Below are 144,179 nucleotides of genomic sequence, written 5' to 3'. Positions count from 1 at the left end.
TAAGAAATCGGTGGTCATCAACTGCTTGCCTTTGCAATAAAATAACTCGCCTCTGAAATTTATTCTTTTTTTTATTAGGAAATTAAAGATTTTTTAATTGAAATGTAGACTGACCTACAATATTACACTAGTTTCAGACGTATCGCGCTTCCCCGGTGGCTCAGCTGGTAAAGAATCCGCCTGCAGTGTGAGAGACCTGGGCTCGATCCCTGAGTCGGGAAGATCCCCCAGAGAAGGGATAGGCTACCCACTCCAGTATTTGGGCCTGGAGAATGCCATAGACTGTATAATCGATGGGGTCGCAAAGAGTCAGACAGGATTGAGCGACTTTCACTTCCACTTTCAGATGTATGGCATAGAACATTGATATCTGCCTATATTATGAAAAATGATCACCATTAAGATATGTCTAGTAACCATCTGGTCCTATACAAAGTTATTACACTATTATTGACTATATTCCTTATGCTTTATATTATATACCATGATTTTTATATAACTGGAGGTGAATACCTCAATCCCCTTCACCTATTTTGCCCACTCCTTTCAGCTTCTTTCCTTCTGGCATTTACCCATTTGTTCTCTGTATCTCTGAGTCTGTTTTGATATTGCTTTGGTTTGTTTGTTCATTTTATTTTTTAGATTCCATGTATAAGTGGGATCATGCAGTATTTCACCTAATATGATACCCTCTAAATCCATTCATATTGTCACAAATGGGTACTTCATCTTTTATGACTGAGTAGTATTTCATCATGTGTGTATATATACATACATATTTACATATCACATCTTCTTCATTCATCTGTTGAAAGGCATGTAAGTTACTTTCATATGCTGACTACTGTAAATAATGCTACAATAAATACCTTTTCAAATTAGAGTTTTTGTTTTCTTCAGATAAATACCCAGAAGTGAAAATCCTGGATCGTATGACAGTTCTATTTTTAATTATTTGAAAGAATTCCATAGTGTTTCCCAAAGTACAATCTGCACTAGTTTTCCTATCTATAGTGCCAACAACAGTGCACAAGGGTTCCCTTTTATCCACATCCTTGCTAGCACTTGTTACTTGTCATCGTTTTCTCATTAGCCATTTGGATAAATGTGAGGTGATCTCTCATTGTGGTTTTGATTTTCATTTCCCTGATGAATAGTGATGTCCAGATTTCTTAACTGAATTGATCTTTAGATTTGTAGCCAGTCTTTACAGGACCATATATGACCTCAAGTCTTAAGTGATCTGTTCTTCTTGGAGTTCTTTCTTGAATTCAAGGGGTAAATGAGGACTAAAATTTCTTAGGGCAAGCCATTCCAATAGGATACTTTTTTGAAATTCAATTTCCAAATTTTATTGGAAAGTGTTTCCCATCTCATTGTATTAGAAATTCACTGAACCTTATATGTAAATAGATTGAGTTAATTCAGATTATTGAAATTATTCAGAAAAAGCAGTAGCAGATTAACTGTTATAAAAATCCAAGCTTTCACCACATTAAACATCAGTGTTTTTGTTTGTTTTATAATATATGTACAAAATTTTGTTTAGGTTTTGTAATTGTAACAACTTATCTTAGTAACTTGTTTGACTAGTGCATTCAGCAGATTCTTGGAATGGGTTCCTGGAATCAGACCACTCACCAGACAAATGGAAATGAGAGTCCATTGCTGGTGGAATGAGGCAGTCATAACCATTAGCATGCCCTAGCCCAGCAACTACTAAAACTCACCAGTAGCGAGTTGGGGTAGAGCACAGTTGAAAACTGTGCATTGGCTTTTGCAATTTTTTCTAACATGTGAGAACTATCGAGAGCAGTGGTAACTATTGCACAATGAATCTGGCAACTGTGAAAATCCACTAATATGATAAGTGATGAGAAAATAACGTTTAGGCCAGGTAATTTCCAACTCAAGGATATAAGAGCAAAGAAGATACTGGGTGACTGTGTTTCCTTAGAAGGCATGCCTTCCACTAAAGGAATTTTAAAAAGACACTAATGGAAGGGAATCCAGTTTCATGAGAAATTCAGTGGTAGAAGTTTCTGTTATGGATCTAGACTTCTTTTTTTCCCCCAATTATTTTTATTAGTTGGAGGTTAATTACTTTACAATATTGTAGTGGTTTTTGCCATACATTGACATGAATCAGCCATGGATTTACATGGATCTAGACTTCTTAAAGTCAGTGGAAATGATATGATTCCAGGATACTTAAATCGAGAAATTAATGCCTTTACCAAAGATACAAAGGGTGCATAAGATGTAGTCACCTTATTTCTCTATTTAATTCAGCAGTCTAGACCATCTGGAAACTGGATGACTCTAAAAGAATGCCTGCAACTGAACAACTACATGTAAAAGAATGAAATTAGAAGATTCTAAGCACCAAATACAAAAATAAACCCAAAATGAATTAAAGACTAAGTGTAAGACCAGATATTCTGAAACTCTGAAGAGAAAAACATAAGCAGAACACTCTATGACATAAATACATAAATTGCAGCAATATTTTTTCAATCTGTCTCCTAGAGTAACAGAAATAAAAGCAAAAATAAACAAATGGGACCTAATTAATCTTAAAATTTTTTTGCAAAGGAAATGATAAACAAAATAAAAAGCTTATGGAATGGAGGAAAATATTTGCGAATGATGTGGCTGACAGGGGATTGACTAATTCCCAAATTATACAAATATCTCATACAGTTTAATGTAAAAAAAATCAAATAACTCAGTCAAAAAATTGGTGTGCATGCATGCTAAGTTGCTTCAGTCATGTCTGACTCTTTGAGACCCCATAAATTATAGCCCGCCAGGCCCCTCTGTCTATGGCATTCACCAGGCAAGAAAACTATAGTGGGTTGCCATTCCCTTCTCCAGGGGATCTTCCCGACCCAGGGATTGAACCCAGGTCTCCTTTATTGCAATTGGATACTTTACCTCCTGGGCCACTAGGGAAGCTCTCCCCTCAAAAAAAAAAAGGAGGGGGGAGGCAGAAAACTTGATTAGACATTTCTCCAAAGAGGACATAATAGAGCCAACAGGCATGTGAAAAAACACTCAGCATTGCAACTATAAAAGAAATGCAAATCAAACTACAATGAGGTATCACCTCATGTCAGTTAGAGTAGCAGTCAATAAAAAGCCTACAAATAATAAATGCTGGAAGGGATGTGGAGAAAAAGGGACTCTGCTGTTGGTGGTAATATAAATTGATTCAGCCACTATATAAAACAGTATGATGGTTCCTTAAAAACTAAAGTTAAAGTTAACATAACATTTTGCAATAACACTCTTGGGCATATATCCAGAAAAAAATTATTCAAAAAATACACATACCTCAATATTCACTGCAGCACTGTTTACACTAGGCAAGACATGGAAGCATGCTAATTGTCCATCAATGGATGGATAAAGAAGATGTGGTATTTATATACACAGTGGCATAATACTTGGCCATAAAAAGAATGAAATATTGCCATTGGCAGCAACATGGATGGGCCTACAGATTATTATATGAAGTGAAGTAAATCAGACAAAGAAAGACAGATATCATATGCTATTCACTGATATGTGGAATCTAAAAAGAATGTATAAAAATGATAAAAATGAATGTATTTAAAAAATACATTCAGAAATAGATTCACACACTAGAGACATTGTGGTTACCACATAAGAAAGTAAGGGGTTAGTTATGTTAGCTATGAAACTAACATAACATTGTAAATCAACTATACTTCAATTTAAAAAAAATGAATACCAAAAAAAAAAAGATGCCTGTAGACTGCTTCCAGTCCCAGTAAGCAGCAGTCCTCTGACCGCGCTCCACCAATACAGGACACTTTAATGGAGCTCCAGCACATGGCATGCAGTCATGATCTGAGGAATGTAGTCTTTTCCATTCTGATTAGAAGAAAAAAGATCAGAAACAGCTTACTTTCATGTAAGATGAACAAAAATATTCATTTATCATATTGCTTTAAGGCTATGTCAACCCTATTTCATTCCTTACTATAGTCTGCAGGTATCTCACCCCCTACCCCTCCACTACACTTAGTGGATACAATATTTAATGGCCTTTTCACTGATAACGTTACATGAATACAGCAAGTTACACAAACAGGTGCTCCAATATTTGAGGTCTTGGTAAAATGCATGTGGTACTGAGTTCAAGCTCACTCTGCTCACCACATGACAGGCCAATAAATCCAAGAGACCAGGTGTTGAAGCAAAGATTACTACTTTATTCAGAAACTCAGCTGACTGAGAACATGGCAGACTAACATCTCAAAATAACCATCTTATCATGGCCTGGATGCCAGTTTCTTTTACAGAAAAGAGATGAGGGAGGGGGAGGTGAGGAAATAAGGTAAAAAGACCATTAGTCTTGTGAATAGCTCCTAGAATGGCAAGACTCAGGGAGGGGATGTGTTAATTTCTTCCTCCCTATAGCCATTCACAGGTGGACAGGGTCCCAAAAAAAGGCATTTTGGTTTAATATTCTGGCAGAGGGGACAGGTTCCCAGGACATTATGTATAAAGAGTATCCTTTAAATGAACAAAAGGAACGGGAAACAAGGGTAAGGTAAAAGAAACAGATCTAATGTAGAGTCACAATTGGATCTTTCCTGCAACATATATTCTCCAAAGAATGAGAGAAAATTCATTAAGATGCCGAAATTTGACACATTAGGTAAATATCTACAGATCTAGTGGTTAGGTTTAGTGCTCATGTTAGAACACCCCCTACAAAGAAAAATTCATGAAGAAAGAACTTGAGTGTCCAGGGAGGCTTCTTTCAGTTTGGAGACAGCATATTCCACAGCTGGGACTATTTCTATAACCCATATGTAAGAGAGATATGATCCATCACTTGGCTCACATGCATAAATATTTTCTTTGTTTCATTATTTTCTCTTTAACACTGACTGTGGTACATGAAAATTTCCTTGTAACATTGAGTTTGCCCATTTTAAATAGAATTCACATATCCACAATTGTAAAAATACTCAGTTTCTTCTAGTATATTTTTATATTTATAGTCTCAATTCATTTCTATATTGTTTTTAAAACACTCTCACGTGACAAAGAACAAGATTGGAACAGGAAAAAAAAAAAAAAAAACACCTTGAGAACTACACCATTTCTCAAATCATCTTGAACATGCAGAGCCAGGACTCACATGCAGCTTCAGATTTCCAGGCTAGTGTTCTTATCACTAAACATTCTGCACCAGTGTCTACACTAAAATATTAATAGACTTCTATTTCACCTACCAATTGGACAGTTTTCCCTTTCAAACTTTCTACTGAATGAATTCTTCACCTCTTTGTTCCTCAAGCTGTAGATGAGGGGGTTCAACATGGGGGTAATCAGAGTGTAAAAGAGAGAAATCACTTTATTGATATCTAGGGAGGAACTTGAGCTGGGTCGAACATAAATGAAGAAAAGAGTTCCACCTAGGATAGAGACAACTGCCAGGTGAGAAGAACAAGTAGAGAAAGCTTTCCTCCTCCCATCAGCAGTCTGGATCCTCAGGATGGCCACCAGGATGCAAACATAGGAGATCATGATGATCAGGCCACTGAGCACTCCTATTGCTCCAGCCAAGGTGAAAAGCACCAACTTATTGATCCGGGTGTCTGCACACGCAAGGGGAAGCAGTGGTGAAATATCACAGAAAAAGTGATTGACCACATTTGGACCACAGAAGGGTAAGCAAAAAGTGAGAATCGTATGGGTCATGGTGCTTACAAGAGCCACAGCATAAGGGCCTATAACCAGCTGCACACAGACCCTCTGGGACATAATGAGTGTGTACAACAAGGGCTTACAGATGGCCATATACCAATCATAGGCCATGGAAGCCAGCAGGAAACATTCAGTGGCCACAAAAAGACCAAAGGAAAACATCTGTGCAGCACAAACCATGAAGGAGATGCTTCTTTGATTTGCAAAGATATCACACAGCATCTTGGGGGCAATGGAAGAAGAGGAACACAAGTCTACAAAGGACAAGTGACTAAGAAAAAAAATACATGGGCGTGTGGAGTCTGGGATCAATCCATATGAGAGTGATCATCTCCAAGTTACCACCCAGAGTGGCAAGATAGACAAAAAGAAGAATGAAAAAGAGGACAATCTGCAGATAGAGATGATCTGTGAGGCCCAAGAAAAGAAATTCAGTCACTGCTGTCTGATTTTGATCTTCCATTGGTCATCTGCAATCTGTTTTAAGAAAGATTTTTTGATGAAAAATAATCATTGAGTTACAAAGAACATATTAAGCCAATAAAAGATTCTGTTAAACAGGTCTACAGTAGACAATTACTGAAACACCGTGGAACTAGAAAATAATATTCCCAGATTCTAGTTTGGGCTTCCCACTTGGTGCAGTGGTAAGGAAACACCTGCCAATACAGGAGACACTAGAGACGTGGGTTCCATCCCAGGGTCATGAAGACGCCCTGGAGTAGGAAATGGCAACCTGCCCCAGGATACTTGCCTGGAAAATCCCAAGGGCAGAGGAGCCTGATGGGCTAGAGTATGGGGTCGCAAAAGTCAGACATGACTGAACGACTGAGCACACACACAGATACTAGATCATGGCAGTTTGTGCAAAGATCCTGTGTAAACTCGGGCGATTCACCATTAATCTCTACTGTTTGCCACCACAAAGTGCCGAACCCTGTAATCTAAAAATCTTTCAAGTTACAAATTTGTATATGAACTACCTTTCATGTTTCATCTTATTGCATGACTGGATATAAAACCCCAGCTAGAAAAACCTTGCTAGGAATACCATAAGATCAATGAGATATTCAGATCCTAACATATGACATCTGAGAAATGCAAGACAGGGAATTTTTTTTATCTTAATGATCACAACCATCCTAATATTTTTAACACACAATTCACATATGTGTTTATCAGTCTATTCCCTACTCCCTCTTATACAAAGGTGTGGAAACGGTAATATACACAAATGACAAAGAGTTTATTCATATATTTTATATCATATACAAAATGATATGATCCATGGAAGGAATGGGGATGCCTTGTCTGTAAAATCAAATTGATCTGGCAATGTTAGAGAGCAACTTGTCATGGAAATTGTATAGAAAATTAAGCACCTTTTGCACCAAAATAACATAAAATTGTATTATGTGACTTACTTTTTCATATAAACTACTTTTTAGGGCACTTATCTTGAAACCTGTTAGGCAATATCAATTACAGAAATAATATATGCAAAATATCAAATATATAATTTTTAATGCAGAGAACACATTTAATAATACATATGTTCTGACTCACTAGGCAAGGAAGAAAATATCAAGTTGTTTAAAATTCCTAAGAAATTACTACATAGGTAATTCATATTTTAAAAAGCTTGTTTTCAATACCATTTATTATCACTGCAATTATTTCCTCTTTAAGTAAAACAAAGCAGTGTACTATTATTATTTATATAGTAATCATATGTGAAGTTTGATTAAAAAATCATGGCTATATCTGTTTGATTATTCATCAATATCATGATTACTTGCTTAATGCTATGTAGGGTACAATTTCAGTGGTCACAAATACAATTCTAGGCTTGGATTAGGAGCATTAGCCATCGCATGAATGTTTTGTTTATATCCATTCAAATATGCCGATATAGGTGTATGGAGGTAAGGGGTTGACCATACTAATTCTATATTTGATCAAAATACTATTTATGTATTTTAATGCATGTCATGTTCAGGCTTCTATAAAGCAAGGAGGATGGTCTTTATGCCACTTTACAGCTAACATTCTGTGACCTTAGAATTCCTTTTGCTGTATCTCTGTATTATAGAAAAATAAACAAAAAAATCAGGTTCAGAAAAAGTCATACAAAAAAAGTTGCTTAGTCTCATAAAGATGTGAACAAAATGCCAGTCTGCTTTCTTTAGAGAACCTGATCCAGAATGGTTACATTCCCAAAGTTCAAACACAGCCTGAAGTTTCTCCATCACCTTTCAAAAACTTCATGTTATCCAAAGCACAATGTACTCACTTCTTTAAGAATATCCTTTATGTAGGTCCTTTAATTGCTTCAAGGAATTAATCATTTTCTAGAAATAAGGATGGAACTTTCAATTTTGCTCATGGTGGCAACTTTTTCTAAAGAGGCATGACTTTCTAGGTACTTGGTGAAGAAGACAAATCCCTCATCTTGAACATCCTGGGAGTAAACAGATACTTGTTGACCTGCACATTGATTCACATACTGCATAGAATAAGAAACAGTTTCTTGGGAGTTTACAATAATTTAGAGCCATGTCCCTAAAGAACTAAAGCCTCAAGAGCTTATATCTGGAGGCACAAAAAATTAACATGGTCTCAGTGGCATTTGGACCAACATTATTTCCTAACTGTATCTTTTCTCATATGGAAGAGTCCTAGGCAAACAATGTGGAGGATCTCCTTTGGGAGCGTCCTTTGCCAAAAAGCTGTCTTTTCTGTCAGTGAGGAGTGATGCATTGAGCCCCCAGAACCAGTTGGGATTTGCTGCCTTGGCATATTCTTAATTTCATCACTTACTGGCTGTGTCAGTTGGAACAAGCTTTTAAATCTCTCTATAGCTTGCTCTCTTAATCTCTTAAATATATAAAAATGGTTTCTAGTTCACAAAAATGTTGGAATGATTTAATGAGGTGATAATTTTAAAGTATTAAAAGGAGTATCCAGCACAGAATCAAAGTTTAGTATCAAAAGGGGTCTACAGCACAGTTAGGAGATAATAGCTAGATACAAAAACAAAACATATATTCAAAGTAACATTTGTCTGTATCTAGGCAAAAGTAAAAAACAGTCTCTGACTTAGGGAGGTGGATATGGGGATGGGGTGTAGTCCCAATATATATATATACTTATAGCTGATTCACGTTGTTGTAAGGTAGAAATCAACACAATATTGTAAAACAATTATCCTCCAACTAAAAACAAATTTTAAAAGATAAAAAAATAAATAAATAAGCAACAACAACAATAAACACCAGTCTCTGGACTCCAAAGGAAGGACAGATCACTGCAAGCTGGAATAGACCAGAAAATTTTCAAAGAAGGAAATGGTCTGAAAAGATAACCATAATTTAGATAAATTGAAGTTAACAGGCAAAGCATTCCAGGCAGTGCTATATGAGATGATCTGAGGCCAGGAAGCAGGAACAAAGGCAAGAAGGTTATATGGGATAGAAGGGTCACAAGAGAGAGAAGAATGTGTAGTCTGATGACATGGAGTGAACTATCTCAATCACCATCTTCTCTGAGAACCTAGTTCTTTATACCTTCAAGAAAAGAGTAGACAATTCAATTTATCAACCCCCAAAACATTTCACTGATGGTTCACTTATAACTCTTATTCATTATCTATTTCAGAAGATTGTCAGTAATTGGTGTTGCATACATATTTGTTGAATTAGTGGAAAACAAACCCATAAAATCTATATAATTCTTGATGGTTCATGTTTAGCAGTTCTGTTACATAACATTTTGATTAAAAATGTCAGGTAAAAAGTATTCCTACCTCTTATTTTTCTTAAAACCATTTAAAAGCAATGAGAAAATAGCAAAAACAGATTAAAAAAAAAAAAAAAGAAAGAAAATGACACTTAATTGCACCCACCAAAAAATGGAACATAGAAAAAGAACAGGAATAAGTGTCCCATTAGCAAAAAAAATGATAGGAAAATATAATTCTTTACTTCATTTTTAAAAATCAAAAAAATGCATTTTGTGAAACTGCAATATTGAAAAAAGAAATAGTAAACTTATATCATGTGATAGGAAGTTAACTGGCTAAGCCCAGAAAAGGAAAGACTATCAGAATTGTCAGTCACATGTAACAAAACAAAACAAAACAAACAAAAAAATGAATATATATATATATCGCTTAAAATAATGATGGAATATTTGAGAAATTAAAACACAAAATTTGAGTATAAACTACACGTTTAGAGAGAAAATGATTAATATATAGAAAGGAAGATCTAAGATTCTAAAATCCATGAAGAAAGAACCAGAGGGCCCAGGGAGCCTTCTCTGCATTTCAGAGGCAGTGTACTCTGCAGTCAGGATCGGGTCTCCAGCCCGCATGGTGGATGGCAGAGAAGGCTGCCGGGATTAAGTGAGTCAGCTCAGGGAAGGGCTCGGATGCAGGTCCCAGCCACAGTGCAGGCGGTCTGGCCACTTGGGCTGCATGTTGTAACAGACTCTGTGATCAAAGGTATACTGGGAAGAGAGAGGCAGTATGGGGCTTACTGCAAGCTTCAGTAAGGCAATAAATCAGGTCCTGAGGCTTCAGGAGCAATTCTATGCCATTTACAGCACAGAATGTTATGGCTTTTGAAAAAGAACTTCTGCTCTGTGTCTAGGCCCTCTGAAGAGAGAACACTTGAATAAATGACATCATGGGAATAAGCAAACAGTCTGCCGTAATAACCTGGGACCTGTCAGGTTCTCCCATTATCAGACAGGCACAGCAGCAATTTATCATGAGATGAAAGTGGTACATCAAGATCACATCCAAGCAAGACCAGAGAGCATGAATAAGACACAATTCAACTGTACATTTGTCAGTCCTCCTCAGACAACTACTTTGCCTTGTTGCATTTCTCTTTCTTGGAAATGGTTTTGGTTATTACCTCCTGTACAATGTTTTGAACCTTGGTCCATAACTTGAGGCACTCTGTCTACCAGATCTAGTCCTTTGAATCTAGTAGGAGGCCTTACAAATAGCTGAGAAAAGAAGAGAAGTGAAAGGCAAAGGAGAAAGGAAAAGATATACCCAACTGGATGCACAGTTCCAGAGAATTCCAAGGAGAGATAAAAAAGCTTTCCTAAGTGACCAATGTAAAGAAACAGAGGAACACAACAGAATGGGAAAGACAGGAGACCTCTTTAAGAAAATTGGAGATACCAAGGGAACATTTCATACAAAGATAGGCACAATAAAAGACAAAATAGCAAGAACCTAACAGGAACAGAAGAGATTAAGAAAGCTGGCAAGAATACAAAGAAGAACTATACCAAAAAACCCAGTTAACCACAATGATGTGGGCGCTTATTGAGAGCCAGACATCCTAGAGTGTGAAGTCAAGTTGGCCTTAGGAAGCATTGCTATGAATAAAGCTGTTGGAGGTGATGGAATTCCAGCTGAGCTATTTAAAAATCTTAAAAGATGATGCTTTTAAAGTGTTGCACTCATTATACCAGCACATTTAGAAAACTCAGCAGTGGCCACTGGACTGGATAAGTTCAGTTTTCATTCCAGTCCCAAAGAAAGGCAATGCCAAAGAATGTTCAAATTACCATACAATTGCACTCATTTCACATGCCAGCAAGATTATGTTCTAAATCCTTCAAGTTAAGCTTCAGCAGTATGTGAACCAAGAACTTCCATATGTTCAAGATGGATTTAGAAAAGGCAGAGGAACCAGAGATCAAATTGCCAACATCTATTGGATCATAGAAAAAGTAAGGGAATTCCAGAAAAACATGTGCTTCATTGACTATGCTAAAGCCTTTGACTGTGTGGATAACAACAAAGTGTGGAATATTCTTAATGAAATGGTAATACCAGACCTCATTACCTGCCTCCTGAGAAATCCGTATGTAGTCAAGAAGCAACAGCTAGAAGTGGACGTGAAACAACGAACTGGTTCAAAATTGGGAAAAGAGTCAAGGCTGTATGTTGACACCCTATTTATTTAACTTATATGAAAAGCACATCATGGGAAATGTCAGACTGGATGAATCACAAGATGAATCAAGATTGCTGGGAGAAATATCAGCAACCTCAGATATGCAGGTGATATTACATTAATGACAGAAAATGAAGAGGAACTAAAGAGCCTTTTGGATAAAGGTGGAAGAAGAGTGGAAAAGCTGGCTTAAAAATCAACATTCCAAAAATGAAGATCATGGCATCTGGTCCTATCACTTCATGGTGAATAGATGGGGAAAACATGGAAGCAGTGTCAGATTTCATTTTCTTGGGCTCTAAAATCAATACGGATGGTGACTGCAGCCATGAAACTAAAAGAAGCTTGCTCCTTGTAAGAATAGCTATGACAAACCTTGGCAATGTATTAAAAAGCAGAGACATCAATTTGCGAACAAAGGTCTGTATAGTCAAAGCTATGGTTTTTCCAGTCGTCATGTAAGGATGTTGTGAGAGTTGGACCATAAAGAAGGCTGAGCACTGAAGAACTGATGCTTTTGAACTGTGGTGTTGGAGAAGACTCTTGAGAATCCCTTGGACTGCAAGGAGATCAAACCTGTCAATCCTAAAGGAAATCAATCCTGGATATTCATTGGAAGGACTGATGCTGAAGCTGAAACTCCAATACTTTGGCCACCTGATGCAAAAAACTGACTCATTGGAAAAGAACCTGATTCTGGGAAAGATTGAAGGCAGGAGGAGAAGAGGGTGACAGAGGATGAGATGGTTGGATGGCATTGATGGACTTGAGTTTGAGCAAACTCAGGGAGGTAGTGAAGGACAGTGGAGCCTAGCATGATGCAGTTCTTGGGATCGCAAACAGTTGGATGCAATTTAGTGACTGAACACCACCGACAACTGTGTATGAGGAAGAGCTCTCCTTTCCTACCTCCAACGCCATTCCCATTGAAATAACCGTTGTCAGTAGCTTATTATGTATTGTTTATAATTTTCCCTATGCTCACTTACACCTAACACATACATATACATTTTATTCATTACATAGGTTTTGCCCTTTTCCTTAATGACCAGCGCTATCATTGATATTCAACCCGATTTTTTTCTAAACTAGCAGTAGCGTGCATGCAATAGGTCTCTCCAATTCAATCCATCGATACCTAATTCAGTCTTTATTTGCTGCACAAAATTACACTGAAAAATATGTACTTTTCTTCAACAATTAGTATTCAAGTGATTTATTTTATTCGCCATAACATGTAGCGCTTAAATACGTGCAATATTATGTTTTGGCATTTATATTTCTGTAGTTTAGATTTCTATAAAGGGATCTCTCAGTCAAAAGCCATATAAATGTATCCTTTTAAATGAAAACTACCAAATGGCCTTGTGGAAATAGTGGAGTAGTTTCTTACTGCCAGTAGAAAATAATGAATGTATCAGTACATACCAAATAAAAATTCCTCTTCCGTCAGTGGAATAGAATGAAACTACTAACATTTCACCTGCATTGAAAGGCACTGCGTTGGCATTTTAATTTTATTTCATTTACTTGACCAATCATGATGCTGAACATTGTCTCCATGCACCTTTGGCAATTTGCATTTCCATCTTTGTAAAATGCCTATTCATTTAGTTGACAATTACCTATTGTTTTTCTCATTGTGTATTTTAGACTGTTCTTTGAATATTAGGGATATTATCCCACTCTTTGTTACAGGAGCACAAAAAATTTCTCTCTTTTTTATTTGATTTTTAATATTGTTTGTCATACTTTAAGCTTTCCATTATAACTTCTATTTTTCATGTCCAGACTAAACATGATTCACAGATGCATGACTGTGCAGTATTCCCCTGAGTTCTCTTCTGGTATATTTACACCTTTATATTCTCACTCCATCTCTATATTATTTTAAAGCCACTCTCATGTCACAGAGAAGAAGATTGAAGCAGAAAATTATTAAAGAACTGCTCCATTTTTCAGATTATCTTGAAGAGACAGAGCCAGGACTCACATGAAGTTTCAGATTTCCAGGCTAGTGTTCTTTTTAATAAGCGTTCCTTACCAATATCTATGATACAATACAAGTAGAGTTCTACTTTACCTAGCTACTAAGCAACTTTTCCTTTCAAGTTTCATACTGAATGCAGTTTTCACCTCTTTGTTCCTCAAGCTGTAGATGAGGGGGTTCAACATGGGGATCATCACAGTGTAAAAGAGAGAAATCACTTTATTGATATCTAGGGAGGAACTTGAGCTGGGTCGAACATAATTGAAGAAAAGAGTCCCATATAGGATGGAGACAGCTGCCAGGTGAGAAGAACAAGTAGAGAAAGCTTTCCTCCTCCCATCAGCAGTCTGGATCCTCAGGATGGCCACCAGGATGCAAACATAGGAGATCATGATGATCAGGCCACTGAGCACTCCTATTGCTCCAGCCAAGGTGAAAAGCACCAACTTATTGATCTGGGTGTCTGCACACGCAAGGGGAAGCAGTGGTGAAATATCACAGAAAAAGTGATTGACCACATTTGGACCACAGAAGGGTAAGCAAAAAGTGAGAATCATATGGGTCATGGTGCTTACAAGGGCCACAGCATAAGGGCCTATAACCAGCTGCACACAGACCCTCTGGGACATAATGAGTGTGTACAACAAAGGCTTGCAGATGGCCATATACTGATCATAGGCCATGGAAGCCAGCAGGAAACATTCAGTGGCCACAAAAAGACCAAAGGAAAACATCTGTGCAGCACAACCCATGAAGGAGATGCTTCTTTGATTTGCAAAGATATCACACAGCATCTTGGGGGCAATGGAAGAAGAGGAACACAAGTCTACAAAGGACAAGTGACTAAGAAAAAAATACATGGGCATGTGGAGTCTGGGATCAATCCATATGAGAGTGATCATCTCCAAGTTACCACCCAGAGTGGCAAGATAGACAAAAAGAAGAAAGAAAAAGAGGACAATCTGCAGATAGAGATGATCTGTGAGGCCCAAGAAAAGAAATTCAGTCACTGCTGTCTGATTCTGATCTTCCATTGGTCATCTGCAATCTGTTATAAGAAAGAATTTCATATCAATGTATGGCAAAAACCACTACAATATTGTAAAGTAATTAGCCTCCAACTAATATAAATAAATGAAAAAAATGAAAAACAAAAAAGAAAGATTTTTTGATGAAAAATAATCATTGAGTTACAAAGAACATATTAAGCCAATGAAAGGTTCTGTTAGATAGGTCTACAGTAGACAATTACTGAAACACCGTGGAACTAGAAAATAATATTCCCAGATTCTAGTTTGGGCTTCCCAGTTGGTGCAGTGGTAAAGAGTCCATCTGCCAATGCAGGAGACACTAGAGACGTGGGTTCCATCCCTGGGTCATGAAGAACCCCTGGAGTAGGAAATGGCAACCTGTCCCAGGATACTTGCCTGGAAAATCCCAAGGGCAGAGGAGCCTGATGGGCTAGAGTATGGGGTCGCAAAAGTCAGACATGACTGAACGACTGAGCACACACACAGATACTAGATCATGGCAGTTTGTGCAAAGATCCTGTGTAAACTCGGGCGATTCACCATAAATCTCTACTGTTTGCCACAAAGAGTCCAAGCCTGTAATCTAAAAATCTTTCAAGTTACAAATTTGTATATGAACTACCTTTCATGTTTCATCTTATTGCATGACTGGATATAAAACCCCAGCTAGAAAAACCTTGCTAGGAATACCATAAGATCAATGAGATATTCAGATCCTAACATATGACATCTGAGAAATGCAAGACAGGGAATTTTTTTTATCTTAATGATCACAACCATCCTAATATTTTTAACACACAATTCACATATGTGTTTATCAGTGTATTCCCTACTACCATTTATACAAAGGTGTGGAAAGGGTAATATACACAAATAACAGAGGTTACTCATCTAAAAGAATATGACCCATGGAAGGAATGAGGATGCCTTGCCTGTAATATCAAATGATCTGGCATCATTGGACAGCAAGTTGTCATGGAAACTATATAAATAATTTAGCCTCTCTGCACCAAAATAATGGAGAATTATTTTATATAATATCTCATATTTCATATAAACTTCTTTTAGGGCATTTACCCTGAAATCTACCAGGCAATATCAATTATGGTACTGATATATGTAAAGTACCAAATGCATGAGACTTTATGCATGAAATCCGTTCAAGAATATGTTACTTTCTGATTCATTAAGGAATTAGGAATCAAACTGTTTAAAATTCCTACAAGAAGATCACTATGTAGGGTAATTTGTATGAAAAATACCTTGTTTTAAATAACATTTATTATCACTACAGTGATAAATAAATGCAATAAACTATTCTTGAATTATATAATAGTTATATGTAGAGCTTGATAAATGAAAAATAAGTGACTTGATTTATGATTTTCTGCTAATCCTAAGGTGGAGTATATTTTCAGCAGTCACAGAGATATTTCTCAGCATAGGTTAAGAGCATTATCCATTGCATTAAATGCTTTTGTTTTGTTAAAATTTTAGTCCAAGAACTTTTTAGTTATTTGAATGTGAGTAAATTTAGGTCTTTTATAAAGCAAGGAAGATGGTCTTTATGACAGTTTCACAGCTAACATTCTGTGACTTTAGAATTCTTTATGGACTTTGTAGTATCTGTATATTACACAGAAATAAACAAGAAAATAAGATCTGAAAAAGTCACAGAAAACAGTTACTTTGCCTGTTTAAGGAAGTGAATAAAATGCCAGTCTGCTCTCTTTAAAAGAGAACTTGGTCTGGAAGGGTAACATTCCCAAAGTTCAAACGCAGCCTGAAGCTTTTCCATCATACTTCAAAAACATCATATTATCCAGAAAGCAAAGTACTCACTTCCTTAAGGATATTCTTTATGTAGGTCCTTTGACTGCTGCAAGGAAATAACCATTTTCTATATATAAGGATAGAATATTCAATTTCCTTCATGGTGGCAACTTTTTCTAAGAGGCATGACTTTCCAGTACTTGGTGAAGAAGATAAATCCATCATCTTGAACATTCTAGGAGAAAAGAGATTCTCTTTGACCTGCACATTGATTCACATACTGCATAGAATAAGATACTCTCCCTTGGGAGTTTACAGTAATTTAGAGCCAGGTCCCCAAAGATCTAAAGCCACAAGAGTTTACACCTGCAGTCACAAAATTAACATGATCACAGAGGCATCTGGACCAAGTGTTTTTTTCCTGTCTTCCCTGGAAAGAAGATGCCTAAGAAAACAGTGTATGTTTTTCCCCCTTTTGGATCCTCCCAAACAAGAGCTCTCTTTTCTAGCAGGGAGGAGGGACCCATTGGTCACCCAGCACCAGTGCTGCCAGGTTTGCTATCTGGTTCTAGAGCCACCCTGCCTGGGTGTGAATCTTCATGTCATCATTTACTGTCACTCTGAGCAAGCTTTAAATCTCTCTGTGCCTCATTCTCTTAATGTATAAAGTAAACAAAGATGGTTTCTAGCTCACAAAGATGTTGGAAGCACTTAATGAAGCAAAACGTTAAAAGAATTAAAAACAAGGTCCAGCATAGAATCAGTGTTCACTCGTCATTTACTATCATAAGGGAACTATAAGACTATTTAGGAGACAATATCTAGATATAAAAGTAAGACACCAGTTCAAAGTAGCATGTTCTTCTCTCTAGACAAAAGATGAAAAAACAGTCTCTGAATTTGAAAGGAGGACAGGTCACTGTAGCAGTAAAAAAGGAAATTTTCAAAAAAGAAGTTGGTCTGAAAGCACAGTTTAGATATACTGAAGTTAAGAGCAAAGACATTCCAGTCAGTGCTGATGAGTTGATCAGAAGCAGGGAGGCAAGAACAAAGGCAAGAAGTTTGTTTTGCACAAGATTGTTGCAGAAGAGAGAGAAGAACATGCAGAGTCTGATGCCATTGAGTGAATTATCTAAATCACCACTTCTCTGAGAATCCTAATTGCTTATCCCCCTCAACAAGGCCAGATATCACTCCCATAACACTTCACTGTTAGCTCATTTATGAGTCCTCTTAAGTATCTAACTCAGAAGGCTGTCAATAATTGTGTTCTGTACATATTTGTTGAATTTGTGGGAATAAACCTATAAAATCTGTATATTCATAACAGTTCATGTTTTGCAATTAAAATTATGCTATATCCTTTTTAAATTGGAGGATAATTGCTTTATAATGCTGTGTTTGTTTATGCTTTGCAACAACGTGAATCAGCTATAAGTATACATACTTATGCTATAATTAAAGATACCGATGGAAAAATACTTGTTATTTTTCTTTAAATGATTTAAAATCAATGAGGAAGCAATGAAAACAGATTTTTAAAAATAGAGAATGACAGTACATTAAATCAACCAAAAAAGGAATATGAACAATAACAGAAAGTATTCAATTAATTAAAAAATTATTGGAAAATCCTTGCTTGTCACATTAAAATAAAAGTAATATCTCTTCTGTGGAATAGCAAGTTTAAAAAAAGAAATAGCAAAATGATATCAGGCAATGCAAGGTGAGCTGGCTGAGCCCAAGAAAGAAAATTATATGCCAATTTTTAGTTACATGAAACAAAACCAAAAAAGGAGCATAGATGCTTCTGAAAGCAATCATGGAAGACACATAAGATCTCTATGGAGAAAGAATGTACAAAGTGTCTTGAAGGAAAAAAACATAAATTAAATAGCTCATGGTTTATTCTAGTAAAGTGTGTGGGCTTCATTTTTTTCTTAAATGTAGGGTAAAACTCAAATTGTTCTCAGAATTCTCCACAACATCATTCCACACTACACTCATCCCAATGAATACTCTTACTGATGGAACCAAGACTGGAAAACTCTGTTTATAGGAAATGGTGGTATGACAATAATAATATAACCAATAAGGACTAATACTAAGTAATATAATCAAACAAAAATCTTGAAATAAAAAAGAAGGAATTTTAGAGGCATTCTGAACAGCCCATCAATCTCCTCCTCTTGGTGTGCCTGACTCTGTGATCCCATGAACTGTAGCCGGCTGGGTTCCTCTGTCCATGGGATTTTCCAAACATGAATACTGGAGTGGGTTGCCATTTACTTCTCCACCTCTTGGTGTAGGAAATTATTAAATATTGCTTAAGTGTGACATATATCATTTTCAGTTCAGTTCACTTCAGTCACTCAGTCATGTCTGACTCTTTGCGACCCTGCGGATCACAGCACGCCATGCCTCCCTGTCCATCACCAACTCCCGGAGTCCACCCAAACCCATGTCCATTGAGTTGATGATGCCATCCAGCCATCTCATCCTCTGTTGTCCCCTTCTCCTCCTGCCCTCAATCTTTCCCAGCATCAGGGTCTTTTCCAATGAGTCAGCTCTTCGCAGCAGGAGGCCAAAGTATTGGAATTTCGGCTTCAACATCAGTCCTTCCAATGAACACCAAGGACTGATCTCCTTTAGGATGGACGGGTTGGATCTCCTTGCAGTCAAGGGACTCTCAAGAGTCTTCTCCAACACCACAGTTCAAAAGCATCAATTCTTCAGTGCTCAGCTTTCTTTATAGTCCAACTCTCACATCCATACATGACTACTGGAAAAACCATAGCCTTGACTAGATGGACCTTTGCTGGCAAAGTAATGTCTCTTGTTTTTAATATGCTGTCTAGATTGGTCATAACTTTTCTTCCAAGGTGTAAGCATCTTTTAATTTCATTGCTTCAATCACAATCTGCAGTGATTTTGGAGCTCCCAAAAAATAAAGTCAGCCACTGTTTCCACTGATTTCCCATCTATTTGCCATGAAGTGATGGGACCGAATGCCATGATCTTAGTTTTCTGAATGTTGAGCTTTAAGCCAACTTTTTCACTCTCCTCTTTCACTTTCATCAAGAGGTTTAGTTCTTCTTCACCTAATGCCATAAGAGTGGTCTCATCTGCATATATGAGGTTATTGATATTTCTCCCGACAATCTTAATTCTAGTTGTACTTCATCCAGCCCAGTGTTTCTCATGATGCATTCTGCATATAAGTTAAATAAGCAGGGTGACAATATACGGTCGTGATGTACTCCTTTACCAATTTGGAACCAGTCTGTTGTTCCGTGCCCAGTTCTAACTGTTGCTTCCTGACCTGCATACAGATTTCTCAAGAGGAAGGTCAAGTGATCTGGTATTCATTCCCATCTCTTTCAGAGTTTTCCACAGTTTGCTGCGATCCACACAGCCAAAGGTTTTGGCATAGTCAATAAAGCAGATATAGATGTGTCTCTGGAACTCGCTTGCTTTTTCAAAGATCCAGCAGATGTTGGCAATTTGATCTCTGGTTCCTCTGCCTTTTCTAAAACCAGCTTGAACATCTGGAAGTTCATGGTATGCATATTCTTGAAGCCTGGCATGGAGAATTTTGAGCATTACTTTACTAGCATGTGAGAAGAGTGCAATTATGTGGTAGTTCGAGCATTCTTTGACATTGTCTTTCTTAGGTATTGGAATGAAAACTGATCTTTTCCAGTCCTCTGGGAACTGCTGAGTTTTCCAAATTTGCTGGCATATTGAGTGTAGCACTTTCACAGCATCATCTATGAGGATTTGAAATAGCTCAACTGGAATTCCATCACCTCCACCAACTTTGTAGTAAAACTTCCTAAGGCCCACTGACTTCACATTCCAGGATGTCTGGTTCTAGGTGAGTGATCACACCATCATGATTCTCTGGGTCATGAAGATCTTTTCTGTATAATTCTTCTGTGTATTCTTACTACCTCTTCTTAATAGCTTCTGCTTCAGTTAAGGTCCATCCCTTTTCTGTCCTTGATTGAGCCCATCTTTGCATGAAATGTTCCCTTGGTGTCTCTAATGTTCTTGAAGAGATCTCTAGTCTTTCCCATTCTATTGTTTTCCTCTATTTCTTTGCACTGATCACCGAGGAAGGCTTTCTTATCTCTCCTTACTATTCTTTGGAACTCTGCATTCAAATGGGAATATCTTTTCTTTTCTCCTTTGTTTTTTGCTTCTCTTTTTTCACAGCTATTTGTAAGGCCTCCTCAGACAGCCATTTTGCTTTTTTGCATTTCTTTTTCTTGGGGGTGGTCTTGATCCCTGTCTCCTGTACAATGTCATGAACCTCTGCCCATAGTTCATCAGGCACACTCTCTATCAGATCTAGTGCCTTAAATCTATTTCTCACTTCCACTGTATTATCATAAGGGATTTGGTTTAGGTCATCCCTAAATGGTCTAGTGGTTTTCCCCACTTTCTTCAATTTAAGTCTGAATTTGGCAATAAGGAGTTCATGATCTGAGCCACAGTCATCTCCTGGCCTTGTTTTTGCTGACTGTATAGAGCTTCTCCATCTTTGGCTGCAAAGAATATAATGGGTCTGATTTTGGTGTTGGCCATCTGGTGATGTCCATGTGTACAGTCGTCTCTTGTGTTTTTGCAAGAGGGTGTTTGCTATGACCAGTGTGATCTCTTGGCAAAACTCTGTTAGCTTTTGCCCTGCTTCATTCTATACTCCAAGGCCAAATTTGCCTGTTATTCCAGGTGTTTCTTGACTTCCTACTTTTGCATTCCAGTCCCCTATAATGAAAAGACATGTTTTGGGGGTGTTAGTTATAAAAGGTCTTGTAAGTCTTCACAGAACCGTTCAACTTCAACTTCTTTAATGTACTGGTCAAGGCATGGACTTAGATTACCGTGACATTGAATTGCCTTGGAAATGAACTGAGATCATTCTGTCGTTTTTGAGATTGCATCCAAGTACTGCATTTAGGACTCTTTTGTTGACCATGATGGCTACTCCATTTCTTCTAAGGGATTCCTGCCCACAGTAGTAGATATAATGGTCATCTGTGTTAAATTCACCCATTCCAGTCCATTTTAGTTCACTGATTCCTAGAATGTCGACATTCACTCTTACCATCTCCTGTTTGACCACTTCCAATTCACCTTGATTCATGGACCTAACATTCCAGGTTCCTATGCAATATTGCTCTTTACACCATCAGACCTTGCTTCTATCACCAGTCACATCCACAACTGGGTGTTGCTTTTGCTTTGGCTCCATCCCTTCATTCTTTCTGGAGTTATTTCTCCACTGATCTCCAGTAGCATATTTGGCACCTACTGACCTGGGGAGTCCATCTTTCCGTGTCCTATCTTTTTGCCTTCTCACACTGTTCATGGGGTTCTCAAGGAAAGAATACTGAAGTGGGGAGGGAGGAGCCAAGATGGCGGAGGAGTAGGACGGGGAGACCACTTTCTCTCCTACAAATTCATCAAAAGAATAACTGAACACAGAGCAAACTTCGCAAAACAACTTCTGATCGCTAGCTGAGGTCATCAGGCACCCAGAAAAGCAGCCCATTGTCTTTGAAAGGAGGTAGGACAAAATATAAAAGATTAAAAGTGAGACAAAAGAGCTAAGGACGGAGATCCGTCCCGGGAAGGGAATCTTAGGCGGTATTGCTTGGAGTAGGTTCCCGGCCTGAGTGCCCTGAGGACAATTAGAGGGAGCTTCTGTGAGTTGCCAACTTGAACTGTGGGAGACCAAAGGAGAGAGAGTAAATTAACCGGCCCGAACACACTGCCGGCCGTTCGCAGAACAAAGAGACCGAGAAAATCCAGAAAAGAACTCGCAGGCTGCGGACTGGCCCAGCCCCGCCGGAGGCAGGGGGGAGGGGAAGGTCGCGGCGAGACACAGGGCGCAGGCACCCGACCGGCGCGGGCGGGGACTGGGGCTGGGGACGCGGAGGGCGGAAGGCGCGCACACCCGACTGGCGCCAGCGGATACTGAAACTGGGTCCGTGGAAGGGAGTGGGCGCGCCACACCCGGGGAGAGTGCGCCCACCAAGCCCCTGGCTGCCTGGACCGCTCTGACGGGGAAGGCACAGAGAGCAGGCGCAGCTTTTCCTTCAGCGCTTTTGTGGAACACCCGAGGGCTGGAGCCTCGCGCAGCGCGGGGCGCACTCCATATAGAACAGCCGGAAGCCTGAGCAGTGCAGACGGAGAAAGCAGCGCCAGCCCCTCCCCACAGCGCAAGCCCCTCCCCGCAGCGTCAGCCCCTCCCGCAGAGCGACGGAACTAGCTACCTGAATAAGAGTCCACCTCCGCCCGCCTGTGTCAGGGCGAAAATGAGGCTCTGAAGAGACCGGCAAACAGAAGCCAAATAAACAAAGGGAACCGCCTCAGAAGGGACTGGTGCAACAGATTAAAATCCCTTTAGAAAACACCGACTATACCGGAAGGGGCCTGTAGATATCGAGAAGTGTAAGCTGGAACGAGGAGCTATCTGAAACTGAGCCGAACCCACACTGACCTCAACAGCTCCAGAGAATTTCCTAGATATAATTTTACTTTTTTTTTTTTCTTTATTTCTTTTTTCTTTTTTATTATTTTTTCTTTTTTTCTTTTTTCTTTTTTCTCTTTTATTTTCCTTTAAAATCCTCTGTTACTCCCCCATTACTCCTTAACTTTCATTTCCATAGATTTTTACGATTTTTTTAATTAGGGAAAAAAAAAATTTTTTTTTCTTTCTTTTTTTTTTTTTCTTTTTCTTTTTTTTTCTTCTTTATTTTTCTTTCCTTTTGCTCTTCTATTTTCTATTTTTCTTTTTCTCTTATTTCTTTTAAAGTCCTCTAGTACTCCTCTACTACTCCTTAATTTTCATTTTCAATACACTATAACCTTACAAAAAAAAAAAAAAGAAGAGAAGCCCTATTTTTAAACCGAAGATTATTCTCTCCCAATCTTGACTCTCTGTTTTCTACCTCAGAACACCTCTATTTCCTCCTTTCCCCTTCTCTTCCCAATCCAATTCTGTGAATCTTTGTAGGTGACTGGGCTATGGAGAACACTCTGGGAACAGACAGCTGTGTAGATCTGTCTCTCTCCTCTTGAGTCCCCCTTTTTCTCCTCCTGCTCATCTCTCTCTCCCTCCTCCCTCTCCTCTTCTTCATGTAACTCTGTGAACCTCTCTGGGTGTCCCTAACGGGGGAGAATCTTTTCGCCATTAACCTAGAAGTTTTCTTATCAGTGCTGTATAGTTGGAGAAGTCCTGAGACTACAGGAAGAATAAAACTGAAATCCAGAGGCAGGAGACTTAAGCCCAAAACCTGAGAACACCAGAAAACTCCTGACTACATGGAACTTTAAGTAATAAGTGACTGCCCAAAAGCCTCCATACCTACACTGAAACCAACCACCACCCAAGAGCCAATAAGTTTTAGAGCAAGACATACCACACAAATTCTCCAGCAACGCAGGAACATAGCAGTGAACGTCAACCTACAGGCTGCCCAAGGACACACCTAACACATAGACCCATCTCAAAACTCATTACTGGGCACTCCATTGCTCTCCAAAGAGAAGAAATCAAGTTCCATGCACCAGAACACTGACGCAAGCGTCCCTAACCAGGAAACCTTGACAAGCCAATCGTCTAACCCCACCCACGGGGTAAATGCTCCACAATAAAAAGGAACCACAGACCTCCAGAATACAGAAAGCCCACTCCAGACACAGGAATCTAAACAAGATGAAAAGGCAAAGAACTACCCAACAGGTAAAGGAACATGAAAAATGCCCACCAAGTCAAACAAAAGAGGAGGAGATAGGGAATCTACCTGAAAAAGAATTTAGAATAATGATAAGAAAAATGATCCAAAATCTTGAAAACAAAATGGAGTTACAGATAAATAGCCTGGAGACAAAGATTGAAAATATACAAGAAATGTTTAATAAAGACCTAGAAGAAATAAAAAAGAGTCAATTAAAAATGAATAATGCAATGAATGAGATCAAAAACACACAGGAGGGAACCAAGAGTAGACTAACGGAAGCAGAAGATAGGATAAGTGAGGTAGAAGATAAAATGGTGGAAATAAATGAAGCAGAGAGGAAAAAAGAAAAAAGGATCAAAAGAAATGAGGACAACCTCAGGGACCTCTGGGAAAATGTGAAACGCCCCAACATTCGAATCATAGGAGTTCCAGAAGAAGAAGACAAAAAGAAAGGTCATGAGAAAATACTCGAGGAGATAATAGCTGAAAACTTCCCTAAAATGGGGAAGGAAATAGCCACCCAAGCCCAAGAAACCCAGAGAGTCCCAAACAGGATAAACCCAAGGCAAAACACCCCAAGACACATATTAATCAAATGAACAAAGATCAAACACAAAGAACAAATATTAAAAGCAACAAGGGAGAAACAACAAATAACACACAAAGGGATCCCCATAAGGATAACAGCTGATCTATCAATAGAAACCCTTCAGGCCAGAGGGAATGGCAGGACGTACTGAAAGTAATGAAAGAGAATAACCTACAACCTAGATTACTGTATCCAGCAAGGATCTCATTCAGATATGAAGGAGAATTCAAAAGCTTTACAGATAAGCAAAAGCTGAGAGAATTCAGCACCACCAAACCAGCTCTTCAACAACTGCTAAAGGATCTTCTCTAGACAGGAAATGCAGAAAGGTTGTATAAACGTGAACCCAAAACAACAAAGTAAATGGCAATGGGACCATACCTATCAATAATTACCCTAAATGTAAATGGGTTGAATGCCCCAACCAAAAGACAAAGATTGGCTGAATGGATACAAAAACAAGACCCCTATATATGCTGTCTACAAGAGACCCACCTCAAAGCAAGAGACACATACAGACTAAAAGTGAAGGGCTGGAAAATAATATTTCATGCAAACGGAGACAAAAGAAAGCAGGAGTCGCAATACTCATATCAGATAAAATAGACTTTCAAATAAAGGATGTGAAAAGAGACAAAGAAGGACACTACATAATGATCAAAGGATTAATCCAAGAAGAAGATATAACAATTATAAATATATATGCACCCAACATAGGAGCACCGCAATATGTACAGCAAACACTAACGAGTATGAAAGAGGAAATTAATAGTAACACAATAATAGTGGGAGACTTTAATACCCCACTCACACCTATGGATAGATCAACTAAACAGAAAATTAACAAGGAAACACAAACCTTAAATGACACAATGGACCAGCTAGACCTAATTGATATCTATAGGACATTTCACCCCAAAACAATCAACTTCACCTTTTTCTCAAGTGCACACGGAACCTTCTCCAGAATAGATCACATCCTGGGCCATAAATCTGGTCTTGGAAAATTCAAAAAAATTGAAATCATTCCAGTCATCTTTTCGGACCACAGTGCAGTAAGATTAGATCTCAATTACAGGAAAAAAATTGTTAAAAATTCAAACATATGGAGGCTAAATAACATGCTTCTGAATAACCAACAAATCATAGAAGAAATCAAAAAAGAAATCAAAATATGTATAGAAATGAATGAAAATGAAAACACAACAACCCAAAACCTATGGGACACTGTAAAAGCAGTGCTAAGGGGAAGGTTCATAGCATTACAAGCTTACATCAAGAAACAAGAAAAAAGTCAAATAATAACCTAACTCTACACCTAAAGCAACTAGAGAAGGAAGAAATGAAGAACCCCAGGGTTAGTAGAAGGAAAGAAATCTTAAAAATCAGGGCAGAAATAAATGCAAAAGAAACTAAAGAGACCATAGCAAAAATCAACAAAGCTAAAAGCTGATTTTTTGAAAAAATAAACAAAATTGACAAGCCATTAGCAAGACTCATTAAGAAACAAAGAGAGAAGAACCAAATTAACAAAATTAGAAACGAAAATGGAGAGATCACAACAGACAACCCTGAAATACAAAGGATCATAAGAGACTACTACCAGGAGCTCTATGCCAATAAAATGGACAACTTGGATGAAATGGACAAATTCTTAGAAAAGTATAACTTTCCAAAACTGAATCAGGAAGAAATAGAAGATCTTAACAGACCCATCACAAGCAAGGAAATTGAAACTGTAATCAAAAATCTTTCAGCAAACAAAAGCCCAGGACCAGATGGCTTCACAGCTGAATTCTACCAAAAATTTAGAGAAGAGCTAACACCTATCTTACTCAAACTCTTCCAGAAAATTCTAGAGGAAGATAAACTTCCAAACTCATTCTATGAGGCCACCATCGCCCTAATTCCAAAACCAGACAAAGATGCCACAAAAAAAGAAAACTACAGGCCAATATCACTGATGAACATAGATGCAAAAATCCTTAACAAAATTCTAGCAAACAGAATCCAACAACATATTAAAAAAATCATACACCATGACCAAGTGGGCTTTATCCCAGGAATGCAAGGATTCTTTAATATCCGCAAATCAATCAATGTAATACACCACATTAACAAATTGAAAGATAAAAACCATATGATTAGCTCAATAGATGCAGAAAAAGACTTTGACAAAATTCAACACTCATTTATGATTAAAACTCTCCAGAAAGCAGGAATAGAAGGAACATACCTCAACATAATAAAAGCTATATATGACAAACCCACAGCAAGCATCAGCCTCAATGGTGAAAAATTGAAAGCATTTCCCCTGAAATCAGGAACAAGACAAGGGTGCCCACTCTCACCACTACTATTCAACATAGTGTTGGAAGTTTTGGCCACAGCAATTGGAACAGAAAAAGAAGTAAAAGGAATCCAGATAGGAAAAGAAAAAATGAAACTCTCACTGTTTGCAGACGACATGATCCTCTACATAGAAAACCCTAAAGACTCTACCAGAAAATTACTAGAGCTAATCAATGAATATAGTAAAGTTGCAGGGTATAAAATTAACACATAGAAATCCCTTGCATTCCTATATACTAACAATGTAAAAACAGAAAGAGAAATTAAGGAAACAATACCATTCACCATTGCAACAAAAAGAATAAAATACTTAGGAGTATATCTACCTAAAGAAACAAAAGACCTATACATAGAAAACTATAAAACACTGATGAAAGAAATCAAAGAGGACACAAACAGATGGAGAAACATACAATGCTCATGGATTGGGAGAATCCATATTGTCAAAATGGCTATTCTACCCAAAGCAATCTATAGATTCAATGCAATCCCTATCAAGCTACCAACGGTATTTTTCACAGAACTAGACCAAAGAATTTCACAATTTGTATGGAAATACAAAAAACCTCAAATAGCCAAAGTAATCTTGAGAAAGAAGAATGGAACAGGAGGAATCAACCTGCCTGACTTCAGACTCTACTACAAAGCCACAGTCATCAAGACAGTATGGTACTGGCACAAAGACAGAAATATAGATCAATGGAACAGAATAGAAAGCCCAGAGATAAATCCATGAACCTATGGACACCTTATCTTTGACAAAGGAGGCAAGGCTATACAATGGAAAAAAGACAACCTCTTTAACAAGTGGTGCTGGGAAAACTGGTCAACCACTTGTAAAAGAATGAAACTAGAACACTTTCTAACACCATACACAAAAATAAACTCAAAATGGATTAAAGATCTAAATATAAGACCAGAAACTATAAAACTCCTAGAGGAGAACATAGACAAAACACTCTCAGACATAAATCACAGCAAGATCCTCTATGACCCACCTCCCAGAATATTGGAAATAAAAGCAAAACTAAACAAATGGGACCTAATGAAACTTAAAAGCTTTTGCACTACAAAGGAAACTATAAGTAAGGTGAAAAGACAGCCCTCAGATTGGGAGAAAATAATAGCAAATGAAGAAACAGACAAAGGATTAATCTCAAAAATATACAAGCAACTCCTGCAGCTCAACTCCAGAAAAATAAATGACCCAATCAAAAAATGGGCCAAAGAACTAAACAGACATTTCTCCAAAGAAGACATACAGATGGCTAACAAACACATGAAAAGATGCTCAACATCACTCATTATTAGAGAAATGCAAATCAAAACCACAATGAGGTACCATGACACGCCAGTCAGGATGGCTGTTATCCAAAAGTCTACAAGCAATAAATGCTGGAGCGGGTGTGGAGAAAAGGGAACCTTCTTACACTGTTGGTGGGAATGCAAACTAGTACAGCCGCTATGGAAAACAGTGTGGAGATTTCTTAAAAAACTGGAAATAGAACTGCCATATGACCCAGCAATCCCACTTCTGGGCATATACACTGAGGAAACCAGATCTGAAAGAGACATGTGCACCCCAATGTTCATCGCAGCACTGTTTATAATAGCCAGGACATGGAAGCAACCTAGATGCCCATCAGCAGATGAATGGATAAGGAAGCTGTGGTTCATATACACCATGGAATATTACTCAGCCATTAAAAAGAATTCATTTGAATCAGTCCTAATGAGATGGATGAAACTGAAGCCCCTTATACAGAGTGAAGTAAGCCAGAAAGATATAGAACATTACAGCATACTAACACATATATATGGAATTTAGAAAGATGGTAACGATAACCCTATATGCAAAACAGAAAAAGAGACACAGAAATACAGAACAGACTTTTGAACTCTGTGGGAGAATGTGAGGGTGGAATATTTCAAAAGAACAGCATGTATACTATCTATGGTGAAACAGATCACCAGCCCAGGTGGGATGCATGAGACAAGTGCTCCGGCCTGGTGCACTGGGAAGACCCAGAGGAATCGGGTGGACAGGGAGGTGGGAGGGGTGATCGGGATGGGGAATACGTGTAAATCTATGGCTGATTCATATCAATGTATGACAAAAAAATTAATTAATTAATTAATTAATTAAAAAAAAAAAAAAAAGAATACTGAAGTGGTTTGCCATTCCCTTCTCCAGTAGACCACATTTTGTCAGACCTCTCCACCATGACCTGACTGTCTTGGCTGGCCCCATATGACATGACTTAGTTTCATTGAGTTAGACAAGTTGTGGTCCATGTGATTAGATTGGCTAGTTTTCTGTGATTGTGGTTTCAGTCTGTCTGCCCTCTGATGCCCTCTCAGCACCTACCATCTTAGTGGGGTTTCTCTTACCTTGGAGGTGGGGTATCTCTTTTTGGCTGCTCCAGCAAAGCACAGCTGCTGCTCCTGACCTTGGACATGGGGTATTTCCTCATGGCCACCACTCTTGAGCTTGGATTATTTTATATGTAAGTATATTCTAATATGCAAAACTTGTTACTAAGTCATTGAAAAGTGAAACTGAGAGTATCTCAGTCATGTCCTACTCTTTGCCACCCCATGGACTGTAGACTGTCAGGCTCCTCTGTCCTGATACTGCAGTGGGTAGCCGTTCCCTCCTCCAGGGGATCTTTGCAACTCAGGGATCAAACCTAGGTCTCCCGCATTGCAGGTGGATTCTTTACCATCTGAGCCACCAGTGAAGCCCAAACCTGGAGCCCCAGCACTAAGAGCACTGAATCCTTACCACTGAACTGCAGGGAAGTCCCTAGGGGCATTAGGGAAAATAATATAAACTATCAAAATCAGACTATGGAAAGAACATAAGGAAAGTAAGTGTACTAATATTAATATCTTTCATACCAATATGATATTAAGGTAATAACTCTAGAAACAAAAATGTATAACATTGCTCCTAAAGATTAATATCAGAAAGGGTAAAAATGAATTGTAAAATTTTCATATTACCAGAATAAATTTACATATTTTATACATGCCAAAAACATGAAAAATTTATACCATAAAGTAAAATATTTTTTGAAAGCTTTTAAATGAAATAGCACATTTAAAACAAAACTTATCTATTATTGCAGCATAATCAGTTATAATAACAAAAGATTGGGAGTAGTTTTGTATCAATAAGGGATTTACTAAATAGTTCTCAAAATGAGTTAGAGCTATGTTTATTGATTCAACATAATATCCTAAATTATTTGACTCAAAAAAGGAAGGTGTAGAAGTATGTACAAGGTAAGCTTTCATTTATGTTATTATAAAAGCACACAAATTTACATCTGTGTATGCTTTCATATGCAGAGAAAAATCGCTTGATAAGAAATATCTTCATAGGAATCTATGTAAAGTGGATGGGAAACAGCATTTATTTACCCTTGCTATCATGCAATTTAATTTTGTACTAAGTGCAATCATACTTTATAACTGAAAAGGAACAGATACTAAAAGTCTTGTTGGAAGTAATATTTAATCAGATGAAAATATATTCATATATTTATTGGAAAACAGAATAAGAAACAGCATGTATAATATGCATGATCAAAGGAATTTCATTCAAATTTACTATTTACCCATGCCTTCATCTCTAAACCTTATAATTTACTTTCTTCCTACAGCTTTATCAAAAATAAATGTAACATGTAAGCTACCAGCTGTAAAGCAAGAAATTTACTTTTCTAGAAAATGTATATGCATTTCAACAGGAGTAATATAGGTGTTAATAGAGGTGGTCCTAGTTTCGAGTGCTTCTGATTGTCAGTTTCCCACATTACATCACCATATTTAATTCTTTGCTCTATAATTCCTTTCATATGCATTATCTAATCTGGTATGCAGCCAAGTAGTAGTTATAAAGCTTGTGAGGCTGACATGATAAATTAAACTATAATGCCACATCCTAATATTCTCAGCAGTTTCTTGGAGTCATATTTGCTGTTTCTTCCAAACTGAAACAATTTAAAAGAAGCCTCAGTCACTTACTCACTGGGCTCTCTACAATATCATGAGATTTCCTTTTCAATTATTAGCCAGTGAGATTTTAAAATCACATCTTAGTTAACTTCAGGCACTAAAGAAGGTGTAGCACATACACTGCTTCCCACTGTTACATTGGTTAGCACGGCAGCCTTTCTGTCTCACTCATCATTTCAGTACACACCACCTGCATTTCTTTACTTCAGAATTTCTTTTCCCACTACTTTTCCCCCAGGCTTCCCAGGTGGCTCAGTGGTAAAGAATCTGCCTGCCAGTGCAGGAGACCCAAAAGAGATAGGTTTGATCCCTGGGTTGGAAAGATCCCCTGGAGGAGGAAATAGCAACCTGCTTCAGTAGTCTTGTTTGGAGGATTCCGTGGACAGAGGAGCCTGGCAGGTTACAGACCATGGGGTCTCAAAGAGTTGAAAACATCTGAACAAACACACACACACATACTTCTCTACCACCCAACAAGCCAGATGTGTTGAAAGAATAAAACCCTCAGGAGTAAATTTCAGCCAAATACTGATGAAAAGAAATGAGAAAATGAGGCAAAAATGAACCAAGTGCAGATGAGACAAAAAGCACACAAGAAGAATGCAGATGTAAGTCCAAGCATATCAATAATCACTTGAAATCAGTTCAGTCCAGTTCAGTCACTGTCGTGTCCAACTCTTTGCAGCCCCATGGACTTCAACATTCCAGGCCTGCCTGTCCATCACCAACTCCCAGAGTTTACTCAAACTCATGTCCATTGAGTCGGTGATGCCATCCAACCATCTCATCCTCTTTGGTCCCGTTCTCCTCCTGTCTTCAATCTTTCCCAGCATCCCCAACTAAAAGGCAAAATTTTTATTACTGTGAATAAAGCAAGATAATCAATACAAAAACTCCTAAGAAAAATCTACTTCAAATATGAAGACACAAATCAGTCATTAAAACATTGTATACTATACAAAACATTTAGAGATGAGTTAACACTTATTCTTCTGAAACTATTCCCAAAAATTGCAAAAGAAGGTAGACTTCCAACTTATTCTATAAGGCCACCATCACCTTGACACCAAAACCGGATAAATATGTAACACAAAAAAAGAAAATTACTGGCCAATATCACTGATGAACATAGATGCAAAACTTCTCAATAAAATACTGGCAAATGGAATCCAACAATACATTAAAGAAATCATACATAATGATCAAGTGGGATTTACCCCAGGGATGTGAGAATGGTTCAGTATCCATAGATCAATCAATACGATGCACCATATTAACAAAGTGAAGAATAAAACTTTTATGATCATTTCCATTGATGAAGAGAAAGCTCTTGATAAAATTCAACATCCATTTACGATAAAAACTTTCCAGAAAGCAGACATACAGGGAATATATCTCAACATAATATGATAAACTCACAGTTAACATTATATTCAATGGTGAAAAGCTGCATTTGTAATGAAACAGTACATTAAACAGATCATACACAATGATCAAGTGGGATTTATTCCAGGGATGCAAGGTTGGTTCAACATCCACAAGTCAATCAATGTGATACACCACATCAACAAATTGCAGAATAAAACTCATATGATAATGAAATAAGGAAAATGTTTCTTTAATAAAATTCACCATGCATTTATGATGAAAACTCTCAACAAAGTGGATACAGAAGGAACATATCTCAACATAACAAAGACCCTTTATGAAAACCCCACTGTTAACATAATGAATGATGAAAAGCTAAATGCATTTCCTCTAAGACCACTAACAAGTCAAGAATGCCCATCCCATATCTTTTATTGAATAAAGTCTTGGAAGTTGTAACTGCAGAAATTAGGAAAAAGAAATAAAAGGCATCCAAATTGGAAAGGAAAAAGTAAAACTGTCTTCTTTTCAGATAAAATGAAGCTATATATAGAAAATCCGAAAGATGCCACAAAAAAACTACTAAACCTAACAAATGGATTCAGTAAAGTTGCAGACTACAAAATTGATACGCAGAAATCCATTGTGTTTTTATCAGAACTATCAAAAACAGAAATTAAGGAAGCAATCCCACTTACAATTTCACCAAAAGAAGAAAGGAATAAGTATTACCAAGGAGATAAAAGACTTATACTTGGAACACTATAAGGCACTGATGAAAGAAATTGAAGATGACACAAACAAATGGAAAGCAACTGGATTAGAATAATTAATATTGTTAAAATGATCATATTACCCAAACCATTCTACAGATTTAGGGCTATCCCTATCAAAATACCAATGACATTATTCACAGAACTAGAACAAATGATTCTAAAATTTGTATGGAAATACAAAAGACCCCAAATAGTCAAATCAATCTTGAGAGAGAACAAAGATAAAAATATCACACTTCTTGATTTCAATTTGCTCTACAGAGCTACTGTAATCAATACAATATGGTGCTGGCACAAAAACAGACATATAAATCAATGGAACAAAAGAGAAAGTTCAGAAATAGGCACACTTATATAGGCAATTAATCTACAACAAAGGAGGCAAGAATATACAGTGAGGAAAAGACATTCTCTTCAATAAATTGTGTTGGGAAAACTGGACAGCTATATGCAAAAGAATCATGGGCTACTTTCTTATACCACATTCAAAAATAAACATAAAGTGGAGAAAAGACTTAAATTTAAGACCAGAAACCAAAAGTTCGCTAGTAGAAAGCATAGACAGTGCCATCTTTGACATTGGTCTTCACAATATTCTTTTGGATATGTCTCAGACCAGAAAAAAAGAAGCAAACATAAACGGATAGGACTGTATCAAATTAAAATGCTTTTCACAACGAGGGGAACGCTCCAAAAAAAAAAAAATAAATAAATAAAAAGGCAGCATACTGAGTGGGAGAGGAAATGCAAATTAGAGCTTGATATTTAAAGAACTCATACAACTCAACAGCAACAAAAAATCTGATTTAAAAAGGGAAGATTAAAAATAGATATTTTCCAAAGAAGACATACAGACGCCAACAAACACATGAAAAGATGCTTGACATTACTAATCAACAAGGAAAACCAAATGAGATACCACTTCACACTTTTCAGAATAGCTATCAAGAAAAAGATAAAAAATAACAAGTATTGGTGAAGATACAGAGAAAATGAACACTTGTGCACTGTTGGTGGGATTTTCTATTGATGTAGCCATTATGGAAAAGAATATAGAGGTTGCTCAAAAAAATTAAAAATAAAGCTGCCATTTGATCTGAATCTTCTGGATATTTACCCAAAGGAAAACAAAAACTAATTCATAATACATATACAGGGAGGTGGGATGGAGGTTCAAGGGGGAGGAGATATATGTATGCCTATGGCTGATTCCTGCTGATATATGGCAGAAACCAACCCAATAATGTAAATCAATTATTCTCCAAATAAAAATTAATTTAAATATAAAAAACACATATGCACCCATTATCATTGAAGCATTATTTACATTAGCCAAGATAGGGAAACAACTTAAGTGTTTTTGGCTTGGTATATATACAGATATATATATATATATAGAGAGAGAAATATGTGTATATATACCAATACACACACACATACAATGGAATATTATTCAGCCACAGAAAGGCATGAAATCTTGACATTTGTGACAACCCAAATGGATCTAGAGGATATTATGCTAAATGAAATAAGACAGGCAAAAACAAATACAGCATGATTTCACTTATATATGAAATTTAACCAAAACAAACCAAAATTAAAATAATCTCATAGAGAACAAAATGATTTCCAGAATGGAGGTGGGTAAAGTGGATCTGGGTGAAATGGGTGAGGAAAATTAAGAGGTACAAGATTCCACTTATATAAGATATAAACCACAGTTCAGTTAAGTTCAGTTGCTCAGTCATGTCAGACTTTGCGATTCCATTGACTGCAGCACTCCAGGATTCCTTATTCATCACCAACTCCCAGAGCTTGTTCAAACTCATGTCCATCGTGTCAGTGATGCCATCCAACCATCTCATCCTCTCGTCATCCCCTTCTACTGCCTTCAATCTTCCCCAGCATCAGGGTCTTTTACACTGAGTCAGTTCTTCCCATCAGGTGGCCAAAGTATTGGAGCTTCAGCTTCAGCATCAGTCCTTCCAATGAATATTCAGGATTCATTTCCTTTAGGATGGACTGGTTTGACCTCCTTGCAGTCCAAGGGACTCTCAGGAGTCTTCTCCAACATCACTGTTCAAGAGCATCTCTTCTTCGACACTCAATCTTCTTTATATTCCAACTCTCACATCTATACATGACTACTGGAAAAACGATAGCTTTGACTAGATGGACAGTTGTTGGCAAAGTAATGTCTCTGCTTTTTAATATGCTGTCTAGGTTGGTCATAGCTTTTCTTCCAAGGAGCAAATGTCTTTTAATTTCATGGCTGCAGTCACCACCTGCAGTGATTTTGGAGCCCAAAAAAACAAAGTCTCTCACTGTTTTCATTGTTTCCCCAACTATTTGCCATAAAGTGTTGATCACAAGATGCCGTGATCTTAGTCTTTTGAATGTTGAGTTTTAAGCCAGATTTTTCACTTTCCTCTTTCACTTTCATAAAGAGGCTCTTCAGTTCCTCTTTGCTTTCTGCCATAAAGGTGGTGTCATCTGCATATCTGAGGTTATTGATGTTTCTCTCAGAATCTTGACTCCAGATTGTGCTTCATCCAGTCTGGCATTTTGCATGATGTAGTCTGCATATAAGTTAAATAAGCAGAGTAACAATATACAGCCTTGTTGTACTCCTTTTCCAATTGGAACCAGTCTGTTGTTCCATGTTCGGTTCTAACTGTTGCTTCTTGACCTGCATACAGATTTCTCAGGAGACAGGTAAGGTGGTCTGGTATTCCCATCTCTTGAAGAATTATATACAGTTTTCTGTGATCCACACAGTCAAAGGCTTTGGCATAGTAAAAAAGCAGAAGTTGACGTTTTTCTGGAACTCTCTTGCTTTTTTGATGATCCAAAGGATGTTGTCAATTTGATCTCTGGTTCCTCTGCCTTTTTAAAATTCAGCTTGAACATCTGGAAGTTCTTGGTTCACACACTACTGAAGCCTGGCTTGGGGAATTTTGAGATTAATTTGCTAGCGTGTGAGATGAGTGCAATAGTGCAACAGTTTGAACATTCTTTGGCATCACAAGAAGAAATATACAGCATAAGGAATATAGTCAATAATACTGTAATATCTGTGTATAGGGACAGATATTAGACTATCATGGTGATCTTTTAATAAGCACACAAATGTTAAATCATTAGTATATCTGAAGTTAGCATAATATTGTATATCAACTATATTTCAGTAAAAGTGAAATATTTAATAAATGTCATTTTGTAAACACAATGAAAATTTGATTCCCATGATCAATCTTTTGGCTAATTTTCAAATGGGAAAATCACCATACAAAACCACTGAGCTTTGTCCAGGATCACGGAGCAAATTAGTACCATTGTTGGAACTAGAATCCATGTCCCCTGATTCTCACTCAGTGCAAAAAAGACATCAAAGAGAATATTAAGATCTCTGGACAAAAAGTGATAACTGGAGTGAATCTAAATCTGCACCTCAATGCTCATCGCAGCGTTATTTACTACAGCCAATACATAGAAGCAACATAAATGTGCATCAGTAGACAAACAGGTAAAGAAGACATGGTATATATAGATACACAATAGAATATTACTTAGCCACAAAAAACAGGGAAATCTTGCCATTTGCAACATCATGGATGGAATCTAATAGGACTTTTCCTAAATGAAATAAGCCAGAGAAAGACAAATACCATAAGATTTCACTTATATGTGGAATCTAAAAAGAAAAACAAACATAATAAAAACCAAAGCAGTCTCATATAGAGAGAGAACAAACTTACAGACAAGAGGAGTGTGGTCAGTTGGGCAAAACAGACGAAGGGTATTAAGAGGTGCAAGTGTTAGTTGCTCAGTCACATCTAACTCTGTGATCCCATGGACAGTAGACCAGCAGGCTCCTTTGCCCATGGAATTCTCTAGCAAGAATATAGGAGTGGGTTGTCAATTGCTTCCCCAGGACATCTTCCTGACCCAGGGGTCGAACCTGGATCTCCTGCATTGGAGGCAGATTCTTTACCAACTGAGCCACCAGGGTAAACTTCTAGTTATAAAATAAATAAATCATGGTGCTATATGGTGACTATAGTCAATATAATATTGTAATAACTTTGTATGGCAATAGATCATGATTAGACTGAGTGTGATGGTCATTCAGTAATAAATCACTATGTTGTATACCTGAAATAATATAATACTCTGGGTCAATTATATTTCAACAACAAAAAAAAGAGCCACTGAAACAGGAGCCTTCAAAACCTGATCAATGACAAGAAAATACCAAGAGATGGCAATATATCCACATACAAAGAGGTCAGCTGTATTTCCTTTCTTCAAATGTTTTTCCTCTCCCATCTCAAAATCACAACAGAATATCCAAACTCAGCCATTGATATCCTGACCACACCACAGTTTTTCCTTTGCCCGATTAAGCTTCAGTTCAGTTTAGTCCAGTAGCTCAGTCACATCCGCCTCTTCACGACGCGGTGGACTGCAGCACACCAGGCCTGCCTGTCCATCACCAACACCCGGAGCTTACTCAAACTTGTGTCCATTGAGTCGGTGATGCCATCCAACCATCTCATCATCTCCCACCTCTTCTCCTCCCTCCTTCAATCTTTCCCAGCATCAGGGTCTTTTCAAACGGGTCAGTTCTTGGCATCAGGTGGCCAAAGTATTGGAGTTTCAGCATCAATCCTTCCAATGAATATTCAGGACTGGTTTCCTTTAGGATTGAATAGTTTGATCTCTTTACAATCCAAGGGACTCTCAAGAGTCTTCTCCAACACCACAGTTCAAAAGCATCAATTCTTCAGTGCTCAGCTTTCTTTATAGTCCAACTCTCACATCCATACATAACTACTGGAAAAACCATAGCTTTGACTAAATGGACCTTTGTTGGCAAAGTAATATCTCTGCTTTTTAACATGCTGTCTAGGTTGGTCATAGATTTTCTTCCAAGGAGCAAGCATCTTTTAATTTATTGGCAACAGGCAGCATCTGCAGTGATTTTGGAGCACCAAAAAATAAAATCTCTCACTGTTTCCATTGTTTCCCGAACTATATGCTGTGAACTGATGGACCAGATGCCATAATCTTAGTCTTTTGAATGTTGAGACTTAAGCCAACTTTTTCACACTCCTCTTTCACTTCATCAAGAGGCTCTTTAGTTCTTCTTTGCTTTATGCCATAGAGGTGGTGGCATCAGTGTATCTGAGGTTATTGATATTTCTCCCGGCAATCTTTTTTTTTTTTTTTTTCATTTATTTTTATTAGTTGGAGGCTAATTACTTTACAATGTTGTAGTGGTTTTTGTCATACATTGACATGAATTAGCCATGGATTTACATGTATTCCCCGTCCCGATCCACCCTCCCATCTTCCTCTCTACCCGATCCCTCTGGGTCTTCCCAGTTCACCAGGTCCGAACACTTGTCTCATGCATCCAACCTGGGCTGGTGATCTGTTTCACCCTAGATAATATACATGTTTCGATGCTGTTCTCTCAAAACATCTCACCCTCGCCTTCTCCCACAGAATCCAAAAGTCTGTTCTGTACATGTGTCTCTTTTTCTGTTTTGCATATAGGGTTATCATTACCATTTTTCTAAATTCCATATATATATGTGTTAGTATACTCTAATGGTCTTTATATTTCTGGCTTACTTCACTCTGTATAATGGGCTCCAGTTTCATCCATATCATGAGAACTGATTCAAAAGAATTCTTTATAATGGCTGAGTAATATTCCATGGTGTATATGTACCACAGCTTCCTTATCCATTCCTCTGCTTATAGGCATCTAGGTTGCTTGCATGTCCTGGCTATTATAAACAGTGCTGCGATGAACATTGGGGTGCACGTGTCTCTTTCAGATCTGGTTTCCTCGGTGTGTATGCCCAGAAGTAGGATTGCTGGGTCATATGGCAGTTCTATTTCCAGTTTTTAAAGAAATCTCCACACTGTTTTCCATAGCGGCTGTACTAGTTTGCATTCCCACCAACAGTGTAAGAGGGTTCCCTTTTCTCCACACCCTCTGCAGCATTTATTGCTTGTAGACTTTTGGATAGCAGCCATCCTGACTGGCGTGTCATGGTACATCATTGTGGTTTTGATTTACATTTCTCTGATAATGAGTGATGTTGAACATCTTTTCATGTGTTTGTTAGCCATCTGTACGTCTTCTTTGGAGAAATGTCTGTTTAGTTCTTTGGCCCATTTTTTGATTGGGTCATTTATTTTTCTGGAGTTGAGCTGCAGGAGTTGCTTGTATATTTTTGAGATTAATCCTTTGTCTGTTTCTTCATTTGCTATTATTTTCTCCCAATCTGAGGGCTGTCTTTTCACCTTGCTTATAGTCTCCTTTGTTGTGCAAAAGCTTTTAAGTTTCATTAGGTCCCATTTGTTTATTTTTGCTTTTGTTTCCAATATTCTGGGAGGTGGGTCATAGAGGATCTTGCTGTGATTTATGTCGGAGAGTGTTTTGTCTATGTTCTCCTCTAGGAGTTTTATAGTTTCTGGTCTTACATTTAGATCTTTAATCCATTTTGAGTTTATTTTTGTGTATGGTGTTAGAAAGTGTTCTAGTTTCATTCTTTTACAAGTGGTTGACCAGTTTTCCCAGCACCACTTGTTAAAGAGGTTGTCTTTTTTCCATTGTATAGCCTTGCCTCCTTTGTCAAAGATAAGGTGTCCATAGGTTCATGGATTTATCTCTGGGCTTTCTATTATGTTCCTTTGATCTATATTTCTGTCTTTGTGCCAGTACCATACTGTCTTGATGACTGTGGCTTTGTAGTAGAGTCTGAAGTCAGGCAGGTTGATTCCTCCAGTTCCATTCTTCTTTCTCAAGATTACTTTGGCTATTCGAGGTTTTTTGAATTTCCATACAAATTGTGAAATTCTTTGGTCTAGTTCTGTGAAAAATACCGTTGGTAGCTTGATAGGGATTGCCTTGAATCTATAGATTGCTTTGGGTAGTATAGCCATTTTCACAATATTGATTCTCCCAATCCATGAGCATTGTATGTTTCTCAATCTGTTTGTGTCCTCTTTGATTTCTTTCATCAGTGTTTTATAGTTTTCTATGTATAGGTCTTTTGTTTCTTTAGGTAGATATACTCCTGAGTATTTTATTCTTTTTATTGCAGTGGTGAATGGTATTGCTTCCTTAATTTCTCTTTCTGTTTTCTCATTGTTAGTGTATAGGAATGCAAGGGATTTCTGTGTGTTAATTTTATATCCTGCAACTTTACTATATTCATTGATTAGCTCTAGTAATTTTCTGGTAGAGTCTTTAGGGTTTTCTATGTAGAGGATCATGTCATCTGCAAACAGTGAGAGTTTCACTTCTTCTTTTCCAATCTGGATTCCTTTTACTTCTTTTTCTGCTCTGATTGCTGTGGCCAAAACTTCCAACACTATGTTGAACAGTAGTGGTGAGAGTGGGCACCCTTGTCTTGTTCCTGATTTTAGGGGAAATGCTTTCAATTTTTCACCATTGAGGGTAATGCTTGCTGTGGGTTTGTCATATATAGCTTTTATTATGTTGAGGTGTGTTCCTTCCATGCCTGCTTTCTGGACAGTTTTAATCATAAATGGATGTTGAATTTTGTCAAAGGCTTTCTCTGCATCTATTGAGCTAATCATATGGTTTTTATCTTTCAATTTGTTAATGTGGTGTATTACATTGATTGATTTGTGGATATTAAAGAATCCTTGCATTCCTGGGATAAAGCCCACTTGGTCATGGTGTATGATTTTTTAAATATGTTTTTGGATTCTGTTTGCTAGAATTTTGTTAAGGATTTTTGCATCTATGTTCATCAGTGATATTGGCCTGTAGTTTTCTTTTTTTGTGGCATCTTTGTCTGGTTTTGGAATTAGGGCGATGGTGGCCTCATAGAATGAGTTTGGAAGTTTATCTTCCTCTAGAATTTTCTGGAAGAGTTTGAGTAAGATAGGTGTTAGCTCTTCTCTAAATTTTTGGTAGAATTCAGCTGTGAAGCCATCTGGTCCTGGGCTTTTGTTTGCTGGAAAATTTCTGATTACAGTTTCGATTTCCTTGCTTGTGATGGGTCTGTTAAGATCTTCTATTTCTTCCTGGTTCAGTTTTGGAAAGTTATACTTTTCTAAGAATTTGTCCATTTCATCCAAGTTGTCCATTTTATTGGCATAGAGCTCCTGGTAGTAGTGTTTTATGATCCTTTGTATTTCAGGGTTGTCTGTTGTGATCTCTCCATTTTCGTTTCTAATTTTGTTAATTTGGTTCTTCTCCTTTTGTTTCTTGGTGAGTCTGGCTAATGGTTTGTCAATTTTGTTTATTTTCTCAAAAAACTAGCTTTTAGCTCTGTTCATTTTTGCTATGGTCTCTTTAGTTTCTTTTGCATTTATTTCTGCCCTAATTTTTAAGATTTCTTTCCTTCTACTAACCCTAGGGTTCTTCATTTCTTCCTTCTCTAGTTGCTTTAGGTGTAAAGTTAGGTTATTTATTTGACTTTTTTCTTGTTTCTTGAGGTAGGCCTGTAATGCTATGAATCTTCCCCTTAGCACTGCTTTTACAGTGTCCCATAGGTTTTGGGTTGTTGTGTTTTCATTTTTATTCATTTCTATGCATATTTTGATTTCTTTTTTGATTTCTTCTATGATTTGTTGGTTATTCAGAAGCGTGTTGTTTAGCCTCCATATGTTTGAATTTTTAATAATTTTTTTTTCCTGTAATTGAGATCTAATCTTACTGCACTGTGGTCCGAAAAGATGACTGGAATGATTTCAGTTTTTTTGAATTTACCAAGACTAGATTTATGGCCCAGGATGTGGTCTATTCTGGAGAAGGTTCCGCGTGCACTTGAGAAAAAGGTGCAGTTGATTGCTTTGGTGTGAAACGTCCTATAAATGTCAATTAGGTCTAGGTGGTCCACTGTGTCATTTAAAGTTTGTGTTTCCTTGTTAATTTTCTGTTTAGTTGATCTATCCATAGTTGTGAGTGGGATATTAAAGTCTCCCACTATTATTCTGTTACTATTAATTTCCTCTTTCATACTTATTAGCGTTTGCCTTACATATTGTGGTGCTCCTATGTTGGGTGCATATATATTTATAATTGTTATATCTTCTTCTTGGATTGATCCTTTGATCATTATGTAGTGTCCTTCTTTGTCTCTTTTCACATCCTTTATTTGAAAGTCTATTTTATCTGATATGAGTATTGTGACTCCTGCTTTCTTTTGGTCTCCGTTTGTGTGAAATATTTTTTTTCCCAGCCCTTCACTTTTAGTCTGTATGTGTCCCTTGTTTTGAGGTGGGTCTCTTGTAGACAGCATATATAGGGGTCTTGTTTTTGTATCCATTCAGCCAATCTTTGTCTTTTGGTTGGGGCATTCAGCCCATTTACATTTAAGGTAATTATTGATAGGTATGGTCCTTTTGCCATTTACTTTGTTGTTTTGGGTTCACGTTTATACAACCTTTCTGTGTTTCTTGTCTAGAGAAGATCCTTTAGCATTTATTGAAGAGCTGGTTTGGTGGTGCCGAATTCTCTCAGCTTTTGCTTGTCTGTAAAGCTTTTGACTTCTCCTTCATATCTGAATGAGATCCTTTTGGGTACAGTAATCTAGGTTGTAGATTATTCTCTTTCATTACTTTCAGTATGTCCTGCCATTCCCTTCTGGCCTGGAGGGTTTCTATTGATAGATCAGCTGTTATCCTTATGGGAATCCCTTTGTGTTTGATCTTTGTTAATTTGATTTATATGTGTCTTGGGGTATTTTGCCCTGGGTTTATCCTGTTTGGGACTCGCTGGGTTTCTTGGACTTGGGTGGCTATTTCCTTCCCCATTTTAGGGAAGTTTTCAGCTATTATCTCCTTGAATATTTTCTCATGGCCTTTCTTTTTTCTTCTTCTTCTGGGACTCCTATGATTCGAATGTTGGGGCATTTCACATTTTCCCAGAGGTCCCTGAGGTTGTCCTCATTTCTTTTGATTCTTTTTTCTGTTTTCCTCTCTGCTTCATTTATTTTCACCATTTTATCTTCTACCTCACTTATCCTATCTTCTGTCTCCGTTATTCTACTCTTGGTTCCCTCCAGAGTGTTTTTGATCTCATTCATTGCATTATTCATTTTTAATTGACTCTTTTTTATTTCTTCTAGGTCCTTATTAAACATTTCTTGCATCTTCTCAGTCTTTGTCTCCAGGCTATTTATCTGTAACTCCATTTTGTTTTCAAGATTTTGGATCACTTTTCTTATCATTATTCTAAATTCTTTTTCAGGTAGATTCCCTATCTCCTCCTCTTTTGTTTGACTTGGTGGGCATTTTTCATGTTCCTTTACCTGTTGGGTATTTCTCTGCCTTTACATCTTGTTTACATTGCTCTGTCTGGAGTGGGCAGTCTGTATTCTGGAAGTCTGTGGTTCATTTTTATTGTGGAGTTTTCACCCAGTGTGTGGGGTTGGACAATTGGCTTGTCAAGGTTTCCTGGTTAGGGAAGCTTGCGTTGGTGTTCTGGTGCGTGGAACTGGATTTCTTCTCTCTGGAGTGCAATGGAGTGTCCAGTAATGAGTTTTGAGATGGGTCTATGTGTTGGGTGTGGCTTTGGGCAGCCTGTATGTTGATGCTCAGGGCTATGTTCCCACGTTGCTGGAGAATTTGCATGGTATGTCTTGCTCTGAAACTTACTGGCTCTTGGGTGGTGGTTGGTTTCAGTGTAGGTATGGAGGCTTTTGGATGGTCTCTTATTACTTAATATTCTGTGTAGTCAGGAGTTTTCTGGTGTTCTCAGGTTTTGATCTTCAGTCTCCTGCCTCTCGTTTCAGTTTTATTCTTCTAGTAATCTCAAGACTACTCCAACTATACAGCACTGATAATAAAACTTCCAGGTTAATGGTGAAAAGATTCTCCACCGTGAGGGACACCTAGAGAGGTTCACAGAGTTACATGAAGAAGAGGAGAGGGAGGAGGGAGAGAGAGATGAGCAGGAGGAGAAAAAGGGGACTCAAGAGGAGAGAGACAGATCTACGCAGTTGTCTGTTCCCTAACTGTTCTCCGTAGCCAGACACCCACAAAGATTCACAGAATTGGATTGGGAAGAGAAGGGGAAAGGAGGAAATAGAGGTGTTCTGAGGTAGAAAACGGAGAGTCAAAAGTGGGAGAGAGTAATCAACACACTCCTGAATAAAACTGGGAACTGAATATCAGATTCTTAAATGTCCAAGTTTTGTATCACACCCTGAAAAACAAAGATTAAAAATCTAGAGTAGAGGTTGGACTCTTTAAAATACAATATTAAAAACAAAAACAAAAACACAGAAAATTTTAGAAATATGTATAAAGTTCGGTTTAAAAATACGGATTCATTTTTTTTTGCAAGGTTACAGTGAAAAGAAAATGAAAATTAAGGCATACTAGAGGAGAAATAGAAGAATTTAATAGAAAATAAAAGAAAAAAAAAGAAAAGGAAAAAAACCAAACATAATTTTTTTCTTAATTAAAAAATTGTAAAAATATATGAAAATGAAAGTTAAGGAGTAATGGGGGAGTAATAGGGAATTTTAAAAGAAAATAAAATAGAAAAAATAAAAAAAAAGAAAAGAAAAAAATTAATTAAAAAAATAAAAAGGTAAAAATATATCTAGGAATTTCTCTGGAGCTGTTTCGGTCAATGTGGGTTCGGTTCAGTTTCAGATAGCTCCTTGTTCCACCTTACACTTCTCAATATCTATAGGCCCCTTCCATTGTAGTCGGTGTTACCTACATGGATTTTAATCTGTCGCACAGGTCCCTTCTGAAGTGGTTCCCTTTGTTTATTGGCTTCTGTTTGCCGGTCTCTTCAGTGTCTAATTTCTGCCCTGACAAAGGCAGGTGGAAGTGGTCTCTTGTTCAGGTTTGCTGGTTCAGTCGCGCTGCGGGGAGGGCGGGGCCCTGCAGACAGATACCGCTGTGTGTGGGGAGCACTCGCAGTGTCCGGCCACACTGGGTTTGCCCCGCTCATGGGTGTGTGTGCTTTCCCCGTCTACACTGCTCAGGCTCCCGGCTGCTCTATATGGAGCGGGCCCTGCATTGCGTGGGGTTCCAGTTTTCAGGTATTCCACAAAAGCACAGACTCAGTTGGGCCTGCATTTTGTGCCTTCCCCGCCCGAGCAGCTCAAGCAGCCAGGAGCTTGATGGGCGCACTCTCCCCGGGTGTGGTGCGCCTTCTCCCCTCCACGGTCACCAGCCTCAGTTTCCACCTGCACCAATTGGGTTCGTGCGCCTTGTGTTTAGCCACGACCCGCCCAGCGTAAGTCGACCATCCAGAATCTCAGGAAGTCTTTGGTTAGAAACTGGAGGCCTGTTTGCAGTGTGGTAGCAGATGCCGTCTCTGGGGCCGAGTTTTCCCCTTTCCCCTACCCCCTGCCTCGTGCCTCCAGCAGGGATGGGCCGGTCCGCAGCCGGCTAGCTCCTCTGGACTTGCTCGGTCCCTTTGTCCTGCGAATGGCTGGCAGTGTGTTCGGGCCGGTTAATTTTCTCTCTCTCTTTTGTTATCCCACAGTTTAAGTTGCTGTCTCAGAAAAGCTCCCTCCGATTGCCCTCAGGTCACTCAGGCCCGGTCCTTACCCTAAGCAATGCCGCCTGCTCCTCTCTGTTCAGCCCCGACTTGCTGGTGGTGGATGCGGGCGTCTGGGGTACTTTTCTGCTGGGAGTTGCTATTAGGCACATAATCTGCGGGTTTTATTTATTTTTCCTCCCAGTTAGGTTGCCTTCTGAGATTCAAAATCTTCCCCCAGAACCGCCAGTGCGAGGGTTTCCTTGTGTTTGGAAGCTTCCTCTATTAAAACTCCCTTCCCAGGACGGGTCTCCATCCCTATCTCTTTGGTCTCTCTTTTTATCTTTTATATTTTGTCCTGCCTCCTTTTGAAGACAATGGGCTGCTTTTCTGGGTGCCTGATGTCCTCTGCTAGTGATCAGAAGTTGTTTTGTGAAGTTTGCTCAGCCTTCAGTTGTTCTTTTGATGAATTTGTACGGGAGTAAGTGGTCTCCCTGTCCTATTCCTCCACCATCTTGGCTCCTCCCTGGAATTGGACTTTTAAAATGCTGTTGTTTGCATATTTAGCTCCCATCAATAGGAGTTGGTACAAGAAATGATGTGGGGTTTTATGTTCAACTGCACAAATGGAATGAAATCCCTGGCTGTACACACCAGTTTGCAGAATGGCCTTGATACAAAGAGCTATGTGTATTTCAGGAACTAAAGATCTATTTGTGTTCAACTCTGACAAAAGGAGTGGTCCACAGAGCCTGTTTACAGTAACACAGGCCCTTGGGCTTATTTCTAATGCCTTTCAAGCTTGAAAGACCTTCTGATGGAATGGAGTAAAATCATATATATATGTGTGTGTGTGTGTGTGTGTGTGTGTGTGTGTGTGTGTGTGTGTGTATATATGCACTTGTGTATGTATATATGCATGTGTGTGAGAGAAAATGTACAGTAGTTGTCTTTTCTCTATCTAATTTATCTCACTAAGCATCATACCCTCCAGGTCCACCATTCACGTTGTTACAAATGGCAAATATTCATTTTTTTATGGTTGAGTAAAACCTCAGTGAGGTATCACCTCACACCTGTTCAAATGGCAAATAAAAAAGACAAGAAATAAGAAGTGTTGGTGAAATGTGAAGGAAAGGGAACCCTTTGTGCACGTGAGTGGGGATGTAAATTAAAGCAACCACTATGAAAAATAATATGGAGGTTCCTCAAAAGATTAAAAATGTGACTACATACAATCTGGCAATTCCACTCATGGGTATCTATCCTAAGAAAACAAAAACACTTATTTGAAAAGACATTTGTGCCCTAATGTTCATATAAGTGTTATTTACATAGCCTAGATATGGAAGCAAACTAATTGTCCATAAATAGATGAATGAATAAAGAAGATGTGGTACATATATTTACCAGATATTTTATGGGGGTTTGGTTTAAAAATCATGATGGGTAAATATAAGCATAACATAATACCAGTAAAGATACAAGGGGGTAGTGGTGCATTTTTTAAGCTTAAAATAACTAGAGAAAACCTGATAGATTTGACCATATATGTGAAACTTTATTCCTGCTTTATTTTATTATATTCCTTTAAACAATTCTATTCTATTCTGTCCTACCAAACCGATTTTATTAATATTCCCATTGTTGTTTTTCAGTCACTAGGTCGTGTCCGACTCTTTGTGACCCCATGGACTGCAGCACACTGGGCTTCCCTGTCCTTCACTATCTCCTGGAGTTGGCTCAAACTCATGTCCATTGAGTCAGTGATGCCATCCAACCATCTCATCCTCTGTCACCTCTTTGTCCCCCTGCCCCCAATCTTTCCCAGCATCAGGGTCTTTGCTAATAAGTCAGTTCTTCATATCAGGTGGCCAAAGTATTGGAGTTTCAGCTTCAGAATCAATCCTTCCAATGAATATTTAGGGTTGATTTCCTTTAGGATTGACTGGTTTAATCTCCTTGCAGTCCAAGGGACTCTCAAGACTCTTCTCCAGCATCACAGTTCAAAAGCATCAATTCTTCAGTGCTCAGCCTTCTCTGTGGTCCAAATCTAACACCTGTACATGACTACTGGAGAAACCATAGCTTTGACTATATGGACATTTGCAGGCAAAGTGATGTTTCTGGTTTTTAATATGGTATCTAGGTTTGTCACAGCTTTTCTCCCAAGGAGCAAGCCTCTTTTAATTTGATGGCTGCAGTCTCCATCCACAGTGATTTTACTCCAATTAATAGAACTAAATTGAAGCTTGAAAAATGCTATTCTTATTCAGATCTTGAGAAGGAGTATATTAGTACATATTAATTAAGATCATATACAGTAAAACAGAACTTGGGTTTATATTCTTACCTTTATACTCAATAGCTGTGTGGCAAGTTCCCTAATATCTCTGAGCTTCTGTAACCATGTATATAGAGTGAAAATGATAATAATAGTAGTTACATAGTTAATTTTTGTGAAGAGACTGAAATAGTGTCTTGTTACATAAGGAGCACTAGTTGTTTGCAATTATTTGTGTTTGTATTAGTCAGGGTCCTCTGGAGAAACAGAACCAATAAAATGTGTGTGTATAAGTAGAATGACATTTATTTTATTTAAGTAATCAACTCATGATATTATGGAGGCTGGCAAGTACAATTTCTGCAGGGTGGAGTTTCAGGAAAGAGTTGATGTAATAGTTCAAGTCCAACCATCAGGCTGAAGACACAGGAAAAACCAATGATGGAATTTCAAGTCTGAAAGGAGTCTGCCACAGGATTCTCTCTTGTTCAGGAAAGATCAGTGTTCTATTCTAATCAGGCCTCAGCTGATTAGATGAGGCCCACCCACGTGCTGGAGGGCAGTCTGATTCAAAATTCACTGATGTGAGTGTGACTATTATCCCAGAACACCTGCACAGAATCATCTAGAATAATGTTTGACCACAGACTGGCATTGTGACCCAGACAAACTGACACATAAAATTAGTCATCATCGAGCTGAATAAATTTCATGTCATGGTAAAATAAAGAAACATGTTAATTGTTCTGTATACTGAAGACACTGGGAAGGATATTATATTATTTTCAAATTATTTTCAAATATCATATTTTACTGAAGCAAATACAATTCAAAGTGATAAGAAAGGTGATTCGAATTTGTAAAAAAATTATAAATAATTTTTCCCCAAATTTTTGAATGGAAAACTTGAGTTGGCTTCCAACAGTTTACCTCAGCCTTTTCATTTGAAATGACTATGAAAAATTTCTGAAGAATAGAGTTTTAAATTTAAGAAGATTTTTTTAACTTAATTTTTTAATTGGAGTATAGTTGTTTTTCACTGTTGTGTTAGTTTCTGAATCAGCTCTCTATATGCATATCATCTCCTCTTCTTGATTTTCTTCCCATTTATTTCCCACAGGGCATGGAATAGAGTTTCCTGGGCTATGTAGTCAGTTCTCATTAGTTGTCTATTTTATTTGTTGGTGTTGTTTAGTTGCTGTCATGTCAGACTCTTTGTGATCCATGGACTGTAGCCTGCCAGACTCCTCTGTTCATGGGATTTCCCAGGCGAGAATACTGGAGTGGTTTGCCATTTCCTTCTCCAGGGTATCTTCCCGACCCAAGCGTCAAACCCAGGTCTCTTGCTTTGCAGGCAAATTCTTTACCACCTGAACCACCAGAGAAGCCCTATCAATTTTATCCATAATAATAATTTGAAATTTAATTTTTGCCTCTTTCAAATACTTAAAGGGTCTGACATTAAAGTTAAAGAAATGGTGTTAAACCTGTCCTTCCTTTTCTCCCTTTGCGAAACACAGTATTGAGATTTCCTGTTACAATGCAAATGAATTTCAAATCCAATCTCATGTTCACATATAGCATATTCCAAAAGCTGATGCATATCTAAACTGTGGAATGTTCACACAGTGTTAGATAGTCATGTTGCAGCCTAAATGTCACTAAAATGACAAGTCAGCTAAAGGTGCACATGTTTCTGATGAATGTGAAGACAGGTTTGGGAACCCAGGTGGAGCTGCATTTGCCAGGAAACTTCACCAGACACAATATTCACCCCTTCCTGCCCGACTGCCTCTCCACACACCTATCCTGCTGTACCATGGCCCTTATACACAGTGGGGCTGTGGAGACAGTTGTTCGGGTGCCTGGCTTAACGAGATTAGCATATGATGGCAAGGCAGAGAACAGAGCAGAGGATGTCGGGGTTAGTCTCCCTGGGGTCCCGGGGCCAGGCCATCAGAGCACCTCTGCAAAGTGCCTTCCGTATTGTACCTGAGGAGGCTGCCAGGTTTGCGTGGCCAGCTCCCCATCTTTGTCCCCTTATTTCTAGGCACCCTTGTACTTTGTACATTAATTGAAAAGCTCTTTTCATTCAGCACTGTCCCCCTATCAGAATGTCTGCTACAGAGTAGATGCTTAGTAATATTTGTTAAATGAGTGTTCATAAACTAGCTAATATTTTATATTGTCATATTCATCCTAATTTCAGTAGAAAATCTTTGTTTTGTTCATACATGGCTAGAAAGTTTCCTGACAGTAGCTGGACTATTCATCATAGTCAAAAATGTGGAAAAAAACCCCAAATATCCATTGACAAATAAATGGATAATCAAAGTGTTATATCCATATAGTGAAAGTGAAAGTGAAATTTGCTCAGTCGTATCCGACTCTTTGCGACCCCATGGACTATACAGTCCATGGAATTCTCCAGGCCAGAATACTAGAGTGGGTAGCCTTTCCCTTCTCCAGGGGATCTTCCCAACTCAGGGATTGAACCCAGGTCTCCCACATTGCAGGCAGTTTCTTTACCATCTGAGAAACAAGGGAAGCCCAAGAATACTGGAGTGTGTAGCCTATCCCTTTTCCAACAGATTTTTCCCACCCAGGAGTCAAACCCAGGTCTCCTGGGTTGCAGGCAGATATCATATTTTTGGATTGTAGAACTGTGGATTATAAAGGAATGGGATTCTGATACATGCTACAACATAAATGAAATTTAAAATATTCAGCTAAGTGAAATAAGCCAGACACAAAAGGACAAATACTGTATGATTCCACTTACGTGAGGTACTTGTACTAAGTCGCTTCAGTTGTGTCTAACTCTGTGTGACCCGATGGATTGTCACCCATCAGGTTCCCTGTCTGTGGGACCTTGCAGGCAAGAATACTGGAGCGGGTTGCCATTTCCTTCTCCAGGGGATCTTCCCAACCCAGAATCAAACCCCTATCTCTTACATCTGCACTGGCAGGGCAGGTGAGTTCTTTACCACTAGGCCCACCTGGGAAGTGAACAGTAGTCAAATTCACAGAGATGGAAAATAGAACAGTGGTCACCAGCAGGAAGGGGAGGGGACAGTATGGAGCTATTTGATAGGTACAGGTTTTGGTTTCGAATGATGAAACAATAATTCTGGAGTTGAATGGCGGTAGTGATTGTATGATGGTATTATTTATTTAAAGTCACTTATACACTGTCAATTATGTCTAATGTTAATTATACATTGAATGGTTAAAATGACAATTTTATATATGTTTATGTTATTTTACTATGATTTTTTTAAAAGTTGATAGACAGTATTTGTACAGAATAAGGTTGCATGTTCTGCCTTAAAGAAGTTTCCAGGTCTCTACCTTTTCTCTAAAAAAACCAAAAACTAAAAAAATTAGAACCTCAAAATGATTTTAAATTGGCTTTTATGAATATCATCCTTAAAAGTACAAGATTGGGCTCAGATGCACCTAGCTACAGATGGAATGATCAACTACTAAAATAATCATTTTTCTCTATTGAATATCTAAGCCCAAAGAACTGTAGCCATATGTCCTATATATCAAAATATTTTCCAGCTATTGCCAGTCTTAAACAAGTGTTTATAAACCATGAAGATATCATTCTCTGGCTAAATGTGTAGTAAAAATAAAATGTTATACAGATGTTTTCAAAACACAAAATAGGGGAGAAAGCTTTAAAACAAGGAAGATCAAAAATAAACCACTTAACTTAATAGCAGTTGTTATTGTGTGATGAGATCATTGAAAAAAAATTTTCTATGTTTCTGTGTTGATTAAGCATTTCACAATGAATATGTTTCTATAAAATCTACTTAAAAAGAACCCTAAGATACCCTTAAGAATGTCCACTTAATTCTTTATTGTCCTTTTCAAGGGTAGTAACTCTCCTTTTATTTATTTTTAATTGAGATTGGGATTTGAAAATAAGCCTGTTTAACATATTATTCAGTATCAGTCAATAACAGTGCTTTAAGCATTCCCTTTCCAATTTATAGACTTCCCATTTTTAATTTACTATTTCTTGGTATAAAAGACACATTCACCATTCTCATTTCATACTTTGGTTTAACTGGTTTTAAACTTGAGGCCCCTGTGGCATGGATTTTGCCCTTGATGAAGTACTTCTAAGGGCTTTTAGGAGATTCTGGGCTTGTGGACACTTTGGTGGGTAAAAAACAATGGGAATAGAATATGGGTCTGTGGAAGTTAAATGACTATAATCTTTGCATAATTTTGCTTGTAAAATAGAGATGAAACTAATACTCTGGCAAATGTGTAAGTGTTTATGCGGGAAGCCTGAGAGCATACAGACTGTTGACAACGTTGTCAACACAGAACTGGTGATCTTATCCAGGTAAGATTAAGAAGATATTGGTCTGGGAAGCTTACTGGATAGGACGTCAAAGGGGAGAGTGTCAGACTGAAGTTTGTCATTAATTTTTTCTTTAAACTCCAGAAGCTACCTTGCTCCCAGGAGGGCTTCACATTTATAAAATAGAATTACAACTCTTTCTGAGCAACAAAATAGGGGTTATTTACTAAAGTTAAAATACTATCATTTGTTTGCCTTTATTGTTGCTATTAATAAAAATAACCAGAAAAAATATAGTCTCTATCCTTAGGAAAGTCCCAATCGAGTAATGCATGGCTAATGTATAATGAGTAAAATTTATGACAGAATTGTTAATAGTCATAAGAAGGAAACACAGGGTTTGATGAAAACTCAAAGGAAGGAAGGACTATTCATTGTGTATTAGATTAGGCCATAAATAATCATTTTGGAGGAGGTGACCTTTGAGATGGGCACTGAAGGTAGGATTTGGGTGTCCAGCTGTGATGAGAGGAATAGCAGGTGACGGGAATGACACAAGGAGGGCCTGGTGATGTGACAAACAGGGGGTCACATTTAGCTGAGATTAGGGGAACGATACAGCCTAGTGGTATGGGATAGGAACAGAAAACTAGATGGAGTCATATTATGGTCTGATTGGTTTAGTGAGCTGGAACATTATTTTCTAGAAAGAGGCTAATTTTTATCACATTAGGGCTACCCTGTTGGAAAGGTGGCTTTGTGTAGGATGGTCAGAGTGTCTAGAGGTGATGCGACCTGGTAGGAGCTAGTGCAATAGTCTGGGTGAGAATAATAGTGATAATTAAGCAAGAATGAGAAGTAATATTTATTAAGCACTTAGTATCTTCCAGGCACATTATACACACTGTCTTACTTAATTCCTGGCTGTGGGTACCACTAACTTGCAGCTACGCTTGAAGAAACATATACTCCGGGGTTTTAAATAACTTGCTCAACATCAAGAGCTGGTGTTCTAACCTAAAAGTGTCCTCCTGCAGTACACACACTCTTTTTTTTTTTTTTTTTTTTTTTTTTTTGCTTTTAAGTAAGTTCTTATTTTGAGATAATTATAGACACACATGCAGCAGTAAGAAATAATACAGAGAAATCCCATGCACTTTTTACTTAATTTTTCTAATGTAACATCTCCTGTGCTTCACCGACTTTACGTATCTACCCACCTCCAAACCTCTGACAATCACTGATCTTTTTCTGTCTGTATAGTTCTGCCTTTTCTAAAATGGCATGTAATGGAAATAATAAAATATGTAGCCTTTGAAGACTAGGACCCATGTTCTTCATCTAGCAAAGAATTTGAATTACAGCCTTTTCTATAGCTTCTGATTTTTATAAAGTAATTTAAGCTTCTAGCTTTGCAAGTTTTTGCTAGATGGGAATCAATTTTTCTGTTGTTTGTTTTGTAGGGCAAACAATCTAGCTTCAAGAAACTAGGATAACAATCAATAAACTTACAATGCTAGAAAGAACTACCTCACACCTTACGTTAATTTACAAAGGCATTGTGATTCCCCCGGGGTCAGTTCTTTGCCGCCTCAGTGTATCAGGCCTCAAGAGCTACATTTCAGAGTTGAACAGCAATTATCACCCATGATGTTTTATTTAAAAGGGCATTCATTAATTAGTTCCACTGAAACTTGTTTAGGAGTGAGGCAAATAATTTCTTTCAAGGTCAGTAATCACCCATCTCTGAACACTCAATCAGTCTTAATAATGCCCCAAACATCTTGTTAGAAAGAAGATCAATAAAAATGTTGGGTTTTGGAGCCTATGTCTCACACTGGCATGAAAAACTCAAGTTAGTTTTTTGCTGTAATAGCTTCTCTGAATATTTAATTACTGATTGCTCAGGTCTGAAACTCACTCAAAGCTTTTCTGATCCCAGAAGGGTTAGAAGTGAAAATCACCTTAGCAATCATCTGGGCTGATCCTTCTGCTGGTGAGATGAGGGAGCTAATAAATAAAAGTGATCAGCTTACGGTCGTGGAGGTAGAAATGCAATATTAAGAACCTGGTCCTGCTGATGATTAGGGCGGTTACCCCTTGCAGGGTCCCATGATACTTATAAAAAACAGCGGAAAGAAGCAAGGAGTGAAGGGAAGAAAGCTCCAATAACTAATCACACTGAAAGAGAACATTAAACATTTTATGATTAACTCATGACTATTCCCAAAGGACATTCTCTTACAAAAGACAATCATATTCTTGTGGAATTTTAGAAATATGTGGTAGAGAAGTAAAGGAGAGTGTTTTGAAAAGAAAGTCAGAGCTTCCTGGTCCTTTTTGATACAGGCAGTAAGGGGAAGGAAATAGTCTTGAGCACTCAGGGAAATAATGACCCTTGCTCTCAATTAAATCAACTTTGCTTTCTTTCCTGGCCAGCTTTTCTTTAAAATAAATTGAATCTTTTCTCTGAGAGATAGTTGATTGGTATAATCTGCCGAATGGATATAGCAAATATATGCAAATATGCTTTATATATTTTCAATGCATGTAAACTTGTATGTGTATATGCTGTATGCTGCTGCTGCTAAGTCACGTCAGTCATGTCCAACTCTGTGTGACCCCACAGATGGCAGCCCAACAGGCTACCCCATCCCTGGGATTCTCCAGGCAAGAACACTGGAGTGGGTTGCCATTTCCTGTAAACACACCCATAAACACACTCTGAGCAAATATATGACAGAGCAAGCATTATACTAGCTTAGGGGGAGGTCCTGAATTGATGAAATAAGTTTAAATGGGTATTACAAGGCATACCAATGCTAAGTTTTCAGATAAAAGTGAGAGGGTTGCAATAAAAAGCCATGACTAATTATGCAAAAGAGAAACATTGGTGGAACTCTTGCTGTTACAGCACATGCAATAGTCAACTGAAAATGGATTAAAGACTTAAATGTAATACTTTATATTGTAAAAACTAGAAGAAAACATAGAGGGACATATCCTTGACATTGACAATTTTTTGAATGTGACACCAAAAGCCCAGAAATCAAAAGCAAAAATATATAAATGGGCTGTATCAAAATGCTTCTTTACAGCAAAGAAAACTATCATCATAATGAAAAGACAACTTGTGTTTGGAAAAATATTTGCAAATCATAGATCTGATAAGGAGTTCATGTCCAAAACATGTAAGGATCTCAAACATCCTAGTAGTAAAAAATGTCAAAGAAGTTGATTTAAAAAATGGGCAAAAGACTTGAATAGACATTTTTTTTTCCCCAAGGAAGACATACAAATGACCAATAGGTATATAAAAATATACTCCACATCACTAGTCATCAAGAAAGTGCAAATTAAAACCATAATGAGGTATGGATTGATACTTGTTGGAATGACTATTGTCCTAATAGTGTTTTGCACATGTGTCTTTTTGAATTGTGGTTTTCTCAGATATATGCTCAGTGGTGGTTTCTATTTTTAGTTCTTTTTTTTTTTTTTTTTAAGGAATCTCCATACTGTTCTCCAAGTGGCTGTATCAATTTACATTCCCATCAACAATGCAAGAGAACTCCCTTTTCTCCACCCCCTCTCCAGCATTTATTGTTTGTAGGTTTTTTGATGATGGCCATTGTGATTGGTGTAGACTGGCACCTTACTGTAGCTTTGATTTTCATTTCTCATGTATGGATATGCAAGTTCGACTATAAAGAAAGCTGAGCACCGAAGAATTGGTGCTTTTGAACTGTGGTGTTGGATAAGACTCTTGAGAGTCCCTTGGACTGCAAGGAAATCCAATCAGTCCATCCCAAAGGAGATTAGTCCTGAATATTCATTGGAAGGACTGATGCTGAAACTGAAACTCCACTACTTTGGCCACCTGATTCAATGAGCGGACTCATTTGAAAAGAATCTGATGCTGGGAAAGATTGAAGGTGGGAGAAAAACAGGATGACAGATGATGAGATGGTTGGATGGCATCACCGACTCAATGGACATGGGTTTGGGTAGACTCATGCAGTCTACGGGAGTCGGTGATGAACAGGGAAGCCTGGCTTGCTGTGGTTCATGGGGTCTCAAAGGGTCGGACACGACTGAGCAACTGAACTGAAGTGATTTTGGTAATGTAAGATAGTCTTATTTTAATTTTTAAATTTCTTTAAATAAAAACATCTATTATTTTATATTCTGTAATTGGTAATTCCAATATTTCAAACCCCATGTTATTCAATTCTGTTATCTGCTGTTTCTGCTTAGTTTTGTTCAGGATAATGATTTTCTTTATATATGTATGTATGAATTATACTTTTTTTTTTTTTTTTTACTGATTTTACCTGCAGGAATCTTAAGGTAATCTGGCATATTGTTATATTTTTCCTCATAGTTTTACTTTGTTTCTGCCAGATAGCTAAGGTATTCACAACCAGCACAAGGTTCTGTTAATTTATTACCTAATAATGCAAATTTCAGCTCCACATCCATGTGAATTCAGGGTGGTTGTTAGAAATGCTCATGGGGACTCTTTTTTTTTTTTTTTTTTTAACCAAACAGAAGGTCTTTTCCCATCAAAGTAATTTTTTTTTTTGAAACCATTATTTACTAAAATTCCAGTTTTGTGTCCATCTACACTGTGTATCCAAGACATAGTTTCCCATCCCCCACTGAAGTCTATAAACCAAAGGTCTATGTTTACTGTAATGGCAGAAGTCCTTATGGCAACCTCAGCACCATCTCATGACCCCACTCTCGTTGCAGGTTCATTTTTAATCTTCAGTGCTAGGTATTTTCTTACTTGCATCTTACTGCATCTCAAAAGTCTCCCGGCAGGCAGGTTCGATCCCTCGGTCAGGAAGATAGGAGAGTATTACAGATTTCCCAAAAAGTAATCATTGTAACGACAGTCTCAGTAGGTGAGCTAAACAATAGATTAGAAATATTTGCAGAGAGAATTAGTGAGCTGGAAGACATGTATGAAGAATTCCTTAGATATGGGCCAGTATGACAAGGAATGGAAACTATGAGAAGGAAGTTAAATGTGGAAGTTGGAATAGAATACATAAAATTAGCATGTCAGAAAGAAAGAGAATGTTTTAGGAAATGATGACTGAGAAGTTTTGAGAACTTCCAAAAGATAAAAAACGTTTGGAAAGTATGAAGACTCTCAAGCAGAATAAATAAAAATTGTCCACAGTTAGAAATACCATTGTGAAAAAAAACCTGAACAAAAGAAAACAGAATATCATAAAAGCAGTCAGAGAGAAGGGAATGACAGATTCTGAAAAAGCAAACTTCAGGACAGTAAAAATAAAACACCAGGTGAGGAGAACAAAATCCTCAAAGTGTTGAGAGAAAATAATCACGGTCTAGAAGTGTACATCCATGGATCAATTATACCAAGTAGGGCAAAAGCATCATCTACATTGTTTTAATGCCAGAAATCTTTATCCTGAATTTAATCATGATTAAGCAACCTGAAAAAAAATCCAGATGAGGGGAACATCTCAAAAGTTTTTTTTTTTTTTTGAAACCTAAAAAAGTCAATTTCAAAAAATACAGACAAGAAACAAAACTAAGAACTGCTTTAGATTTTTAAAAGACTAGAAAGATATTATAACTATCATAAACAATCCTTAATTGGATCCTTAATCTAAGAATAAAATATCTACAAATGATACTATTGGGGCAAATAGGGAAATTTAAAGAAATTTAAGTAATGATTACACAGCTGCTACTGCTGCTGCTAAGTCGTGTCAGTCGTGTCCGACTCTGTGCGACCCCATAGACGGCAGCCCACCAGGCTCTGCCATCCCTGGGATCCTCCAGGCAAGAACACTGGAGTGGGTTGCCATTTCCTTCTCCAGTGCATGAAAGTGAAAAGTGAAAGTGAAGTCGCTCAGTCATGTCTGCGACACCATGGACTGCAGCCTACCAGGCTCCTCCGTCCATGGGATTTTCCAGGCAAGAGTACTGGAGTGGGGTGCCATCGCCTTCTCCGGAGTACACAATAGATCATGTCATTTTGTGTGCTCAGTCTCTCAGTCATGTCCACTCTTTGCAACCCCATGGAGTGTAGCCTACTGTCTGTGGGATTCTCTAGGCTAGAATACTGGAGTGGATTGCCATTTCCTTCTCCAGGGGACATTCAAGAATTGAACCCACACTTTCTGTGTCTCTTGCATTGGCAGGCAGATTCTTTACCACTGAGACACCTGGGAAGCAATACTAAATTCCTTTGGCAAGAAAGCTTGGTTATGATAGAGATTTTCTTTGTAGAAGATAAATGCTGAATAGCCCTTATCTATTTGTCAGAGTACAGATAAAGCTAAATGGAAAGAAAAAGAATAGGTTAATCTAGGTGAAGTTCATACCAGTGTTTCTTGTACTATCATTTTAACTGTTATGAAGGTTTTATTTCTAAAAATAAGAAATTAATAAAATTGGGTAAAATGAAACACTTTCATGCAAGAACAAATGCAGAGTTTAACCATCAATAGGTGTACACTAAAGATGCTTCTAAAGACTTGTTCAGAAGAGAGGAATATGATTTCTAAGCAAAGTCTTAGAAGAAAGAAGAAACAGTGAGCTTAGAAACTGGCAAATGTGGGAAATAACAGATGGCAGTTTTAAATATTGATAATATTGTCTATGTTGTGTGTGTTAGTCGCTCAGAGGTGTTTGACTCTTTGTGACCCCCTGGACTGTAGCCCACCAAGCTCCTCTGTCCCTGGGATTCTCCAGGCAAGATTACTGGAGTGACTTGTCAAGTCCTCTTCCAGGGGATATTCCTGACCCAGGGATCGAACCCACGTCTGTTATGTCTCCTGCATGGCAGGCAGGTTCTTTACCACTAGCACCACCTGGGAAGCCCTTTGTCTATGGGGAAGTGAGAAATTAAAAATATCAGCTAACACTAACACCTTATATTTGAGTATTCACTACATTTAGAGTACTCTAAAATTCTTATACTTTATTACTTAGATGTATGTATTTTCAAAGGAGAAGGCAATGGCACCCCACTCCAGTACTCTTGCCTGGAAGATCCCATGGACGGAGGAGCCTGGTAGGCTGCAGTCCATGGGGTCGCGAAGAGTCAGACACGACTGAGTGACTTCACTTTCACTTTTCACTTTTATGCATTGGAGAAGGAAATGGCAACCCACTCCAGTGTTCTTGCCTGGAGAATCCCAGGGATGGGGTCTTGCAGAGTCGGACATGACTGAAGTGACTTAGCTTAGCATGTATTTTCAAAAATTATGAAAGATAACAATGAAGTTTTTTTAGAGTTTAGGGGAATAAATGGACTTTTAAAATCTATCAATCTAAATTAAAATAAAGACGGTAAATAGAATAAAAGGAAAAATCAAGACAAATAGAAATCCCCTGAGAAGGCATAAATAAGTCTAAATGAATTAGTAAGGAAAATAAAAATGGACTGAACTCATCATTAAAATTCAAAGATTGTGAATGTGGATTTTATAAATGTAAATCAAGCCATTTGATATAATAGACAAAGATGAAAAAGAAATGAAACAAGTAATAATTAAATAAATAATGGCATAGAGAAGAATGTCATGCAGAAATGAAAATTAATTGACATGAGCTAAACTTCTTAACCCAAATAAAAAAACACATAATATTGAGGCAAAGAGCTTATAGATTAATTATAGCACAGTAAAATACTGAGGCTTTACAGTTACTGGTAACACTTTACATTTGGTGGTTATATGTGTTGGTTGTATATTCTACATGCCTTTTGTAATATTAAACATTATTTACACCCCCAAGTTGCCTTTAAAGCACAAGTTACAGACACACCACCTCTCTCAGCAAGTCAAAATGCTGCCAGTTTTACTAAATCAAAGCCACATCTCCTTTGCTAGACATTAGAAGGTATTACCATTTTCAAGATTAAAAGACAAATTGGTACTAAAATATATTCGGGATTATATAGACTAGAGATGTGAACAACCAGTGATGCTAACTCCAAACAGGACGCACAGGACTGTTGTCCCAAACTAACGGCAAGAGGCACAGGCACGCACATACACAATGATGGAGTGTTGCTCTAATTGGCAGCGGTTTCTATATTAATATACAGCAGATTTTTCTTGTATCTCTTTCAGTGATATTTCCCCCCCCCCCAAGTTTACTGATATATAACTGACATATAACATGTAAGTATAAGTTGCATAGTGTGATGATTTGCTACCCAAATACATTGTCAAATATTTATAGTAAGATTAGTTGACACATCTTTCACCTCACGTAACTGCCACATTATCTTTGTTATGGTGAGAACATGCAAAATCAACGTGTACAGCACCTTTCAAGTACTCGACAATAAATGTTAACTGTAGTCACTGTGCTGTACATTAGATCCTCAGAACTCATTCCTCTTACAACTGGAAGTTTGTACCCTGTGACCAACATTTCCTCCAACCTCTGGTCCTTGGCAACCACCGTTCTACTCAAAGATATTAAGTAAGGTAAATTATGGTTCTAGACCTGACTTTCCCTTTCCCCAAAATGTTAACTGGTAACTACGATGAATTATTTCAGTTGCAAATCTTTCAGAGAGCATTGACAATATCCAAGGCATTGTTTTAAATACTGATGTTCAAAGTGTTCCCATCTCTCCTGGTCAGCAGATCCTGCTATTCATTCCCACTCCTGATTTTCTGGAAGAGGATTCTTCTGGAGTCTGCAAAGAATCAAGAGATAAAATTCCTGGTGTATTTTTCTGACGTATAGGCTTGGATTTTCTTTCCAAGACACTATAGAAAAATTTGACAAGAGTTTTTTTGGAAAGTCCCATCTATGTTAAAATATCCTTTTCTGTGTGTGTGGCAAAGTGGTATTTTGCTTTTGCTACAAATGGGGGATTTATTTTTAAGGGCTGTTGGATTAAGGACCATTCTCATGAGAATCTTAAACACTGTGGACTTAAGTTGAATGCACAGGTATTGAGCTTCCCAGTTGAGACCATTTAAAATTTTTTTTGTTCAGGTCTGTCCTTTAGGCACTTTGCACTACTTTACTCCAAGAGTTTGGGGACCACCTGTTCCAACATGTAGCTGATCTTGGATTTTGAAAACTTGGCTTTGCATCCTCGATTTTCCATTTACTTTAAGTCTTAGTTTCTCCCCTTACACTTTAGACCTAATGACACCAGACATCGCTGCCTTGGTGTTGCTGAAAGAGCGAGTGTGGAATGCCCATACATCTATATGTGTTTTGAACTGTGGAGGGTATTGCCATGAAAGGATTATCAGAATTATTCCTGTTAGAAGACATCTCCAAATCTGGGTGCCCCTCTTTCTTCTTTCCCTGATGCCGCAGTTATCATTCTCACCTACCTGAAAGACTCTTGGGGCCTTACACAGCCAGGATCCTCAACATGAATGCTGTTCCCATCATGAGAGAGAGTCACATGCCTCATTTTATTAACATGATTAACTCCCTGCCTCACTTTAAATGTTGCCAAAACATTGGCACTGCTGCTGAATAGAAATATGGAGACAGGGTTTTGGAGAAAAGACAGAGTAATTTTATTTCTTTGTCAGGCAAAGAAGGAACATAAAAGGCTAGCACCTCAAGAATTGTGCCTTCTTCTTAGGGAAATAGGGAGAGGTTTTATTGTCAGGGTTCATGGTCTGGGGAAGGTGTAAAGGATCAGAGTGCTGAAAGTCTTGCATTCTTCTTCTTCTGCAAAATCTCTGGTCAAAGCCAGCATCAGGTGGCTCAGTAACAGTTTAGTGCCTCTGAGGCTATCTGCCTGTGACCTTTCTGTTTTGAAACACAAGACTGCTACAAGGGATCTTAGGGGGAGAAGAATGCCAGGTGCAGAGTATAATTCATATGGAGTCAGAGAGTAATTAGCTTTGTGAAAGCCATATCTACCTTCAAGTGTTTGTTAGTAGCAACAGCCAAAGAATAACCCAGATTGTTTAACTCTTGCAGACCTGTTTGGCTGGTTTATATTTAAGGCCGTTTATTCATTTCTATTTTTGCTGCAACATTAATCCTGCGGTAGTCTTTAGAAGAAACCTCACAAGCATTACCCTATGGTTTTAGATTCAATGAAGAGGGTGAAGCAAGGTAAATAATGCTGGTCACCACTCACAGTTTCAGTGTAGGTTATTTGTCAAGTACAGTGAGGATTTGGGCAGTCAAATTCCAACTGCTACAATGTCTGCCTACTTGGTAGATATTCAGGCAACAGCTTCACCCTCTCTCACTGAATTTCTTCCATGACTCCTTATTCTTTTGGGATAAAATTCAAACTCATTTTAGAGAGCTCTTTTTATGTTCTTGAGCTCAACTGCTGAGGGAGTCTACAGAATTCAAATCCTTTCTCCTCCAGGTATTAGATGCCCTGGCAGGGATTCTGGCCGAACAACAAAAAGTTATTATAAATTCACATTTTATTGCCTCTTCTTCTTATATTTGGTAATTTCTAGTATTAAATGGCTGTATTCATCTTTTACCTAGCTGGACGGGCAAGGTGGTAGGCTGTCTGTCACATTAATTTTTAAAGCATGAACTCTCAGAGACATTCGGCCTGTGCCCAAAGCCTGGCTCTGTCACCCATTAACCTAGTAAATGTGGGCAAGTTACTGAATCTCACAGAGACTTTGGACTTTGGGATTTGTGGGCCTAAGGATTCTATAATACATTAAATTATATAATTCATGTTTACTGAAGCACTCAAGATATTTGAATCTCTTACCTGAAAAACTACCAAGTATGCAGACCCTGTAGTAGTCACGATTTGATTGACCAAATCCTCATTTCACCTAATGAATAATCTACACTGAACCTGTGAGTGGTGACCAGCATTACTTACCATGTTTCACCCTCACCAGCTATCCAATTGCATCTTGATCACTGGCTGATGTTGCACCAAGAGTCAGAACTTGCCAAGAGGGAATTATTGCTCTCAATCTGTATAGGAATGAAGTCTACAGTTCCCTTCCACTGGCCATACTTGGGCTTCTCGAACTGGCCTTTTATTTGAATGTCTTTTTTAAAGCCAAGTTAATTCTACTTCTCTTTCATAAGCTCCAAACTTTCCATCTTCATATCTATTGCCTGAGTTCATGCCTGTTCTGCCCGTAGTCCGAGTCCCTGGTCGGGAAAGAAGACTCCTCGAAAGAATGCAACTCACAATAGGGGAATTTATTACTGACTCGAGCCAGGGCCTCCCACCCTCACCAAGTGTGTGAGGACGAAAGGCCCCGAGCCCCAGTTCTGTTGGTTTTTTATTAGGTCAAAATAAGCAGCAGGTAGTTGGCGCAATCAGATTGGTTACACAGTGGGTAGTTGGCGTAAGCAGATTGGTTACACAATGGGTAGTTGGAGTAAGCAGATTGGTTACACAGTTGCAAGGTAATTTTTGTTGGCCCAACGTGGGGCTTTCAGCTTTCCCCTGATAGGTTCCTTTTTTTCTGGCTAGGCATATGTTGATTGGCTGGCTCCAGGAGGCCTGATAATTATGTTACCCTGGGAAACCAGGCCTACTCCTAATCTAGGCTGCCTGCCATGGCGTTAGCCGTGACAGCCTCACAATGCCTTTGCTCCTTTAGTTCAGGATCACAAGAAAAACTTCCTAATTGACTTCCCATTAGCTACTTTCATCTTTCACAAATCCTATCTTTCTTAAAGACACTTCTGGTGATGCATTTTATCTCACTGAATTTCTTCCATGAATCTTCATTCTTTCAGGATAAAGTTCAAACTCCTTGGCTCAGCACACAAGACTCTCCACAGTTTGCCCACTAGACCCTAAAGCTCTAGCAGTGAATAAGAAGATAAGTTCTTGGCCCATAACAAGTGGACATTCTGGTAGGGGAGACAGATCAAATACTACTGAAATTATTAATAGAAACTTTAAGCATATGTTAAAGAGTGCCCAGACCCACATGTACAGGAAAACCCACCTAGTCATGAAAACTATTAGAATATCAGAGCTAGGTGAAAACTTAAATATCATCTTAACTCCCTCATTTAATTTACTATATGTGAGGTTCAAGGCACGGAGGCCAAAGCCCAGTAGACATTATTGCCAGTGCTTTGTTCTTCTAGAAGACTACACTGACTCCTTAGAGTCTTAATTATCACTATCTCTATTTTTCTTTTTGCTTAACATTTGAATGTTATTTCAGATGTAAAATTGGTATTTTTGCTGTTTTTTGGATAGAATCCTTTTATTTTTATATATTTTGAAATATTTATGGACGAAATGATATAATATCTAGGAATTGATTGAAAATAATCAAGGGGAGGGGGGAACTTAAGATGGGGGAGGAATAGGATGGGGAAACTACTTTCTCCCCTACAAATTCATCAAAAGAACATTTGAACTCTGAGCAAACTCCACAAAACAACTTCTGATCACTAGCAGAGGACATCAGACACCCAGAAAAGCAGCCCATTGTCTTCAAAAGGAGGTAGGACAAAATATAAAAGATAAAAAGAGAGACAATAGAGTTAGGGATGGAGATCCATCCCAGGAAGAGAGTCTTAATAGAGGAAGTTTCCAAACACCAGGAAACCCTCTCACTGGCGGGTCTGGGGGAAGTTTTTGAATCTCGGAAGGCAACCTAACTGGGAGGAAAAAAAAAATAAAACCCACAGACTACATGCCTAAAAGCAACTCCCAGCAGAAAAGTACCCCAGACACTCACATCCGCCACCAGCAAGTGGGGGCAGAACGGAGAGGAGCGGGAGGCAGTGCTTAGGGTAAGGACAGGGCCCAAATGCCCTGAGGGCAATCGGAGGGAGCTTTTGTGAGATAGCAACTTAAACTGTGGGATAGCAAGAGAGAGAGAATTAAGTTGGGAAAATCCCTAAACTTAGGCACTACCCGCCGGTTCCCAGAACAAAGGACTGAGCAAATACCAGAGAAGAGCTACCTGGCGGTGGACACGCCCATCCCCCACCGGAGGCAGGAGGCAGCGGGGAGGGGAAAGGGGCAAACTCGGCCCCAGAGGCGGCACCCCCTACCAAACTGCAAACAGGCCCCCAGCTTCTAACCAACGACTTCCTTGAGTTTCTGGATGGTCAACATCCACTGGGAGGGTTGCAGCTAGAGTCCAGCTCCCCAGAACTGACACAAGGTGCACCCGACCGGCTCGCACAGAAACTGAGGTTGGGACTGCAGGGGGGATAAGGTGCCCTGCACCCAGGGAGAGTGCACTCGTCAGGCTCCTTGCTGCCTGAGCTGCTCCGACCAGGAAAGGCACAAAACGCAGGCCCAACCAAGTCTGTGCTTTTGTGGAATACCCAGAAACCTGAATCTGAGTGGCTTAGGCCTGGGAAGTCCACGCAATGCAGGGCCTGCTCCCTGGAGAGCAGCCTGGAGCGTGAGCAGTGTAGATGGGTAAGCACACACTCATGAGCGGGGGCAAACCCAGTGAGGCCGGAAAACCATTAGTGCTCCCCACACAGGCAGGTGACATTTGTCTGTAGCACCCCCCCTCCCCACAGCACGACTGAACAAGCAAACCTAAACAAGAGACCACCTCCGCCCGCATGTGTCAGGGTGGAAATTAGACACTGAAGAGACCTGCAAACAGAAGCCGAAGAAACAAAGGGAACCACTTCAGAAGTGACCAGTGCAACAGATTAAAATCCCTGTAGGTAACACCGACTACACTGGAAGGGGCCTATAGATAGTGAGAAGTGTAAGCTCGAACAAGAAGCTATCTGAAACTGAACCGAACCCGCACTGCCTGCAACAGCTCCAGAGAAATTCCTAGATATATTTTTACTACCTTTTTTTTTAAATTTTTAATTTAAAAAATTTTTTTTTTCTTTTTTTACTTTTTCTTTTTCTTTTCTTTTTTTTAAGTCCTCTATTACTCCTCTATTACTCCTTAATTTTCATTTTTATAATCACTATAACCTGGCCAAAAAAAAAAAAAAAAAAAGGACCCTATTTTTAAAGTGAACTCCATATATATTGCTTACATTTTTTTGTGTTTTTGTGGTTTTTTAGTATTGTATTTTTAAGAGTCTAACCTCTACTCTAGATTTTTAATCTTTGTTTTTCAGTATTTGATATCAATTTTGGACATTTAAGAATCCAACCTTCAGGACCCATTATTACTCAGGAGTGTGATTACTGGTTTGATCACTCTCTCCCCCCTTTGATACTCCTTTTTCTCCCCCAGATCACTTCTATTTCCTCCCTCCCCATTCTTTTCTCAATCCAATTCTGTGAATCTCTGTGGGTATTCTGGGCTTCAGAGAACACTTAGGGAACAGAGTACAACCTAGATCTGCCTTGCTCCTCTCTTAAATCCCCCTTTTTCTCCTCCTGCTCACCTATATCTCCTTCCTCCCTCTCCTCGTCTTCATGTAACTCTGTGAACCTCTCTGGGTGTCCCTCACTGTGGAGAATCCTTTCACCATTAACCTAGAAGTTTTATTATCAGTGCTGTATGGGGGGAGAAGTCTTGAGGCTACTGAAAGAATAAGACTGAAACCCAGAGGCAAGAGGTTTGAGCCCAAAACCTAAGAACACCAGAGAACTGCTGACTACAGGGAACATTAATTAATAAGAGATCATCCAAAAGCCTCCATACCTACACTGAAACCAACCACCACCCAAGAGCCAATAAATTCCAGAGCAAGACATACCACGCAAATTCTCCAGCAATGCAGGAATATAGCCCTGAGCGTCAATATACAGGCTGCCCAAAGTCACACCAAACCCATAGACCCATCTCAAAAATCACTCCTGGACACTCCAGTGCACTCCAGAGAGAAGAAATCCAGCTCTACCCACCAGAACACCAACACAAGCTTCTCTAACCAGCAATCGACAAGCCAAACACCCAGCCCCACCCACTGGGAGAAACCTCCACAATAAAAAGGAACCACAGACTACCAGAATACAAAAAGGCCACCCCAAAGCCAGCAATCTAAATAAGATGAAAAGGCAGAGAAATACCCAACAGGTAAAGGAACATGAAAAATGCCCACCAAGCCAAACAAAAGAGGAGGAGATAGGGAATCTACCTGAAAAGGAATTTAGAATAATGATAACAAAAATGATCGAAAATCTTGAAAACAAAATGGAGTCACAGATAAATAACCTGGAGACAAGGACTGAGAAGATGCAAGAAATGTTTAACAAGGACCTAGAAGAAATAAAAGAGTCAATTAAAAATGAATAATTCAATAAATGAGATCAAAAACACTCTGGAGGGAACTGACAGTAGAATAACAGAGGCAGAAGATAGGATTAGTGAAGTAGAAGATAAAATGGTGGAAATAAATGAAGCAGAGAGGAAAAAAGAAAAAAGAATTCAAAGAAATGAGGACAACCTCAGGGACCTATGGGATAATGTGAAAAGCCCCAACATTCGAATCATAGGAGTCCCAGAAGAAGAAGACAAAAAGAAAGGCCATGAGAAGATACTCAAGGAGATAATAGTTGAAAACTTCCCCAAAATGGGGAAAGAAATAGCCACCCAAGTCCAAGAAACCCAGAGAGTCCCAAACAGGATAAACCCAAGGCGAAACACGCCAAGACACATATTAATCAAATGAACAAAGATCAAACACAAAGAACAAATAGTAAAAGCAGCAAGAGAGAAACAACAAATAACACACAAGGGGATGCCCATAAGGATAACAGCTGATCTATCAATAGAAACCCTCCAGGCCAGAAGGGAATGGCAGGACATACTGAAAGTAATGAAAGAGAATAACCTACAACCCAGATTACTGTACCCAGCAAGGATTTCATTCAGATATGAAGGAGAATTCAAAAGCTTTACAGACAAGCAAAAGCTGAGAGAATTCAGCACCACCAAACCAGCTCTTCAACAAATGCTAAAGGATCTTCTCTAGACAGGAAACACAGAAAGGTTGTATAAACGTGAACCCAAAACAACAAAGTAAATGGCAATGGGACCACACCTATCAATAATTACCTTAAATATAAATGGGTTGAATGCCCCAACCAAAAGACAAAGACTGGCTGAATGGATACAAAAGCAAGACTCTTATATATGCTGTCTACAAGAGACCCACCTCAAAACAAGGGACACATACAGACTGAAAGTGAAGGGCTAGAAAAAAATGTTCCACTCAAAAGGAGACCAAAAGAAAGCAGGAATTGCAATACTTATATCAGATAAAATAGACTTCAAAATAAAGGCTGTGAAAAGAGACAAAGGAGGACACTACATAATGATCAAAGGAGCAATCCAAGAAGAAGATATAACAATTATAATTATATATGCACCCAATATAAGAGCACTGCAATATGTAAGGCAAAGGCTAACAAGAATGAAGGAGGAAATTAACAAAAACACAATAATAGTGGGAGACTTTAATACCCCACTCACAACTATGGATAGATCAACTAAACAGAATATTAACAAGGAAACACAAACTTTAAATGACACAATGGTCCAGCTAGAACTAATTGATATCTATAGGACATTTCACCCCATAACAATCAATTTCACTTTTTCTCAAGTGCACAAATGAACGTTCTCCAGAATAGATCACATCCTGGGCCATAAATCTAGTCTTGATAAATTCAAAAAAATTGAAATCCTTCCAGTCATCTTTTCTGACCACAATGCAGTAAGATTAGATCTCAATGACAGGAAAAATAAAACTATTAAAAATTTCAACATATGGAGGCTAAATAACACGCTTCTGAATAACCAACAAATCATAGAAGAAATAAAAAAAGAAATCAAAATATGCATAGAAATGAATGAAAATGAAAACACAACAACCCAAAACCTATGGGACACTGTAAAAGCAGTGCTAAGGGGAAGGTTCATAGCAATACAGACTTACCTCAAGAAACAAGAAAAAAGTCAAATAAACAACCTAACTCTACACCTAAAGCAACCAGAGAAGGAAGAAATGAAGAACCCCAGGGATAGTAGAAGGAAAGAAATCTTAAAAATTAGGGCAGAAATAAATGCAAAAGAAACAAAAGAAACCACAGCAAAAATGAACAGAGCTAAAAGTTGTTCTTTTGAAAAGGTAAATAAAATTGACAAGCCATTAGCCAGACTCATCAAGAAACAAATGAAGAAGAACCAAATTAACAAAATTAGCAATGAAAATGGAGAGATCACAAGAGACAACTCTGAAATACGAAGGATCATAAGAGACTACTACCAGCAGCTCTATGCCAATAAAATGGACAACTTGGAAGAAATGGACAAATTCTTAGAAAAGTATAACTTTCCAAAACTGAACCAGGAAGAAATAGAAGATCTTAACAGACCCATCACAAGCAAGAAATTGAAACTGTAATCAGAAATCTTCCAGCAAACAAAAGCCCAGGACCAGATGGCTTCACAGCTGAATTCTACCAAAAATTTAGAGAAGAGCTTACACCTATCTTATTCAAATTCTTCCAGAAAATTGCAGAAGGTAAACTTCCAAACTCATTCTGTGAGGCTACCATCGCCCTAATACCAAAACCAGACAAGCATGCCACAGAAAAAGAAAACTACAGGCCAATATCACTGATGAACATAGATGCAAAAATCCTTAACAAAATTCTAGCAAACAGAATCCAACAACATATTAAAAAGATCATACACCATGCCCAAGTGGGCTTTATCCCAGGAATGCAAGGATTCTTTAATATCTGCAAATCAATCAATGTAATACACCACATTAACAAATTGAAAGATTAAAACCATATGTTTAGCTCAATAGATGCAGAAAAAGCCTTTGACAAAATTCAACATCCATTTATGATAAAAGCTCTCCAGAAAGCAGGCATGGAAGGAACACACCTCAACATAATAAAAGCTACATATGACAAACCCACAGCAAGCATTACCCTCAATGGTGAAAAAAAAAAAAAAAATGGTGAAAGCATTTCCCTTAAAGTCAGGAAGAAGACAAGTGTGTCCACTCTCACCACTACTATTCAACATAGTTTTGGAAGTTTTGGCCACAGCAATCAGAGCAGAAAAAGAAATAAAATGAATCCAGATAGGAAAAGAAGAAGTAAAATTCTCACTGTTTGCAGACGACATGATCCTCTACATAGAAAACCCTAAAGACTCTACCAGAAAATTACTACAGCTAATCAATGAATATATTAAAGTTGCAGGATATAAATTTAACACACAGAAATCCCTTGCATTCCTATACACTAACAATGAGAAAACAGAAAGAGAAATTAAGGAAACAATACCATTCCCCATTGCAACAAAAAGAATAAAATACTTAGGAGTATATCTACCTAAAGAAACAAAAGACCTATATATAGAAAACTATAAAACCCCGATGAAAGAAATCAAAGAGGACACAAACAGATGGAGAAATATACTGTGTCCATGGATTGGAAGAATCAATATTGTGAAAATGAGTATACTACCCAAAGCAATCTATAGATTCAATGCAATCCCTATCAAGCTACCAACGGTATTTTTCACAGAACTAGAACAAATAATTTCACAATTTGTATGGAAATACAAAAAAACCTCAAATAGCCAAAGTAATCTTGAGAAAGAAGAATGGAACTGGAGGAATCAATCTGCCTGACTAAGGCTCTACTACAAAGCCACAGTCATCAAGACAGTATGGTACTGGCACAAAGACAGAAATATAGATCAATGGAACAGAATAGAAAGCCCAGAGATAAATCCATGAACCTATGGACACCTTATCTTTGACAAAGGAGGCAAGGATATACAATGGAAAAAAGACAACATCTTTAACAACTGGTGCTGGAAAACTGGTCAACCACTTGTAAAAGAATGAAACTAGAACACTTTCTAACACCATACATAAAAATAAACTCAAAATGGATTAAAAATCTAAATGTAAGACCAGAAACTATAAAACTCCTAGAGGAGAACATAGACAAAACACTCTCCGACATAAATCACAGCAGGATCCTCTATGACCCACCTTCCAGAATATTGGAAATAAAAGCAAAAATAAACAAATGGGACCTAATGAAACTTAAAAGCTTTTGCACAACAAAAGAAATGATAAGCAAGGCAAAAAGACAGCCCTCAGAATGGGAGAAAATAATAGCAAATGAAGAAACAGACAAAGGATTAATCTCAAAAATATACAAGCAGCTCCTGCAGCTCAATTCCAGAAAAATAAATGACCCGATCAGAAAATGTGCCAAAAATCTAAACAGACATTTCTCCAAAGAAGATGTACAGATGGCTAACAAACACATGAAAAGATGTTCAACATCACTCATTATCAGAGAAATGCAAATCAAAACCAAAATGAGGTAACGTTTAATGCCAGTCAGGATGGCTGCTATCCAAAAGTCTACAAGCAATAACTGCTGGAGAGGGTGTGGAGAAAAGGGAACCCTCTTACACTGTTGGTGGGAATGCAAACTAGTACACCCACTATTGAGAACACTGTGGAGATTTCTTAAAAAACTGGAAATAGAACTGCCATATGACCCAGCAATCCCACTCCTGGGCATACACACTGAGGAAACCAGATCTGAAAGAGACACATGCACCCCAGTGTTCATTTAAGCACTGTTTATAATTGCCAGCACATGGAAGCAACCTAGACACCCATCAGCAGATGAATGGATAAGGAAGCTGTGGTACATATACACCATGGAATATTACTCAGCCATTTAAAATAATTCATTTGAATAAGTTCTAATGAGATGGATGAAACTGGAGCCCATTATGCAGAGTGAAGTAAGCCAGAAAGATAAACACCAATACAGTATGCTAATGCATATATATGGAATTTAGAAAGATGGTAACGACAACCCTATATGCAAAACAGAAAAAGAGACACAGAAGTACAGAACAGACTTTTGAGCTCTGTGGGAGAAGGTGAGGGTGGGATGTTGCAAAAGAACAGCATGTATATTATCTATGGTGAAACAGGTCACCAGCCCAGGTGGGATGCATGAGACAAGTGCTTGAACCTGGTGCACTGGGAAGACCCAGAGGAATCGGGTGGAGAGGGAGGTGGGAGGGGGGATCGGGATGGGGAATACGTGTAAATCTATTGCTGATTCATGTCAATGTATGACAAAACCCACTGAAAAAATAAATAAATAAATTTTAAAAAAATAAATAAATAAAAAGATGGTAATGATAATCCAATATGCAAAACAGAAAAAGAGACACAGATGTACAGAACAGACTTTTGGACTCAGTGGGAGAAGGTGAGGGTGAGATGTTCTGAGAGAATAGCATTGAAACAAGTATACTATCAAGGGTGAAACAGACCACCATCCCAGGTTGGATATGTGAGACAACTGCTCAGGGCTGGTGCACTGCGAAGACCCAGAGGGATGGGATGGGGAGGGAGGCGGGAGGAGGGGATCGGGATGGAGAACACATGTAAATCCATGGCTGATTCATGTCAGTGTATCGCAAAAACCACTACAATACTGTGAAGTAATTAGCCTCCAACTAAGAAAAATAAATGAAAAAAAAAAAAAAAAAGAGAGAGAAAGAGAGTTCCAGAAAAAAAAAAAAATCAAGGATGGGGAATGGGTTTTGTCATACATTGACATGAATCAGACATGGATTGACAAACCCACTACAATATTGTAAAGTAATTAGCCTCCAACTAATAAAAATAAATGGAAAAAAAAAAAAAGGATGGGGAATGGAAATGGCTAGAGAAAACAAGACTGGTTATGAGTTAAGCATTATGGAAGCTGAGTGACAGTTAAATGGAAGTTCATTATGGAAGCCTTTTGCTTTTGCCAGTGGAAAGTTTTCCACAGTGAAAAGTTTAAAAAAAAATGAGTATGAGGATCCTTTGGTAGAAGTTCTCTGGGTTCCATATCATTTCCTGGGATTCTTCCCAGGAGACATCACCCTGTATGTCTTTAAACGAGTCTACAGAAAGCTCTAGAGACTCCCTTGTAAAGGAGGCCGTGTCTGCTCTTCTGGATTCATGTCCAAGAGGCATGGGAAAAATCAAACAAACCAACCCCTGGAGGTAAAACTGGAAAAGGACCAGAGGATGAAGGAGGAATCCCAAAGATGATGTTGGTCTTAGCTTTGCTGATGGACTATCATTTTAGTGCCAGCGCCTAAGCAGTAAGTACTTGGCTAATCAGTACTCACGGGCAGTGGGGATGCCCTTCTCCAGCAGACATTCTGGTTGTAGTACTACCTCTGTTGCCTACTATCTGTGTGATCTTGAGCAAGTTACTTAAGTTCTCTGTGCCTCTCTTTCCTCACCTATAAAATGGGGATACGAGTATCAATTTGGTGAGGCTTATGTGTTTATGCCTGGCATAAAGTAAGTGCTAAATAAATGTCAGCTGGCATTAATATTATTGCCTGAGCTTACCAATAACCGGAGTCAAAGTGCACGTGGGAGTAAAGAGCAGCCGTGAAAATGCAGCTCACTGCCCTGTCCTGACCACCTGCAGCACAGTAACCTACACAAAGGCTCTGACTGCTGCTGCCATGGCCGTGACATATGCTGGAGTCCCCAGGTTGGAGAAAAGGGCTGTGTTGCAGGGGCCCACAAGGGGGCCCACCAGGACCTCCCCCCGACCCCCACAAAGTCCCAGTAGCCGGGCCTCACTGGGTGTGTGCTCACCAGCAGCCCACCATAGGCAGTGGGCTTCCTCGTATGGGAGGTGGTCCTGCCCAAAGAACCAGCACCAACCTCGGCTGGACAGGTTTCTCAGGGCTGAAGAGGGTGATGGAGGAGCAGCGGGGATGCCCTGGAAGTGACTCCTTCCCTTCCAGCTCGGCCACAGGCAGCGGTAGGTTCTCAGCCAGGTGGCTGGGGTCTGGGGGAGGCCCTTCTCCAGCAGGAACCCGTCTGGGGCCACGGACAGCGGTTGGAACGTCTCGCAGTCACCGGCAAGGTCTGCTTCCAGACTCGCCCTTGGCTGTCTCGGCCTGTTCTTCCGCCACCTTTTCCTTCTCTTTATCATGGTGCTCCTCAGGCTTGGGCTTCTCCAGCAGCTTCTCCAGGACCAGTGAGAGGGAGCCAGGTTGGCCTCCTGTCCTGGCTTCGCACCGCGGTCTCAGGCGGCTTCTCCTCGCTCCACCTCCTGCGGAAGGAACCCCGGACCCTCCGATGTTGGCAAGTTCTGCGCAGGTGCTGCCTCCCGCCCCTCCCCTCGGTGTGTCCGACGTCGCTCTGGCGTGTTAGTTTTATCTTTCTATTAAATCTATTTTAGTCTTGTTAGTAAAGCTGTCCGCTTTTCAAGGGCGGAACACTAGCGTGTCCACAGTCCATGTGCCTGCAGCGCACCTTGGCCGATACAAGGTTCTCCATGGTGGCACTGTTGGGCTCTCTGAAGCGGGACTGGAAAGTCCTCCAGGTTCTACTCCCTTGGACAGGGCTGGGGCTAAGGAGCCCAAGCTCCTTCTGCTTGTTGCTCCAGGCCAACGAATCCGGAGACGAGTTGTTGGAACAAGGGATAAAGACTCTAGTCAGAAAGCTAGCTGACAGGGAAAGGGTAGCCTCACCTGTCAGAGAGCCATCCTCCACGCATCAGAATGTGGGCGCCTTTATTTATAGAAGGGGGCGGGGCTTACTGTGGCAGTAACCAATGGCTGAGGGGGCCACTAACGGTAGCTGGTCGTCAGTTACTCACTAACGGCCTCCTGCCTGGGGGAGGGGTTTACTGGCGCTGCCAAAGGTGGAGCAGGGCTGCCCCAGCTTGTGCCCGCCTCCTGGCCTCCGCGCCCAGAGCAGAAAAGTGCCACAGCAGAAAGCGGCCAGTCAGAAGTACCAGCCGATCCGGCAGATGTCCTCCAGCTCTCAGTGGAGTAAGTCGTGCAGGCGGCAGACGTGATAGTGGCCGCGTAGAGACAGCGAAGCTGCCGTCAACTGGGATCATGGTCTGAGGCGCCGGGCGCCAGGGCCTCATTCCACAGCCAGCCTGTGACCGCCAGTGTGGCCCTGGATGGGCAGCGGGAGCAGCTGGTCTGCCTGGTTGCAAGGGGGTCTGCAGGCGGAGAGGTGCAGGGGAGCAGCCTCGGCCTCTGGAGAGGAGTAGGATGGTGCAGCAAAGGAGGCAAAAACCCATCATGTCTCGGATTCGGATACAGTGGCCACCAATACACTGGTGGCTTTTTCCCTCAGAAATTCCAGCCAAGCCTGGACCTTGTTTTACCCTCTGCAGGACCACTCCGAGATGTGTTTAGTGGCTTGAAGAGAAAAAAAATAAATAAAAATAAAAAGCAGCCCTTGAAAAACAGGTGTTTACTGAACAGGCCCTCAGGGCAACTATGGTGTTAGAGCTATAACAAAACCACTGCTCCCAAGGAGTTGATGTTAAATTTTATGAAGAGCAAGGATATACTTATTCATTTGCCAGGTTTCGATGTTAAAACTTATATCCCAATGAAATGAGATAACAAATGATTTTGGATGGTGTTGAATACTGTGAAGGAAATAAAAGAGGTTACTGCTTAGGGAATGACAGACTCTGGTAGGGAGGGAACAGGGATTTCATGCCTCAATTCCATTAGATAGAAGGGGGCCGAGATAATAAATAGGTACCCATCGTGCAAATATCTGGGAGATCAGGATAGCTAGGACAAGTTCAAAGCTGTTGGTGAGGGGAAGAAGAGGGTAAACAATGAGAACAATTAGAAAGCTGATGCAATAGCCCATGAAAGCTGACCAGTGCCAGGCAAAGTATAAACTCTGTAACATATATTGCCTTTTTATAAGCCCAAATAATGCCTTGTATTTCAATCAATTACCTATGAATAAGAGGTAATCTCTAGAAAGTAAGGAGCAAGCTCATGATTAGAGAGTAAGTGAGGACTAGATATATAACTATTAAGAGAATCCAAATCTAGGGCTGCAAACTCCACATTGTGATTTAGGGCAACCTTACTTTCTCATCTCTTCAGCTCTGCCTATTCCTTCCCCCAAAAACATGTCAGAATGCAAATTCAGTTGGTGTGAGTCAGCATTTGAGTGTTCCACTGAGACATAGACACAAGTCACTCTTGTGCAGCCTTTTTCAATTGACTGAGGAAAGGGTTCCAAGTTGTAGGCTTTAACAATTCCTTTCACTTAGGAGTGTTATTATCACCATTTTTTAATCTCCATATGGAACAGAGCACATCAGGACTACAGCTGGATTCTAGGCGGCAATTACAAGGAATTTTTGGAATGTTTGTCATGAGAAGAACAATTAACTAATTATTCTTTAAAACACTTACTGAATACCTGGTCAATGCCAAACATTGGGCTGGGCCTGGTTGTAAAATGGTAACAACATACAGGCTGGTAACTACCCTCATGGTGTTCTCAGCTTTCAGAAGTTACACAGGCAGAAATAAATTGTATAATTGAGGCACACAGGACACAGAACTCATGAAAGGAGGTTTAACCTAGTCAGTTAAATCTGGAAGGATTTCCCAGAGAAAACTATGCCTGTACAAATAATAGAAAATACTTTTATTATTTTTATTGAAGTATCATTGATTCACAATATAATTTTTAGTTTCAGGTGTACATCATGATGCTCCAACATTTTTACAGTTTATACCCCACTAATATTATTACAAGATAATGGCTATAATTCCCTGTGCTCTACAATTTATTCTTGTTGCTTATCTAGAAAATTATTTTTGAATGCCTCTGAAAAGTCAAATACACTGAAGAAATGAAGTTGAAGTAAGATTAACAAAAATACTGGGACACTATTCCACTGTCGTTCAGGCCTCCTGCTGTGTTCTTTGAACAAAAGCTCATTCCTGCCTTAGGGCCTTTGTGCTTGGCTGATGCCACTGCTCCTTTGAATCTGATTGCATGCTCCTTCATATTCTTCTTATGGTCACTTTTCCATGACCATCCTTATTTTGATTAGCCCTGCTTATCACTCTCAAAAAGCTCTTTTGTTTTCTTCAGATGTGATGATCTAGGTTTTTCTTCCATTTATTTACTTATTTATTTTTTATAGTAGGTTGTAAGCTTCAAGAACCTGGGCTCCTGGATCTCTGGGTCACATCAACTGGTCCAAGTCTGACACATGGTAAGCGCTCAATAAATATTGAAGTGCTCAATAAATAATGAAGGATACATGTTTGCACAAGAAGGTTTATACTGAGTTAATTTATTTTGCACAATGTTAACTATGTTATATTCCCTTCACATCACAAAATTCTGATAAAACTCCCTTAAAAATGAAGCTTTATTGAAGATGAGAAATGAACCTTATTGTTTGCATAATCTGAGGCTTAGTTTAAAAAAAAAGCCCCTGGAAATTTACTTTGAAGCACATAAAAAAGATTAATAGATAGGTAGGTAGATGGATAGATATAAAATAAAACAAGTTTACTAAAATGTAATTTCAAAATTTTGATTATGGCTAAACAGATAGATGTTCACTGTAAATTTCTTTCAACACACTGTCTTTATGCAAATTTTCATAAATAAATGTGGGAAAGAAAAAATACCCGAGTATATTCCTCCTCTGAGTAGAGTTTATGTTTAATTTATATTTTCTGTGTCCTTCAGGTGGATGATTAGCAGGGAAATAGTCAAGAAAATCCTTTACAATATATTGTTTAAGCAACAAGTGATAGATTTGGCATGGTTTCCACTAAAGAGTTGTGCACTCACATGGTTAATTGGAAGTTGGGAAAACTAGAGCCCATGGCTCATTATTCCTCTGGCTTGAGATCTGGCTGCTGGTTCCAGGGGACTGAGTAGAGTCAGAAGTGGAAGGTGACTCCCAGGTGTTACCTGTTGTGATAGGAGAAATCATGGTCTCACTTGTGACTCATAATCCTCTCATCAAAGGAAATGTGCCCTCTTCACCATTAAGATGATTCAGTGTCTTTCTGTCCTGTGAATCTATTTGACCTTGTACCTGCTCTTGATTTTGATGGCCCAGGATGGGAGGAACCCTCATTACATTAATAATAACAACCAGCATCTGAATGAGTGTTCCTGGCTTATGAAAGTATTCTATTTACCTTACTTTATTTGTCTGCCCCAACAATGCATTGATGCAAATAGGCCAGGTAATACTATGCACTCACCTATTTTATAGATCAAGGCAATGTGTGAGAGCCATGGCCAATTTCATGGTAGGGTACTGAGGAGCTGAAATTTGGACTGAGGTTCCTGACTTCTAATCCAATCATTCACCCTTATCTAATGCCTGACTGAAAATGTAGGCAATTTTTTACTATCTGACTTTATCAAAAGAAAGGAGGCTTTCAAGGAAATAGAGTAGCAGAGAAAAGTCCTAGGGAAAGTGAACTTTTCCCAGGTTGAATTCATGCTATGTTATCCCCAAATCTCGAATCCATTTCTTGATTCTGCTGAATAACAGCAACATTTACACACAGCTTTTTCTTCCTGTCTCCTCCCTCCCTCCCTTCCTTCTGCATGTCTTCATTGAGTGTCTCTATAATGTCAGGAAGTCTCTACTCTTATGGATATTTCAGGTTACAGTGGTAGAATAAGGAATCACACAAATGGATGTAAAAATATAGCTCTAGTAATTACTACAGAGTATATCACAAGGAGGCCTTGAATTAATGGGGAGCCTTCCCTGAAATCTTTACCAAGCAAAGGGCTCACTGCTTGAAGCACATAGAAACCAATACTACGGCACCAGCTTTTGAGAAGAGTGTTTTGAGGCCAACTGGCAATGAGACACGGGAAGGGCTCAAATCTGTGTCTTTGATCTGGGGTTCAGTCAAACATTATGAGTTGTGGAGGATGTATTAGTTGGCAGAAATGTTGGTGGAGCAGGTTTCAATTAGTGGGCTTTGGAACTTGTCCTTTTATGGTAAGATATGGTTGAAGCTTCAACCTGGGATCTTCTAGGATGGAGAACCCTTCACTTCTGAAAGGATTCTGGCATTCAAGTTCTAGTCATGTCCTGATGCTTTGGTTCCCTGGGGGTGGTATGGAGACTTAGTTTTTGGGTGTTATTTGAGGTCAGACATTCTTCCCTTGTGCCTGCTTTGGCTGCCTGGGCCTGAAGCTGAGGGAGGGAGGGGCACAAGGTGGGAGAGGGTTCTGGGAGGAAGGCCAGTACTGGTAGTCTGCTGGCAATCACCAGGTTGCAGATTGCAACTTTATTCCAAGGGCAATGGGAATCCATTGAAGAATTTCAGGTAGGACTGTAACGTAACTCTCATAAGTCATTTAGTTTAAATGGAAGCCTGCCCAATTAAGCCATCTTTATTCATGTGGCCTGTGAGCAGAGGGCAGAAATGATCCACAGGATTGATCATCTGAATTAATTCTAATGCCATGCTCAGTGATCTGGGAAGTTGTGAAAGTAATAGGCCTTGGGTGTCCTCCTCTGGAAAGTTTATTGAACAAGCTGTTAAAAAAAATTCAATTGAGTAAATTTGAAGATTTCCTTGGCTTTATTCAATGACTTCTGAATCCAGCAATATCCCAGTGACTAAGCAGAAGGGAATTCTGAGGGGTTGTGCAAATGGAAGGTTTTTATAGGAAGAAATGAGGGGCAAAGAAGCCATCAGCAAAGTATATTCAGGGCAGACACCTTTTTTGGGGGGGGATTACAAGGGTTTTATCATGCAGATATATATATGTCCTTTCTCTGGGCCAGGGATAGGAATGGAGAAGGAGTAAAACACAACAGATCACCACCACATTGCCTACACCAAAATTCCAGACTAGATGATTAAGATTACATTTCTGGGGAAGGCTGTAACTGCAATTGTGTCAGGTATTGTAGAGGTTTGGTGTCATGGGCTTTAGCACAAGTGACACTTTTGGGGCCTGTGGTTTTCTCTTTAGCACCTGCACATCTGCATTATATTTGTGGATGCATGCAGTAAGCCTCCTTCCAGAGGGCTCCGGACTTCTTCAGGGCCCTGCAAGAGGAATAGACAAAAGCATGAGTAGCTGAGACTCAGGTCAAAGGAGCTACTTCAAGGAGCATTCGCTCTTTTACTCAATACTTTATAACATTGTCATTTTCAGCTATATCTGAAAGACCTCTTTCTATCTTGCCCGGTGGAGGGAGTCAAATACTGACATGTTTTAGAAAGTGATTTCACATTTTCTATATGGAGGAGATTGAGATTTTCTTTTGTTTTATGCTTTTCTATACTCCAAAGCATCACTTTCCTTTCCTCCAGTATTAAGAGAAAAAGCTCTGCTGAATCTCTGTAAGATAAAACATATAACTATAAACCAACTCATCCTGTATCCACCGACCTCTCTCACTTTATAAAGTGAAACATTTTCTAGGCTCTGGTGATACAGAAGTGAAAGGGAGTGATAAGAGTCTTGTCCACCTGGAGTTCCTGGTCTGCATTGGGAGACACATATTACCCAATATGCTATTTAATCATGATTGTGATAAAGGTCAGACATGAAGAGAAGCAAGTGTTATAAGAAGCAAATGTGACAGGTTTAGACTTGGGGGCAAGGGAGGACTGAGATGAACAAAAGACCGTTCAGGTGAGCTTTGGAGAGTGAGTGGAAATTGAGAAGGTGATAGGAGGGGGGAGGCAGGTTGGAAGATTGTTCTGGTAGAAGAAAACATGACCAAGGATGTGTCATGGACAAGCGGCAGGGAGTTATGTAGCAGCTGAATGGAGGTCAGATATCTGGAGGGCAGGAAAGGAGGAGGGCAGTGGTAGAAAGTGAAGATGGATCACTGTTCAGGGATCAGATCTGACTAGGTCTAGCCTTGATGGCTTATTTATTCATATTAATAAGATAGTGTTTTTCTTTTTCCTAATCTTAAAATTAAAAAAAATAAAAAAGATTCAACCAAGGTTTTGGCTATTAATTTGACAAGCACAGGATTCTCCAGGGAACTGTGCATGGTTTAGGATGAGTATGGATTCTCAGTTCCTATAGAAAGAGTCACCCCTGCCTGTCCCATCAGACCCTGCAAACATCTTAGTTTGCAACCCTGGACCAGATGATTTGAGAGTCCCTTCCACCGGTTAAGTTCTAAAGCATGTCAAGGCTCTTTGGGTGATACAAAGGCAAATAATACAGAACCCTAGTTTATAAGAAGCTTGAAATTTAGTAGGGCATCAAGGCACTAAGAAGTATCCAGAAGGCAGCAGGTAAATGGTAGGAATTATTGTTATCAGTTCTGTGTTAGTGTTGCTCCTTATAGAGACTCAGTCCTTATAGAGCCTCATGTCCATGGTGGGCATGTGGCTGTTCCTTAATAAATAGCTATTGGCTGAATGATTCATAAAGAAGTGAAGAGTCTGGGGACCAGCAGTGAAGGAAAATGAGAATTGTGGGTTGCAGGACTGTTATTACCTGACAATATCTCCAAATGCCTTCAACATGGGCTTATTCACGTATGGCAGTCCATGCTTGGCACACAGTGACTTCACCAGAGGTGCCACCTTGTGATAATTATGGCGTGGCATTGTGGGAAATAGACTAGGGAAATAGAGAAGATATAAAACTTCTCAGACCTAAGGAGAAACCCAAAGTTCCCATTCCCCTTTTGCAAATTAAAATGATATCAACCACACAGACCCAACCTTGACCTTGCACAATACTTTTGTTTTGGGAAATTAAACTTGCTGGCAGACTCTTCTTATTCCTTAACCCACTACAAGCCTTGTGGGTGGCATATGTTTAGGAAGAACTAAGAATATGTTTTAGCTCCATCAACTGTTTATTTTTGGCCTGATCAAATGAAAGTATACCATTTACAACTTTTTACCATTTAGAACTACCCAGAGAACTGGAGATACTGAACAACCCACCCCGCCCCTGCTAATCTCTGTCTTATCTCTGTTTTTCTAACTTCCTTAGCAAGCATAGATGAATGTGTATTCAGTTCAGTTCAGTCGCTCAGTTGTGTCTGACTCTTTGTGACCCCACGAATCACAGCACGCCAGGCCTCCCTGTCCATCACCAACTCCTGGAGTTTATCCAAACTCATGCCCATCGAGTCAATGATGCCATCCAGCCATCTCATCCACTGTCGACCCCTTCTCCTCCTGCTCCCAATCCCTCCCAGCATCAGGGTCTTTTCCAATGAGTCAACTCTTCACATGAGGTGACCAAAGGACTGGAGTTTCAGCTTCAGCTTCAGTCCTTCCAATGAACACCCAGGACTGATCTCTTTTAGGATGGACTGGTTGGATCTCCTTTCAGTCCAAGGGACTCTCAAGAGTCTTCTCCAACACCACAGTTCAAAACCATCAATTTCTCGGTGCTCAGCTTTCTTTATACTCCAACTCTCACATCCACACATGACCACTGGAAAAACCATAGCCTTGACCAGACGGACCCTTGTTGGCAAAGTAATGTCTCTGCTTTTTAATATGCTATCTAGGTTGGCCATAACTTTCCTTCCAAGGAGTAAGCGTCTTTAATTTCATGGCTGCAGTCACCATCTGCAGTGGTTTTGGGGCCCAAAAAAATAAAGTCTGACACTGTTTCCACTGTCTCCCCATCTATTTCCCATGAGGTGATGGGACCAGATGCCACAGTCTTAGTTTTCTGAATGTTGAGCTTTAAGCCAACTTTTTCACTCTCCTCTTTCACTTTCATCAAGAGGATTTTTAGTTCCTCTTCACTCTCTGCCATAAGGGTGGTGTCATCTGCGTATCTGAGGTTATTGATATTTCTCCTGGCAATCTTGATTCCAGCTTGTGCTTCTTCCAGCCCAGCGTTTCTCATGATGTTACCTGCATATAAGCTAAAAAAGCAGGGTGACAATATACAGCCATGACGTACTCCTTTTCCTATTTGGAACCAGTCAGTTTTTCCATGTCCAGTTCTAACTGTTGCTTCCTGACCTGCATACAGGTTTCTCAAGAGGCAGATCAGGCGGTCTGGTATTCCCATGTCTTTCAGAATTTTCCACAGTTTATTGTGATCCACATATGGAAGGCTTTGGTGTAGTCAATAAAGCAGAAATAGATGTTTTTCTGGAACTCTCTTGCTTTTTCAATGATCCACCAGATCTCGGCAATTTGATCTCTGGTTCCTCTACCTTTTATAAAACCAGCTTGAACATCTGGAAGTTCTTGGTTCACATTATTGCTGAAGCCTGGCTTGGAGAATTTTGAGCATTACTTTACTAGCGTGTGAGATGGGTGCAATTGTGCAGTAGTTTGAGCATTCTTTGGGATTGCCTTTCTTTGGGATTGGAATGAAAACTGACCTTTTCCAGTCCTGTGCCCACTGCTGAGTTTTCCAAATTTGCTGGCATATTGAGTGCAGCACTTTAACAACATCATCTTTCAGGATTTGAAATAGCTCAACTAGAATTCCATCACATCCACTAGCTTTGTTCATAATGATGCTTTCTAAGGCCCACTTGACTTCACATTCCAGGATGTCTGGCTCTAGGTGAGTGATCACACCATTGTGATTATCTGGGTCGTGAAGATCTTTTTTGTACAGTTCTTCTGTGTATTCTTGCCACCTCTTTTTAATATCTTCTGCCTTATATTAAGTCATGGAAAATAACTAAAAGTCCCAGGAAAGGAATAAGAAGTGAAGAAAGATGGATTTTTAACCCCAAGTTTTCACTAGCCAAATGACCATCTTGGATGTAAACCTCTTCTTTAATAAAATTATGAATAATAGTCCTTCCTTTGTTTTGCTGAAATTTTCAAGCACTAATATGAGAAATATAATGAAAAAATCCATTGAACCAATAAAGATCTTGTTCCTCCTTTGACTACCATAGACACACATGGCTTAGACATAGAGAATGTGGAAAGCTTCTCTCTGATATTCTGGAGAAACTGACTCTCATGTATTATCTATCATCAAGGCATGAACAACCCATTTCCTCTCCCCTGACCCGTTGGTAAAGTATTTCCAGATACCATTTTGAAATTGCAGCAGGGACTCTATTATTCATTATATTGTAAACTGGGCTGTAAAGACACAGATAAGCACATGTTTGAATTATGGTGAAGTTAATTTTGAACACAAGTTGCTTACCCAAGTGTCCTGATTTTTCTTGGATTTTGCCAACAAAGCAAATGCAAAGAGAACAATCACCAATTCCTAAGCCCATAGGAATCTGGAAACTGAGTCACTGATACTTTTCCAAGATTTCACTCCATTTACTCACAATTGTGACACCTTCATTTCTCTCTTCCCTTATCATTGATGTTAGTAGAAAAATAACATTCATTAGAGAATCCTGGTTCATCCTATTCCCTTTAAGATCCCAAGCCCAGTGCTCTACTCTGAACTATATGTAGAGCAGTTATTAGTGACAACCCTTGCCCTTTATCATAAATTTTATTCTCTCACTCACTGGTGCTCAATTTGGAAGTTCAAGTGCCCAGTGAACCAGTCATTGAAAAAGGACTGTTCAACATCACAGGTGGCCAAGACCTGCAAAGAAAAAACTTATGTTAGATGTAAATGAGCCCATGTGTCAAAATATTTATTTTATTCAGTCATTCAACAGGTGCCTATTTTTTGTAAGAAACCATGAAGGATTAAAAATGAAATACAGTTTTATATAAATATCATATAAAGGCAATAAGATATTTTGCTCAGAAGTACAGGTTAGGCAGGCCTCCCCAGTGGCTCAGTAGGTAAAGAATCCACCTGTCATGCAGGAGACACAGGAGATGTGAGTTCAATCCCTGAGTTGAGAAGATAGATATGATAAATTACATAGAGTTGAGGGGAGTACCTCACTACCAACCCTCAAATACAGAAGACTAAGTTGTCGTGAATAAGAACTTTGGCAGATGTACTTGGGATTGTAGGGCTTTGGTAGAAATTGTAGGGGTCTTTGAATACCATTTCCAAGGGATAGGCTTAAAGGACTTCTAACCTTTGGACTGCAGTGAGATCCAACTGAAGGAGATCAGTCCTGAGTGTTCATTGAAAGGACTGGTGTTGAAGCTGAAACTCTAATAGTTTGGCCACCTGATGCGAAGAGCTGACTCATTTGAAAAGACCCTGATGCTGGGAAAGATTGAGAGCAGGAGGAGAAGGGGACAACAGAGGATGAGATGGTTAGATAGCATCACCGACTCCATGGACATGGGTTTGGGTGGACTCCGGGAGTTGGTGATGGACAGGGAAGCCTGGTGTGCTCTGGTTCATGGGGTCGCAAAGAGTCGGACACGAATGAGCGACTAAACTGAACTGAATAAATGGGGAGTATTGTACTCAAGGCCTTTAACTAAGGGTATGTGAATGGAAATGCATTTGTATACAAGTAGTTCCTTGTTGGAGAAGGCAATGGCACCCCACTCCAGTACTCTTGCCTGGAAAATCCCATGGACGGAGGAGCCTGGAAGGCTGCAGTCCATCGGGTCGCTACGAGTCAGACATGACTGAGCGACTTCACTTTCACTTTTCACTTTCACACATTGGAGAAGGAAATGGCAACCCACTCCAGTGTTCTTGCCTTGAGAATCCCAGGGATGGGGGAGCCTGGTGGGCTGCCGTCTATGGGGTCGCACAGGGTCGGACATGACTGAAGTGACTCAGCAGCAGCAGCAGCAGCAGCATCAGTTCCTTTTGTAATCTATTTTACACATTTTGAAACTTAGCCTGAGAAGAAGTTCATAGGCTTCTCAGACTACCTTAAACTCTTAGTACTGTACTATGCATGTGTGCTCAGTTGTGTCCTACTGTTTGTGACCCCATGGACTATAGCCTATCAGACTCCTGTGTCCATGGAATTTTCCAGGTGAGCCTACTAGTGTGAGTTGCCATTTTCTCCTCCAGGTGATCATCCGACCCAGGGATGGAACCTGCATCTATTACATGGGCAGGTGTATTCTTTATGACTGAACCACATGGGGAACCCAGAACCCTGATGAATGTCATTTTATTCAGTACCTTCCTAAGGCTTAATTCTTATTGTTGCTGCCATTTCAAATGTTATTTTTGAAGTTACTGTATGTCAAGGTAGATCAAAGTATACTTTAGAGTACCTTGGAGTTCCCCAGAACACTTTCAGGGGATCCTCAAGCTCAAAACGATTCCAATAATACTTCTGAGATGGTATATGCATTTTTCATTCTTCCTCACATGCCTATAGCATGGGTTTTTCCAGAGGTTACTAAACAGGCAATGACTTCATCACTCTGATGGTAACATGTATTGGCCTTATTCTTGTCATTTTAAAATAATCAATGTTTTAAAATCTTCAGTTTTAATTTCAAATACAGTAAATATAAATGTATATAACCTCCACAGAAAGAAGTTGTTTGAAGTTCTCAATAAATTTTAAGAGTGGAAAGTGGGTCCATGATCAAAGAATCCACTGAATCTGGGAATGAACTTTAAGAAGCAATATGATGACTGGATTCTCCAGTTAAACATGGCATAACCGGTAGAAGGCTTGGGAGGAAGTGGAATTCTGCATAGGTCACAGTTCTGCTAATCGTTAACAGCGTGCTTGGAGAGAATGCCAGGTCTCCTCTCTGGGTCTCTTTATCTATACAATGAGATGAGGGGATTCCAGGGTTCTTCCAGGTGCAAATTCATTCTGTAATTCTAGGAGTCTCAGATTCATTGAAAAACTATGTCATGTTGGAGCAGGAGTCCTTTTTTGTAAAGTACCAGGCAGTAACTATTTTAATTCTCTACCACAGCTACCCAGTTCTGTTGTTTTGGCATGAAAGCTGTCATAGAGGATATGTAAACGTATGAGTGTGGCTGTGTACCAATGAAACTTTATTTACAAAAACAGAGCTGGGCTAGATTGGGCTCTTGGTGTGTAGTTTACTGAAACCTGGTTTAAATCAAAGACTCTAAAATCAAACTGCTCAGTTTTAAAACATACTTCTACGGAATTCACAGGTGGTTCAGTGGTTCATACTCTGTGCTTCCACTGCATGGAGCACAGGTTTGATCCCTGGTTGTTGAACTAAGATTCTGCATGCCATATACAGTACAGCCGAATAAATAAATACATAAATAAGACTGTTTCTACCACTTATTAGCTGTGTGATATTATGCAAGTTACTCAACTTCATGCCTCAAATTTGTCATGTATAAAGTGGAAATAATCATGGCACATATATTATGTAGTTACATGCAAAGCAGTTGACAGTACTTGGCCCCTGGCAAGCATTCAATAAATATGAATTATGATTTGAGGTAAGCAAATTCTAAATCAGGATGTTTTGGTAGATGCTTCCCAGGAAATGCCTTATTACCTGAGTGCTGAACCAGTCCTGGTTCTCCTCTCTGCTGATTTTCATTGGTATGTGGCTCATCTGGCTAACATATCCAAACCAGGGACTTTCAAGAAGCCTTTTAGAGAATAAAAGGAGGATGTGATCAGTTGGGGAGTTTCAATTCTAATTGCTGGGCTTGCATAACCACTGGCAGAGCTCGCTGGGCATTGGAGGAAATGGCAGTCACTCCAAGTTTCCAATAATATGGTGGTTATTTGTTTTCTTCTTTGGAGGCCTTTATATCTAGAGATGACACATTACACATCCAGTCACATGGCCTGCATTGTAGTCTAATGTACAGGAGCCATGCTCCTGAAGTTTTCTCTGGCATTGGTGAAAGACTCAAAAGATACCTAGGTAACTTAAGGACAAGCTTCCTAGGTGGATCAGTGGAAAAGAATACACCTGTTAAGGTAGGAGGTGCGAGTTTGATCCTTGGGTTGGGAAGATCCCCTGGAGAAAGAAATGGCAACCCACTCCAGTATTCTTGCCTGTGAACGCCCAAGAACAGAAGAGTCTGGCAGGCTACAGTCCATGGGGTCCCAAAAGAGTTGGATGCGACTTAGTGACTAAAACAACTTAAGGATATATGCAATGTGATCAATAGCTTGGGTGTTGTCATCAGATAGACCTGGGTTCAAGCTCTGATTTTTCACTGCCACTGGCCCTTATTTGCTCTATAACCTTGAGTAGGTTATTTAATTCTCTGAACTTTAGTTCTCTTATCAGAAAAATGAAGCTAATGTTATCTATATTACAGAGTTGTGCATGGATTGATTACATCAAATAAGAATGCATGTAAAGCATTTAGCAAAAATGCTTTAGCTAAAGCATTTAGCTTGAGACATAGTAGCTATACCGTTATTGTTATGGAGGATTTAGAATAATAATGCAAATGAATGAAGGAGGAATAAATTGGGAAGTTGAAGAAGGTTATTCAGTCTGAAGTCATTTAGGTGTTGGGAAAAATCTCTAGTCAAAAATAACTTTAAAAAATCCTGTACTTCCATTATCATTGGCAAGAATTATAAACAACTGGATTACAGTTTTAAGGGCTTCATGATCAGGAAGACTACAGGTGACGTTTGAGCAACACACTGGTTCACTTAAATATGGATATTTTTTCAGGAAATATGTACAATATTATAAGATCCATGGTTGGTTGAATCTACTGGTGTGGAAACACAGATAGGGATAGCTGACAATGGGACCTGAATCTCTCTGAATTTTGGTAACCAAGGCAGGTCTAAGGCTCAGTCCCCCACAGATGCTGAGGGAATATTGTACTGCAATTGGTAATTAAGCAAGTGGGGGAAGAAAAAGGCAAGATTGGGCAAATTCATTTTCCAAGGAACTCATTCAACTATTTGAACTTTTTTTGCCCTGCATTTTCTTGGGAATGTTTCAGTTACAAGAATGCAGCCAGCTGTCATAATCTGCTGATCATTGCTAATCATAAATAAATCAGATAAGAAAGGTAAGAGGACCATCCAGGTAACTAAGAATATTCTTGTTTTCTTACTTGGTTAAATATATGAGCACCATGGTTCCAAAGATTCCATAGAAAGGACCAAATGTGATGAAATAGCAAATGTAAAAGCTGCTGACCCAAGCAATGTCCTGCAGAAAGAAGTGTTTGGAAGTTAAGCTAATGAAAATAAAACTGGGTAAATCTCATATCCTGGTACTCAAGGAAGCTACATCTGGAAAGGACCAAGTGTTTACATTTCCCATTTTCTACCAGCCTGATCTAACTTTAGAGAAAGAATTGAGTTACTCACCTCCCAGTACCTTCTGAGGTACATCTCTTGCATGGATTCCAGGTTCAGATATACTGGCATGAAAAGGGGGGCCCCAACTGAAAACAAAAACAAAAACAAAGACAGAAGATGTTGAACAGATGAGCAGACATGATTCCTGTGGAAGCTAGTGGGAGTTGATCTCCTTAACATGCTCCCCCTGGAATATTGCCCCTGAGAAGGGATGCAAGGTGGAGATCCACAACTGCATCCTAGGTGCTGCTGGGCTTTTAGAGTCTCTGAGGCTCAACCAGGACTTTGGTTCAAGCTCCCTTAAGGAGACTAGGGAAGCTTTGAGGATCTGAGTCATTCTTGATGAAGGCATCCTGGAAAGGCTTCTGCTATGAGCTTTCAAGTTTTCTCAAGGTCCCTGGAATCCTTCAATCCTTCACAATCCTTCATGTTGGGCCCTGTCACAGTATGTTGAGATGGCCGATACAGAGCAGGTATACTGAGTCTGGCCAGATAGTTATTTACCTGCTTCTCCCCAAGGACCAGTGAAGTTGCCTGAAGCACGTAGGAGTCATGTGGAGACCCTTCAGATTTTGACAACTCTCTCCTTGATCAAACTTTAGTCAGATGCTCTGAGTCCCCTTCCTGACTAGGCTTCAAACTTGACCTATACACTTTCAAAGTCTGTGAACTGTCAGCATAAATGATTTTGTCCACCCTACACACTAAGAGACTTGAACCAACAGTAGCAAAGTTTCTAAGAACAGCTCATGGCATGTCCTTGGGATGACCCTGACACCCTTAAAGTTCCTGCCTGAGAAAGTTCAAGACTGTCCAAAGAACTTACTGTTTGTTTAAGCCAAAACCTGACCGTAGGCTTCTGACCTCTGTTTTCTTAGATCATTTGTTAGAAAACTTAAAATTGTAAAGTTCTTTCTCTGTCCTTCTGAGATGGATCTTGCCCGACCCAGAAATGTCTTTCTCAAGGATTGGGAGTCATCCCTTTGAAATGTAATCATTAAGAATTCAGCTCTTTACCCTCTTTTATCAAGGAGCTGGACTTGATAAGCATGGGTTACAAGAAGCTGATGGCTTAATCACAAGACCAGTTTCACCTCCCTTTAACCTCTTTCAATAATTTCCTTTAGCATACCCATATGTTTTTAAAAAAAAAGTCTCCCACCTTTTTCTCACCAGAGTTGACCTCAGTCTATATTGATGTTCCTTTTCCCGACTACAGATGCTTGAATCAAAGCTGTCTTGCTTCCTTTTCCAAATGTCCAGCCCTATTTCTCTTTGAGAGACTGAGTATGATTCATTTATACCTGATATTCTAAGTTGAAGATATTTGAAAGGAAAGGACAAAATGAAATAGCTCCTGAAGATCGTGTGTTTTGTGAACTGGGCATTCTGCTGTGAATCTGCATTCTGCTGTGAATATACCATTGATTCATTCCTCCTAAGTTAAGGTTGTATTGTTGAGCTATACATAGGAGGAGAGTTCAGACAAGAGACTCCAACGGATATTTCTAATGTGAACACACATATCTCTAGGCTGAGGATCAGTTACCTTTCAAACTGGGGCACCAGTGTCCTCATTACTCTTTTTGGTCATGCAAGAGAAGGACTACTTTAAGATAGGTATGCAGAATTCTAGCAGTGGAAGAGGTAGCAGTGGGTGTTGGTTCCCATGTTGCATAAAAATGGGCCCATAGGCCATCCTGGTCAGACATGTGACAGATGACCTCTGCTGACTAACATTTGGGCAAATCAGATCATCTGCAACAGTTTTTCAGCATTAGCCCTATTGGCATTTTCAGACCAAATAATTCTTTGTCGTTCAAAGTTGTCCTGTGTATTGTAAGATATTTACAATATCTTATAGTAGCATCCTTGGCTTCTGCCACCCAGATGTCAGCACTGTCCCTCCCTCCTTATCATGCTAACCAAGAAGTATCTAGAGTGTGTCAACTGTCCCACTGGGGCAACAGTGCTACTAGCTGAGAACCACTGATTTATAGGGAATGTTTGGAAGCTACCCTAATTTAAGCTTATTTTCCAAATATGTAGGCATATTTTAGATGAACAATTTTGGGGTTCCACTAAGCCTATCTTTGTGAACTATCATGAACTTGACTTGGCTAAAAGCAAAGTGTTTTTGCTTCTGACTTTTTTTTTTTTATTATTGGTATTAGCATTATCCAGCTATCCTATTTTCTCTCAAGCCTACACTAACATTCAGTCCTATTTTCTCTCAAGCCTACACTAACATTCAGTCCCATTTTATTTGTAAAATGTATGTATGTCTCTGTCCACTAAAGTATCTTCTACAGCTGTATGTAAGCCATGGGGAACAGTTAACTTTATTCCACACAGAAACTCTATAGGTAACTTTTATTTTTGAGACTACTTTTTCTGGCATCTACTGTCAGTATTTTCCTATTTTTCCTCCCTACCAAATACCACTATCCTTTTCTTCTTGATAGTATTTAGTTTATCCAGGATGAGAATCACAGATACCAGGCCCCTTTGATTGGCATCCTGCCTCCCATCCTTCTTGGAAGATCTCCATCCCTGCCTAGTAGCCAGAGTGATGAGATGCCTGTTAAGAATGCCTAATTGCTTTTCTATTTTCTTTTTCATATTTCAAATAGTAAAAGGAGTAAGGCAAGGCTGTATATTGTCACCCTGCCTATTTAACTTATATGCAGAGTACATCATAAGAAGTGCTGGGCTGGAAGAACCACAAGCTAGAATCAAGATTGCTGGGAGAAATATCAATAACCTCAGATATGCAGATGACACCACCTTTATGGCAGAAAGTGAAGAACTAAAGAGCCTCTTGGTGAAAGAGAAAGAGGAGAGTGAAAAACTTGGCTTAAAGCTCAACATTCAGAAAACTAAGATCATGGCATCTGGTCCCATCACTTCATGGCAAGTAGATGGAAAAACAGTGGAAACAGTGGCAAATTTTATTTTGGGGGGGCTCCAAAACCACTGCAGATGGTGACTGCAGCCATGAAGTTAAAAGCCACTTACTCCTTGGAAGGAAAGTTATGACCAACCTAGACAGCATATTAAAAAGCAGAGACATTACTTTGCCAACAAAGGTCCATATAGTCAAGACTATGGTTTTTCCAGTGGTCATGTATGTATGTGAGAGTTGGACTATAAGGAAAGCTGAGCGCTGAAGAATTGATGATTTTGAACTGTGGTGTTGGAGAAGACTGGAGAGTCCCTTGGACTGCAAGGAGGTCCAAACAGTCCATCCTAAAAGAGATCAGTCCTGAGTGTTCATTGGAAGGACTGATGTTGAAACTGAAACTCCAATACTTTGGACACCTGATGCAAAGAACTGACTCATTTGAAAAGACCCTGATGCTGGAAAAGATTGAAGGTGGGAGAAGAAGGGGACAACAGAGAATGAGATGGTTGGATGGCATTACTGACTCAGTGGACATGAGTTTTAGTAAACTCCAGGAGTTGGACAGGGAGGTCTGGCGTGCTTCAGTCCATGGGATTGCAAAGAGTTGGACATGACTCAGCGACTGAACTAACTTTCATATATCACCTCCCTAAGTCAAAAATAAAACCTGCTGCTTTTCTCAGGTACAGTAAGATGTTGACTGGTCTCTGTGGAAGGATCCCATCCCTCTGGCTTGACGACTGTTTGCTTCAGGGAAACGGGATGAAAAGAAATGTGGTTCCCTGGTGACTCACCCATGTAGAAGTACAGGTGCTGCTTCTCGTAGTCAATGTATTTGATTTTGTTCTTGCCATGCTGAATGAAGAGAGAATAAAACTAAAATAAGAGACAATATCTACTTCTGGTCATTATATTCAAGGTTGTGTGTATTTGTGTAAATTCTCTATAAAAAGTGCAATCTAGTCAGAGTTCACCGTCAAAATTAAAGTGCTAGAAAACCAGAACTGAAGACTGTGGTGTCTTTTCCTTTATTTAAAGTGGGCAGTTCTTGCATGGATGCTTTATTCTATTTGACTACAGGGATTGTGGTCTTCTATTTTTATTATTCCCTTGGAAGTCATTTTGAAAATTTTGTCCTTATGTGAAGTAGTGATGGAAAAGACACATTTATGATAAATTTCCAAGCTCTTCTTCAACCAATGTACATAGAATTCTGCTTGCATCTCAGTCTGCATCTCCATTCATCCATTCAATATATATTTGTTGAATGGTCATATGAAAAAGGCATGACCCCTAGTGTATGCATCATCATTCATCCTCTGTGTTTCCACTGTGGATCTTATGCTGTGATTTCCTCATTTTAAGGCATGATGATTATATAATCATATTACTTGGAATTTGAGTCATTTTCTAGAGGCCTTCTTAAATAATTAGGCTGTGCCCAATGCATAAAGACAGCAACTATTTTGAGAGGAACCGTGTATGAGTGTATTTCCCTTACCTGGAAGATACTTAGTAAGCACTTAATTGAAAGAATAGATGAATGAGTGATAATTCACACCTCTTCTATAGTTTTAATATATGTACACACAGTAACAACACTATGAACAGTGTTCAATTTTTACTTTCCCTATTCTTCCCTTTACATATAGATTTCATCTCTTATTCGTATATTAAACTTGATTCTTCTTTTTCTTACTGTGATAAATGAAAAGAAATGTCATGGTGATAAGGTAATAGTAGTTATTTGCAGTTTCTCCCAAGCTTCTGGATAGTTAAGTAGTAGGAAACATGGAAAAGGGAGTGGGTGAGAAGTTTTGCAGAGTTAACAGACATAGGTGAAGGGTTGATTTTTGAGTATCACCCCAAAGGAGAAGTCTAACTCTCCCAGAATGTGAGCATAGGACTTTGCACCTAGAAGATTTAATTAATGGTTATTGAAGGAATGAATGTTTGAAGAAAGTAGTAGAAAGATTGACAGTAAAATGGGAAGAACAGAAACATTTAGGGCTTATCAGAACAATTTTGTTATGAAACAGCTGAATTATACAGTTTAAATATTTCTAAGTGATATAGAGTCACTTCGAAACTTTAATACACAGAAAGCTAAGGCTCTAGGGATTTGTCTCTAGATTGATGGAGAGGTGATGTCTCTAGAATGCAGTCTCCATTATCTGTGAAGAAGCAGCATGTGAACTGGATACAGTTCTACAGAAGGCACTTCTGGAGGGGGTCAGGGGTCATGAACTCCAGTGAGACAAATCTCCATTGCTGTAAGGGAATGAGGAGAGAAGTCAAAATGTCATAAGTTTAGTGATCAGCCTAGGAATTCACAGATATCAGAGTTCTGACTTGTTTGTGGAGTCATTGTGAAGAACGACTGACTGAAGACTACACTCATGTTTTTGTTTTTTGTTTTTCCTTTAAATCTATGAAAGAAACTTTTTTCTTAATTGGAAGAAGGTTGTCTTCCAAAACTGGGAAAACCTATTTTCAGAAAGTTGCACCATTCTGGTTACCACAAAGTCTAGGCAGCAACTGACTAAGCTACACTCTTTTGTTTTATGAAAACTAAATTCTTCCAGAAGGAGATAGAGCTTCTTCTTAAGCACCTGACTCTCAGGATCCATCATTTCCCCTTGAGGAAAGATACCTTACTATGGTTATCCTTACACTTCCTATGTTGAAAGAAGACTCTTCTCTAAAAAAAAACATGGTAATAATCCTTATATGCTGATTTTTAAGTTGAGGTTAAAAAAAATTCAATAGCTGAGACATTCTGGAGTTTGCCTTTCTTTGCTTAAGAAGTCTGAATTAAGAAGTCTGAATTAGAAGCAAGGTCACTAAGTGTCTTATGAGTTTCATGTATAAATGAACCAAAATGAACCTAAACTAAAAATAACAGCTTAGTTTCTTCTAGCAGCTAGAATTAGTTGATGTAATTAGATATTTAGATATTTGTGTTTTAGCACTTGTTGAAGCTACTGCCATGTCTTCTGTGAATGAGTTGGACTGAATGATCTTTAAGGTCACAGAGTCATTCACTCTGCATCTTCTTCTATTCTTAGAACCCCAGATTCAGTTATTTCAAATCTACATTCTGGACTTAAAAGAAGAAGAGATGCTCTGAAAGCGTGCTTGAAGCCAGAACCTTCAGCCTGTTCTCCCCAAGACAAGGGTGTAGAGCTTTCCAAGAACCACTTTCTGGAACATTTTCCAGTGCTCAGGATTTCTAAACATACCTCAACAGATGTCAAATCTCCAACAATAAAAAGTGGGCCTACATCAATATCTGGGTCTTTGGTGTCGATGTTTGTTTTTACATGGTGTTGGAAGTGTCGGTTATTCCACCATTTTGTAGACAGGCCCTGAGGAGAAGAGAGCGTTTATTAGCTGCAAGATTTCTCACCTGAAATATCACTCACTATCAGAGTCTTCTGCCTGCATCTCAAAAGTCAAAATAAGATATTGACTCCTTGAAATTGCCACCCCCGCCCCCACCACCACTTGGTCACAGACTGATTCATTGGATATAGGCTCTAAAAGTCTATGAACAAAAAATTACCTGATCCAGGAACACAAATTTAGGTTAAAACAACTCCTGATAAGGAAGAAGAATAAAAATCTGTTGAAATGAAATGTTATTTCATTCTCACTTAAAAAAGATACATGAATATAAGTAGGGAAGAAATTATTCTTATTTTACAAATAAAGAAACATCAGTTCCAAGACTTTAATTATGGCACACACAAAAATAGTGGCCCCAGGAATCCTACTTCAATGAATATTTTAAAGAAGCATAGATCTGAAATCATCTCCTAGGTGGGCTTGCCTCAGATCATTGCATGTTCAAGGCTCTCATAAAGCATAAATGAGAATAAAGATATTCATATCTGAAGACATACTAATCTGATTAGGCTGTTTGAGATTTTTCTCTCTTTCAGTGAAAACCTGAAGGTTTTAATAGAGCAAAGAATTTGGAAACTCATCAACCTAGTTTCATCCACTGGATGTACAAATACTGCTGTGTGTTTGGGCAAATTATCCAACCTATGAGGTTCAATTTCATCTTTAGTGAATATAATATAATGACATTTATATCTATGGGTTATTTGAGGAGACATGAAATGCTGCAGGTAGAATGTTGTCATGTTGACATACTCCATTTCTCCTCTCTTCCCCTATTACATTAATCATTTATGGAAGAATAAGCAGTAATCAGAGTTTTTATTGTGTATTTGATATCTCTCAATAACTGGTGTTTTAGATCTGCACTATTCAATATAGTAGCCATTAACCACATGTGGCTACTGAGCACTTAAAATGTAACCAGTTAAATTAAGGTGGACTTTGTAAGTGTATAATGCATAATACATACTGGATTCGAAGCCTCAGAATAAAAAAAGGAAGTGTAAAATATATTAATTTCTATACTGATTACATGTTGAAATGAAAATGTTTTTAATATGTGTGGGCATCATAAAGTTACCTTTTAAAATGTGGCTATTAGAAAATTTAAAATGACTCATGCCATTTTAATGTGGCTTGCATTACATTACTGTTGGACTCCGCTGGCTTAGACCCTGTACATCTATGGGGAAACTAAACTAAACATGAGGGAAGGGGGTTGAGTTTGTTTGAAAATCTGTAGGCATTAGCACTGCCTCTCCATAGTCTTTGTTGCAGAGACCTCTCTTAGCAAACCCCTCTGACCCCATCCATCAGGAGGGATATTATTTCCTTACCTTGCATACTCCCTAACACCCTTACTGTGGAATCTCTCCCACCACCTCGGGTCTCTCTTCTGAATCTCAGTCTTGCAAGAGCAATCACTTTCCATACATTTCGTTTTGGGAATCATAAACTCAACAGGTACTCGTCAAAGTCCTGGGACTCCACTGCTCTCTATAATTCTCTCATCAAATTGCATACCACCGACTCACTCTTACAGTTGGACACTCATTATTCACCCATTCATTATTTGTTTTAAAGTATGCCTATGTGTCAGATACCAAGCCAGGAATCTGGAACAGAAAGGTAGCTATGATAAAATGGCGTTCCCACACTGTGAAACATACAGTCTAACAGGAGCAGTAGACAGTTACACACGGACACTGTGAAAAGAAATTGTTCTCTGTTTCAATGTAAACCTTTTAGTCAATGACCATCTGTGGAAACTGGTAATACGAAAGATAAGTTTTGATTCATGATAGACCAGGTAGCATATCTTTACAGCTCAAGGTCCTGGAGCTTAGAACAGTGGTCAGGGTAACAACTATCAGTATGCTGTAAAAGTAGCCAGCTTCACCCTGGCCCCTCTTTCTGGAAGCTGCAATTACCAGAGACAAGGGAGAGAATGATCAGTGGGGAAGTGAGGATTATTAGTTGCATGCAAAATAGGTTTCCTCTGCACAAATTCTGACACAGGAACCATTCTAAATCATTCCTCATTTCCAAGTTATATCCTTTCTTGGTGCAATACAAAGTATCCAGGCTTTCTACTGCAATGATCCTGAATTTAAATTCATTCTACTAGGTGTTGCCTTGGACAGTTTCCTCATCTATAAAATGGACAACATTATGGAAAGGATTGTTGGAAATAACATGCTTGACACTTCCCCCGTTAAAAATATTTTGGGATTTAGTCATGGAAATAGCAAGGAAATTTTTAACTTCAAATATTCTGCCTCTTTATCTCTATAATAATACTTGCTCCTCATAGTTTTCAAAGTATGCATACTGGGTTTGGGTTAAAAATATGCTCTGAGGAGTTCTTTCTGATTTTAGAACTGCACAGAAGACTAAAACATATGCAGATATTTTGTGGGCTCTTTTATTGTGCAAACACTGCAAAGACCAGAACATGTATATTGTTGCACAGCAAGTGAATGAAAATTCCAGAGAATCTCACTATCTGTGCCTTTTCAAGGGGAAAAGTATATTGACATAAAATCAAGTTTTGAAATTAATAATTGTGATACGTGTATAAAGTGAGGATGTTGCTGTTTATGTTATACTTTTGTTACCTCCTTCCTGGCCACAGGTAATTTTCTCTCCTGAACAAAGTTGAACCCTATATTCAGTTTGCTTATAAATCCTTGGTTTTGCCTGCAAAAAGGCTGAGTACACATGATTTTCTTTTTGAACAATTTTCCCTTTACTGATTCTGTTCATGAATCATCAAGGTTATATTTATTTCAACTAGTACAAATTGTTTCTGAAGACATAGTTTATAGAAAGCTATGTACAGATTTCCCCTTCATGGATTACAGCCTTTTTGTGGTGAAGGGGCTTGCAAAACTCAATGGATCTATGAGCCATACTGTTCAGGGCCATCCGAGATAGATGGGTTATGGAGAAGAGTTCTGAGAAAACATGGTCCAGTGGAGGAGGGGATGGCACACCACTCCAGTATTCTTTCCTTGAAAACTCCATGAACAGTATGAAAAGGCAAAAAGCTATGACACTGTAAGATGAGACCCCCAGGTTGGGAGATGTCCAATATGCTACTGAGGAGGAGCAGAGGAATAGCTCCAGAGAGAATTAACAGGCTTGATGAACGTGGAAGCAAGGCTCAGCTGTGGATGTGTCTGGTGGTACATGTAAAGACCAACGCTGTAAAGAACATTGTGACTCCATGAACTGTATCCTGCAGGCTCCTCTGTCCATGGAATTCTCCAGGCAAGATTACTGAAGTAAGTTGTCATGCCCTTCTCCAGGGGATCTTCCCAGGTTCAGTCTCGAGGATCGAACCTGGGTCTCCTGCAATGCAGACAGATTCATTACTGTGAGCCACTTGGGAAGCCTACAACATTGTGTAGGAACCTCGACTGTTAGATCCATGAATGAATCAAAGTAAATTGAATGTGGTCAAGCAAGAGATGACAAGAGTGAATATGGACATCTTCTGGGGAAGATATCATCAATCTCAGATATGCAGATGATACCACTGTAATGGCAGAAAACAAAGAAGATCTAAAGAGCCTCTTGATGACTGTAAAAGAACAGATTGAAAAAGCTGTCTTAAAACTCAACATTAAAAAAACTAAGATCATGGCATCCAGCCCCATCACTTCATGGCAAATAGATGGGAGAAAAGTTGAAAGAGGGACAGAATTTATTTTCTTGGGCTCCAAAATCACTATGGAGGGTGACTGCAGTCATGAAATTAAAAGAACCTTGCTCCTTGGAAGGAAAGCTGTGACAAACCTAGACAGCATATTAAAAAGCAGAGACAACACTTTGTTGACAAAAGTTTGTATAGTCAAAGCTATGGTTTTTCCAGTAGTCATCTATAGATGTGAGAGTTGGAACATAAAGAAGGCTGAGCATGGAAAAATTGATGCTTTCAAATTGTGGTGGTGAAGAAGACTCTTGAGAATCCCTTGGACTGTAAGGAGATCAAACTGGTCAATCCTAAAGGAAATAAACCCTGTCTATTTATTGAAATGACTGACGCTGAGGCTCCAATACTTTGACCACCTGATGTGAAGAGATGACTCACTGGAAAAGACCCTGATTCTGGGAATTATTGAAGGCAAGAGGAGAAGAGGGTGACAGAGGATGAAATGGTTGGATGGCATCACTGACTCACTGGACATGAGTTTGAGCAAACTCTGGCAGAGAGTTAAGGGTAGGGAAGCCTGGTGTGCTGCATACCATGGGGTTACAAAGAGTTAGATAGTACTTAGGGATTGAACAACTACAACAATGTAGAAATTTGAGCCAATGTAAAGCAGTGATTTTTTTAAAAAGCACCACCAAGTGTGGAACTGATTTGAAATATTGCATTTACTGGCACCACATCAACTGCATCTTCAGGGCAACTGAGTCTCACCTTTCCTCTTATTACTCAGAACAGGGGTGAGAAACTGCAGGCATCCATAAACTGAGACTCACAACAACATAATCATCTCAGCTTTTATTCTGTGGTAAAGATTTCCAAGTGAATCCAAAACACTTCATACATCTAAGACTGGTGGAGAGAAGGCAGAATAGTGTGCCTGCAAGAATTTTCTGGTTAAATATACCATGTCATATAAAATTACAATATTATTATTCACTCTAACCATTTTGAAGACAGACCTAGTTCTCATATGAATCCAGATCCAATTCTGTATGATTCAGTCTACTTAAGCTTCAATTTTCTCAACTGGAAACTGTGTAGATAAGATGATGGTTCTAAGTATGTTCCAACTCAATATAAACTGTCTGTGTTAAAGGAAAACAGTCTCTGAATCATGACTTATGAGTTTTTTCTAAAACAACCTGGCTTGTGTACAAAGATTTGACTTATTGGAAGGCTGAAGGGCATTTCCCCCTTTCTGGGCCAGAGAATATAGTCACCTAAATCTAGAATGTCATAGAAAAGCTGAGATCCAGGTTAACTCCTAATATTAGAGATGAGAACACTGAGGGCCAGAGATAGAATCTGACTTAATTCACGGCTGTGCAGTGAGCATTATCAGCACCAGGGCTAAAACCAACTCTCATCAGTCGTTGAGCTGTTACCTAGGTTTATTCATCAGTTGGTCCGTCCATCCATCATTCCATCCCTTCCTTCCTTCACTCAACAAATGCTTATGAAAGGTCTACTGCATGCCAGGCACTCTGCTAAGTGCTGCATTGCAGGGGTGCGTAGGGCGGTGTGCCTGTCCTCCTGGAGCAGATGTGAGGGGGATAAGACCAACTGCCCTCATTGCCATCTGCTTTTTCTAGCAGACTGAGTTTGCAACCCTCAACTCTTGAACAGAGTCTTCTGACCTTTCTTGGTTACTCTTTCTCCTTATTTTTATCTATTCTTCTGCATCTTTTCCTTTAATTCTTCATAACCCTTCCTGGACTAATCAGGATTGCTGGATTCACCTAGCTTCCCATTAGTACATATACAGACTCTTTCTAAGAATATTCCTACTTATGACTTTACAGGGCACATCTTCTCCTGAGAGGTGGTTCCTTAATGAGTACCAGGGATTGGGCCAAATACTTATTGGTTAGAAGCAACACTGGAACTTCTTAAATAAAAATAAACCTTTCCTCCTAAACATTTAAAATTTAATTTTAGCATATATGCTATAGTGTTTGTGTGTTTGTGTGTGTGTGTGTATACATCTAGTACCTACATTGTTAGGATATTTACACTTATTTGCGAGGTGTGAACAAACATTTTTGCTGTTATAAGTGCACAGCCAGACACACTTGGAAACCACTGCTTACAAAAATGACTTTCACAAATCTCATCATGCTCCTGGAACATTCTGCACCTTGAGATGACTCATCACAAATTTTTGCATCAGGTGGTTCCACTTGGACTTCTTAAATATGGAAAGGTGTCCCATGTCATGTTGCAGAAACATACTCTGAGCCTAGAAGAGACAGGGCTGCTGTCAGAGATAGTGACAAGGTAAGAAGAAAGTAGTAAGTGAGCCTGCTGGCAGATTTTGGAATCCATGAGAACAGTGGGAGATCTCATCTGACCTCAAGCCAAGTGTGTATCTATTACACTTGCTGAGTTCTTTCCCATCTCTGCCTAGAATGCTCTTCCTTTCACTGTCAGAAATGTCCAGGGTGGATTGGAAGGAGGATGCCTTTGGAGTCAGGCTGACTAGGGCTCTGAACTGGCCTTCGCCACTTTACAAGTTGTAAAACTCTTGGCAAGTTATTCATTAGCTCTAAACTCAGTTCGTCATCCAATGTGCTGTGCTGTGTTTAGTCGCTCAGTTGTGTCCGACTCTTTGTGACCCCATGGGCTATATCCTCTGTCCATGGGTATTCTCCAGGTGAGAATACTGGGTTGCCATGCCCTCCTCCAGGGGATCTTCCCAACCCAGGGATCGAATCCAGGTCTCTTGCATTGCAGGTGGATTCCTTACCACCTGAACCACCAGGGAAGCCCATGAGTAAGGATTATAATACTGTACTCACTGGGGTGTCATAGAGCTAAAACACATGTAAAGTTACCGCTAATACTAAGAACCCAAACAAATGTTTGTTTCCTTTCTTGTTTCCAAAAGTGGCTTTTCAAGCAATAAAGCAGGTTGGCTTTTCAAGAAAAAGAAATTGACCTATGAAGTTTTGGTATTAACATTGATGTCATTTCTCTATGAAATCATCCCCAGTTGCCCCAGTTAGAATTAATGCCTGTTTCTGCTTAAACAGCACATGCTTGTTTCTTTCCCTTCTGCCTTGTATCCAGTCTAGATATCTAAATGACCAGCTCCCCCACTGGATGACTGTTTCCCAAGGGCAGCGTCAGGTGCATTTCCTTTTCTGTCCACAATACAGTATTGGGCTTATCTTCAGAGACCTGAAGTAGATATGTGCTTCATTCAACAAGGATTTATCAACTGCCCTGCTATACACCAGTTGCTGATTGCCATTTCTGGCAGAATCTACATGATTCTATTATCATGTAATAAGATGTAGTCTCTGCTCTTCATAGTCTGGTGTATTAATAAATGTTGGTGGGAATGTGGCTTTTGGTTAGGCTCTCTTAGGGAATTTTTTTAAAAACATATCTAGCTTCTTTTTAAAAGAATTTTTACTGTGAAACACATTATGTGTAAGTAGTGACTAAATATAAAGGTAAAAATATGTTGTGTATGCATATAGTCTTTAATAAAATCATTGAACAATCATAAAAAATGTTGGTTGGTAAATAAATGAAAAGTAAAGATGAGTGTTTTGTGTCTGGGAGCAGAACTTCAGTTACTGACGCTTTGTGGATAAAACTGGGCAAAGAGTAGTAACTGACATGAATATTTACCACATGCCAGTCTCTGTGCTAGGTACACTACAGAGTAACTTGTTTAGTCCTTCTCAGAATATTTCCATAAGAAAATTGTTACCCCATGTTACAGAAAACAGAACTGAGACCCAGAGTGGTTTGGTAGCTTGCTGGTGTCAGACACTGATAAGTAACTTGCCAGAAAGTGCCAGGCAGCTGCTGACACCAGCGTAAAGAGAAGAAAAAATTCTGCGGCTTCCCATGAAGTAACAGCCCAGGCTTATGATACTGACTTACCTGAGCAACTGTGAGAAGACAGGAAATGAATATTGTGATAAGCCAACCACTGCCAAAATGCCACACTATTACCCAAGCCAGGGCTTCCAAAATAAAGATCTGGGCAAAGTGAAGGAAGAAGAACCCCAGGTTGGCTTTGAACATATTCATGGTCTCTAATGTCCTCCGCAGTTCTTGGAAATCTTCCACCAACTGGGACTGTGAGATAAACATGCAAGAAAGAATTTAGTTCCTTCAGCGGAGAGGGAGCACAGATGAACATAATTATTAATCTATTTTATCAATGTATAATGCCTTAATTTTAAGAATAAACATTTATTTAATAAATAAAATTAAGCATAATTTAAACAAAAAAAAAATGAAACCTAAAAAAAATTAGCAAAAAGCTAAATGCTTAAAACAAGTTATGATATTTTTTTTTTTTTTTTCCTGGAGAAGAGACAGATGAGTAGTGATTTGTAAACTGTCCTCAAATGGTTATAGGACATATAATTTACCTTTTTTTGTGTGGATGGGGAAGTTCAGTGAACAGATACATAACTCTAACAATTCTCTTTTTAACTGATTAATTAAAAAAATTCTTGATGCAGATCATTTCTTTTGAAGTCTTTATTGAATTTGTGGCAATATTGCTTTTTATTTATTTATTTATTTTTTGCTGTGAGGCATGTGCGATCTTGGTTCCCTGACAAGGGATCAAACCTGCATCCCCTGCATTGAAAGAAGTCTTAATGACTGCACTGCCAGGGAATCCCCCGAAAAGTAGTTTTCTACTTTTCAAAACAAAGAGTTTTATTGATATGTAGGTGATGAACAATGTTGCATTGGTCTCACGTATACAGCAAATGATATATATGTGTGTATATATATACACGTTGTTTCTTCAGAATCTATTCCATTGTAGACCATTATGAGATACTGAACATAGATCCCTGCCAAACAGTTGGTCCTTGTTGCTTGTCTGTTTTATATGTAGAAGTGTGTATTTATTAATAATAGTTGTCTTTTTAAATCAATGTGTTGTTTGATCTCTGATCATACTTTCGGGATCTTTGCTATCTATACAGATCTCTGTTACTTTCTATGTTATCAGCTATTTAGCGTGTGCAAAAGACTCCTTTAGGAAAGACAGAGTTCACTTAGATGAGCTCAAAGGATGAATTTCCTGTGAGATGCTCAGAAGCTCTACAGGAATGAGACAGGGTCTCCTGTGGTATTAGCGTGTGTGTCCATTGGTTGGAGGAGTCCTGATTCTGTGTACAAGTACTGTGCTTATGTATGTACATCAAGTACTAGCACTGATTTACGAACTTGCACGTACTCGAGAGTCAGTGAAAGGCCTGGGAAGAAATATCTCCTTAGCTTAATAACTATAATGTGCTCAAAACTCAGACTGTTGAGAAAGTGACCAGGGTATAAGAATGAAAACTTGATTGTTCAGATGTAAAAGAGAAGAGAAATTTGAAATAATCATAAAAAAGAGCTATGAGCATAATCCTAGAAGCAAGAAAATTCATTTCAAAATTCACTGATAAAACTTTTAAATGATCCAATGCCTGGGAAAGGTCTGGATGGGCTCATCTCTAGAGGCCCAATGAACATCAGATTCTTGCAGCCATAGATAACTTTAATAGATCACACAAATGTGCTAGTCCACAAAAGAGTCTGAAATAGTGTACTTGGGTACAAAAATCAAAAATGAAAGATGCTCTCTGTTCATTTCCAAGGGAAACCGTTCATATCAGAGTAATGCAAGTCTGAGCTCTGATCACTAATGCTGAAGAAGCTGAAGTTGGATGGTTCTCTGAAGACCTACAAGACCTTCTAGAACTAACACCAAGAAAAGATGTCCTTTTCATCATCAGTTCAGTTCAGTGGCTCAGTCGTGCAACCAAATGGACTGCTGCAAGCTAGGCTTCCCTGTCCATCACCAACTCCCGGAGCTTACTCAAACTCATGTCCACTTAGGTGGTGATTCCATCCAACCATCTCATCCTCTGTCATCCCCTTCTCCTCCCACATTCAATCTATCCCAGCATCAGGGTCTTTGCAAATGAGTCAGTTCTTTGCATCAGGTGGCCAAAGTATTGCAGTTTCAGCTTCAGCATCAGTCCTTCCAATGAATATTCAGGACTGATCTCCTTTAGGATGGACTGGTTGGATCTCCTTGCAGTCCAAGGGACTCTCAAGATTCTTCTCCAACACCACAGTTCAAAAGCATCATTTCTTCAGTGCTTAGTTTTCTTTCATCCTAAGGGATTAAAATGCAAAAGTAGGAAGTCAAAAGGTACCTGGAGGAACAGGCAAGCATGGCCTTGGAGTACAAAGTGAAGCTGGGCAGATGCTAACAGAGTTTTGCAAAGAGAACACACTGGTCATAACAAACACCCTCTTCCAACAACATAATAGATGACTCTACACATGGACATTACCAGATGGTCAATACCGAAATCAGATTGATTATATTCTTTGCAGCCAAAGATAGAGAAGCTCTATATATCAGCAAAAACAAGACCGGGAGTTGATTATGGCTCAGATCATGAAGTCCTTATTGCCAAATTCAGACTTAAATTGAAGAAAGTAGGGAAAACCACTAGGCCATTCAGGTATGAACTTGCAGTTATACAGTGGAAGTGAGAAATAGATTCAAGGGATAAGATCTGATAGACAGTGCCTGAAGAACTATGGACAGAGGTTCATAATATTGTACTGGAGGTGGTGATCAAAATCATCCCCAAGGAAAAAAAAGTGCAAAACGGCAAAGTGAAGCCTGAAGAGGTCTTACAAATAGCTGAGAAAAGAAGAGAAGTGAAAGGCAAAGGAGAAAAAGAAAGATATACCTACCTGAATGCCGAGTTCCACAGAATAGCAGGGAGAGATAAGAAAGCCTTCCTCAGCAATCAATGCAAAGACATAGAGGAAAACAATAGAATGGAAAAGGCTGGAGATCTCTTCAAGAAAATTAGATATACCAAGGGAAAATTTCATACAAAGATGGGCTCAATATAAGGGACAGAAATGATATGGACGTAACAGAAGCAGAAGATATCAAGAAGAGGTGGCAAGAATACACAGAAGAACTGTACAAAAAAGATCTTAATGAACCAGATAACCACGATGGTGTTGTGATCACTCACCTACAGCCATACATGCAGGAGTGTGCAGTCAAGTGGGCCTTAGGAAGCATCACTACCAACAAAGGTAGCAGAAGTGATAGAATTCCAGCTGAGCTATTTCAAATCCTAAAAGATGATGCTGTTAAAGTGCTGCATTTAATATGCCAGCAAATTTGGGAAACTCAGCAGTGGCCACAGGACTTGATAAATCAATTTTCATTCTAATCCTAAAGAAAGGCAATGCCAAAGGATATTCAAACTTCTGCACAATTGCAATCATTCCACACGCTAACAAAGTAATGCTTAAAATTCTCCAAGGAGGCTTCAACAGTACGTGAACCGAGAACATCCAGATGTTCAAGTTGGGTTTAGAAGAGGCAGAGGAAGCAGAAATCAAATTGCTAACATCTGTTGGATCATAGAGAAAGCAAAGGAATTCCAAAAGACATCTACTTCTTCTTCACTGACTATGCTAAAGCCTTTAACCATGTGGATCACAAAAAACTGGAAAATTCTTCAATAGCTGGGAATACCAGAGTGCCTTACCTACCTCCTGAGCAACCTGTATGCAGGCCAAGAAGCAACAGTTAGAACTGGACATGGAACAATGGAGTGGTTCCAAATTGAGAAAGGAGTCCATCAAGGCTGTGTTTTGTCACCCTGCTTATTTAACTTCTATGCAGAGGGCATAATGAAAAATTTTGGGCTAGATGAAGCAGAAGCTAGAATCAAGATTGCCAGGAGAAATATCAATAACCTCACATATGCAGATGACACCACCCTTATGGCAGAAAGTGAACAGGAACTAAAGAGCCTCTTGATGAAGGTGAAAATGAGAGTGAAAAAGCTGGTTTAAAATGCAACATTCAAAAATGAAGATAATGGCAACCAGTCCCATGATTTCATGACAAACAGATGGGGTAAACAATTAAAATAATGACAGACTTAACTTTCTTGGGCTCCAAAATCACTGCAGATTGTGACTGCAGCCATGGAACTAAACTTTGCTTGCTCCTTGGAAGAAAAGCAGTGACAAACCTAGACAACATATTAAAAAGCAGAGACATTACTTTGCCAACAAATGTTTGTCTAGTGAAAGCTATGGTTTTTCCTGTAGTCATGTTTGGATGTGAGAATTGGACTATAAAGAAGTTTGAGCACCGAAGAATTGATGGTTTTGAACTGTGGTGTTGGAGAAGACTCTTGAGAGTCTCTTGGACAGCAAGGAGATCAAACCTGTCCATCCTAAAGGAAATCAGTCCTGAATATCCATTGGAAGGGCTGATGTTGAAGCTGCAGTTCCAAATTTGGCCACCTAATAGGAAGAGCTGACTCATTTGAAAAGACCCTGATGCTGGGAAAGATTGAAGGCACAAGGAGAAGGGGATGACAGAGAATGAGATGGCTGCATGGGCATCACTGACTCAATGGATATGAGTTTGAACAAGCTCCGGGAAATGGTGAAGGACAGGGAAGCCTGCTGTGCTGCAGTCCATGAGGTCACAATGAGTCACACAACCTAGTGACTGAACAATAGTAACAGAGCATTTCTGTGATTTTACCATTACGTTCACTGTACTGTTGGGGTCACTAAGCCCAGAAGGGTGGTTAATGTGAAATCCTCTGCAAGTGATGGAAGCTGGACTTAAGCCTGTACTTCCTGACTTTCAGTTCTGTGCTCAAACACTAATTGTCTACATACATATCTCTGGGTAATCACAGATGCACAAAGAAAATTCATATCAGATCTCTACCCTCAGGGATCAGTACTGTTTTAGATAATAATTATAGCTCTCAGCCATGAATGGGATTATCTTTTCCTTAGAGAAAATATTTAGGAAAAACAACTAAACTCTGCACCATTTCCTCTTTTTAGCCTAGGGCATCCTGCCCTAAATGATTCTGTAAATTTAGAGGCTTGTAAATTAGTTGTGTGCCTGTTGAGTTTATGATAATTACAGTATCTAAAGTTTATTGGACACTTGCCACATTCCAGACACTGTTCTAAGCATTTTAAATGCCTTTAACTCTTTCAGTAATCTCCCAATATCACTTAATGTGGTTTGTTCTATTGTTGCTATTTTACAGAGAGAGAAACTGAACTACAGACAGGTTTGGTAACTGGCCTAGACTCATATCCCACAGTCTCAAGCCCTTCAAAGTCAGGGTCCCAGGATGGATGGGCCATGGTAGAAAGTTGTGACCAAACGTGGTCAGAAGGGAATGGCAAACCACTTCAGTATTCTTGCCTCAAGAATCCCATGAACAGTATGAAAAGGCTAAAGCTATGAAACTGAAACAGGAGCCTCCCAGGTAAGTAGATATCGAAATTGCTACTGGGGAAGAGTAGAGAAATAGCTCCAGAAAGAATATGAGACTAGGCCAAGGCAGAAATGACGCCCAGTTATGGATATGTTTAATGGCGAAAGTAAAGTCCAATGAAGAAAACAACAATATTGCATAGGGACCTGGAAAGTTAGGTCCATGAATTAAGATAAACTGGACATGGTCAAGCAGGAGATGGCAAGAGTGAACATCAGCATTTTAGGAATCAGTGAACTACAATGTATTGGAATGGGTGAATTTAATTCACATGACCATTATATTTACTACTGTCAGCAAGAATCCCTTATAAGAAATGGAGTAGCAATCATATTCAACAAAAGAGTCTAAAATGCAGTACCTGGGTGCAGTCTCAAAAATGAGAGTATGACCTCTGTTTGATTCCAAGGCAAACCATTCAGTGTCACAGTAATCCAAATCTATACCCCGACCACTAATGCTGAAGAAGCTGAAGTTGAATGATTCTCTGAAGACCTACCAGACCTTCTAGAACTGACACCAAAAAAAGGTGTCCTTTTCATCATAGGGAATTGGAATGCAAAAGTAGGAAGTCAAGAGACACCTGGAGTAATAGGCAAACTTGGCCTTGGAGTACAAAATGAAGCCAGGCAAAGGCTAACAAATTTTTGCCAAGAGAATGCACTGGTCATAGCAAACACTCTCTTCCAATAACACAAGAAACGACTCTATACATGGCTATCACCAGATCATCAATGCTGAAATCAGATTGATTATATTCTTTGCAGCCAAAGATGGAGAAGCTCTATACATCAGCAAAAACAAGACCAGGAGCTGATTATGGCTCAGATCATGAACTCCTTATTACAAAATTCAGACTTAAATTGAAGAAAGTAGGGAAAACCAGTAGGCCATTCAGGTATGAAGTTGCAGTTATACAGTGGAAGTGACAAATAAATTCAAGGGATAAGATCTGATAGATTGTCTGAAGAACTATGGACAGAGGTTCATAACGTTGTACTGGAGGCGATGATCAAAATCATCCCCAAGGAAAAGAAATGCAAAAAGGCAAAATGGTGTCAGAGGAGGTCTTGCAAATAGCTGAGAAAAGAAGAGAAGTGAAAGGCAAGGAGAAAAGGAAAGATATACCCAACTGAATGCAGATTTCCAGAGAATAGCAAGTAGCGATAAGAAAGCATTCTTATGTGAACAAAGCAAGAAGCAGAGGAAAATAATATAATGGAAAACACTAGAGATCTCTTCAACAGAATTGGAGATGTCAAGGGAACATTTCATGCAAAGATGGGCACAATAAAGGACAGAAATGGTAAAGACCTAACAGAAAAGAAGCTATTAAGAAGATGAGGCAAGAATAAATAGAATTATACAAAAAAGCTCTAATGATCCAGATAACCACGATCGTATGGTCATTCACCTAGAGCCAGACATTTTGGAGTGTGAAGTCAAGTGGGCCTTAGAAAGCACTGATATGAACAGAGCTAATGGAGGTGATTTAGTGCTAATGGAGGTGGTGGAATTCCAGCTGAACTACTTCAAATCCCAAAAGAAAATGCTATTATAGTGTTACACTTGATATGTCAGGAAATTTGGAAAACTCAGTAGTGGCCACAGGACTTGAAATATCAATTGTCATTCCAATTCCAAAGGAAGGCAATGACAAAGAACATTCAAAGTACCGCATAATTGCTCTCACTTCACATGCTAGCAAGGTAATGCTCAAAATCCTTCAAATTAGCCTTCAACAGTACATGAACTGAGAACTTACAGATATACAAGTTGGATTTAGAAAAGGCAGAGGAACCAAAGATCAAATTACCAATATCTGTTGAATCATAGAAGAAGCAAGAGAATTTCAAAAATTAAAAATAAAAAAAAGGGGGGAGGAGCCAAGATGGCAGAGGAGTAAGATGGGGAAACCACTTTCTCTCCTACAAGTTCATCAGAAGAATAACTGAACGCAGAGCAAACTTCACAAAACAACTTCTGATCGCTAGCTGAGGTCATCAGGCACCCAGAAAAGCAGCCCATTGTCTTCTAAAGGAGGTAGGACAAAATATAAAGGATAAAAAGTGAGACAAAAGAGATAAGGACGGAGATCCGTCCCAGGAAGGGAGTCTCAATAGAGGACATTTCCAGACACTGGGAAACCCTCGCACTGGCAGACCTGGGGGAAGTGTTCAAATCTCAGAGGGCAACCTGACTGGGAGGGAAGCAATAAATAAAACCCACAGATTACAAGCCTAAAAGCAACTCCCAGCAGAAAAGTACCCCAGACACCCGCATCCGCCACAAGCAAGTGGGGGCGGAACGGAGAGGAGCGGGCGGCATTGCTTAGGGTAGTGTCGGGCCTGAGTGCCCTGAAGACAATCGTAGGGAGCTTTTGTGAGTTGCCAACTTGAACTGTGGGAGAGCAAAAGAGAGAGAGAAAATTAACCGGCCCAAACACACTGCCGGCCATTTGCAGAACAAAGGGACCGAGAAAGTCCAGAGAAGAGCTAGCAGGCTGCGGACTGGCCCAGTGCCCCCGGAGGCAGGAGGCAGGGGGGAGGGGAAAGGGGCAGGCTTGGCCCCAAGGACCGCATCACCTGCCACACTGCAAACAGGCCTCCACTTTCTAATCAAAGACCTCCTGAAACTCTGGATGGTCGACATCCGCTGGGAGGGTCACTGCGAGACACAGGGCGCAGGCACCCGACCGGCACGGGCAGGGACTGGAGATGGGGACGCGGAGGGCAGAAGGTGCACGCACCGAACTGGAGCCAGCGGAAACTGACACTGGGACCGCGGAAGGGAGTGGGCGCGCCGCACCAGGGGAGAGTGCGCCCGTCAAGCCCCTGGCTGCCTGGACCGCTCTGACGGGGAAGGCACAAAGAGCAGGCGCAGCTTTTTGTTCCGTGCTTTTGTGGAACACCCGAGGGCTGGAACCGCACGCAGCGTGGGCGCGCTCCATATAGAGCATTCGGGAGCCTGAGTAGCGCAGATGGAGGAAGCAGCGCCGGCCCCTCCCCGCAACGTGCCGGAACTAGCTACCTGAATAAGAGTCCACCTCCGCCCTGCCTGTGTCAGGGCAGAAATGAGGCTCTGAAGAGACCGGCAAACAGAAGCCAAATAAACAAAGGGAACCGCTTCAGAAGGGACTGGTGCAACAGATTAAAATCCCTGTAGAAAACACCGACTACATCGGAAGGGGCCTGTAGATATCGAGAAGTGTAAGCTGGAACGAGGAGCTATCTGAAACTGAGCCGAACCCGCACTGACCGCAACAGCTCCAGAGAATTTCCTAGATATATTTTTACCTTTTTTTTTTTTTAAGTAAGAAAAAAAAATTATTTTAATTTTTTTTCTCTTTTATTTTCCTTTAAAATTCCCTATTACTCCCAAATTACTCCTTAACTTTCATTTTCATAGATTTTTATGTTTTTTTAATTAGGAAAAAATTTTTTTTCTTTTTTTTTTTTCTTTTTCTCTTCTATTTTCTATTTTTCTTTTTCTCTTATTTCTTTTAAAGTCCTCTAGTACTCCTCTACTACTCCTTAATTTTCACTTTCAATACACTATAACCTTACAAAAAAAAAAAAAAAAAGAGAGAAGCCCTATTCCAGACACAGCAATCTAAACAAGATGAAAAGCCAAAGAAATACCCAACAGGTAAAGGAACATGAAAAATGCCCACCAAGTCAAACAAAAGAGGAGGAGATAGGGAATCTACCTGAAGAAGAATTTAGAATAATGATAAGAAAAATGATCCAAAATCTTGAAAACAAAATGGAGTTACAGATAAATAGCCTGCAGACAAAGATTGAGAAGATGCAAGAAATGTTTAATAAAGACCTAGAAGAAATAAAAAAGAGTCAATTAAAAATGAACAATGCAATGAATGAGATCAAAAACACTCTGGAGGGAACCAAGAGTAGAATAATGGAGACAGAAGATAGGATAAGTGAGGTAGAAGATAAAATGGTGGAAATAAATGAAGCAGAGAGGAAAAAAGAAAAAAGGATCAAAAGAAATGAGGACAACCTCAGGGACCTCTGGGACAATGTGAAACTCCCCAACATTCGAATCATAGGGGTCCCAGAAGAAGAAGACAAAAAGAAAGGTCATGAGAAAATACTCGAGGAGATAATAGCTGAAAACTTCCCTAAAATGGGGAAGGAAATAGCCACCCAAGTCCAAGAAACCCAGCGAGTCCCAAACAGGATAAACCCAAGGCGAAACACCCCAGGACACAAATTAATCAAATGGACAAAGATCAAACACAAAGAACAAATACTAAAAGCAGCAAGGGAGAATCAACAAATAACACACAAAGGGATTCCCATAAGGATAACAGCTGATCTATCAATAGAAACCCTCCAGGCCAGAAGGGAATGGCAGGACGTACTGAAAGTAATGAAAGAGAATAACCTACAACCTAGATTACTGTATCCAGCAAGGATCTCATTCAGATATGAAGGAGAATTCAAAAGCCTTACAGACAAGCAAAAGCTGAGAGAATTCAGCACCACCAAACCAGCTCTTCAACAAATGCTAAAGGATCTTCTCTAGACAGGAAACACAGAAAGGTTGTATAAACGTGAACCCAAAACAACAAAGTAAATGGCAATGGGACCACACCTATCAATAATTACCTTAAATGTAAATGGGCTGAATGCCCCAACCAAAAGACAAAGTCTGGCTGAACGGATACAAAAACAAGACCCCTATATATGCTGTCTACAAGGGACCCACCTCAAAACAAGAGACACATACAGACTAAAAGTGAAGGGATGGAAAAAAATATTTCACGCAAAAGGAGACCAAAAGAAAGCAGGAGTCACAATACTCATATCAGATAAAATAGACTTTCAAATAAAGGATGTGAAAAGAGACAAAGAAGGACACTACATAATGATCAAAGGATCAATCCAAGAAGAAGGTATAACAATTATAAATATATATGCACTCAGCATAGGAGCACCGCAATATGTAAGGCAAATGCTAACGAGTATGAAAGGGGAAATTAACAATAACACAATAATAGTGGGAGGCTTTAATACCCCACTCACACCTATGGATAGATCAACTAAACAGAAAATTAACAAGTAAACACAAACCTTAAATGACACAATGGAGCAGCTAGACCTAACTGATATCTATAGGACATTTCATCACAAAACAATCAACTGCACCTTTTTCTCAAGTGCACATGGAACCTTCTCCAGAATAGATCACATCCTGGGCCATAAACCTGGTTTTGGAAAATTCAAAAAAATTGAAATCATTCCAGTCATCTTTTCGGACCACAGTGCAGTAAGATTAGATCTCAATTACAGGAAAAAAATTGTTAAAAATTCCAACATATGGAGGCTAAATAATACGCTTCTGAATAACCAACAAATCATAGAAGAAATCAAAAAAGAAATCAAAATATGCATAGAAATGAATGAAAATGAAAACACAACAACCCAAAACCTATGGGACACTGTAAAAGCAGTGCTAAGGGGAAGGTTCATAGCATTACAGGCTTACATCAAGAAACAAGAAAAAAGTCAAATAAACAACCTAACTCTACACCTAAAACAATTAGAGAAGGAAGAAATGAAGAACCCCAGGGTTAGCAGAAGGAAAGAAATCTTAAAAATTAGGGCAGAAATAAATGCAAAAGAAACGAAAGAGACCATAGCAAAAATCAACAAAGCTTAAAGCTGTTTTTTTGAAAAAATAAACAAAATTGACAAACCATTAGCAAGACTCATTAAGAAACAAAGAGAGAAGAACCAAATTAACAAAATTAGAAATGAAAATGGAGAGATCACAACAGACAACACTGAAATACAAAGGATCATAAGAGACTACTACCAGCAGCTCTATGCCAATAAAATGGACAACTTGGATGAAATAGATAAATTCTTAGAAAAGTATAACTTTCCAAAACTGAACCAGGAAGAAATAGAAGATCTTAACAGACCCATCACAAGCAAGGAAATTGAAACTGTAATCAAAAATCTTCCAGCAAACAAAAGCCCAGGACCAGATGGCTTCACAGCTGAATTCTACCAAAAATTTAGAGAAGAGCTAACACCTATCTTACTCAAACTCTTCCAGAAAATTGCAGATGAAGGTAAACTTCCAAACTCACTCTATGAGGCCACCATCACCCTAATTCCAAAACCAGACAAAGACACCACAAAAAAAGAACTACAGGCCAATATCACTGATGAAGATAGATGCAAAAATCCTTAACAAAATTCTAGCAAACAGAATCCAACAACATATTAAAAAAATCATACACCATGACCAATTGGGCTTTATCCCAGGATGCAAGGATTCTTTAATATCCACAAATCAATCAATGTAATACACCACATTAACAAATTGAAAGATAAAAACCATATGATTATCTCAATAGATGCAGAGAAAGCCTTTGACAAAATTCAACACTCATTTATGATTAAAACTCTCCAGAAAGCAGGAATAGAAGGAAAATACCTCAACATAATAAAAGCTATATATGACAAACCCACAGCAAGCATCACCCTCAATGGTGAAAAATTGAAAGCATTTCCCCTGAAATCAGGAACAAGACAAGGGTGCCCACTCTCACCACTACTATTTAACATAGTGTTGGAAGTTCTGGCCACAGCAATCAGAGCAGAAAAAGAAGTAAAAGGTATCCAGATAGGAAAAGAAGAAGTGAAACTCTCGCTGTTTGCAGATGACATGATCCTCTACATAGAAAACCTTGAGGACTCTTCCAGAAAATTACTAGAGCTAATCAATGAATACAGTAATGTTGCAGGATATAAAATTAACACACAGAAATCCCTTGCATTCCTATATACTAACAATGAAAAAACAGAAAGAGAAATTAAGGAAACAATATCATTCCCCATTGCAACAAAAAGAATAAAATACTTAGGAGTATATCTACCTAAAGAAACAAAAGACCTATACATAGAAAACTATAAAACACCGATGAAAGAAATCAAAGAGGACACAAACAGATGGAGAAACATACAATGCTCATGGATTGGGAGAATCCATATTGTCAAAATGGCTATTCTACCCAAAGCAATCTATAGATTCAATGCAATCCCTATCGAGCTACCAACGGTATTTTTCACAGAACTAGAACAAATAATTTCACAATTTGTATGGAAATACAAAAAACCTCGAATAGCCAAAGTAATCTTGAGAAAGAAGAATGGAACTGGAGGAATCAACCTGCCTGACTTCAGACTCTACTACAAAGCCACAGTCATCAAGACAGTATGGTACTGGCACAAAGACAGAAATATAGATCAATGGAACAGAACAGAAAGCCTAGAGATAAATCCATGAACCTATGGACACCTTATCTTTGACAAAGGAGGCAAGGCTATACAATAGAAAAAAGACAACCTCTTTAACAAGTGGTGCTGGGATAACTGGTCAACCACTTGTAAAAGAATGAAACTAGAACACTTTCTAACACCATACACAAAAATAAACTCAAAATGTATTAAAGATCTAAATGTAAGACCAGAAACTATAAAACTCCTAGAGGAGAACATAGGCAAAACACTCTCAGACATAAATCACAGCAAGATCCTCTATGACCCACCTCCCAGAATATTGGAAATAAAAGCAAAAATAAACAAATGGGACCTAATGAAACTTAAAAGCTTTTGCACTACAAAGGAAACTATAAGTAAGGTGAAAAGACAGCCCTCAGAATGGGAGAAAATAATAGCAAATGAAGCAACAGACAAAGGATTAATCTCAAAAATATGCAAGCAACCCCTGAAGCTCAATTCCAGAAAAATAAATGACCCAATCAAAAAATGGGCCAAAGAACTAAACAGACATTTCTCCAAAGAAGACGTACAGATGGCTAACAAACACATGAAAAGATGTTCAACATTATTCATTATTAGAGAAATGCAAATCAAAACCACAATGAGGTACCATGACACGCCAGTCAGGATGGCTGCTATCCCAAAGTCTACAAGCAATAAATGCTGGAGAAGGTGTGGAGAAAAGGGAACTCTCTTACACTGTTGGTGGGAATGCAAACTAGTACAGCCGCTATTGAAAACAGTGTGGAGATTTCTTAAAAATTGGAAATAGAACTGCCATATGACCCAGCAATCCCACTTCTGGGCATACACACTGAGGAAACCAGATCTGAAAGAGACACGTGTACCCCAATGTTCATCACAGCACTGTTTATAATAGCCAGGACATGGAAGCAACCTAGATGCCCATCAGCAGATGAATGGATAAGGAAGCTGTGGTACATATACACCATGAAATACTACTCAGCCTTTTAAAAAGAATTCATTTGAATCAGTTCTAATGAGATGGATGAAACTGGAGCCCATTATGCAGAGTGGAGTAAGCCAGAAAGATAAAGAACATTACAGCATACTAACACATATATATGGAATTTAGAAAGATGGTAACGATAACCCTATATGCAAAACAGAAAAAGAGACACAGAAGTACAGAACAGACTTTTGACCTCTGTGGGAGAAGGTGAGGGTGGGATGTTTCAAAAGAACAGCATGTATATTATCTATGGTGAAACAGATCACCAGCCCAGGTTGGATGCATGAGACAAGTGCTCGGGCCTGGTGCACTGGGAAGACCCAGAGGAATCGGGTGGAGAGGGAGGTGGGAGGGGGGATCGGGATGGGGAATGCATGTAACTCTATGGCTGATTCATATCAATGTATGACAAAACCCACTGAAATGTTGTGAAGTAATTAGCCTCCAACTAATAAAAAATTAAAAATTAAAAAAAATAAATTAAAAGAAAAAAAAATCTGCTTCACTGACTACACTAATACTCCTCTGCGTTTACTGTTTCTTCTGATCCTTTGTGGATCACAACAAGCCATGAAAAATTCTTAACGAGATGGGAGTACTAGACCATCTTACCAGCCTCCGGAGAAACCTCTATGCACGACAAGAAGCAACAGTTTGAACGAGACTTGGAACAATGGACCGGTTCAAAATTGGGACAGGAGTACGTCAAGGCTGTATATTGTCACCCTGCTTATTTAATTTATATGCAGAGTACATCATGTGAAATGCTGTGCTGAATGAAGCAGAAGCTGAATAAGATTGCTGGGAGAAATATCAACAACTTCAGATAAGATCATACCACTCTGATGGCAGAAAGTGAAGAGGAACTAAAGAGCCTGTTGATGAAGGTGAAAGAGGAAGGTAAAAAATCTGGCTTCAAACTCAGCATTCAAAAAATGAAGATCATGACATTCAGTCCAATCACTTCATTCAAATAGATGGGGAGAAAATAGAAATAGTGACAGACTTTCTTTTCTTGGTCTCCAAAATTCACTGCAGCTGGTGACTTCAGCCATGAAATTAAAAGATGCTTGCTCCTTAGAAGGAAAGCAGTGAAAAACCTAGATAGCATATTAAAAAGCAGAGACATTAGTTTGCCCACAAAGGTCCATATAGTCAAATATATGGGTTTTCCAGTAGTCATGTATGGATGTGAGAGTTGGACATGAAAGAAGGCTGAGCCTCAAAGAATTATTGCTTTTGAACTGTGGTGTTGGAGAAAACTCTTTAGAGTCCCTTGGAAAGCAGGGAGATCAAACCTGTCAATCCTACAGGAAATTAACCCAGGATATTCATTGAAATGATTGATGGTTAAGCTGAAGCTCCAATACACTGGCCACCTGATGGAAGAACAGACTCATTGGAAAAGACCCTTGTGCCTGGAAAGCTTGAGGGCAGGAAGAGAAGAGGGATAGAGGATGAGATGTTTGGATGGCATCATGCTCTATGGACATGACTTTGCGCAAACTCTGGGAGATAGTGAGGGAACATGGAGGCCTGGCGTGCTGCAGTTCACAGGGTCGCAGAGTCAGACGTGACTTACTGACCGAACAACAGCATCTCGGCTCCTACACCTTGTCATAGGAACCGGGCTCTGTGTCCAGGCTGTCTGCCTGAGGGCACACTCATCTCAGTAAAGTGCATTGCTTCCTGACACACAGCCTTGAGGGATGCACATGGGCCTAAGGAGTCAGCCTAAGTATGCATCTTGGGCCTGCATGTAACCAGTCCTCTTTCCTCAGATTCCTCCTATCCCCTTGTGAGTTTGTTTCATTTCTTTTTTTGTTTCTTTGTTTCTTCATTTCTTAAAGTGGAAATATAATTCTTTTTCTTTCTGCCTCACAGTGATATCTGGATCACCACTTTGTACAAAGTATTTCAAAAGAATGGTACAATTGTAAGCTGTTTTAAAACATGAAGAGCAAAAAAAAAAAAAAAATGCAGTGCTTAATATTAGTTAAATCCCTTTAAGCTTTATGTGCAATCATTCTAGTGAATTCTAGTTTTATGGAGGCCCTGCCCTCTGAAGACAGTTTTTCAGTCAACCAAATCCTTGGTGAAAGAAAAGTGGTGCTTTTCGTGGGGAATACCCAAAGGTTTGGAGCCAGAAAGAGGTGAACTGGAGTTCCCGTTCTTTGCTTTTCAGAAGGTAGTTTATTCTCCTGGAACTGTAATTTCTTCCATTGTAAAAAGAACTCTAGTTAGGATATAGTCACATCATTGATTCAAAGGCTATTTATGGAATTCCTACTACAAGTCCAATCCTGTGCCAGTAGGTACTGAGGACACATAATCTCTGCTCTCATGGATACTGGTTTAACAGGGAATATCAAAAAATATAAGCAGTCATGGAAAAAGAAAATTATGTGTAAGTTCGAGGCAAGAAGTAGGTAGTTCAGTTCAGTCACTCAATCGTGTCCGACTGTTTGCGATCCCATGAATCGTAGGTTAGACACATTGAATTACTGTTTGGCAGAGGGCCAAGCATTCCATTCCTTTGTTTCTCACAGGTTTAGCAATTCTGAGGATCTCAGAAAGATTATTATGAAATATTTGGAATCCTCTCATTTATGCTATCGCAGGCCCTCCCAGACATGATGGCTGGTTTCCCACATAAAATGATAAATTGGCCCTGAAATATACCCCATCCCCATCCCTCTGTATACTCTTGAGTCCTGAGACCTCACTCACATTTTTGTTTCTCTCCTGATTGGGCTCTTCTTGAGCAAGCTCTCCAATGAACAGTGGTTTAAGGTACAATCGCACAATGTCAGGGTCAGGATGCATGGCTCTGAAGACGTCCTGTGAATCAGAGAGAACTGTTAGAGGCTTAAAAAAGACCTGCTTACACACAGATATCTCCCCTTTCTTACTTCGCTCTGTACCGACCTTAGCAATCAGCACAGGCTATATTATAGAGCACTTACTTCTAACTCTAGGTTGACACTTCAAGTTCATTGATCAGAATTGCCCTTGAAATTCCTCTATGAAAGCCTCACAGTGGTGATCCACCCACTGAGTGCATGGCTTACTAGGCAAGTCCTGGGTAGAAAGTTGATCCCCAAGCATTGGAAGAGATCATTGTTTATTTGATTGAGCACCAGAAGAAGTATTTGGCTTTGAGATTATGGGCTATGGCAAGTCTTTAGAGTCAAACCTCAGGCTTGGTGTGGAAGTTGCCCACATTATTTGGGGCATGCAGCAACCAAGACTGCCTATGCAAATCACATTTATCAGAGTTCCCCTTTTACTACTTGGCCTAGGACCAGAGGACAGAGGTTCTTGCATTAAGTTATTTCCAAGTAAAGACAAGTTAAAGTTGATGATGATAACAAACGTCTAAGAGAGCATGGGAGCAAAGCTCTCAAATCCTTAGTTTTCTAAAGTAGCACTTTCTTGGCTAAGTTTATCACTGAAGAAGCCTTAGCACTCTTAAAAAAAAAATAGCATTCTCTGTAGGGGCTTGAAATAGGCACAAAATAGAGCTGACCCACTATATTTTTCCAGATCCATTCCCATTTTAAGTAGTAACTCCAAGTGGCTATGAGAAGCAGTGTTGGTTCCCATGTCCTGCTTAAGTTTGGAAATAAGAGACAGTCTTTTTTATTTTTTCCTGCGGGGATTTAAACTGCTCTTGGGGGGGAAGGAGGCTTCTCCAAGAGAAAGATAATGGACTTCTTGCTATTATGGCTTTGAGAATAGGAAGGATTTAGTATGAAGAAAAATAACCAAGGTTTGAATTTGAATGTGCGGAATCCATACACAATACTTTGGAGTGGTGGTGTTGCATAGTGCTGATCAAGAAACCGGATCCCCGAGCAGCCTTCCTCCACCCAAGTTCAGTACTTGCTGTGTAATTGTGGACAAGTCTCTTAACCAGTCCATGCTCCTGTTTTCTCTTCCCTAACATGGGAGTGACTGTAATAGGTACTCAGTATATAAAGTTATTATAGAAATTAAGTGAATTGATTAGAATCTGAGTGGCTTATAGTAAATTCTCAGACATATTAGTTCTCTTTCCTATGTGTATACCTCTGGGCTTCCTTGGTGGCTCAGATGGTAAAGAATCTGCCTGCAATACAGGAGAGCCCTGTTAGATCCCTGGGTTGGGAAGATCACCTGGAGAAGGGAAAGGCTACCCATTCCAGTATTCTTGCCTGCAGAATTCCATGGACAGAGGAGCTGGCGGACTACAGTCCATGGCATTGCAGAGTTGAACATGACTGAATGACTAAGACACACAGGGATAAGAGCTACCTGCCTTCCTTCTCTTCAATAAAATATAACAGTTTGGAGATTTTCTTTCCATACTCCATTCGGAGTGAGCTCTGAATTGTTTTAGTTAATACAATGAACCCTCCATCATCAAAATCTAAAGTGATTTTAGATATATGTAGAACTACATGCAAGCCTACACATACAGCATTTTCATATGTGTAGGCTTGTATGATGTATGTATATACATATATATATATATATATATATATATATATATATATGGTTATTCAGAGAGGTGCAATATCAACTCTTTAGACTCACTTTTCTAGATTGACTGATGTAAGAAGGGATTTGTATCTGTTAGAACCAGTACAGGCTCTACTCTTCATTCTGCCTTTGTACACTTTCTCTGACCCCCTCGGGAAATGCTGCTTTCAAAGATGTGTTTTCATGTCACATGCAATGACTCTAAAGTTAGTTTACCTAACAGGATGAGAGTTATTCGGTGATTACCAATGTGACTAAACGTTTCAGGGTGGCCCATATTGAAAAATCATGTTCTGCCTTTGTTAAGGAACAGATGAGGGTGAGAAACACTCTGAGGGATCAAGATCAGAGTGTAGAGGAGGGTGAGGCCCTGGATTTGCATCTCACTCTGAGCAGTCATCCGGAGCCCTGGAACAGTGTGCTGATGCTAATGTTCCTCTGGGTTCACTGTTTCTTCTGATCTTCAGCAAGATTCACAGGTCAGTACTGTGACAACAGAGACTGAAGACCCACAGAGTTTTCCAGAAGAGTAAGAACTGCCCTGCTGTGTGGAACTCTTTTCATTGTATTAATGGGCAGCACAAAAGTGGCTTAGGCAGTCTTAGAATATTCAATTAGAAGGAATTGCCTATTAGAGTCTAGATACAGAGTAAGTTGTGAGATTTCCTTCTCAAAAGACCTTCATAATAGAGTTTTTTCTTTTTTCTTTTTTTTTAAATTAACATTATTTGGCAAGTATGCTGCTCCTGAAGAAAGTCTGGGGTAAGTGAAGGGGAGAGGGAGTAACACCATTTTTTTTTAGTATATCCTATGTACAAGGTACTCTATGGGCCAACTCAGCATCATCAACTTAGTTCTGTGAATTTCCATCATTTTGTTATACATATAAAGACTCCAAATCTCAGGACATTTCCACAGTAAGTGGGAGAGACAGGATTTGAACTCAAGTCTATGTGGCTTTAAAGCCATGAAGCCATAATGTCCATTCCAGCCTTAACATGAACAGTTATTTTCCTGAAAGAAGGGTGATACAAGATTGTTTTGGGAGGATATTAAGACCAGTACATGCATGCTAGGCAGTTAGTAAAGGTGTTTCCCACCTTAGGTTTTAATCACGTGCATCACTTTGTCTGTGGCCCCAACCTACTTCTCCAGGTTTGCCTCTCACCATACCCTTCAGGCCTCATCCTGTCCAGTGTAAGTCTCCCTGTTCAATAAACATTCCATGGCCCTGTGTAGTTCTGAAGCTTTGTGATACATACGGCTCCCTTTGCCTTGACTAGTTTCCTCCATTTTTTCAACTTAAAAGTTCCTTCTCACTGTTGAACATCCAGAAGAACTATGCCTTCTTAACATAGTCAGGAAAGTTATTTATGATCTCTTCTGGGCTCCCATGACACTGTGTTCCTAAGACTTTTCAAATGATGTTGCAGTGAACCTGTGTATTCACAAAGGCCTTCTCTAGTGGCTTTTGACTTTTTTGAAGACTGAGACCATGCACTATTGATTAAATTATACCTGATGTTTCTTGCTGTGCCTGGAATGTGGCATGTGATCAAGAGATGTCTCATGAATAAAGGAAAGGGTGAATGAATAGAGCAGTATATGATTTCTGTAACAAGGAGAAAGTTGAGAAGTACTGAGTTCAAGGATATGGGTCTTAAGCACTGCTGTCTCTTCCCCGCTCTCAGCATCTCTATTTTCTGACCTCTTAACTACTTTATACTCTCTCATTTTCCTCTGTTATCTTTTGATTCACCTCTCAACCATCATCTCTATTTCCTAACCTATTCATAAATTTACACTGTAGCTCCTCTTAAGACTGATTCTTTCCCAAACAGTATCAACGCAGTGGAAAGATGTGATTATCTTTGCTTTCACAAGTGACTTTGGAAATCCTGCTGATTTTTTGCTGTTATTTAATGGGGGATGGATAGCTGTCCTTTATTGGAAGAGCAGTATGATCCCTACTGGGAGAGACAAGTATGTGAAGTGAGAAGGCCTAAGAAGGATCATGCCCTTACAATTTACCTACTGTATACAGGCTGTGCCCTGCATCAAGGCACTTGGCCTAGAGGGCACATGTGGGTTGAAATCCAGGAGACACTCTATTTGCCAAATCTTGTTCTGCAATCAACCAAAGTGTGTGCCTATAAAATTTACACCAAAATACAGCTTAGGGAGCAGCGCAGTGTGTGGTTTATATTGGGAAAATTGCTTAATCACTCAAGATTCAGTTTGTTTTCTAACTTTGGATACTGCTTAGTCTGTTCCATGGGCTCATTTACTCCCTCACTCATTTGTTCAGTCATTATAAAACCTTGCTGAAGTGTTAGCTTAGCATCAAAGAGCTTAAGCTTTGGAATCAGATGCCATTAAATGATGATATTTTCATATTATTATTATTTGGTTCATCTGAATTGGGTTGAAATTTCCGCATATTCAGAAAAAATAATTTTAAAAAAACACCCATAGTGAATATATGTACATAGTCACAAAATCAATGTAACTAGAACATAGATTTTGATTTACTTATTTCAAAAAGCTCACCAGGGGACTTCCCTGTCAGTCTGGTGATTAAGACTCAATTCTTCCAATGGAGGGGTGTGGGTTCAATCCTTGTTGGGCAACTAAGGTCCCCCATGCCTTGCAGCACAGTCAAAAAAAAAAAAAAAAACAAACAAACAAAAAAAAACCTCACCAGAATATTCAATACCCAACCGTGGACACCCATTCCTACATCTTTGGGTAATTGCTTTCCTGGTTCCTTCTGAGATCTCACCTGTTTCAAGGCAAGTGCTAAATCAAGGTCACTCATATTTCTGGGAGATCACCAGTTTTGCTGAGTTTATGGGGAGAATATACTCTTTACTTTGTTCTGGAAAAGAGCCACTTTGGAGTGGAGAATGTTTACATGAAGTCACCAAGATTCCCCTCCATCCACAGGGATAAACAGAGGGCTATTTTTTGCCATAACTCACTCTATTATTTGAGACCTTTCATTATTTGAGATTTTTTTCCTGTGATATATTTACCGAGCTCCAGGCCAGATTCTCTCTCTCTCCAGTGTCCCCACCAAACCTGTTCATCTTCCTGGCTTCATTACCTCATAAGGGCAACTGCCACCCACTTACCTACATAAGTCATCCATCAGGCAGTTTAGACTCCTTACTCCTGCTTACTTACCCAGCCGCTTATCCCCTATTATAAATTATGTCTCCTGGTTATCCATCCTCTCTTCTTCATTTCTGTTGCCAGTGCCTTATTCAGGACTTCTGCATGTTCCGTGGACTCCTTCCTTTGTTTTGACTCTTAAATTTTTTTTTTAATATGGAACCATACCCTATTGACAATTCTGTGATAATTTCAGGCAGACAGAAAAGGGACTCAGCCAGACAGATACCTGTATCCATTCTGCCTTGACTAACTCTTCTTGATCTTCAACCTTTACGTAACCTCCAGGCTGGCGTTTGAAAAAGAGTCCGTCTTCATTGCCGTTATCACCCATTAGCACTTTAACTGCACTTGTCTCTTTAATATCGTACCTATTTTTCAACTTGAACCATCATTCAAATGAGAATCAAATTAAAATTTAATTTTAAAGTAAAAAAAAATGTTGACAGCCCACAAAAATGCAGTTATTACTGATGACAACTTTCCTTTTATAAACAGCTCAGAATCCTGGTTGATTTCCTTGTAGGATTGGAAGTAGGGAGGGATGTTGGGCTAGAGAAATCTTATTACCTGCACTGGGAGGAAAGGAAGACCTACAGTGATGGTAAAATCCAGAGTCCTTTGCCCAGAGTTCTCCCCCTTCTCCTTCTCTTGTCTTTTTCTTTACCTCCCACACCCTTCATCCTCTCTTCCTCCTTCCCCTCTTCTCATCCTCAAGCCATCATATTGACCAGGATTGTGCTAAGCAAAGGATGTGGCCAAGCCGGGACACCTATTCTGCTGGTGCTTACTCACGCTGTGAACCTGATCTGTATCCCACCTCTGTACACATCCTCTCTTCCCCTGCCCCAGCCTTGCCTCTATTGATTCCACATGACTGACTCTTTTGGACCTGCAAGCAGCTCTATCCTCTTCCACCTTGCAGTCCCCCAAATAGATGAAATAAATTTTGCTATATTTCCTCTAGGCTTTTGTCATCTCTTTCCTGTCATATTCGATTGTTATTCTGATGAAGTGTTTGAGTTTCTCAGTGTCCCTCTCAGAGCATGATGTTCAGGCATAAGAGGGTGGCTGATCATGCACATTGGATAATAACCCTGGCTTCTTTGTTCTGAACATGCTGCTCTTGTGCGCACCTCACAAGATTGTGTTTACGTCTTTTGTGGAGCCCAGAAATATTGTCAACTTACTTATATAAAACTTGGGACTTCCCAGGTGGCACTAGAAGTAAAAAACCCACCTGCCAAGGCAGGAGACATAAGAGATGCAGGTTCGATCCCTGGGTAGGGAAGATTCCCCTGGAGGAGGACAGGACAACCCACTCCAGTATTCTTTCCTGGAGAATCGCCAAGGACAGAGGAGCCTTGGGCTATAGTCCATAGGGTTGCCCAGAGTCAGACATGACTGAAATAACTAAGCACAACTTAGCATGCACCATGCTTCATATGGACATATTGTAATTTATATAATTAATTCTTCTTGTTGGACTTATAGGTTGTTTCTGACTTTTCATAGGTAAGCTTTTCCAGGTGAGGAAATCTAAGCCTTTATTTTATTTATTAGCATTGTGCATTAATTTCCAATCATACAATTTGAAAAAAATCAGATAAACAATACGTGCAATAACAGGAATTCATGTGCCTGTGCCTTGTATAATAGACTTACCCTCTTCCAACAACACAAGAGAAGACTCTACACATGGACATCACCAGATCGTCAACACCAAAATCAGATATATTATATTCTTTGCAGCCAGAGGTTGAGAAGCTCTATAGAGTCAGCAAAAGTAAGACCAGAAGGTGACTGTGGCTCAGATCATGAACTCCTTATTGCCAAATTCAGACTTAAATTGAAGAAAGTGGGGAAAACCACTAGATCTCTCTGGTATGACCTAAATCAAATCCCTTACAATTATACAGTGGAAGTGAGAAATAGATTCAAGGGCCTAGATCTGACAGATAGAATGCCTGATGAACTATAGATGGAGGTTCATGACATTGTACAGGAGAAAGGGAGCAAGAACATCCCCAAGGAAAAGAAATGCAAAAAAGCAAAATGGCTGTCTGAGGAGGCCTTACAAATAGCTGTGAAAAGAAGAGAAGTGAAAAGCAAAGGAAAAAAGGAGAGAAATACCCATTTGAATGCAGAGTTCCAAAGAATAGCAAGGAGAGATAAGAAAGCCTTCCTGAGAGATCAGTGCAAAGAAATAGAGGAAAATAATAGAATGGGAAAGACTAGAGATCTCTTCGAGAAAGTTAGAGATACCAAGGGAACATTTCATGCAAAGATGGGCTCAATAAAGGACAGGAATGGTATGGAACAAACAGAAGCAAAAAATATTAATAAAAGGTGGTAAGGATACATAGACGAACTATACAAAAAAGATCTTCACAACCCAGATAATCACAATGATGTGATCACTCACCAAGAGCCAGACATCCTGGAATGTGAAGTCAAGTGGGCCTTAGGAAGCATCACTATGAACAAAGCTAGTGGAGGTGATGGAATTCCAGTTAAGCTATTTCAAATCCTAAAAGATGATGCTGTGAAAGTGCTGCACTCAATATGCCAGCAAATTTGGAATGCTCAGGAGTGGCCACAGAACTGGAAAAGGTCAATTTTCATTCCAATCCCAAAGAAAGGCAATGCCAAAGAATGCTCAAACTACCGCACAACTGCACTCATCTCACAGGCTAGTAAATTAATGTTCAAAATTCTCCAAGTCAGGCTTCATTATTGCATGAACCGTGAATTTCCAGATGTTCAAGCTGGATTCAGAAATGGTATAGGGACCAGAGTCCAAATTGCAAACATCCACTGGATTATTGAAAAAGCAAGGGAGTTCCAGAAGAACATCTATTTCTGCCTTATTGACTATGCCAAAGCCTTTGACTGTGTGGATCACAAAAATATGTGGAAAATTCTGAAACAGTTGGGAATACCAGACCACCTGACCTGCCTCTTGTGAAACCTGTTTGCAGGTCAGGAAGCAACAGCTAGAACTGACCACGGAACAACAGACTGGGTCCAAATAGGAAAAGGAGTATGTCAAGGCTGTATATTGTCACCCTGCTTATTTAACTTATATGCAGAGTACGTCAGGAAAAACTCTGGGCTGGATGAAGTGCAAGCTGGAATCGAGATTGCTGGGAGAAATATCAATAACATCATATATGCGGATAACACCACCCTTATGGCAGAAAGTGAAGAAGAACTAAACAGCCTCCTGATGAAAGTGAAAGAGGAGAGTGAAAAAGTTGGCTTAAAGCGCAACATTCAGAAAATGAAGATCATGGCATCTGGTCCCATCAGTTCATGGCAAATAGATGGAGAAACATTGGAAACAGTGTCAGACTTTATTTGGGGGGCTCCAAAATCACTGCAGATGGTAACGGCAGCCATGAAATTAAAAGACACTTACTCCTTGGGAGAAAAGTTATGACCAAGCTAGAGAGCATATTAAAAAGCAGAGATGTTACTTTGCCAACGAAGGTCCGTCTACTCAAGGCCATGGTTTTTCCCCAGTATTCATGTATGGATGTGAGAGGTGGCCTATAAAGAAAGCTGAGTGCTGAAGAATTGATGCTTTTGAAATATGGTGTTGGAGAAGACTCTTTAGAGTTCCTTGGACTGCAAAGAGATCCAACCAGTCCTTCCTAAAGGAGATCGGTCCTGGGTGTTCATTGGAAGGACAATGTTGAAGCTGAAACTCCAATGCTTTTGCCATCCAATGCAAAGAGCTGACTCATTTGATAAGATCCTGATGCTAGGAAAGATTGTAGGTGGGAGGATAAGAAGATGACAGAGGATGAGGTGGTTGAATGGCATCACTGACTCAGTGGACATGAGTTTACTTAAACTCTGTGAGCTGGTGATGGACAGGCAGGCCTGTTGTGCTGCAGTCCATGGGATCACAAAGAGTTGGACACAAATGAGTGACTGTACTAGTTATAACTAGTTAGTTATAACTCTAGTAAAAATTCCTTGGAAGAAATGACAACTTATCTCAGAATACCTAAGTAATAATAGATGTCATTTTTGAATGTTTAATCTGTGCCAGGTATAAGAAGAAAACCTTTATTTTACCTCTGCTGACTTTGACAACTGAACTAAGATAGAAGTATCATTATGCCACTTTCTAGATAAAGGAGCTGAGGTTCCAAGGATTTCATCAAGGTTCTCAGGACATTCCTGGTAAGTGGTGGAGCCCAGATACAAACCACACCTCTTTCATTCCCAAATTTGTACTCTTACTCATTAGACTGGACACCTCAAAAAGTTTTAGAATGATTCACTGCATGAATGAATGAATGAGTGAGTGACCCTATGGAACAAATTACCTTGGTATCATTATATACTTTTCATGAGAAGGATGGAGGCTTGGCGAAGTTTCTATATAAATAAGGAAAGATGCCCCCCTCTGGGCAGGTGCAGCTATGGTCCAGGGCTTGTGCACAGACATCATATTTGGTGCACATTTGCCTTTCAGGGCACAGCCTGCAAACACTTTTTAGGCTGTAGGGAGACAGCATTTGACCTCAGGTTCTCTGACTTCATGGTCTTCCCTCCTTCCCTATAGAGCATGCCGTTCTCCACCACCTACTCCTCTGCTCCCAAAGAGTTGGCAACAAACAATCAGGACTTCTAAGCAGGTGGTAAACAGGAAATTTGAGTCACATCTCTGAGGCTATGGATGCTGTGATATGAATAACAATAGCTACGGCTTAATGAAAGGTGCATCTGGTATTATGCTAAACCCTTTACAAGCTTTTGTCTCATTTACCAGTTAGATGGGTAAGGTCGTTCCCACTATGCAGATGATGAAGCTGAGTTCCAGAGCATTTCAGGGACTTTCCCAGGCTTATATAACCAGTGCACCACACCTCAGGCTCCATGTACTCTGAGTGGCCATGGAATATCACGGTTGTCCCAATTCTCCTGGCACCCTTCCATTCTTCTCTAGCCATCATCCCCTGGAGACTTTTCTCTGAACATTCTGGATCTGCCTTCTAAAAGTGTGGGGCACATGACTGACCATGCTCAGGGTGTTCATCCTCAAGACACAAATCCTGAGGTGTTGTGGGTATTTTCCGATAAGGTTCAATTCTTCCTTGTTGACTAGAATTGGATGCAGAATCATGGTCTTTCTCTGACTTCTGGGAGATAAAACTCACCAGCAAAGTACAAATTCATCAGCTGAGCTGCTTGCTGCAAGCTACATCTACCAGTTATATTCAAGGTGGTTGAAGGTACATATTTTTCTAACATATCCTCTGAGCTGATTCTGTGACTTGTGTTAGAAAAGCATTGTCCATATTTTCTTTGTGTTGTGGAGATGAGATCTGTGGTATTTTTTCCTCTTTTTTGCCACTTTATTTTTTTAAGTGAAGTATAATTTCTTTACAGAATTTTGTGGTTTTCTGTCATACATCAACAAGTATTTTTTCCCTTTATTTTTGTTAATCTTTCCCCTGATTCTTGCACAAATGACTGTCACTTGGCTTCTTCTATCCTCAGCTCTCTGGCTTCCTAGGGTCTTCCTGACACATGTGAGACTCCCATCATGGGCCACAAGCTCATGCACACTTTCCCAGGAAAAGGTTGAGCTTTGTTTTAAAAATATCAGATCAGACCGGAGTGGTGGGGATGTGGAAGGGTCTGCTCAGAGAGGAATTCCTCTAACTGCAGAATCAAGATGCGAAGATGGTAGAAGACTCTGACCAGACAGAGAAGTTGAGAAATTGGGGGTAAATGAGAATTGGGGAAAGAAGATGTTGCTAGTGTCAAAAAACAAAATCTTTCCTTCTTTGCAAACTTGCTGTGTGCTTCTGTGCCAGAGCCTGCCGGCAAACGAACTGGTCAAGAACGCAATCACCAGAGTACCTAGGAAAAAGAAGACTCAGAAAGAAGACTCAGAAAGAGAAAGATGGGGTTGAGAGGGACGGAGTCCGCTTGCGTCTGACTCCGCCAACTTTATTGAAGAATACCACACCTATATATATGCTAACAGGAGTTACTAAGAATAGATCGAGGGTTTTGCATACGTGCAGAGCTACAGATGTTTTAAATTCCCACACTTAAGATCAGTAAAGCATTAATTACCCTAGCGCCCAACATGATTAAGATCATTAGAACATTAGATAGAAAACAGGCTTCATCAATAGAACATTAGATGGAAAACAGGTTTCAGGCATGATGAGCTTATCAGCACCAGAAAAACAGGCAAAAAGGTCACCGGTGTGTTTTTTCCCTGAAGGAGACAAATGCCAGTCTATACTTTAACAAGAAGGGGTGGCAGGACAAAGAGAGACCTTTTGATCTCTCTTAGAGCCGTAAGGGGCCTGTACATTCAGGCCGGCTCCCTGCAACTCCCCCTTTTCTTTAAACTATTGGCAAATATGTCTCCTTCAGGGGAACCCGTTGTGCCTGTAAATGAGAAAACATATCATCTCAGATATACATTGACAAATGCAGTGGCCAAAGGTTATTTCCACAAGCCCATCGGGTATTGTTAGGAGCTACTCATCTTATACCAGGATTATTGTTCCTAGTCTGACCTAGGCCACACAAAGGACTTATTAGTATTAAACGTCACATCTATCACAATTTTACATTTGTAGGTAGGTAACAGTGCCATATATTTCATCAGGTTTCCTGGGAGTGTTCGGTCTTCAAACGTTGGTATATGAGTCTTTTGCTCCCAGCAAATGTCGGCAGGGGTCAGTAGCTGTCCTTTTTCAGGGGTCATCCAGAAATATTCATCCCAAACTTGATGATAATCTCCTTCAAATCAATCAGGAGCACTGGGGGAAAGCTTGGTTAATTACTGCACATGCTAATGTAAGAACAATATAGGCCAGAGCAGATCGGGGTTGGGCAGTGTCAGTGGCCATCCCTCTCGCTTGTAAGATGAACTCCTGCATTTGCTGAGCTGTCGGGAATGCACCTCTCTGCTGTAGAGACAGCCGACTCACTTGCTGGTTCAGTGATCTTCTCTGTCTGGCGTACCAGCCTTTCCGGGAGCCAGCGCGGTGTTTCGGCATTCTGTGGAAAAACACATACATAACCCCTCCCCCAAATTAATACTGGATCCGGACCATGCCATGAATTGTCTAATGGGTCTTTCCATAATACCATTGGTTTCTTACTAGAGATTTGAGGGTCCCAAAATCTCTGGGCAGCTGAGTGTCCTTCTTTATCTAAAATTAAAAAATTTAAAATATATAAAGCATGATTAAGATAATTTCGAGGTAAAAGAGGGTAGAGCTCCCCCTTTTGTATTTTTTGTAGCTGCAATTTCAAGATCTGATTGGCGCGCTCGATGATGCCTTGGCCCTGGGGATTATATGGAATTCCTGTTTTTAAGGTAATAGAAAAGGAGGAACAAAAAGTCTTAAAAGCAGAGGAAATGTAACCGGGGCCATTGTCAGTTTTTATAATTTTTGGTGTACCTAAAATAGAGAAGGCATACAGACAATGTGAAATGGAATGTTTTGCAGCTTCGCCAGTTTGTAGGGAAGCCACAATATAACCTGAAAATGTGTCAATAGATACATGAACATATTTTAAGCGACCAAAGGAAGGAACATGAGTGACATCCATCTGCCAAAGGTGATTAGGTAAGAGTCCACGAGGATTGACACCTAGATGAGGGACTGGAAGAAACTGAGGACAAACAGAACAAGATTTAACAATCTGTCGGGCAGTTTCTCGAGGGATTTGAAATTGCAAACGAAGGGTATTGCTATTTTGATGATGTAAGGCATGTGATTGTTGTGCTGCATCTACCTGTGAAAGAAGGACTCGAGTATGAGAATCGGCTATTTGATTTCCCATAGATAAAGGTCCAGGAAGCCCGGTATGGGCGCGTAAATGCCCAAAAAAGCAAGGTGAGGCACGCTGTTGAAGAAGAGATTGAATTGAGCGCAGTAAATACTGAATATTAGAATTAGTAGTGGAAATGAAGGGAACAGTTTCTATATATTGTAAGGCATGAACAATATATTTACTATCCGTAAACAAATTAAAAGGCTGTAAGAGATATTGAGAACAGACTTTGTGAACCGCTGAAAGTTCGACTTCTTGAGCAGAGGTATATCCAGTCTGCCAGGAAAAAGAAGTATTATTAACCACAAAAGCAGCAATTCCATTAGAAGATCCATCAGTAAAAACAGTTAGTGCATTTTGGATAGGGGAATTGGAAACATTTTTGGGGATGATAAATGAATGTTGACTAGCAAAATGTAAAACTTTTTCAGGAGGTAAATAATTGATAATCTGTCCTGTAAAAGAATCAAAAGCCAAAGCCCATGAATCATTAAACTGAAAAAGCCATTCCTGTTATTCTTTAGTATAAGGCACATAAATGTAAGTAGGATCGGCCCCCAGCATTTCTCTGGAAAGACGTCTTCCTTTGGCTACAAGGAGGCTAATAAAATCAAAGAAAGGAGTAAGAACTTTTGAAGGCGATACAGGTAAATGGATCCAGTATAAAGGGGAATCTTGATATAACACTGCCGTTGGAGTATGTTTTGAGGGAAACACATATAATCCCCACGATCGAGAAAAGTCACAGTAGGTAGCAGAATGCTGAGAGAGGGCCTGTTCTAAGGCCAGAGCAGCTCGCCCCTCATCGTTTAGTGTTCTAGGGGAAGAAGGGTCAGTGGATCCTTTTAAAATATCAAACAAAGGCTTCAATTCTCCAGTGGTCAATTTTAGATAGGGACGGATCCAATTTATGTCCCCTAATAATTTCTGAAAGTCATTTAAAGTCTTCAGATTATCTTTTCGAATCTGAAGTTTCTGTGATCGAAAGGCTTCTCCCTCTAACCTAAACCCCAAATAAGAAAACGGCGGGGATCGTTGTATTTTTTCAGAAGCAATTTGCAATCCAAATTTAGTTAATTGAAGCAATAGTAAGTCATACGCTTGCAAAAGAATACCCTCCATACAATGAGCAAGTAAAATGTCATCCATATAATGAACCAAATAAACTTCAGGATAAGTCTTTCGAACGGGGTCAATTGCCTGATCAACAAATTTTTGACAAAGTGTAGGGCTGTTAGCCATGCCCTGTGGAAGGACTTTCCAATGATATCTTCGTGCAGGCTGTTTAAAATTTGTAGAGGGAATACTAAAAGCAAAGCGATGACAATTAGGATGTAGAAGTATCGTGTAAAAACAATCTTTTAAATCTATAATTATTTTATAGGTTGCACGTGGTATCCCAGCAGGTGAGGGCAAGCTGGGCTGGAGTGGTCCCATAACCACCATAGTTTCATTAACTTTGCGAAGGTCTTGTAACAACCTCCACCTGCCAGACTTCTTTTTAATAACAAATATGGGGGAATTCCAAGGGGAGTTAGATGGCTCAATATGTCCTAATTGCAACTGCTCCTGTATCAATTGCTCAGCTGCAGAAATTTTCTCTTTAGTCAGGGGCCACTGATTAACCCAGACAGGTTCATCAGATTTCCAACTGATTGGGTCTGCATGGATTACAGGAGAATCAGTAACCCCCATTAAAAACAACCTAATCCAGATCTAGAAGGTTTAGAAATAGACATAACTGGTTGGGTAATACCTTGATTATTTCTTCCTAGCCCCTGCTGGGGAAGTAACCCTTGATTCATCATCATCTCAGAAATAATCTGATTTGGAGCAAAAATATAAACCCCCATTTGTTGCATTACATCTCTTCCCCATAAATTAACCGGGAGATGAGGGAGAATGAAAGGTTGAAAATCTCCCTCATGTCCTTCAGAGTCTCTCCAATGTAGGATACTGCTGCTCTGCTGTGGATTTTGAGATTGTCCTATTCCCCATAACATGGAAAAGGCCTCCTGTTTGGGCCAATGCTGAGGCCAATGCTCTTCAGCTATAACTGAAACATCTGCACCAGTATCTAAGATCCCTGTAAATTTTTTATTTTCAATAAAAAGATCTAGTTTGGGACGCTCAGCAGAAATGGACTGTACCCAATATACGTCAGAAGAGCCAAAACCATCAGTCTTTCGTTCTCGTTTAGAAGCAGTTTTCCCCTCTAAATGAAGAGGTAGCAAAACCAATTGTGCTATTCGTTGATTGGTGGGAATGCTAATTATATTTGAAGGTGCATGGGCCATAATTTTAAGTTCCCCCGTGTAGTCTGCATCAATCACCCCTGGGGACACTGACAACCCTTTCATAGTCCAACTACTTCTACCAATAATTAGTCCTACAGTTCCTTTTGATAACGGCCCGAAAACTCCAGTTGGAATGGCTTGCATTCCCATATCAGGTGTTAATACTGTGTGGGTGGTGGCACACAAGTCCAATCCTGCGCTGCCTGGGGTGGCTCGGAAAAGGCTTTTAATGCCGGGTCGATTAGATTTGACTGAGGCTCGGTCTGAAGTGCCCCATAACATTGTTTTGGGGCCTGGGGCCGGCCCCTCACCCAGTTTCCCGACTGTGGAGGAAGAGGTTTGCCTTCTATATTCATTTTTGATCTACAGTCCCTGGGCCAATGTCTTCCTTTTTTGCATCTGGGACATACATCAGGATTCTTTGTACTATCTAAATTATTTTTCTTAGGACATTGGGCCATATGATGTCCCAGTTGTCCACATGAAAAGCAACTACAGGGAGGCCCTCCCTTTTTCAAACCACCCTTGTTCTTAATCTGTTGATATAAAATTTCCTTGATAGTTTTTCCCTGGATAGCAGCAGCCATAGACAATCCCTGAAGATAGGAAGGGCCAATATCAGCACAAACTCTTATATAATCTGTTAAACCCTTTTTTTCTATAAGGTCTCAAAGCAGCCTGGCAAGCAGCATTTGCATTTTCATATGCCATCTGTTTAGTTATAAGAGTGCCAGCTTCTTCATCTCCAATAATTTTAGACACAGCATCAAGTAACCGAGCGACGAAATCCTGATAAGGTTCATCAGGTCCTTGCCTAACTTTTGATAAATCTTCAGTCTTTCTATTTGAGGCAGGGAGTTTTTTCCACGCTTTTAGCGCCGCTTCATTAATCTGTGGGTAGGCTTGTTCAGGATAGTTTAACTGCTGATTAAGATCTCTAAATGGTCTTTCCTCCATTAACATGTCCAAAGGTAACAAGTCTAGTTGTTCTATGCTCTGAGATATGGATGTTAACATATCTTTAAGTTCAGAAAAAGGGGAGCCTTTATCTTTATTTTTGTGTTTAGTTACTATAAAGGCATCCCAATTTTTTTTATTGTACTCAAAAGCCTGCTCATCTAAGTCGTCCCGGTCTTCAGGGTAAAGTTCTGAATCAGAATCTTGCTCGGGAACAATAGTCTCATCATTATTTTTTCTAGGACCTGGGATTATTGGGGAATCATATATGTGCTCTGCTACCCTCTGGGGAGTATTCAAACATTTGGGTATTATAAGTTTTTCCGTTTAGACACTGAAACTCCTCTAGCTTTTAACATAGTTTTTAGAGTAGAAGCAAAGAACTGTCTACTATTATTTTGCCCCATGAGTTTTACTCTCAACTATACCCTCTCCACCCGTAATCATCCACAATACCTGTACTCGTAGATACTTTTTTACCTCATATATACCTTTCTACTTCCCGCGGGACAACTTTTTTTCTTCGGGTGGCTGTACGCTGGAATCCGTTCCCGTCCCTGTTCGGGCGCCACTATGCCGGAGCCTGCCGGCAAACGAACTGGTCAAGAACGCAATCACCAGAGTACCTAGGAAAAAGAAGACTCAGAAAGAAGACTCAGAAAGAGAAAGATGGGGTTGAGAGGGACGGAGTCCGCTTGCGTCTGACTCCGCCAACTTTATTGAAGAATACCACACCTATATATATGCTAACAGGAGTTACTAAGAATAGATCGAGGGTTTTGCATACGTGCAGAGCTACAGATGTTTTAAATTCCCACACTTAAGATCAGTAAAGCATTAATTACCCTAGCGCCCAACATGATTAAGATCATTAGAACATTAGATAGAAAACAGGCTTCATCAATAGAACATTAGATGGAAAACAGGTTTCAGGCATGATGAGCTTATCAGCACCAGAAAAACAGGCAAAAAGGTCACCGGTGTGTTTTTTCCCTGAAGGAGACAAATGCCAGTCTATACTTTAACAAGAAGGGGTGGCAGGACAAAGAGAGACCTTTTGATCTCTCTTAGAGCCGTAAGGGGCCTGTACATTCAGGCCGGCTCCCTGCACTTCTGTATTCTGTTTTTATCAGTCAGGCAACACAGAGCAGAGCTTCATGAATCAATATTTTTAATCCTATGCTTTGAAGCCAGTTGGAAAAATTATATACTAACATGAAAACAACAAGGGTAACATTAAAAAAAAAAAAAAAACTTCAAATTTCTACTCTATAATATGCTAATTTTCTGATCTTGAATTAGTTTATTTAACACCTTTTATTCTGCATTTTTTCATATTTATAATGTGGTGAAAGAGTTCCTAATTGGGCTAAAATCAACTTTCTTATAGAATATTTTAGAATGGATTTTTAAATGCATTTAAAGATTGAGAAACCTCCCTCTTCAATATTAAATGGAAATTTTATTTTTAAGATCAGCTGTAAAGGCTTTATAGTAAAAAAGGAACTATCTGATTTAAAAAATTGTCACTGTTATTTGTGTGCTCTGAGACACATTATTTTCATGTTTTAGTATTAGTTTTTTCCATCTTTAATATGGGAATACCATTCACTTTCCTGATGATGAGGTTTAAATGAGGTCATGCATTTGAATGTGTCTATGGTATTTTTGAGCTTCCCAAGTGGTGCTAATGGTAAGAACACTCCTGCCAATGCTCGAGAGGTAAGAGATACAGGTTCAATCCCTGGGTCAGGAAGATCCCCTGGAAAAGAGCATGGCAACACACTCCAGTATTCATGCCTGGAGAATCCCAAGGACAGAGGTGCCTGGCCGGATGTGGTCCATAGGGTCGCAAAGAGTTGGATGCAGCTGAAGCAACTTAACACACATGATGCATGGTATTTTAGGCATCCATTGAAAGTCTATTTTTTCAGCTATTTTGGTGGAGGAGAGTTATGAGGAAAAACAGTGAAGGAAAGTGGTTAAGACTGAAAGTTAAGAAAGATAAGTGTTTTGAATCTGAGATCTGATGCTGGGTGAAATTGGGACAGTCACCTGACCACTCTGATTTCAGTTACTTCTTCCATAAAAGTGGTTGTATTACCTGTATCACACTGAATGAACTACACGACAAAAAAGAACTCTACAAAGTCTAAAAGTCTGTGTCACTGTATGCCTTCAACATCGTTCAACATTTTGATGCTCGAGATGAATTGCTATTTCACGCACCCCAGTTGTAGGAGTCTGAGAAATTTCTACATGAGTGAAGACGATTTTTCCAGATTTTACTCACCTATTTGTAACTTTCTTCTTATAAGACAATGACTCCATTTCAAAACAAAACAAAACAAAAAAACATAATGCCAAGAACAAAAACCAAAACCTGAAATACACATAGTATCTACTGTCAGCACCTGAGCTCACCCTAAAACTAGTGTAAATAATAGCTAGACCTTGAGGCTTAATTAGCTTTTAATTTTTTGCGGGATTGGAATCCTGAAAAAATGGTTTGGGAGGAGATGAGTGATCATGGAGCTTGAACACATACTTGAAATGCTTTTGGAAAGACGGCCAAGGTTCCAGCCACCCAGAAGCTGGAAGAGAGAGAGAAAGGGCAGACTTTGAGTTCCTTACCGTGGCGTCCTCCCCAGCGTAGTGGCTGAGGACCTTGCGCCCACCGGGATGCCTGTCCGCCCAGCCAGTAACATCGTAGACCTTGCGATTGATCACCAGCCATTGGCCAGTCTCTTGATTGTGTCTCTGGATCTCCTGCCAGGTGTACATGTTGAGGCTTTTTCTGGGCAAGTCGCACTTGTCATTTACCTCCTGCCTTGCAGAGAACTTGGCTTTCCCACTTGCTCCTGGTTTCCTGTTTGCCTGTTGCCTCGCACCTAGGTACAGCTGGTTCTCATCTACAAGGCCCCCATTGCCCTCAGGCTTTTCTTCAAACGTCATTGTCTTTATACTTTTAGAATTTCTGGCTTGACACCTGGAATTTCTAATTCTCACCTGATTGAACTACGGAATGATCTTTTCGCTATCCTTTTATTCAATGAAGTAAGAAGCCTACACAGAAAACTTTTTAGCCTACTTGACTCTTGGCAAAGCTGACAGTGAGATCTTTCCCAGTGTCTCACTTCTCTGTCCTGAGTCTTTTTTGTCCTGATGAAGACCATACTACCTTTTCCCTGCACCCAAGAAGATTAGTCTAACTTTCTCTCTTCTCTCTCTCTGCTGGCTGATCGCTTCGCAGCGTTCTTATTCATCATTAAATGTCCCTTAGTCAAGAGCTGGAGCCAATCACAACCCAGAGGATGGTGTGGCCTGACCCCTGGAAGGAGGGGCTGGGCTCCCTCTCTGCTGACTGCCTACACTGGCATCATGCTGGGTCAGGTGCATTAGCTCTCCCCCATGTCTCTGAAAGGAAGAGTTGTTTTAATTCAACACATGAGCAGAAGCTTTCACAACCTCTGGGAGGATGTGAACGCCTCCTGGAATTGGGAAATGTTCTTTTGTTGTTGTTGTTAAGATTGGAAATTTTCCTTTTATTCTGGTTTTCTCAGATTACTTTTTTTTTTTAATTGAGAAACGTGTATGCAGGTCAGGAAGCAACAGAACTGGCCATGGGACAACAGACTGGCTCCAAATAGGAAAAGGAGTATGTCAAGGCTGTATATTGTCACCCTGCTTATTTAACTTATATGCAGAGTACATCATGAGAAACTCTGGGCTGGAGGAAGCACAAGCTGGAATCAATATCGCCAGGAGAAATATCAATAACCTCAGACATGCAGATGACACCATCCTTATGGCAAAAGTGAAGAGGAACTAAAAAGCCTCTTGATGAATGTGAAAGAGGAGATTGAAAAAGTTGGCTTAAAACTCAGCATTCAGAATACTAAGATCACGGCATCCGGTCCCATCACTTCATGGCAAATAGATAGGGAAACAGTGTAAACAGTGGCTTTATTTTTCTGGGCTCCAAAATCACTATAGATGGCCATTGCAGCCATGATATAAAAAGGTGCTTACTCCTTGAAAAGAAAGTTATGAGCAACCTAGACAGCATATTAAAAAGCAGAGGCATTACTTTGCCAAGAAACCGGGTGTTGGTAATGGACAAGGAGTCCTGGTGGGCTGTGGTTCATGGGGTCGCAAGAGTCAGACACGACTGAGTGACTGAACTGAACTGAATCTCCATATGGAACAGAGAGCATCAGGATTACAGCTGGATTCTAGGCAGCAATTACAAGGAGTTTTGGAATGCTTGTTAAGAGAAGAATGATTAATTCTTCTTTAAAACATTATTGAATACCTGGTCAATGCCAAACATTGGAATGGGCCTGGTGATAAAATGGTAACAACATACAGGGTGGTCTCTACCCTCATGGAGTTTTCAGTTTTCAATGGTTGCACAGGCAGAAATAAATTGTATAAGTGAGGCACACAGGACACAGAGCTCATGAAGGGAGATTTACCTAGTCAGTTAAATCTGGGAGAATTTCCCAGAGAAAACTATGCTTATACAAATAATAGAAAATACTTTTATTATTTTTTATTGAAGTATCATTGATTCACAATATTATTTTTAGTTTCAGGTGTACATCATGATGCTCCAGCATTTTTACAGTTTATACCCCACTAAAATTATTACAAGAAAATGCCTATAATTCCCTGTGCTCTATAATTTATCCTTGTTGCTTATCTAGAAAATTACTTTTGAATGCCCCTGAAAATTCAAGGCAAAATACACTGAAGAAATGAAGTTGAAGTAACATTGAGGGAAAAACTGGGACACTATTCCACTGTCATTCAGGCCTCTTGCTGTGTTCTTTGAACAGAAGCTTATTCCTGCCTTCGGGCCTTTGCACTTGGTTGATGCCACTGTTCCTTCGCTGCTCCTTCGAATCTGATTGCAGACTCTTTCATATTCTTCTTATGGTCACTTTTCCATGACCCTCCTTATTTTGATTAGTCCCTGCTTATCACTCTCAAAACACCCTTTTGTTTTCTTCAGATATGATGATTTTGGATTTTCTTCCATTTATATATATATTTATTTATTTTTTCTAATAGATTGTAAGCTTCAAGAACCTGGGCTCCTGGGTCTCTGGGTCACATTAACTGGTCCGAGTCTGACACATGATAAGCACTCAAAAAGTATTGAAGTGCTCAATAAATAATGAAGGATAAAGTTTGCACAAGAAGGTTTGTACTGAATTAATTTATTTTGCACGATATTAACCATGTTATATTCCCTTCACGTTGCAAAATTCCAATAAAACTCCCTTAAAGGTGAAGCTGCTACACAATTCTTTATTGAAGATGAGAAATGAACTTTGTTATTTGCATAATCTGAGGTTTAGTTTTAAAAATAAGCCCCTGGAAATTTACTTTGAAGCACGTAAAAAGGATAGATTAATGGATATATAGACAGGTAGATGGATATATATAAAATAAAACAAGTTTACTAAAATGTAACTTCAAAAGTTTGATTATGGCTAAACAGATAGATGTTCACTGGTAAATTCTTTCAACACAACTGTCTTTATGCAAATTTTCATAAATAAATGTGTGCAAAAAAAATGTACCTGATTATATTCCTCCTTTGAGTAGAGTTAAGTTTAATCTATATTTTGTGTCCTTCAGGTCAATGATTAGCAGGAGAATAGTCCAGAAAATCCTTTACAGTGTGTTGTTTAAGCAACAAATGATAGATTTGGTATGATTTCCACTAGAGCGTTGTGCACTCACATGGTTAATTGGAAGTTGGGCAACAAGAGCCCATGACTCACTATTCCTCTGGCTTGAGATCTGGCTGCTGGTTCCAGGGGACTGAGTAAAGTCAGAAGTGGAAGGTGGCTCCCAGGTGTTACCTGTTGTGATAGAAGAAATCATGGTCTAACTTGTGACTCATAATCCTCTCATCAAAGGAAGTGTGCCCTCTTCACCATTAAGATGGTTCAGTGTCTTTCTGTCCTGTGAATCTGCTTGACCTCGAAATTTCCCTTGATTTTGATGGTCCAGGACGGGAGGAACCCTCATTACATTAATAACAACCAGCATCTGAATGAGTGTTCCTGGCTTATGAAAGTATTCTAATTGCCTTACTCTATTTGGTTGTCCCAGCAATGCTATGTTGCAAATAAGCCAGGTAATATTATGCATCCACGTATTTTACAGATTGAGGCAATGTGTGAGAGACATGGCCAATTTCATAGCAGGGTACTGAGGAGCTGAAATTAGGACTGAGATTCCTGATTTCTAATTCAATCAGTCACCCTTATCTAATGCCCGACTGAATATGTAGGCAATTTTTTACTACCTGATTCTATCGAAAGGAGGGAGACTTTTAAGGAAATAGAGTGTCAGAGAAAAGCCACAGGGAAAGTGAACTTTTCCCAGGTTGAATTCATGCTATGTTATCCCAAAATCTCGAATCCAATTCTCTGTTCTGTTCTTCCATGCTTTTTGCAGTGTCTGTCCCTTCTGAAAGGTTAAATCTCTGCTTGATTCTCTCCCAGTGAATTTTTTTGAGTTGGATAATACTCTTTAAGGATTGGGGAGTAGAGACTAGCTAACAGGCATTCTTACGATGCTGTTGCTGTGCCTGTCCTATGTTTCTTGTATCTTCCCCTCCCCAGGTGGCTGTTCTTAGTGAGGTGGAATGATAACTACTTTAATGCATATTCCATCAGCTCCTGGGAAACTATTAGTTCAAATGTGCCCACTGCTCATGACTTGTAATGCAGCTTAATTCCCCTTTACTTTTGGTTTCTTGAATGTTAATAAATGTTGACTACAGAGTCAGATATTCCTGCATCTGAGACTATACTCAACTTACCTGTGCCATCAGGCAAGTTGCTTGGCCTCCCTTAAGTGTCATGTTTTTATTTATAAAATGAGATTAATTATAAAACTTGCCCTTTCTAACTGTGTGAGGACTAAATGGAATAATACTTATGAAGGGTGCAACTCAGTATTTACAGCTTAGGAGATGCTCATAACTATTGCTAAGAATTTTAATAATTCAGTTAGAATACAGAAATGCTCCTTACAAGTCTGATAAAATTCATCTTACTCTCTAATTAGAAGGAATTACATTTACAGCATTTTGTCAACAAAGGTCCGTATAGTCAAAGATTTGGTTTTTCCAGTAGTTATGTACAGATGTGAGATTTGGACCATTAAGAAGACTGAGCTCCAAAGAATTGATGCTTTTCCATTGTAATGGAGAAGACTCTCAAGAGTCCCTTGGATAGCATAGAGATTAAACCAGTCAATCCTAAAAGAAATCAACCCTGAGTATACACTGGAAGGACTGATGCTGAAGTTGAAACTTCAGGATTTGGCCACCTATTTTGAAGAGCCGACTCATTGGAAAAGACCCTGATGTTACGAGAGACTGAAGAGAAGTGGGCGACAGAGTATGAGATGGTTAGATGGCATCCCTGACTCAATGGACATGAGTTTGAGCAAACCCCAGGAGACAGCGAAGGACCAGGAAGCCTGCAGTGCTGCAGTTCATTGGGTCACAAAGAGTTCAACACAGCTTAGCTACTGAACAACAGCAACATTTACACACAGCTTTTTCTTCCTGCATCCTCCCTCCCTCCCTCCCTTCCTTCCTCCTGTAGACTGAAAGAAAGGTGCAACATGAGAGCTGTGAGTTAGGTTTTGTTGGAGCAAAATGAGGACTCCAGCCTGGGAGACAGCATTTCTGATAGCTCTGAGAAACTGCTCCAAAGAGGAACTGCTGCCTGACTTACAGTTTTGTTCTTTTATCTCTGAAAACATTTCAGTGTCTTGTTAAGGGATGAGGTAAGTGTCGTATATGATTTTAGTGAAGAGGGGACCTGCAGTCATGCACACATTTTGGCAGATATTTGCTGCTAGTCATGAGGAGCAGATTCACCATTAATGAGTTTTTCTGGATATGAACAGATGTAATAACTTGGCTGAAAAAATCTTCTCCTGAAAATATCTAACTATCTGAAGACCTGTCCTGCCAGTTTTTCCAAGAGCACAGAGTGCCTCATTCCTGTTCTCCACTCTAAATTTCTTTCAGAGGGTATTAATGTCAGCAGCTGCAGCAGCACTTGATTTATTCCTTGTAGAGGTAGCTGTCAAGTGCCAATTTATAGTTGACACTTTCTTCTTTCCCTCCTTCATTTCTCCCCTCCAGCTCCCTCCCTGCCTTCCTTCTTTCTGCATGTCTTCATTGAGTGTCTCTATCATGTCAGGCGGTCTCTACTCTTATGGATATTGCAGGTTACAGTGGAAGACTAAGGAATCACACAAATGGATGTAAAAATATATTTCTAGTAATTACTACAGAGTATATCACAAGGAGGCCTTGAATTAATGGGGAGGCTTCCC

General features: G+C 39.4%; 2 protein-coding genes and 1 pseudogene across 2 annotated transcripts; all 3 read right to left on the bottom strand.

The window, feature by feature from the left end:
- Window positions 1-5,265: 5,265 nt before the first annotated feature.
- LOC122699939 lies at window positions 5,266-6,211 on the bottom strand (annotated as a pseudogene).
- A 7,597-nt stretch (window positions 6,212-13,808) lies between these two features.
- On the bottom strand, window positions 13,809-14,753 carry LOC122699932 (olfactory receptor 5G3-like). Its single transcript, XM_043912402.1, has one exon. It carries the CDS (start codon window positions 14,751-14,753, stop codon window positions 13,809-13,811), a length of 945 nt encoding a protein of 314 aa, XP_043768337.1.
- A 65,057-nt stretch (window positions 14,754-79,810) lies between these two features.
- On the bottom strand, window positions 79,811-138,872 carry LOC122699803 (fatty acid desaturase 2-like protein FADS2B). The gene is made up of 12 exons (XM_043912194.1): window positions 138,435-138,872; window positions 119,752-119,862; window positions 103,292-103,489; window positions 101,532-101,633; window positions 95,511-95,636; window positions 93,063-93,123; window positions 89,371-89,449; window positions 89,114-89,224; window positions 87,571-87,667; window positions 84,696-84,775; window positions 81,716-81,841; window positions 79,811-80,298 (listed from the first exon to the last, which is right to left on the bottom strand). Exons 1-12 carry the CDS (start codon window positions 138,753-138,755, stop codon window positions 80,238-80,240), a joined length of 1,473 nt encoding a protein of 490 aa, XP_043768129.1. The 5' UTR covers window positions 138,756-138,872; the 3' UTR covers window positions 79,811-80,237.
- Between the last annotated feature and the right edge of the window lie 5,307 nt (window positions 138,873-144,179).

This window comes from Cervus elaphus, chromosome 1 (assembly GCF_910594005.1).
Source record: "Cervus elaphus chromosome 1, mCerEla1.1, whole genome shotgun sequence".
NCBI lineage: Eukaryota > Metazoa > Chordata > Mammalia > Artiodactyla > Cervidae > Cervus > Cervus elaphus.
The sequence above is the reverse complement of the archived record's forward strand: the minus strand, read 5'-3'. Positions and strand labels throughout refer to the sequence as shown.

What these genes read in the sequence shown, in the direction of transcription:
- LOC122699803 (XM_043912194.1), bottom strand. Translation starts at nt 138,755, where the DNA reads ATGACGTTTGAAGAAAAGCCTGAGGGCAATGGGGGCCTTGTAGATGAG. An exon ending in GTCTTCTCACAGTTGCTCAG is followed by an intron (nt 101,634 to 103,291) that starts GTAAGTCAGTAT and finishes TGTCTCTTCTAG; the next exon opens with GCTCAGAGTATGTTTCTGCA. An exon ending in GTGCTCATATATTTAACCAA is followed by an intron (nt 87,668 to 89,113) that starts GTAAGAAAACAA and finishes ATTCTCTAAAAG; the next exon opens with GCTTCTTGAAAGTCCCTGGT.
- LOC122699932 (XM_043912402.1), bottom strand. Translation starts at nt 14,753, where the DNA reads ATGGAAGATCAGAATCAGACAGCAGTGACTGAATTTCTTTTCTTGGGC.